Source organism: Salvelinus fontinalis, chromosome 15, assembly GCF_029448725.1.
Source record: "Salvelinus fontinalis isolate EN_2023a chromosome 15, ASM2944872v1, whole genome shotgun sequence".
Lineage (NCBI taxonomy): Eukaryota > Metazoa > Chordata > Actinopteri > Salmoniformes > Salmonidae > Salvelinus > Salvelinus fontinalis.
In genome coordinates this window covers 15918374-16062552 of record NC_074679.1, presented here as the reverse complement: position 1 = coordinate 16062552, position 144179 = coordinate 15918374, and the positions used below count along the sequence as shown (strand labels likewise).

General features: G+C 49.4%; 1 protein-coding gene across 2 annotated transcripts; it reads left to right on the top strand.

Moving 5' to 3' along the window:
• Positions 1-34985: 34985 nt before the first annotated feature.
• On the top strand, positions 34986-138009 carry LOC129811468 (uncharacterized). 2 transcript variants are annotated; one of them, XM_055862801.1, is made up of 6 exons: positions 34986-35648; positions 78273-78790; positions 105832-106342; positions 128112-130103; positions 134120-134261; positions 137532-138009. In XM_055862801.1, the coding sequence occupies exons 1-6, from the start codon at positions 35266-35268 to the stop codon at positions 137787-137789; spliced, it is 3804 nt and encodes a 1267-aa protein (XP_055718776.1). In that variant the 5' UTR covers positions 34986-35265; the 3' UTR covers positions 137790-138009. The 2 variants fall into 2 exon arrangements, with proteins under 2 accessions (XP_055718776.1, XP_055718775.1); XM_055862800.1 differs by having other exon boundaries at positions 134090-134261.
• Positions 138010-144179: the final 6170 nt, after the last annotated feature.

Here is a 144179-nt window from a genome sequence, read left to right as displayed (position 1 = left end):
TGATATAACAGAAGGCTACCCAGGCAGGTTGATATAACAGAAGGCTACCCAGGCAGGTTGATATAACAGAAGGCTACTCAGGCAGGTTGATATAACAGAAGGCTACTCAGGCAGGTTGATATAACAGAAGGCTACTCAGGCAGGTTGATATAACAGAAGGCTACCCAGGCAGGTTGATATAACAGAAGGCTTCTCAGGCAGGTTGATATAACAGAAGGCTTCTCAGGCAGGTTGATATAACAGAAGGCTACTCAGACAGGTTGATATAACAGAAGGCTCCTCAGACAGGTTGATATAACAGAAGGCTACTCAGACAGGTTGATATAACAGAAGGCTACTCAGACAGGTTGATATAACAGAAGGCTACCCAGGCAGGTTGATATAACAGAAGGCTACTCAGGCAGGTTGATATAACAGAAGGCTACTCAGGCAGGTTGATATAACAGAAGGCTACTCAGGCAGGTTGATATAACAGAAGGCTACCCAGGCAGGTTGATATAACAGAAGGCTACCCAGGCAGGTTGATAAAACAGAAGGCTACTCAGACAGGTTGATATAACAGAAGGCTACTCAGGCAGGTTGATATAACAGAAGGCTACTCAGACAGGTTGATATAACAGAAGGCTACTCAGACAGGTTGATATAACAGAAGGCTACTCAGACAGGTTGATATAACAGAAGGCTACTCAGACAGGTTGATATAACAGAAGGCTACTCAGACAGGTTGATATAACAGAAGGCTACTCAGACAGGTTGATATAACAGAAGGCTTCTCAGGCAGGTTGATATAACAGAAGGCTACTCAGACAGGTTGATATAACAGAAGGCTACTCAGACAGGTTGATATAACAGAAGGCTACTCAGGCAGGTTGATATAACAGAAGGCTACCCAGGCAGGTTGATATAACAGAAGGCTACTCAGACAGGTTGATATAACAGAAGGCTACTCAGACAGGTTGATATAACAGAAGGCTACTCAGGCAGGTTGATATAACAGAAGGCTACTCAGACAGGTTGATATAACAGAAGGCTACTCAGGCAGGATTAAATAACAGAAGGCTACTCAGGCAGGTTGATATAACAGAAGGCTACTCAGGCAGGTTGATATAACAGAAGGCTACTCAGGCAGGTTGATATAACAGAAGGCTACTCAGACAGGTTGATATAACAGAAGGCTACTCAGACAGGTTGATATAACAGAAGGCTACTCAGGCAGGTTGATATAACAGAAGGCTACCCAGGCAGGTTGATATAACAGAAGGCTACTCAGGCAGGTTGATATAACAGAAGGCTACTCAGACAGGTTGATATAACAGAAGGCTACTCAGGCAGGTTGATATAACAGAAGGCTACCCAGGCAGGTTGATATAACAGAAGGCTACCCAGGCAGGTTGATATAACAGAAGACTACTCAGGCAGGATTAAATAACAGAAGGCTACCCAGGCAGGTTGATATAACAGAAAGCTTCTCAGGCAGGTTTACATTGCAGACTGCTGCTAGTTGTCTGTCTCACATCTGTTATGACATGTTCTGGGTTGTACTTTTGTGTCCCAGTCTGCTCTTCCCTCCTGCCGCCACAAGGTGGCACTGTTCTATTGAGTACTCTAGTGAGACATGTTCACCCCCGAATGGTGTGCATAATTTCAGTCTGCAATATAAACCTGCCTGAGTAGCCTTCTGTTATATAAACCTGCCTGGGTAGCCTTCTGTTATATAAACCTGCCTGAGTAGCCTTCTGTTATATAAACCTGCCTGGGTAGCCTTCTGTTATATAAACCTGCCTGAGTAGCCTTCTGTTATATAAACCTTCCTGAGTAGCCTTCTGTTATATAAACCTTCCTGAGTAGCCTTCTGTTATATAAACCTTCCTGAGTAGCATTCTGTTATATAAACCTTCCTGAGTAGCCTTTTACCATCCTAATGTGCCTCTTGTTGGCACATGTCCTTATAAGGATGTTGGGATTACTGCAGTTTACCAGACCAATGCATGAGTCACCCCAGCAGGAGAGCTCATTCTACACATGCCAGTCCAGGTATCACATGGGATGGCCAGCCATGTTTGTTAGCTAAATAAGTACATCTGCACACCAGCCATTTCCAGACAACATTTTGGCTGTTGAATGGCCTCCTGACATGTCTCTAATAACTGCCAGATGAGAGGACTGATGGAGTGGACCTATCCAGGGAAGTTCTGGGAGAATCAGGATGGCATTGACATTGGAGAGGTACAATTCCGATTACATGAAGACCCACTGTGCGGATGGCATTTCTTGTCAATGAGCTGACATGTTGTGTTTGTTCATTGTAGTGAACACCTGCTGTCATGTTGTGTTTGTTCATTGTAGTGAACACCTGCTTTGTGAGCTGTCATGTGTGGTTGCATCCTCCCCATACACCATATTGGCCAGCAGCATACCACCCTGCATACCACTGCTGGCTTGCTTCTGAAGCTAAGCAGGGTTGGTCCTGGTCAGTCCCTGGATGGGAGACCAGATGCTGCTGGAAGTGGTGTTGGAGGGCCAGTAGGAGGCACTCTTTCCTCTGGTCTAAAAAATATCCCAATGCCCCAGGGCAGTGATTGGGGACACTGCCCTGTGTAGGGTGCCGTCTTTCGGATGGGACGTTAAACGGGTGTCCTGACTCTCTGAGGTCATTAAAGATCCCATGGCACTTATCGTAAGAGTAGGGGTGTTAACCCCGGTGTCCTGGCTAAATTCCCAATCTGGCCCTCAAACCATCATGGTCACCTAATAATCCCCAGTTTACAATTGGCTCATTCATCCCCCTCCTCTCCCCTGTAACTATTCCCCAGGTCGTTGCTGCAAATGAGAACGTGTTCTCAGTCAACTTACCTGGTAAAATAACGGTAAAATAAAAAAATAAAAAAATAATGTCACCAAGGCAACTCCAGGGCAGACAACCAAGATGGTGGACAGGATTGTCTGGAAGAAGCAATGTGTCAGATACCCAAAACAGCGCACCAGAACATCCCAGTGTGCATCACTTATAAATGTTGGATTCAGGCAGACGTATTAGATTAGCCATGAACCAAAGCTCACTTATAAATGATAAAGAGGTGACTTAAGAGACCAAAGCTGGAGAGGCAAGTTGTAGAGCTAGGGAGAAAGGGGTTATGGGTTGGATTTACAGTACTTATATTAGAGCCTCTCAGTTACCTCATTGATCCTCAAAAGAGGCTTGTGACTGGGAATACTTGGCGTTGCCATGGCAAGCAGTGTGCTGCCTTTTCTATATCCAGACAAAGGTGTTTGAGTGTCATTATGGCAGGCCGGCTGGATTCCCGACATAGCCGAAGTATACACAAATAGTTTTGAGTACAGGTCATAAATACAGTACGCACATTTGAAAAATGTGTCTCATTTAAAACGTGTACATACAGTAAACAGGTGATTAAACCACCATTTAATGGTAATGTGGCAGCCATATTGAACTTTGGACACCATAATGGATTTGCAGTCAAATCTAGGGGGGGGGGGGGGGGGGTGATAATGTAAGTTCAAGAGTAGTGGCTGCATATATAAAATCTACAGAGGATCCTTTGATTGGAAGAAAAGACCGTTTTCAGTGTCTGAGACCACTTGCCTTAGAGCCAATTACAATAGCCACAACACAAACACAACGTGTAGCTGGACACATTTAGTCAGGCAGAGGACCATAACTGTGGAGAAGAGGTTCGTTCCCACTTCCTCAGCAACCAGACTCATTCAAGTGGACCGAGTAAAGCAAAGAAATCATGTATTATGAATAGATGGGAAACTAAAATCACAGTAAAAGCATTCAATTGTCATTGCCATTATGTAACCCTAGTCGTCTTGTGTATGTGGAGTAGTGCAGGGACTCACGTGGGCCTGACAGAGGTCATGACCCCAGCAGGTACTCACGTGGTCCTGACAGAGGTCATGACCCCAGCAGGTACTCACGTGGTCCTGACAGAGGTCATGACCCCAGCAGGGACTCACGTGGTCCTGACAGAGGTCATGACCCCAGCAGGGACTCACGTGGTCCTGACAGAGGTCATGACCCTACCAGGTACTCACGTGGTCCTGACAGAGGCCATGACCCCAGCAGGGACTTCACGTGGTCCTGACAGAGGTCATGACCCCAGCAGGGACTCACGTGGTCCTGACAGAGGTCATGACCCTACCAGGTACTCACGTGGTCCTGACAGAGGTCATGACCCCAGCAGGGACTTCACGTGGGCCTGACAGAGGCCATGACCCCAGCAGGGACTTCACGTGGTCCTGACAGAGGTCATGACCCCAGCAGGGACTCACGTGGTCCTGACACAGGCCATGACCCCAGCAGGGACTTCACGTGGGCCTGACAGAGGTCAGACCCCAGCAGGTACTCACGTGGTCCTGACAGAGGTCATGACCCCAGCAGGGACTCACGTGGTCCTGACAGAGGCCATGACCCCAGATCTGAAGGAGATTAGAACTCACTTCAGTATCTTCGATAAATCTGCAATCGTTATAATTTAAAAAAATATATATATATTAACTTTAAGAAAACGCAAAGAGGTGGCCAAAGTAATGTTTTGTAGAGTGAAAAATAAGCTCAGCCATATGAATGTCAATTTTTATATGTGCTGAATGAGAGCACATGTAACATGGACAGTTGTCTATAGAACAGCTACCAAAAAAGCTGTTTTATATATTCATAGTTGCAATTTTGAGTCACATGAGCTTATGTGGCCCACCTCTCTCCAGCCAGGCATTATTCTGCACTGTTTGAGTTTAGGGGGTGTGTCACACACAATATCTATCAATTTAAACAACTTTTTGCAGTAAAATCATGGTTATGCTTTGTTACACCTCGGGTATCTAAAGCCCTTTTTGAGGGTTGGCCACTAGCCTGTAGACTAGTGTGCATCTATACGAAGACGAGTGAATGACTATGATTTTAGTCCTTACTTTATCGTCTGAAAAATTGTTAGAACAGACTAAAATCAACACTTTCCTCACTCACCGTGGCAAATGGATGACAAATCAGATGATCATTTTGGTCACTTTGTCAGTCTGAAACAACTTGGAAACGTGCAAACACACACACTGTGTACCGTCGTTCGTCTGAGGAAGAAGGAGTCGACCAAAACGCAGCGTGGTACGTGTTCATGATGTTTTAATATTGAACACTGAAACAAAAGTGGAACAAAATGCAACAGTTCTGTCAGGCACTCACAACAGAAAACAACTACCCACCAAACACAGGTGGGAACAAGCTACCTAAGTATGGTTCTCAATCAGAGACAACGATAGACAGCTGCCTCTGATGGAGAACCACACCCGGCCAAACACATAGAAATAGACAACATAGAACAAAAAACATAGAATGCCCACCCCAACTCACGCCCTGACCAAACCATAATAGAGACATAAAAAGGATCTCTAAGGTCAGGGCGTGACACACTGAATAAAGTTGTGTCCGGGGAGTGGGGTCTCTGCACATAAAGAGCAAATGAAGAGGAAACGTGGTCGTCGCATAAAGAAAATATGTTTTTTCATCTAGATGAACAGTATGTTCTTTCCTTTATGCGACGAGACGAAATAATAAATAATAAAGCGAAGGTCACTTGAACCATGTGACCAGTGGAAATCACAGTGGACGCCGCTTGGCTCGTCTTCGGGATTGAGAACAATAACGCTGAGAGAAAATAAAGAGTTAAATCGGGAAGCGACTAAAAGGAATAGAAGCCATGTGTACATGAGGCACATACTATTTCGTCGTCTATTTAACATTCATTGAATTTAATTATCCGTCCTTTTTATATTTAAATTGTCTGCATGTTTACTCTAAATATGCAAATTTATGTTTGCTGCAAGTGTTCTATGATTAAATATTTTTTACATCAATATATGCCTACGGTGCCGTCCTGAATTATTGGCACCCTAGGTAAATATGAACAAAAAAGGCTGTGAAAAAAGTGTATTGTTCAAAGAAAAAAACATTGTTAAGAAGTAAATGGTCCCGTGTGGCTCAGTTGGTAGAGCATGGCGCTTGCAACGCCAGGGTTGTGGGTTCAATTCCCACGGGGGGACCAGGGTTCAATTACCATGGGGGGACCAGGATGAATATGTATGAACTTTCCAATTTGTAAGTCGCTCTGGATAAGAGCGTCTGCTAAATGACTTAAATGTAAATATTTTATTCAAAAAATATTTTGAATTCTTGGCAGGCATTTAGTACCTTGTGCCCCCTTCCCTTTGATAACAGCTCTGAGTCTTCTCCTAGAATGTTTTGATGAGGTGGGAGAACACTTTGGTCCTTGGTCCTCGCTTTTGGCGTCTCTTCAGCTCACCCTACTGCTTCTCAATGGGGTTTAGTGTCAGGGAACTGGGATGGCCAAAGCAAAAGCTTACTTCTGTGGTCAGTGAACCATTTTCGTGTGGATTTGGAGGTATGGTTTGGATTATTGTCCTGCTGGAAGATCCAATAACGACTCAGTTTTACCCTTCTGGCAGAGGCAGACGGGTTCTGGCCTAAAATCTCCTGGTACTTGGAGTCGATGATGCCGTGTATCCTGACAAGGTTCCCAGGGCCTTTGGAAGTAAAACACATCACCGTACTTCACAGCGGGGATTAGGTTATTTCCATGACTCTTTTAACAACAAACCTACTTCTGGTGTTTGTTGCCAAAAAAGCTCAATTTTAGTCTCAATGACATTTAGCAAATTCAAAGTGCTTACATTTGTGGTTTGGTGACAGCAGAGGCTTTCTTCTGGCAACCCTTCCAAAATAACTTGTTGGCATGGAGGTGGCATCTTATTGTGGTTTTTGGAGACTTGGAGACCCCAAGATGGTAACCAACTTCGGCAATTCTCCAACTGTAATCCTTGGAGATTGTTTTGCCACTTGAAACATCCATCTCACTGTGCGTGGGGGCAAAATACACGTACGTCCTGTTCCAGGTAGGTACATCACAGCTCCAGTTGTTTTAAATGTCTTAAGTATTGCACTAATAGTGTAGATGGGCATTTTCAGGAATGTAGCTATATTTTTATAACCATTGCCTGATTTGTGAAGGTCAACAGTATGTTGTCTTATTTCCTTTGTGTGTTCTCTGGCCTTTCTCATGTTGATGGATGACTAAGGGAGTTTATCACCGTGTGTCACCTCATATTTATACCCCAGGGAAACAGGAACTCATGGATGACCACGTAAGAGTTCCCAAAGACTCAGATCAACTTTAAAAAGTAAAATCAGAATATACATCAATTAGATTTTGTTCGTATGAATTTTTAGGGGTGTGAATAATTTTGACACGTATGTTTTCAAATAAAATTATTATTTCTAGATGATTTATTTTAGATTATTTTTTTGTTTCTACTCAATTAAAGTTTAAATTCATATGATATTAAGATCAAGCTGATAAACAACATTGACATTTTGTCACAGCTTTTTTTGTCCATATTTACCTAGGGTGCCAATAATTCAGGAGGGCACTATATCTCTCCGCTTAGATTAGTCTTATATTTGGTAATTCTTTCTTAAACTTTTCTATTCATTTTTCTGCACTTTGCCCAGGGCAAAGCCAGTTACATTTCATTCAAAATATTTAATTGTAAAGTCATTATACCAAACTATGCCCTTATAATTGTCTGTCACTTCGCAAAGCAGCGCCACTCTCTGCCTACGGGCCAAACCACTGTGGCCTCATCTGACGCTTTTAAGAAAAAAATAATGGGCAATTTATCAATAATCTTCAATGGAAAATAATAACAGGTTCAATGTAATTTCCTTCTTTGTGCCTTACAAATAGAGCTCCATAGTGGATGAGTAATAATGCCCATGATACCTAGCGGTCAAAGACGGAAATGGTTCCAATCGTAAATACATTTTTCCCACGGGGGATTTTAGAACCCCTTTAAAACCAGGTCTGTGTTTCATGTAGGCAGTAGCCTGAGAACCCCTTTAAAACAAGGTCTGTGTTTCATGTAGGCAGTAGCCTGAGAACCCCTTTAAAACAAGGTCTGTATTTCATGTAGGCAGTAGCATGAGAACCCCTTTAAAACAAGGTCTGTGTTTCATGTAGGCAGTAGCCTGAGAACCCCTTTAAAACAAGGTCTGTGTTTCATGTAGGCAGTAGCCTGAGAACCCCTTTAAAACAAGGTCTGTGTTTCATGTAGGCAGTAGCCTGAGAACCCCTTTAAAACAAGGTCTGTGTTTCATGTAGGCAGTATCCTGAGAACCCCTTTAAAACAAGGTCTGTATTTCATGTAGGCAGTAGCATGAGAACCCCTTTAAAACAAGGTCTGTGTTTCATGTAGGCAGTAGGATGAGAACCCCTTTAAAACAAGGTCTGTATTTCATGTAGGCAGTAGCCTGAGAACCCATTTAAAACAAGGTCTGTGTTTCATGTAGGCAGTAGCCTGAGAACCCCTTTAAAACAAGGTCTGTATTTCATGTAGGCAGTAGCCTGAGAACCACTTTAAAACAAGGTCTGTGTTTCATGTAGGCAGTAGCCTGAGAACCCATTTAAAACCAGGTCTGTGTTTCATGTAGGCAGTAGCCTGAGAACCCCTTTAAAACAAGGTCTGTGTTTCATGTAGGCAGTAGCCTGAGAACCCCTTTAAAACAAGGTCTGTGTTTCATGTAGGCAGTAGCCTGAGAACCCCTTTAAAACAAGGTATGTGTTTCATGTAGGCAGTAGCATGAGAACCCCTTTAAAACAAGGTCTGTGTTTCATGTAGGCAGTAGCCTGAGAACCCCTTTAAAACAAGGTCTGTGTTTCATGTAGGCAGTAGCCTGAGAACCCCTTTAAAACAAGGTCTGTATTTCATGTAGGCAGTAGCATGAGAACCACTTTAAAACAAGGTCTGTGTTTCATGTAGGCAGTAGCATGAGAACCCCTTTAAAACAAGGTCTGTATTTCATGTAGGCAGTAGCCTGAGAACCCCTTTAAAACAAGGTCTGTGTTTCATGTAGGCAGTAGCATGAGAACCCCTTTAAAACAAGGTCTGTATTTCATGTAGGCAGTAGCCTGAGAACCCCTTTAAAACAAGGTCTGTGTTTCATGTAGTCAGTAGCCTGAGAACCCCTTTAACACAAGGTCTGTGTTTCATGTAGGCAGTAGCCTGAGAGCCCCTTTAAAACCAGGTCTGTGTTTCATGTAGGCAGTAGCCTGAGAACCCCTTTAAAACAAGGTATGTGTTTCATGTAGGCAGTAGCATGAGAACCCCTGTAAAACAAGGTATGTGTTTCATGTAGGCAGTAGCATGAGAACCCCTTTAAAACAAGGTCTGTGTTTCATGTAGGCAGTAGCCCGGGAACCCCTTTTAAACAAGGTCTGTATTTCATGTAGACAGTAGCCTGAGAACCCATTTAAAACAAGGTCTGTGTTTCATTTAGGCAGTAGCATGAGAACCCATTTAAAACAAGGTCTGTGTTTCATGTAGGCAGTGGCATGAGAACCCCTTTAAAACAAGGTATGTGTTTCATGTAGGCAGTAGCATGAGAACACCTTTAAAACAAGGTCTGTGTTTCATGTAGGCAGTAGCCTGAGAACCCCTTTAAATCAAGGTCTGTGTTTCATGTAGGCAGTAGCCTGAGAACACCTTTAAAACAAGGTCTGTGTTTCATGTAGGCAGTAGCCTGAGAACACCTTTAAAACAAGGTCTGTGTTTCATGTAGGCAGTAGCATGAGAACCCCTTTAAAACAAGGTCTGTGTTTCATGTAGGCAGTAGCCTGGGAACCCGTTTAAAACAAGGTCTGTGTTTCATGTAGGCAGTAGCCTGAGAACCCCTTTAAAACAAGGTCTGTGTTTCATGTAGGCAGTAGCCTGGGAACCCATTTAAAACACAGGCTGTGTTTCATGTAGGCAGTAGCCTGAGAACCCCTTTAAAACAAGGCCTGTGTTTCATGTAGGCAGTAGCATGAGAACCCCTTTAAAACAAGGTCTGTATTTCATGTAGGCAGTAGCATGAGAACACCTTTAAAACAAGGTCTGTGTTTCATGTAGGCAGTAGCATGAGAACACCTTTAAAACAAGGTCTGTGTTTCATGTAAGCAGTATCCTGGGAACCCCTTTAAAACAAGGTCTGTGGTTCATGTAGGCAGTAGCCTGAGAACACCTTTAAAACAAGGTCTGTGTTTCATGTAGGCAGTAGCCTGGGAACCCCTTTAAAACAAGGTCTGTGTTTCATGTAGGCAGTAGCCTGAGAACCCCTTTAAAACAAGGTCTGTGTTTCATGTAGGCAGTAGCCTGAGAACCCCTTTAAAACCAGGTCTGTGTTTCATGTAGGCAGTAACCTGGGAACCCCTTTAAAACAAGGTCTGTGTTTCATGTAGACAGTAGCCTGAGAACCCCTTTAAAACCCAGTCTGTGTTTCATTTAGGCAGTAGCCTGCGAACCCCTTTAAAACCAGGTCTGTGTTTCATGTAGGCAGTAGCATGAGAACCCCTTTAAAACAAGGTCTGTATTTCATGTAGGCAGTAGCCTGAGAACCCATTTAAAACAAGGTCTGTGTTTCATGTAGGCAGTAGCCTGAGAACCCCTTTAAAACAAGGTCTGTATTTCATGTAGGCAGTAGCCTGAGAACCCCTTTAAAACAAGGTCTGTGTTTCATGTAGGCAGTAGCCTGAAAACCCCTTTAAAACAAGGTCTGTGTTTCATGTAGTCAGTAGCATGAGAACCCCTTTAAAACAAGGTCTGTGTTTCATGTAAGCAGTAGCCTGAGAACCCCTTTAAAACAAGGTCTGTGTTTCATGTAGTCAGTAGCCTGAGAACCCCTTTAACACAAGGTCTGTGTTTCATGTAGGCAGTAGCCTGAGAACCCCTTTAAAACCAGGTCTGTGTTTCATGTAGGCAGTAGCCTGAGAACCCCTTTAAAACAAGGTCTGTGTTTCATGTATGCAGTAGCCTGGGAACCCCTTTAAAACAAGGTATGTGTTTCATGTAGGCAGTAGCCTGAGAACCCATTTAAAACAAGGTCTGTGTTTCATGTAGGCAGTAGCCTGAGAACCCCTTTAAATCAAGGTCTGTGTTTCATGTAGGCAGTAGCCTGAGAACACCTTTAAAACAAGGTCTGTGTTTCATGTAGGCAGTAGCCTGAGAACACCTTTAAAACAAGGTCTGTGTTTCATGTAGGCAGTAGCATGAGAACCCCTTTAAAACAAGGTCTGTGTTTCATGTAGGCAGTAGCCTGGGAACCCGTTTAAAACAAGGTCTGTGTTTCATGTAGGCAGTAGCATGAGAACCCCTTTAAAACAAGGTCTGTGTTTCATGTAGGCAGTAGCCTGGGAACCCATTTAAAACACGGGCTGTGTTTCATGTAGGCAGTAGCATGAGAACCCCTTTAAAACAAGGTCTGTGTTTCATGTAGGCAGTAGCATGAGAACCCCTTTAAAACAAGGTCTGTATTTCATGTAGGCAGTAGCATGAGAACACCTTTAAAACAAGGTCTGTGTTTCATGTAGGCAGTAGCATGAGAACACCTTTAAAACAAGGTCTGTGTTTCATGTAGGCAGTATCCTGGGAACCCCTTTAAAACAAGGTCTGTGGTTCATGTAGGCAGTAGCCTGAGAACACCTTTAAAACAAGGTCTGTGTTTCATGTAGGCAGTAGCCTGGGAACCCCTTTAAAACAAGGTCTGTGTTTCATGTAGGCAGTAGCCTGAGAACCCCTTTAAAACAAGGTCTGTGTTTCATGTAGGCAGTAGCCTGAGAACCCCTTTAAAACCAGGTCTGTGTTTCATGTAGGCAGTAACCTGGGAACCCCTTTAAAACAAGGTCTGTGTTTCATGTAGACAGTAGCCTGAGAACCCCTTTAAAACCCAGTCTGTGTTTCATGTAGGCAGTAGCCTGCGAACCCCTTTAAAACCAGGTCTCTGTTTCATGTAGGCAGTAGCATGAGAACCCCTTTAAAACAAGGTCTGTATTTCATGTAGGCAGTAGCCTGAGAACCCATTTAAAACAAGGTCTGTGTTTCATGTAGGCAGTAGCCTGAGAACCCCTTTAAAACAAGGTCTGTATTTCATGTAGGCAGTAGCCTGAGAACCCCTTTAAAACAAGGTCTGTGTTTCATGTAGGCAGTAGCCTGAAAACCCCTTTAAAACAAGGTCTGTGTTTCATGTAGTCAGTAGCATGAGAACCCCTTTAAAACAAGGTCTGTGTTTCATGTAAGCAGTAGCCTGAGAACCCCTTTAAAACAAGGTCTGTGTTTCATGTAGTCAGTAGCCTGAGAACCCCTTTAACACAAGGTCTGTGTTTCATGTAGGCAGTAGCCTGAGAACCCCTTTAAAACCAGGTCTGTGTTTCATGTAGGCAGTAGCCTGAGAACCCCTTTAAAACAAGGTCTGTGTTTCATGTAGGCAGTAGCCTGGGAACCCCTTTAAAACAAGGTATGTGTTTCATGTAGTCAGTAGCCTGAGAACCCATTTAAAACCAGGTCTGTGTTTCATGTAGGCAGTAGCCTGAGAACCCCTTTAAAACAAGGTCTGTGTTTCATGTAGGCAGTAGCCTGAGAACCCCTTTAAAACAAGGTCTGTGTTTCATGTAGGCAGTAGCCTGAGAACCCCTTTAAAACAAGGTATGTATTTCATGTAGGCAGTAGCATGAGAACCCCTTTAAAACAAGGTATGTGTTTCATGTAGGCAGTAGCCTGAGAACCCCTTTAAAACAAGGTCTGTGTTTCATGTAGGCAGTAGCCTGAGAACCCCTTTAAAACAAGGTCTGTATTTCATGTAGGCAGTAGCATGAGAACCCCTTTAAAACAAGGTCTGTGTTTCATGTAGGCAGTAGCATGAGAACCCCTTTAAAACAGGGTCTGTATTTCATGTAGGCAGTAGCCTGAGAACCCCTTTAAAACAAGGTCTGTGTTTCATGTAGGCAGTAGCCTGAGAACCCCTTTAAAACAAGGTCTGTTTCATGTAGGCAGTAGCCTGCGAACCCCTTTAAAACCAGGTCTGTGTTTCATGTAGGCAGTAGCATGAGAACCCCTTTAAAACAAGGTCTGTATTTCATGTAGGCAGTAGCCTGAGAACACCTTTAAAACAAGGTCTGTGTTTCATGTAGGCAGTAGCCTGGGAACCCCTTTAAAACAAGGTCTGTGTTTCATGTAGGCAGTAGCCTGAGAACCCCTTTAAAACAAGGTCTGTGTTTCATGTAGGCAGTAGCCTGAGAACCCCTTTAAAACCAGGTCTGTGTTTCATGTAGGCAGTAACCTGGGAACCCCTTTAAAACAAGGTCTGTGTTTCATGTAGACAGTAGCCTGAGAACCCCTTTAAAACCCAGTCTGTGTTTCATGTAGGCAGTAGCCTGCGAACCCCTTTAAAACCAGGTCTCTGTTTCATGTAGGCAGTAGCATGAGAACCCCTTTAAAACAAGGTCTGTATTTCATGTAGGCAGTAGCCTGAGAACCCATTTAAAACAAGGTCTGTGTTTCATGTAGGCAGTAGCCTGAGAACCCCTTTAAAACAAGGTCTGTATTTCATGTAGGCAGTAGCCTGAGAACCCCTTTAAAACAAGGTCTGTGTTTCATGTAGGCAGTAGCCTGAAAACCCCTTTAAAACAAGGTCTGTGTTTCATGTAGTCAGTAGCATGAGAACCCCTTTAAAACAAGGTCTGTGTTTCATGTAAGCAGTAGCCTGAGAACCCCTTTAAAACAAGGTCTGTGTTTCATGTAGTCAGTAGCCTGAGAACCCCTTTAACACAAGGTCTGTGTTTCATGTAGGCAGTAGCCTGAGAACCCCTTTAAAACCAGGTCTGTGTTTCATGTAGGCAGTAGCCTGAGAACCCCTTTAAAACAAGGTCTGTGTTTCATGTAGGCAGTAGCCTGGGAACCCCTTTAAAACAAGGTATGTGTTTCATGTAGTCAGTAGCCTGAGAACCCATTTAAAACCAGGTCTGTGTTTCATGTAGGCAGTAGCCTGAGAACCCCTTTAAAACAAGGTCTGTGTTTCATGTAGGCAGTAGCCTGAGAACCCCTTTAAAACAAGGTCTGTGTTTCATGTAGGCAGTAGCCTGAGAACCCCTTTAAAACAAGGTATGTATTTCATGTAGGCAGTAGCATGAGAACCCCTTTAAAACAAGGTATGTGTTTCATGTAGGCAGTAGCCTGAGAACCCCTTTAAAACAAGGTCTGTGTTTCATGTAGGCAGTAGCCTGAGAACCCCTTTAAAACAAGGTCTGTATTTCATGTAGGCAGTAGCATGAGAACCCCTTTAAAACAAGGTCTGTGTTTCATGTAGGCAGTAGCATGAGAACCCCTTTAAAACAGGGTCTGTATTTCATGTAGGCAGTAGCCTGAGAACCCCTTTAAAACAAGGTCTGTGTTTCATGTAGGCAGTAGCCTGAGAACCCCTTTAAAACAAGGTCTGTTTCATGTAGGCAGTAGCCTGCGAACCCCTTTAAAACCAGGTCTGTGTTTCATGTAGGCAGTAGCATGAGAACCCCTTTAAAACAAGGTCTGTATTTCATGTAGGCAGTAGCCTGAGAACCCATTTAAAACAAGGTCTGTGTTTCATGTAGGCAGTAGCCTGAGAACCCCTTTAAAACAAGGTCTGTATTTCATGTAGGCAGTAGCCTGAGAACCCCTTTAAAACAAGGTCTGTGTTTCATGTAGGCAGTAGCCTGAAAACCCCTTTAAAACAAGGTCTGTGTTTCATGTAGGCAGTAGCATGAGAACACCTTTAAAACAAGGTCTGTGTTTCATGTAGGCAGTAGCCTGAGAACCCCTTTAAAACAAGGTCTGTGTTTCATGTAGGCAGTAGCCTGAGAACCCCTTTAAAACAAGGTCTGTGTTTCATGTAGGCAGTAGCATGAGAACCCCTTTAAAACAAGGTCTGTGTTTCATGTAGGCAGTAGCCTGAGAACCCCTTTAAAACAAGGTCTGTGTTTCATGTAGACAGTAGCCTGAGAACCCCTTTAAAACCCAGTCTGTGTTTCATGTAGGCAGTAGCCTGAGAACCCCTTTAAAACAAGGTCTGTGTTTCATGTAGGCAGTAGCATGAGAACCCCTTTAAAACAAGGTCTGTGGTTCATGTAGGCAGTAGCCTGGGAACACCTTTAAAACAAGGTCTGTGTTTCATGTAGGCAGTAGCCTGGGAACACCTTTAAAACACGGTCTGTGTTTCATGTAGGCAGTAGCATGTAAATCTTGGTGGGGAAAAACAAAACAAAAAGTTTCTATACATTCCAGCAAAGCCACAACACAAGACAACACAACACTAAATAGTACATTCATTGTACTGACAAACGGTACCAACAAACTGTTAGGGCCTACATAAAAGCGTCCCAACACCTTACCGCTACACCTGGCTATCAGCGGAGCCTTGTCTGGCAGCGAAACAGTTAATTCAGCCTCATATACTGCCTTTAAAAAAACATAGGATATATGGCTGACTTGGTTAAACAAATGTGGTTTCTACTGACAATTGAGATGTATAAACTATGGCATAAGGGGACGACGAGTGGATAAGAGGCAATCCGTAATTTAGATTAAAGACATTAATGAGCGACCTAGGACGTACGAAGTCAATAAAAATATTTGTTCAGCACTTTTGAAATGTACAGCGACATAATTCAAAACATGTGCCGTTCTTAAAGTATTCCCCTTGTACACCAAGTCAGAACCGTAGGATAAATAAAGGGGGCGTATAAGCAGACATTGAAAGCGCTTACAATATTCTGTGATTACAACAGTCTATAGGCCACACACCATCAAGTCAGAACAGTAGGCTAAGTTATGAGGTGGAAAGGGACCAAATTATTAGGGTGAGCCACATGGGCTACTAACATACATATATATAGTGTACTAACATACACTTATGTATACTGTAGCTAAAAAAAGTATTACTATCTCCCTGGTATATTACATAATTGATGCAGCAGCATACAATACATTTTTTGGACTCTTGAACAGGAAGGTGGCACGCAGGTCCTTCATTCATAAAACTTTGTCATCAAAGTCTGGCATTCTTCCTTAAAAACTCTGTAAGGTACTGGGTGTCGTGAGTGTGAAGTCAGGCGCAGGAAAACAGAGAGTTCAATATAGTGCTCTTTTAATGCGCACACGGTGAACCACTGCCACACCACTAAACACTGGGTGCTCAAAACAAACTGCCCCAGACACGGGGAACGAAAACAGTCCAGCACTATACACGAACATAAACCAACACGTTCGTCTGTAACAAACACCAGGCTTACAATAATCAATCCCGCACAAAGAAACGGGCGGGCCGGCTGACTAATAAAGCCCAAATAATTACAACAAACTCAAAACAGGTGTAATCAATAAACACATAAGGAGGGGGAGAAAAGAATCAGTGACAGCTAGTAGGCCGGCGACGACGACCGCCGAGCGCCACCCGAACGGGAAGGGGGGCCGGCTTCGGTCGGAGTCGTGACAAACTCCCAAGTCCTTATCTATTACAAGCATACCCATAACATGATGCAGCCACCACTCTGCTTGAAAATATGGAGAGTGGTACTCAGTAATGTGTTGTATTGGAGAGTGGTACTCAGTAATGTGTTGTATTGGATTTGCCCCAAACATAACACTTTGTATTCAGGGCATAAAGTATATTGCTTTGCCACATTTTTTTCCACATTTAGCTCCTTGTCGCAAACAGGATGTATGTTATATTATTTTATATTTTTATTCTGTACAGGCTTCCTTCTTTTCACACTGTCATTTAGGTTAGTATTGTGGAGTAACTACAATGTTGTTGATCCATCCTCAGTTTTCTCCGATCACAGCCATTAAACTCTAACTGTTTTAAAGTCACCAATGGCCTCATGGTGAAGTCCCTGGGGGTTTCCTTCCTCTCCGGCAACTGAGTTAGAAAGGACGCCTGTATCTTTATAGTGACTGGGTATATTGATATACCATTCAAAGTGTAATTAATAACTTCGCCACGCTTAAAGGGATATTCAATGTCTTTTAATTTTTTTACCCATCTACCAATAGGTGCCCTCCTTTGCAAGGCATTGGAAAACCTCCCTGGTGTTTGTGGTTGAATCTGTGTTTGAAATTCACTGCTCGACTGAGTGACCTTAAAGATAATTGTATGTGTGGGGTACAGAGATGAGGTAGTCATTCAACCATCATGTTAAATACTTACTGCACACAGTGAGTCCATGCAACTTATTATGTGACTTGTTAAGCACATTTATACTCCTGAACTTATTTAGCAAAGGGGTTGAATACTTAACCTAATACAATGAAGTATTTGCATATGATCTCAGTGATCATTGTCCCATAGTATGTACTAGAGATACGAAACAGCTAAATACGAATCCTCGTTTAATTAAGAAGATAAAGTTTAAAAAGTATTCTACTCACGGGTTTTTACATGACATGTTCTACTCTGATTTAGCCATCTTCGCCTGTATTCTTGATCCTGAGATGGCTCTAGAACATTTCTCCTGTATTCCTGAACCTGAGATGGCTCTAGAACATTTCTCCTGTATTCCTGAACCTGAGATGGCTCTAGAACATTTCTCCTGTATTCCTGAACCTGAGATGGCTCTAGAACATTTCTCCTGTATTCCTGAACCTGAGATGGCTCTAGAACATTTCTCCTGTATTCCTGAACCTGAGATGGCTCTAGAACATTTCTCCTGTATTCCTGAACCTGAGATGGCTCTAGAACATTTCTCCTGTATTCCTGAACCTGAGATGGCTCTAGAACATTTCTCCTGTATTCCTGAACCTGAGATGGCTCTAGAACATTTCTCCTGTATTCCTGAACCTGAGATGGCTCTAGAACATTTCTCCTGTATTCCTGAACCTGAGATGGCTCTAGAACGTTTCTCCTGTATTCCTGAACCTGAGATGGCTCTAGAACATTTCTCCTGTATTCCTGAACCTGAGATGGCTCTAGAACATTTCTCCTGTATTCCTGAACCTGAGATGGCTCTAGAACATTTCTCCTGTATTCCTGAACCTGAGATGGCTCTAGAACATTTCTCCTGTATCCCTGAACCTGAGATGGCTCTAGAACATTTCTCCTGTTGTCACGTTCCTGACCTGTTTTCCTTTGTTTTGTATTCATTTTAGTTGGTCAGGGCGTGAGTTGGGTGGGTTTGTCTATGTTTGTATTTCTATGTGGGGTTTTGTGTTCGGCCTGGTATGATTCTCAATTAGAGACAGGTGTGTATTGTTTGTCTCTAATTGAGAGTCATACAAAGGCAGCCAGGGTTTCACTGGTGTTTTGTGGGTGTTTGTTCCTGTGTCCTCACAGGACAGTTTGAAGGTTAGTCTCATTTGTTGTTTTGTAGTGTCTTGTTTGTTGTTTTTATTAAAAGATGGCTTATTTCCCTCAATCCGCATCTTGGTCCTATCCATGCTCCTCCTCGTTTGAGGAGGAGAACAACATTGACTGCCTTTACACCTGTATTCCTGAACCTGAGATGGCTCTAGAACATTTCTCCTGTATTCCTGAACCTGAGATGGCTCTAGAACATTTCTCCTGTATTCCTGAACCTGAGATGGCTCTAGAACATTTCTCCTGTATTCCTGAACCTGAGATGGCTCTAGAACTTTTCTCCTGTATTCCTGAACCTGAAATGGCTCTAGAACATTTCTCCTGTATTCCTGAACCTGAGATGGCTCTAGAACATTTCTCCTGTATTCCTGAACCTGAGATGGCTCTAGAACATTTCTCCTGTATTCCTGAACCTGAGATGGCTCTAGAACATTTCTCCTCTATTCCTGAACCTGAGATGGCTCTAGAACATTTCTCCTCTATTCCTGAACCTGAGATGGCTCTAGAACATTTATCCTCCATATTTATTCCTCTGGCAGATAAACACTCCCCTTTTAAACAATTCAGAGTCAAAGATAGAAAACCATGGTATAGATCTTCGGGGCTATCTGAGCTCATTCAGATGATAAATTAGACCAGGGCCAACACAAGGACAACTGACACTGTAGTGGACTGGCAATCTTTCAGACAATTGAGAAACAGATGTACTCTCTCGATTACGAAAGCTAAATTAAGCTAGTTTTAAGCTCTATCTCTGACTCTGCTGGTGATCCTTCAAAATATCGGAAAACAGGAAATGCAGTGAAAGGTACAACTTCCTCTTCTTTCCCTGCCTAAGCAGGTTCTGTCTGACTCTGGCATCATAACTGAGTAGAATAGAATAAATGATGCTTTTTAATCATCATTTTATCTCGGCAGGTTTTTTATTTGAGAGAAACGGTGGTTTAATTGACCCTGGTTAGTCAATCGACTGCTCTTCCCTCTGCCAGCCTCTAGCTGACTCAACAGTTAACCCGTCAACTTCAGATTGGGAATATGCCTGAATAATGAATAGGCCTTGGAACAGATTGGGAATATGCCTGAATAATGAATAGGCCTTGGAACAGATTGGGAATATGCCTGACTAATGAATAGGCCTTGGAACAGATTGGGAATATGCCTGAATAATGAATAGGCCTTGGAACAGATTGGGAATATGACTGAATAATGAATAGGCCTTGGAACAGATTGGGAATATGCCTGACTAATGAATAGGCCTTGGAACAGATTGGGAATATGCCTGAATAATGAATAGGCCTTGGAACAGATTGGGAATATGACTGAATAATGAATAGGCCTTGGAACAGATTGGGAATATGCCTGACTAATGAATAGGCCTTGGAACAGATTGGGAATATGCCTGAATAATGAATAGGCCTTGGAACAGATTGGGAATATGCCTGAATAATGAATAGGCCTTGGAACAGATTGGGAATATGACTGAATAATGAATAGGCCTTGGAACAGATTGGGAATATGACTGAATAATGAATAGGCCTTGGAACAGATTGGGAATATGCCTGAATAATGAATAGGCCTTGGAACAGATTGGGAATATGACTGAATAACTAGAGATCTTTAAAAAATAAAGATTAAATGCTTTTTGAAAAAATGGTAGGTTATATCAATTGTAGTTGCTCTGGCAACAACACCAATAAAGTGGTACCAACGTCTGTTCAATGTGACGATGACGATGACAGCTGACGAGAAAAATAATGAGAGTTCCTGCTGAACTGAGATACATTTTTGTATTAATTTATTTCTCTGTTCATTCGTATATTTATTTTGTAATCTAATTGATCCTGCCCCTAGGTGCTGAGAGAACACAGCAGAATTCAATTACTGGCCTTCAGCTGTAACCTTCTCCGCTTGTTGTGGAACCAACCACTGATATAATGGGAACCAACTACGGTTTCTAATGGGAACCAACTACGGTTTATAATGGGAACCAACTACGGTTTATATTGGGAACCAACTACGGTTTATAATGGGAACCAACTACGGTTTATAATGGGAACCAACTACGGTTTCTAATGGGAACCAACTACGGTTTCTAATGGGAACCAACTACGGTTTCTAATGGGAACCAACTACGGTTTATAATGGGAACCAACTACGGTTTATATTGGGAACCAACTACGGTTTCTAATGGGAACCAACTACGGTTTATAATGGGAACCAACTACGGTTTATAATGGGAACCAACTACGGTTTATAATGGGAACCAACTACGGTTTATAATGGGAACCCACTACGGTTTATAATGGGAACCAACTACGGTTTATAATGGGAACCAACTACGGTTTATAATGGGAACCCACTACGGTTTCTAATGGGAACCAACTACGGTTTATAATGGGAACCAACTACGGTATATAATGGGAACCAACTACGGTTTCTAATGGGAACCAACTACGGTTTATAATGGGAACCAACTACGGTTTCTAATGGGAACCAACTACGGTTTCTAATGGGAACCAACTACGGTTTCTAATGGGAACCAACTACGGTTTATAATGGGAACCAACTACGGTTTCTAATGGGAACCAACTACGGTATATAATGGGAACCAACTACGGTTTATAATGGGAACCCACTACGGTTTATAATGGGAACCAACTACGGTTTATAATGGGAACCAACTACGGTTTATAATGGGAACCCACTACGGTTTCTAATGGGAACCAACTACGGTTTATAATGGGAACCAACTACGGTATATAATGGGAACCAACTACGGTTTCTAATGGGAACCAACTACGGTTTATAATGGGAACCAACTACGGTATATAATGGGAACCAACTACGGTTTCTAATGGGAACCAACTACGGTTTATAATGGGAACCAACTACGGTTTATAATGGGAACCCACTACGGTTTATAATGGGAACCAACTACGGTTTATAATGGGAACCAACTACGGTTTATAATGGGAACCCACTACGGTTTATAATGGGAACCAACTACGGTTTATAATGGGAACCAACTACGGTTTATAATGGGAACCAACTACGGTTTCTAATGGGAACCAACTACGGTTTCTAATGGGAACCAACTACGGTTTCTAATGGGAACCAACTACGGTTTCTAATGGGAACCAACTACGGTTTATAATGGGAACCCACTACGGTTTATAATGGGAACCAACTACGGTTTATAATGGGAACCAACTACGGTTTATAATGGGAACCAACTACGGTTTATAATGGGAACCAACTACGGTTTCTAATGGGAACCAACTACGGTTTATAATGGGAACCAACTACGGTTTATAATGGGAACCAACTACGGTTTCTAATGGGAACCAACTACGGTTTATAATGGGAACCCACTACGGTTTATAATGGGAACCAACTACGGTTTATAATGGGAACCAACTACGGTTTATAATGGGAACCAACTACGGTTTATAATGGGAACCAACTACGGTTTATAATGGGAACCAACTACGGTTTATAACGGGAACCAACTACGGTTTATATTGGGAACCAACTACGGTTTATATTGGGAACCAACTACGGTTTCTAATGGGAACCAACTACGGTTTATAATGGGAACCAACTACGGTTTCTAATGGGAACCAACTACGGTTTATAATGGGAACCAACTACGGTTTCTAATGGGAACCCACTACGGTTTATAATGGGAACCAACTACGGTTTATAATGGGAACCAACTACGGTTTATAATGGGAACCAACTACGGTTTATAATGGGAACCAACTACGGTTTCTAATGGGAACCAACTACGGTTTATAACGGGAACCAACTACGGTTTATAATGGGAACCAACTACGGTTTCTAATGGGAACCAACTACGGTTTATAACGGGAACCAACTACGGTTTATAATGGGAACCAACTACGGTTTATAATGGGAACCAACTACGGTTTATAATGGGAACTAACTACGGTTTCTAATGGGAACCAACTACGGTTTCTAATGGGAACCAACTACGGTATATAATGGGAACCAACTACGGTTTATAACGGGAACCAACTACGGTTTATAATTGGAACCAACTACGGTTTATAATGGGAACCAACTACGGTTTATAATGGGAACCAACTACGGTTTATAACGGGAACCAACTACGGTTTATAACGGGAACCAACTACGGTTTATAATGGGAACCAACTACGGTTTATAATGGGAACCAACTACGGTTTATAATGGGAACCAACTACGGTTTCTAATGGGAACCAACTACGGTTTCTAATGGGAACCAACTACGGTTTCTAATGGGAACCAACTACGGTTTCTAATGGGAACCAACTACGGTTTCTAATGGGAACCAACTACGGTTTCTAATGGGAACCAACTACGGTTTATAACGGGAACCAACTACGGATTATAACGGGAACCAACTACGGTTTATAACGGGAACCAACTACGGTTTATAACGGGAACCAACTACGGTTTATAATGGGAACCAACTACGGTTTATAATGGGAACCCACTACGGTTTATAACAGGAATGTTATTATGCTGTTGTCACAAAGAGCCTCAAAGGTTGACATGAATTGACAAAAAAACTGCTTTTCTGTGAAAAAAAGTTGAACTTTCTTTGAAGAGAAGTCATAGGTTAACTCTAACGGGACAAATTGGTTTCACTTCAATAGCCTAACTGTCCTCCTTCATTTAGGGCTCAATATGTGATATTTTGTTTCTGTCTAACGGTTGTTTCAAATTTTCTGGTTGAGACCAAATGTACGTTGCTCTCCAAATCATGAGGCTCCTTAGAAACTGCGAACCTTTTTCATAATTCAATGTTTCTGCCCAAAGTTTAAAAACTTGACATCCTATAGGACAGATGTCAAATTATGAAGTGAGTTAATGTTGATTTTTATAACCTTACATATGCTATTAGTGCCGCAGAATCCACCAAATGGAACACGAGGGGTAACTAACTTCCTATGTGTCACGTTCTGACCATAGTTCTTGTGTGTTTTACTTGTTTTAGTGTTGGTCAGGACGTGAGCTGGGTGGGCATTCTATGTTGTGTGTCTAGTTTGTCTGTTTCTATGTTTGGCCTAATATGGTTCTCAATCAGAGGCAGGTGTTTTGTGTTGTCTCTGATTGGGAATCATATATAGGTGGCTTGTTTTGTGTTGGGGTTTGTGGGTGGTTGTTTCCTGTCTTTGTGTTTTCTCTGCACCAGATAGGGCTGTTTCGGTTTGCCACGTTTGTTATTTTGCATCGTTGTAAGTGTTCACAGTTTCGTTTTATTAAACATGTTGAGCACTGGCTACGCTGCGTGTTGGTCCGATCCCTGTTACACCCTCTCTTCTCTTGAAGAGGAGGAAGGCTGCCGTTACACTATGGAGTTTCAGAGGAAGAGACACTGTATATTTACACTGTAGGTTCATCTCTGAGGGTGACACCTCAGTCGGGGACTATCCTATCTCCATACTAATACAGCCTTGATTTTCATTAGAATGTGTGCATTTCTCTAAACAGCCCGATGAATTAAGTTTAATTGGTCTAGGCTATTACCGGCAATTAACTAATTATAATAATATGAAAATGTCAAGGCTGCTAGCTGTAAAATTAGCTGAGAATGAAAAAGGAAAGCCAGGCAGTATTTGATGTTTGTAAGTGGTTGTTAGGTATTCTGTCCAGAATGATTCATAGCTCCAAAAGTACCTTAATCTGGTTGAAATGAGGTTGAAGGATAAACAGGGAAACATGCGCTGACCCACCGCCCCAAGGATTACCTCTCTCTGCTGGCCTTCAGCACAGAAGGATTACCTCTCTCTGCTGGCCTTCAGCACAGAAGGATTACCTCTCTCTGCTGGCCTTCAGCACAGAAGGATTACCTCTCTCTGCTGGCCTTCAGCACAGAAGGATTACCTCTCTCTGCTGGCCTTCAGCACAGAAGGATTAAAAAAGGACCTAGACATCTCTCCCTGTTACATTGTATCAGTCAGCTTCATGACCACAACAATGGCTGACCACCAACTGTCAGTATGTACGTTTTGGAGGTCAGTCACCACGGTCATGACAAGGTGAAGTGGTGGACAACCCTTTGGTTCAGAGATGTCTGTGGGAGGACAGGAACAGAGGGTCCTTTTGATGGGGCCCGTAGAGCAGAGAGGTGGGTAGCAGGCCCCAGGAACAGAGGGTCCTTTTGATGGGGCCCTTAGAGCAGGGAGATGGGTAGCAGGCCCCATGAACAGAGGGTCCTTTTGATGGGGCCCGTAGAGCAGGGAGATGGGTAGCAGGCCCCAGGAACAGAGGGTCCTTTTGATGGGGCCCGTAGAGCAGGGAGATGGGTAGCAGGCCCCAGGAACAGAGGGTCCTTTTGATGGGGCCCTTAGAGCAGAGAGATGGGTAGCAGGCCCCAGGAACAGAGGGTCCTTTTGATGGGGCCCTTAGAGCAGGGAGATGGGTAGCAGGCCCCAGGAACAGAGGGTCCTTTTGATGGGGCCCGTAGAGCAGAGAGATGGATAACAGGCCCCAGGAACAGAGGGTCCTTTTGATGGGGCCCTTAGAGCAGAGAGATGGGTAGCAGGCCCCAGGAACAGAGGGTCCTTTTGATGGGGCCCGTAGAGCAGGGAGATGGGTAGCAGGCCCCAGGAACAGAGGGTCCTTTTGATGGGGCCCTTAGAGCAGAGAGATGGGTGGTTATTGGGCCTGTCATGACAAATAATGTCCCCCAGACAAAAAGTGTCCCCCCCGTGTCACAATGGGATTGCAAAGAGTAAAAAGACTGTTATAATCCTGACCTTCCCTTTCACAGCAGCCATGACATGAGGACAGTTGATCGTGGTGGCTAAGGCGAGTATAAACAAGATTAACACAGGCGATAAAACCAGGCCAAGCCCACGTACATAGACCTGCTGGTGGAACAGGGACAGAAGCTGGGGCTGGACAGAGGCTGGGGCTGGACAGAGGCTGGACAGAGGCTAGACAGTGGCTGGGGCTGGACAGAGGCTGGGGCTGGACAGAGGCTGAGGCTGGACAGAGGCTGAGGCTGGACAGAGGCTAGGGCTGGACAGAGGCTGGACAGAGGCTAGACAGTGGCTGGGGCTGGACAGAGGCTGGGGCTGGACAGAGGCTGAGGCTGGACAGAGGCTGGGGCTGGACAGAGGCTGTGTCACGCCCTGACCTTAGAGAGCCTTTTTATGTCTCTATTTGGTTTGGTCAGGGTGTGATTTGGGGTGGGCATTCTATGTTTTTGTTTTCTATGATTTTGTATTTCTATGTTTTGGCCGGGTATGGTTCTCAATCAGGGACAGCTGTCTATCGTTGTCTCTGATTGGGAACCATACTTAGGTAGCCCTTTTCCCTCCTTTCTTGGTGGGAAGTTAACTTTGTTTATGGCACATTGCCCTTAAGCTTCACGATTGTTTTTTGTTTATTGTTTATTGTTTTTGTCGGCGTCATTTCTAATAAAAAGGAACATGTACGCTCACCACGTTGCGCTTTGGTCCACTTCCTTTGACGGCCGTGACAGACTGGGGCTGGACAGAGGCTCTGAAGGCCAGGTCATCTGGATTCATCCTCCATCACGTTCATGTGCAACTCACCCCTGAGCAAGGCAGAATGCAACCCTTGACCCTGCTCACAGAACGGGGCCGCCGAGTGCTGAAGTGCGTAGCGTGTAAAAATCGTCTGTCCTCGGTTGCAACACTCACTACCGAGTTCCAAACTGCCTCTGGAAGCAACATCAGCCCAATAACTGTTTGTCGGGAGCTTAATGAGATGGGTTTCCCTGGCCGAGCAGCCGCACACAAGTTTAAGCTCACCATGAGCAATGCCAAGCGCTTGCTGAAGTGGCGTAAAGCTCGCCGCCATTGGACTCTGGAGCCGTTGAAACGCGTTCTCTGGAGTGATGAATCATGCTTCACCATCTGGCAGTCCAACGGACGAATCTGGGTTTGGCGGATCCCAGGAGAACGCTACCTGCCCCAATTCATAGTTCCAACTGTAAAGTTTGGTGGAGGAGGAACAAATCAAATCAAATGTATTTATATAGCCCTTCTTACATCAGCTGATATCTCAAAGTGCTGTACACAAACCCAGCCTAAAACCCCAAACAGCAAGCAATGCAGGTGTAGAAGCACAGTGGCAAAGAAAAACTCCCTAGAAAGGCCAAAACCTAGGAAGAAACCTAGAGAGGAACCAGGCTATGAGGGGTGGCCAGTCCTCTTCTGGCTGTGCCGGGTGGAGATTATAACAGAACATGGCCAAGATGTTCAAATGTTCATAAATGACCAGCATGGTCAAATAATAATAATCACAGTGGTTGTAGAGGGTGCAACAGGTCAGCACCTCAGGAGTAAATGTCAGTTGGCTTTTCATAGCCGATCATTGAGAGTATCTCTACCGCTCCTGCTGTCTCTAGAGAGTTGAAAACAGCAGGTCTGGGACAGGTAGCACGTCCGGTGAACAGGTCAGGGTTCCATAGCCGTAAGGCAGAAAAGTTGAAACTGGAGCAGCAGCACGGCCAGGTGGACTGGGGACGGCAAGGAGTCATCATGCCAGGTAGTCCTGAGGCATGGTCCTAGGGCTCAGGTCCCCCGAGAGAGAGAGAGAAAGAAAGAAAGAGAGAATTAGAGAGAGCATACTTAAATTCACACAGAACACTGGAGAAATACTCCAGATATAACAGACTGACCCTAGCCCCCCGAAACATAAACTACTGCAGCATAAATACTGGAGGCTGAGACAGGAGGGGTAAGGAGACACTGTGGCCCCATTCGACGATACCCCTGGACAGGGCCAAACAAGCAGGATATAACCCCACCCACTTTGCCAAAGCACAGCCCCCACACCACTAGAGGGATATCCTCAACCACCAACTTACCATCCTGAGACAAGACCGAGTATAGCCCACAAAGATCTCCGCCACGGCACAACCCAGGGGGGGGGCGCCAACCCAGACAGGAAGACCACGTCAGTGACTCAACCCACTCAAGTGACGCACCCCTCCTAGGGACGGCATGGAAGAGCACCAGTAAGCCAGTGACTCGGCCCCTGTAACAGGATTAGAGGCAGAGAATCCCAGTGGAGAGAGGGGAACAGGCTAGGCAGAGACAGCAAGAGCGGTTCGTTGCATTTCCGTTCACCTTCACACTCCTGGGCCAGACTACACTCAATCATATGACCTACTGAAGAGATAAGTCTTCAATAAAGACTTAAAGGTTGAGACCAAGTCTGCGTCTCTCACATGGGTAGGCAGACCATTCCATAAAAATTGAGATCTATAGGAGAAAGCCCTGCCTCCAGCTGTTTGCTTAGAAATTCTAGTGACAATTAGGAGGCCTGCGTCTTGTGACCGTAGCGTACGTGTAGGTATGTACGGCAGGACCAAATCGGAAAGATAGGCAGGAGCAAGCCCATGTAATGCTTTGTAGGTTAGCAGTAAAACCTTGAAATCAGCCCTTGCCTTAACAGGAAGCCAGTGTAGGGAGGCTAGCACTGGAGTAATATGATCACATTCTTTTGGTTCTAGTCAGGATTCTAGCAGCCGTGTTCAGCACTAACTGAGGTTTATTTACTGCTTTATCCGGGTAGCCGGAAAGTAGAGCATTGCAGTAGTCTAACCTAGAAGTAACAAAAGCATGGATTAATTTTTCTGCATCATTTTTGGACAGAATATTTCTGATTTTTGCAATGTTACATAGTTGGAAAAAAGCTGTCCTTGAAACAATCTTGATATGTTCGTCAAAAGAGAGATCAGGGTCCAGAGTAACGCCGAGGGCCTTCACAGTTTTATTTCAGACGACTGTACAACCATCAAGATTAATTGTCAGATTCAACAGAAGATCTCTTTGTTTCTTGGCACCTAGAACTAGCATCTCTGTTTTGTCCGAGTTTAAAAGTAGAAAGTTTGCAGCCATCCACTTCCTTATGTCTGAAACACAGGCTTCCAGCGAGGGCAATTTTGGGGCTTCACCATGTTTCATTGAAATGTACAGCTGTGTGTCATCCGCATAGCAGTGAAAGTTAACATTATGTTTTCGAATGACATCCCCAAGAGGTAAAATATATAGTGAAAACAATAGTGGTCCTAAAACGGAACCTTGAGGAACACCGAAATGTACAGTTGATTTGTCAGAGGACAAACCATCCACAGACACAAACTGATATCTTTCCAACAGATAAGATCGAAACGAGGCCAGAACTTGTCCGTGTAGACCAATTTGGGTTTCCAATCTCTCCAAAAGAATGTGGTGATCGATGGTATCAAAAGCTGCACTAAGGTCTAGGAGCACGAGGACAGATGCAGAGCCTTGGTCTGACGCCATTAAAAGGTAATTTACCACCTTCACAAGTGCAGTCTCAGTGCTATGATGGGGTCTAAAACCAGACTGAAGCATTTCGTATACATTGTTTGTCTTCAGAAAGGCAGTGAGTTGCTGCGCAACAGCTTTTTCTAAAAGTTTTGAGAGGAATGGAAGATTCGATATAGGCCGATAGTTTTTTATATTTTCCGGGTCAAGGTTTGGCTTTTTCAAGAGAGGCTTTATTACTGCCACTTTTAGTGAGTTTGGTACACATCCGGTGGATAGAGAGCCGTTTATTATGTTCAACATAGGAGGGCCAAGCACAGGAAGCAGCTCTTTCAGTAGTTTAGTTGGAATAGGGTCCAGTATGCAGCTTGAAGGTTTAGAGGTGTCATGACGTTGGCCTGTGGGTAGGTTTATGACAGTCATAAATACCTCTTTCCCCCTTTTTCTCTCTCCCTACTATAACTGATGTGACATAAGGAAACCCATGGGTTAACATAGAGATTCTGGGTAACATCAGAAATTGGGGGAAATGAACTATATTCTGGTAATCCGACCAACTGAACATATGCGGTGGCACTTAAGGTATATTATGTCAGTTCGGTTGCCCTCTGACACATTCTCATCAATGATAGAATGACATAAACTCTACTGTGGAAAGTCTAAACGTCAGAGGTATCGGATTCACATGGAATTGTTGTTTAATTCAAATGTTTGAATATGACATTATTTGTGAAGAGGTGAAATGTAATTTTAGCTTCCAAATGAGAGATCTGGACTTTCATAAGTGTTCCTCTGCTCACAGTGGCCCGCCCCTGTGAAGAGGCATGGGTTATAAACTTTTCGGACACACCCCTTTCCCTCCACTATAAAAGCCATTGACAAGAATATAACTTCCTGTTCCGGGTATACTTGGATGACGGTCCGGTGTCAGAATGGTTCAGATAATAACTACAGAACTAAGCCAACAGCAGCATGGACTTTGATTGTGAATGGTATGAACTTTGAACTCGTATTCACTACAGAAGTCATATCTCCTAGCCGTTGAGTTAGCAACAGCTAAATGCAGGTTAGGAAGGACGTTCCTGCACGCAACCCACACAACGTTCCTCCAACGTATCCAGTAAGGCACCAGAGACATTCTTCAAAGGACAGAGGACTCGGGTTGGCGACACGGTCCATCTACCACCAACCTACTGAAGCGCAGCTCAGAGTAAATATTTATTGCATTTTCCTCTTCAAATGGGCGGAAATTTAGAATGCATAAGATACTGTATTTACGATAGCACAGCTTCGCCTCTGTTCCAGTCTCCCGCTCTTTCACTAGGACTCAGCCCCTTCCCTTTGTGTAACAAGCTGTCATATCTATTCCGCCCGCTAGGGACGTTTTTCTGTATGACGTAATTTGTGATCAAGTTATGATTTAATTGTATATGTGTGATTCTGTGTGATTAGTTAGGTATTTGGTAAATAAATAATTAAACCCAATTTTGTATTGCTGATTCAACTTGTTAGCCAGGATTCTTGCAGATAATCAAGGACTTACAACTTTCAGATGAGACTGAATAAAATGACGATTAATGTGACTGTTATGGATGTAAAATCTTACTAAATCTTTAAGAGTTTATTCGAAAGATAACAGCTCTATAAATATTATTTCGTGGTGTCCCTCTACAGTTAATTAACATTTACATGATTAGTTCAATCAGGTAATATTAATTACGGAGAAATTATTTTATAGAATAGCATGTCATAGCAATTAATCTGGCATAGTCAAAGACACGACAGAGGCCATGATTATTTTCATCATTGTGTAAAGAGATATAGTACTAAAACACTTGAGTGTCTCTCTTGATCCCAGGTCCTGGCAGAGTTGTGCAGACTCAGGACAACTGAGCTTTGGAGGAATACGCAGATTTAAAGAGGAGTCCATAATTTGCTTTCTAATGATCACGATCTTTTCCTCAAAGAAGTTCATGAATTTATCACTGCTGAATTGAAAGCCATCCTCTCTTGGGGAATGCTGCTTTTTAGTTAGCTTTGCGACAGTATCAAAAAGACATTTGGATTGTTTTTATTTTCCTCAATTAAGTTGTAAAAATAGGATGATAGGAACAATGGTCTGGGGCTGTTTTTCATGGTTCGGGCCCCTTAGTTCCAGTGAATAATGGTCTGGGGCTGTTTTTCATGGTTCGGGCCCCTTAGTTCCAGTGAATAATGGTCTGGGGCTGTTTTTCATGGTTCGGGCCCCTTAGTTCCAGTGAAGGGAAATCTTAACGCTACAGCATACAATGACATTCTACACGATTCTGTGCTTACAACTTTGTGGCAACAGTTTGGGGAAGACCCTTTCCTGTTTCAGCATGGTCATGCCCCTGTGCACAAAACGAAGTCCATGCAGAAATGGTTTGTCGAGATCAGTGTGGAAGAACTTGGCTGGCTTTTGGTCATGTAGTGCATCTCTCCTCAGTTACTGGGTCGACCCATCTCTCCTCAGTTACTGGGTCGACCCATCTCTCCTCAGTTACTGGGTCGACCCATCTCTCCTCAGTTACTGGGTCGACCTCTTTACCCCAGTGACTGACAGATTCCACCTCTTTACCCCAGTGACTGACAGATTCCACCTCTTTACCCCAGTGACTGACAGATTCCACCTCTTTACCCCAGTGACTGACAGATTCCACCTCTTTACCCCAGTGACTGACAGATTCCACCTCTTTACCCCAGTGACTGACAGATTCCACCTCTTTACCCCCAGTAACTGACAGATTCTACCTCTTTACCCCAGTGACTGACAGATTCTACCTCTTTACCCCAGTGACTGACAGATTCCACCTCTTTACCCCAGTGACTGACAGATTCCACCTCTTTACCCCAGTGACTGACAGATTCCACCTCTTTACCCCAGTGACTGACAGATTCCACCTCTTTACCCCAGTGACTGACAGATTCCACCTCTTTACCCCAGTGACTGACAGATTCCACCTCTTTACCCCAGTGACTGACAGATTCCACCTCTTTACCCGAGTAACTGACAGATTCCACCTCTTTACCCCAGTGACTGACAGATTCCACCTCTTTACCCCAGTGACTGACAGATTCCACCTCTTTACCCCAGTGACTGACAGATTCCACCTCTTTACCCCAGTGACTGACAGATTCCACCTCTTTACCCCAGTGACTAAAAGATTCCACCTCTTCACCCGAGTAACTGACAGATTCTACCTCTTTACCCCAGTGACTGACAGATTCCACTTCTTTACCCCAGTGACTGACAGATTCCACCTCTTTACCCCCAGTGACTGACAGATTCTACCTCTTCACCCCCGTGACTGACAGATTCCACCTCTTTACCCCAGTGACTGACAGATTCCACCTCTTTACCCCAGTGACTGACAGATTCTACCTCTTTACCCCAGTAACTGACAGATTCCACCTCTTTACCCCAGTGACTGACAGATTCCACCTCTTTACCCCCAGTAACTGACAGATTCTACCTCTTTACCCCAGTGACTGACAGATTCCACCTCTTTACCCCAGTGATGGACAGATTCCACCTCTTTACCCCAGTAACTGACAGATTCTACCTCTTTACCCCAGTGACTGACAGATTCTACCTCTTTACCCCAGTAACTGACATATTCCACCTCTTTACCCCAGTGATGGACAGATTCCACCTCTTTACCCCAGTAACTGACAGATTCTACCTCTTTACCCCAGTGACTGACAGATTCCACCTCTCACTGACCAGGTGGTAAATTCTCTTCTTCCATAACAGCATAAAGACACTAATGAAATCAGCTAAATGAATTCATCTCTCCAGCTCCCTCACTACTCTGTTCTCTCACTCTTTCCCTCTCTGTCTCTTTTTTCTGCTACTCATCTCTCAGCTGCAGCAGGCATCAGGAATATGACTGACTGCCACTGCACGAAACAGTCTCACTTCTCACCTGCTGCTATATAGTAGACCAGGGGTGTCAAACTTATTCCATGGAGGTCCTAGTGTCTGCTGGATTTTGGGTTTTCCCTTTCAATGAAGCCCTAGACAACCAGGTGATTGGAGATCCTTACTAATTAGTGACCTTCGATCATCAAGGACAAGGACGGAGCAAAAACCCACAGACACTCGGCCCTCAATGGAATGAGTTTGACACGTGCTGTAGGTGATTGACTGTAGGCCACAGTATATATATATATATATATATATATATATATATATATATATATATATATATATATATATACATATATATATATATTTTTTATTACTGCTGTTCAATAAAGCAATGAGAGGCCCTAGACTAAGGACCAATATAAAGGGTGGCTGGCTTACATTTATAAGGGCCAATCTGGAATTGACACATACATTTTACCATCATCATCCCTGAACTGTTTATAAAAAAAAAAAGTGGCTGGGTTTCCACTTTGTTTACATCCCAGATTGCTCCTTTAAAGTGTGGCGCAAAATTGTTGAATAGCATGTGTTGCTTAGTTTGAAGATGAGGCTAAAGGCTTGTATTTTTCATCTATGAAAACATCCCACTGGCTGTACAGGGTGTACTACCACTCCGGACTACAATAGTCCTGGGTGGGAGATAAAACACATCTGCCAAAGTGTGTCCATTCTTTTTTAAGAGTTCAAACGTACTACTGGCATGACAAACCACAAAAACAACAACTAGCCATGTTGGCCCTGCAGAAGGAGTGACAGAGAGTACCCATGTTGGCCCTGCAGAAGGAGTGACAGAGAGTACCCATGTTGGCCCTGCAGAAGGAGTGACAGAGAATACCCATGTTGGCCCTGCAGAAGGAGTGACAGAGAGTACCCATGTTGGCCCTGCAGAAGAAGTGACAGAGTACCCATGTTGGCCCTGCAGAAGGAGTGACAGAGTACCCATGTTGGCCCTGCAGAAGGAGTGACAGAGAGTACCCATGTTGGCCCTGCAGAAGGAGTGACAGAGAGTACCCATGTTGGCCCTGCAGAAGGAGTGACAGAGTACCCATGTTGGCTCTGCAGAAGGAGTGACAGAGAGTACCCATGTTGGCCCTGCAGAAGGAGTGACAGAGAGTACCCATGTTGGCCCTGCAGAAGGAGTGACAGAGTACCCATGTTGGCCCTGCAGAAGGAGTGACAGAGAGTACCCATGTTGGCCCTGCAGAAGGAGTGACAGAGAGTACCCATGTTGGCCCTGCAGAAGGAGTGACAGAGAGTACCCATGTTGGCCCTGCAGAAGGAGTGACAGAGTACCCATGTTGGCTCTGCAGAAGGAGTGACAGAGAGTACCCATGTTGGCCCTGCAGAAGGAGTGACAGAGAGTACCCATGTTGGCCCTGCAGAAGGAGTGACAGAGTACCCATGTTGGCCCTGCAGAAGGAGTGACAGAGAGTACCCATGTTGGCCCTGCAGAAGGAGTGACAGAGTACCCATGTTGGCCCTGCAGAAGGAGTGACAGAGAGTACCCATGTTGGCCCTGCAGAAGGAGTGACAGAGAGTACCCATGTTGGCCCTGCAGAAGGAGTGACAGAGAGTACCCATGTTGGCCCTGCAGAAGGAGTGACAGAGAGTACCCATGTTGGCCCTGCAGAAGGAGTGACAGAGAGTACCCATGTTGGCCCTGCAGAAGGAGTGACAGAGAAGTTGTCTTTCCTACCGATCACCTGGCTGACCCACTGGGCACAGACATGTCGAGTTGTCAACTAACGTGAAATCAATTATTTTTTACTTTAAGTTCAAAGTTGAGTAAAAAAAATACTAAATGCCATAACATTGATGCCTTTTTTTCAAATCCAATTAGATATACACTTTGCTTCAATGTCATCAACACATATATTTTTTTTCTCCAGTTGAAATGACGTGGAAACAAGGTTTATTCCACCCATTTTCGGCCCAGTGGGGAGCGACAGAGCATCTGCAATGTTATGTCATCCCAGGGCTGTGGTGTACTCTAGAACTGTTCTCACAGCGCAGTACCCCGGGGGGAAGGTGGTTTCCCTACTTCCAATGGGTCTGATCTGAGAGACAGGCCGCAGGCCGGATAGTTATCACTGCAACTCTTTTTAAAAAACAAAGGATCGTTGTAATATATGTTTCACGTTATCATATGACTAGAGATTCTGATGAACTGAGCCACGGGTATTTTGGTGGAAGCTGTTTGCTACTACTCTCTTCCTGTAGAGAGAGGATAAAGGCGTAACATTGGCCGCCTTGGTTTCAACCATAGAGAATGATAGAGACAGAATTCTTATATAGGTTTATTATTGCGTCTGTAAGCGCATGGGAAACACCAATGGGGCATTCTCCATTTTATAGAAGTCCATTTAAATTTTTTTACGATTGGCTGATCCCTCCTGGTGAGCCAATGAAGTTGAAATGTCCCACCCAGTTGAAATGGTGGAAGACCTCAATGGCGCTGCTCATTCGACGACAGCCTTTTGGCCACTAGAGACCTCTATCATTGTCTATGGTTTGAACAATTCTGACTGCAGAGAGGGGGGCGCGGAGAGGCGCGTCGTACGGGCCATAGCCTTATTAGCATAGCCGAGCATACGCCACGAAACACATGCTGGGGCAACGAACTGTGAGGACACTCCAGACAGACCGAACAATACCGACAACTTAAAGGACACAATAATGCCGAGCCGTCCACCCCGCGACTAGGCTGGGCGGCTAGCTGTGCATCTCTGAGAGACGCTGAGGGATCATACAATTTCCACGTTTAGATTTGAGCCTGTCTCCTCCTCTGTTGTGTTTATTTGGACATGTCCTCGCTAAATATAGACGACGAGGACCAGAGATGGGTTCCTACACACGTCCAGGTCACCGTTCTGCGGGGCAGGGGCTTGCGGGCAAAGGGCAAACACGGTACCAGCGACGTCTACACCATAATCCAGGTGGGCAAGGAGAAATACTCCACTTGTGTTCTGGAAAAGACCACTGCTCCCGAATGGAAGGAGGAATGTTCTTTCGAGTTGTTACCGGGTGTTCTGGAGCAGGTTGGGGACGGGGGCGCCTACCCTCCTGGGAGCAGCGACTTGGTCCTGACGGTGATGCACCGGGCGCTCATAGGACTGGACGTGTTTCTGGGCCAAGCTGTCATCCCCCTGGATAAGGTGTTTCAGGACAGAATATGCATGAAAAACGAGTAGGTTTCATTTTTGAGGTTTGAAGTATTTTGCTGTATATTCCATTTGATTTCAGCGCTTTCGGGGAGATACAAGAGAACACCGGCCCTGTCTTGCACGGTGGTCTGTTCTAGAAAGAGTCTCGTAGTGTTTCAAAGAGAGAGAGATTTTAACTCGAAAGCCTTACGTTCTACAACACATTAGTCAACTTTACCTTTCTTTATTTGGGGTTTAGAGGGTTTATTCTAAAGTTGACTTCTATAAACACAGCAACTGTCAGCTCATGCTGCAGCTTCAACCCCAGGGCCTCTGCACTACCAGACACGCCCTCTACATGCAGCCAGACATCACAACTAGTTTGTCAAACGGACTATGAAGAGGGGACTATGCTACTTGATAGCCATTCTAGACAGCCATGTTATTACTTTTCAGGTTGTGTAAGGCTACAGGAGATTAGCCTACAGAGCTGGGCTATGATGAGGGAGGTTAGCCTACAGAGCTGGGCTATGATGAGGGAGGTTAGTCTACAGAGCTGGGCTATGATGAGGGAGGTTAGCCTACAGAGCTGGGCTATGATGAGGGAGGTTAGCCTACAGAGCTGGGCTATGATGAGGGAGGTTAGCCTACAGAGCTGGGCTATGATGAGGGAGGTTAGCCTACAGAGCTGGGCTATGATGAGGGAGGTTAGCCTACAGAGCTGGGCTATGATGAGGGAGATTAGCCTACAGAGCTGGGCTATGATGAGGGAGGTTAGCCTACAGAGCTGGGCTATGATGAGGGAGGTTAGCCTACAGAGCTGGGCTATGATGAGGGAGGTTAGCCTACAGAGCTGGGCTTTGATGAGGGAGATTAGCCTAGAGAGCTGGGCTATGATGAGGGAGATTAGCCTAGAGAGCTGGGCTATGATGAGGGAGATTAGCCTACAGAGCTGGGCTATGATGAGGGAGGTTAGCCTACAGAGCTGGGCTATGATGAGGGAGGTTCGCCTACAGAGCTTGGCTATGATGAGGGAGGTTAGCCTACAGAGCTGGGCTATGATGAGGGAGGTTAGCCTACAGAGCTGGGCTATGATGAGGGAGGTTAGCCTACAGAGCTGGGCTATGATGAGGGAGGTTAGCCTACAGAGCTGGGCTATGATGAGGGAGGTTAGTTTACAGAGCTGGGCTATGATGAGGGAGGTTAGCCTACAGAGCTGGGCTATGATGAGGGAGGTTAGCCTACAGAGCTGGGCTATGATGAGGGAGGTTAGCCTACAGAGCTGGGCTATGATGAGGGAGGTTAGCCTACAGAGCTGGGCTATGATGAGGGAGGTTAGCCTACAGAGCTGGGCTATGATGAGGGAGGTTAGCCTACAGAGCTGGGCTATGATGAGGGAGGTTAGCCTACAGAGCTGGGCTATGATGAGGGAGGTTAGCCTACAGAGCTGGGCTATGATGAGGGAGATTAGCCTACAGAGCTGGGCTATGATGAGGGAGGTTAGCCTACAGAGCTGGGCTATGATGAGGGAGGTTGGCCTACAGAGCTGGGCTATGATGAGGGAGGTTAGCCTACAGAGCTGGGCTATGATGAGGGAGATTAGCCTAGAGAGCTGGGCTATGATGAGGGAGGTTAGCCTACAGAGCTGTGCTATGATGAGGGAGATTAGCCTACAGAGCTGGGCTATGATGAGGGAGGTTAGCCTACAGAGCTGGGCTATGATGAGGGAGGTTAGCCTACAGAGCTGGGCTATGATGAGGGAGGTTCGCCTACAGAGCTTGGCTATGATGAGGGAGGTTAGCCTACAGAGCTGGGCTATGATGAGGGAGGTTAGCCTACAGAGCTGGGCTATGATGAGGGAGGTTAGCCTACAGAGCTGGGCTATGATGAGGGAGGTTAGCCTACAGAGCTGGGCTATGATGAGGGAGGTTAGCCTACAGAGCTTGGCTATGATGAGGGAGGTTAGCATACAGAGCTGGGCTATGATGAGGGAGTTTAGCCTACAGAGCTGGGCTATGATGAGGGAGTTTAGCCTACAGAGCTGGGCTATGATGAGGGAGGTTAGCCTACAGAGCTAGGCTATGATGAGGGAGGTTAGCCTACAGAGCTGGGCTATGATGAGGGAGGTTAGCCTACAGAGCTGGGCTATGATGAGGGAGGTTGGCCTACAGAGCTGGGCTATGATGAGGGAGGTTAGCCTACAGAGCTGTGCTATGATGAGGGAGGTTAGCCTACAGAGCTGGGCTATGATGAGGGAGATTAGCCTAGAGAGCTGGGCTATGATGAGGGAGGTTAGCCTACAGAGCTGGGCTATGATGAGGGAGGTTAGCCTACAGAGCTGGGCTATGATGAGGGAGGTTAGCCTACAGAGCTGGGCTATGATGAGGGAGGTTAGCCTACAGAGCTTGGCTATGATGAGGGAGGTTAGCCTACAGAGCTGGGCTATGATGAGGGAGGTTAGCCTACAGAGCTGGGCTATGATGAGGGAGGTTAGCCTACAGAGCTGGGCTATGATGAGGGAGGTTAGCCTACAGAGCTGGGCTATGATGAGGGAGTTTAGCCTACAGAGCTGGGCTATGATGAGGGAGGTTAGCCTACAGAGCTGGGCTATGATGAGGGAGGTTAGCCTACAGAGCTGGGCTATGATGAGGGAGGTTGGCCTACAGAGCTGGGCTATGATGAGGGAGGTTAGCCTACAGAGCTGTGCTATGATGAGGGAGATTAGCCTAGAGAGCTGTGCTATGATGAGGGAGGTTAGCCTACAGAGCTGGGCTATGATGAGGGAGGTTAGCCTATAGAGCTGGGCTATGATGAGGGAGGTTAGCCTACAGAGCTGGGCTATGGTGAGGGAGGTTAGCCTACAGAGCTGGGCTATGGTGAGGGAGGTTAGCCTACAGAGCTGGGCTATGATGAGGGAGGTTAGCCTACAGAGCTGGGCTATGGTGAGGGAGGTTAGCCTACAGAGCTTGGCTATGATGAGGGAGGTTAGCCTACAGAGCTGGGCTATGATGAGGGAGGTTAGCCTACAGAGCTGGGCTATGATGAGGGAGGTTAGCCTACAGAGCTGGGCTATGATGAGGGAGTTTAGCCTACAGAGCTGGGCTATGATGAGGGAGGTTAGCCTACAGAGCTGGGCTATGATGAGGGAGGTTAGCCTACAGAGCTGGGCTATGATGAGGGAGGTTGGCCTACAGAGCTGGGCTATGATGAGGGAGGTTAGCCTACAGAGCTGTGCTATGATGAGGGAGATTAGCCTAGAGAGCTGTGCTATGATGAGGGAGGTTAGCCTACAGAGCTGGGCTATGATGAGGGAGGTTAGCCTATAGAGCTGGGCTATGATGAGGGAGGTTAGCCTACAGAGCTGGGCTATGGTGAGGGAGGTTAGCCTACAGAGCTGGGCTATGGTGAGGGAGGTTAGCCTACAGAGCTGGGCTATGATGAGGGAGGTTAGCCTACAGAGCTGGGCTATGATGAGGGAGGTTAGCCTACAGAGCTGGTCTATGATGAGGGAGGTTAGCCTACAGAGCTGGGCTATGATGAGGGAGGTTAGCCTACAGAGCTGGGCTATGATGAGGGAGGTTAGCCTACAGAGCTGGGCTATGATGAGGGAGGTTAGTTTACAGAGATGGGCTATGATGAGGGAGGTTAGTTTACAGAGCTGGGCTATGATGAGGGAGGTTAGCCCACAGAGCTGGGCTATGATGAGGGAGGTTAGCCCACAGAGCTGGGCTATGATGAGGGAGGTTAGCCCACAGAGCTGGGCTATGATGAGGGAGGTTAGTTTACAGAGCTGAGCTATGATGAGGGAGGTTAGCCTACAGAGCTGGGCTATGATGAGGGAGGTTAGCCTAGAGAGCTGGGCTATGATGAGGGAGGTTAGCCTACAGAGCTTGGCTATGATGAGGGACCTTAACCTACAGAGCTGGGCTATGATGAGGGAGGTTAGTTTACAGAGCTAGGCTATGATGAGGGAGGTTAGCCTACAGAGCTGGGCTATGATGAGGGAGGTTAGCTTACAGAGCTGGGCTTTGATGAGGGAGGTTAGCCTACAGCACTGGGCTATGATGAGGGAGGTTAGCCTACAGAGCTGGGCTATGATGAGGGAGGTTAGCTTACAGAGCTGGGCTATGATGAGGGAGGTTAGTCTACAGAACTGGGCTATGATGAGGGAGGTTAGCCTACAGAGCTGGGCTATGATGAGGGAGGTTAGTTTACAGAGCTGGGCTATGATGAGGGAGGTTAGCCTAGAGAGCTGGGCTATGATGAGGGAGGTTAGCCTGCAGAGCTGGGCTATGATGAGGGAGGTTAGTTTACAGAGCTGGGCTATGATGAGGGAGGTTAGCCTACAGAGCTGGGCTATGATGAGGGAGGTTAGCTCACAGAGCTGAGCTATGATGAGGGAGGTTAGCCTACAGAGCTGGGCTATGATGAGGGAGGTTAGCCTACAGAGCTGGGCTATGATGAGGGAGGTTAGTTTACAGAGCTGGGCTATGATGAGGGAGGTTAGTTTACAGAGCTGGGCTATGATGAGGGAGGTTAGTTTACAGAGCTGGGCTATGATGAGGGAGGTTAACCTACAGAGCTGGGCTATGATGAGGGAGGTTAGCCTACAGAGCTGGGCTATGATGAGGGAGGATAGTCTACAGAGCTGGGCTATGATGAGGGAGGTTAGCCTAGAGAGCCGGGCTATGATGAGGGAGGTTAGCCTACAGAGCTGGGCTATGATGAGGGAGGTTAGCCTACAGAGCTGGGCTACGATGAGGGAGGTTAGTTTACAGAGCTGGGCTATGATGAGGGAGGTTAGCCTACAGAGCTGGGCTATGATGAGGGAGGTTAGCCTACAGAGCTGGGCTATGATGAGGGAGGTTAGCCTAGAGAGCCGGGCTATGATGAGGGAGGTTAGCCTACAGAGCTGGGCTATGATGAGGGAGGTTAGCCTACAGAGCTGGGCTATGATGAGGGAGGTTAGTTTACAGAGCTGGGCTATGATGAGGGAGGTTAGCCTACAGAGCTGGGCTATGATGAGGGAGGTTAGTTTACAGAGCTGGGCTATGATGAGGGAGGTTAGCCTACAGAGCTGTGCTATGATGAGGGAGAGTAGCCTACAGAGCTGGGCAATGATGAGGGAGGTTAGCCTACAGAGCTGGGCTATGATGATGGAGGTTAGCCTACAGAGCTGGGCTATGATGAGGGAGGTTAGCCTACAGAGCTGGGCTATGATGAGGGAGATTAGCCTAGAGAGCTGGGCTATGATGAGGGAGATTAGCCTAGAGAGCTGGGCTATGACGGGGGAGGTTAGCCTACAGAGCTGTGCTATGATGAGGGAGATTAGCCTACAGAGCTGGGCTATGATGAGGGAGGTTAGCCTACAGAGCTGGGCTATGATGAGGGAGGTTAGCCTACAGAGCTGGGCTATGATGAGGGAGGTTCGCCTACAGAGCTTGGCTATGATGAGGGAGGTTAGCCTACAGAGCTGGGCTATGATGAGGGAGGTTAGCCTACAGAGCTGGGCTATGATGAGGGAGGTTAGCCTACAGAGCTGGGCTATGATGAGGGAGGTTAGCCTACAGAGCTGGGCTATGATGAGGGAGGTTCGCCTACAGAGCTTGGCTATGATGAGGGAGGTTAGCCTACAGAGCTGGGCTATGATGAGGGAGGTTAGCCTACAGAGCTGGGCTATGATGAGGGAGTTTAGCCTACAGAGCTGGGCTATGATGAGGGAGGTTAGCCTACAGAGCTAGGCTATGATGAGGGAGGTTAGCCTACAGAGCTGGGCTATGATGAGGGAGGTTAGCCTACAGAGCTGGGCTATGATGAGGGAGGTTGGCCTACAGAGCTGGGCTATGATGAGGGAGGTTAGCCTACAGAGCTGTGCTATGATGAGGGAGATTAGCCTAGAGAGCTGGGCTATGATGAGGGAGGTTAGCCTACAGAGCTGGGCTATGATGAGGGAGATTAACCTACAGAGCTGGGCTATGATGAGGGAGGTTAGCCTACAGAGCTGGGCTATGGTGAGGGAGGTTAGCCTACAGAGCTGGGCTATGGTGAGGGAGGTTAGCCTACAGAGCTGGGCTATGGTGAGGGAGGTTAGCCTACAGAGCTGGGCTATGGTGAGGGAGGTTAGCCTACAGAGCTGGGCTATGATGAGGGAGGTTAGCCTACAGAGCTGGGCTATGATGAGGGAGGTTAGCCTAGAGAGCTGGGCTATGATGAGGGAGATTAGCCTAGAGAGCTGGGCTATGATGAGGGAGGTTAGCCTACAGAGCTGGGCTATGATGAGGGAGATTAGCCTAGAGAGCTGGGCTATGATGAGGGAGGTTAGCCTACAGAGCTGGGCTATGATGAGGGAGGTTAGCCTACAGAGCTGGGCTATGATAAGGGAGGTTAGCCTACAGAGCTGGGCTATGATGAGGGAGGTTAGCCTACAGAGCTGGGCTATGATGAGGGAGGTTAGCCTACAGAGCTTGGCTATGATGAGGGAGGTTAGCCTACAGAGCTGGGCTATGATGAGGGAGGTTAGCCTACAGAGCTGGGCTATGATGAGGGAGGTTAGCCTACAGAGCTGGGCTATGATGAGGGAGTTTAGCCTACAGAGCTGGGCTATGATGAGGGAGGTTAGCCTACAGAGCTGGGCTATGATGAGGGAGGTTAGCCTACAGAGCTGGGCTATGATGAGGGAGGTAGGCCTACAGAGCTGGGCTATGATGAGGGAGGTTAGCCTACAGAGCTGTGCTATGATGAGGGAGATTAGCCTAGAGAGCTGTGCTATGATGAGGGAGGTTAGCCTACAGAGCTGGGCTATGATGAGGGAGGTTAGCCTATAGAGCTGGGCTATGGTGAGGGAGGTTAGCCTACAGAGCTGGGCTATGGTGAGGGAGGTTAGCCTACAGAGCTGGGCTATGGTGAGGGAGGTTAGCCTACAGAGCTGGGCTATGATGAGGGAGGTTAGCCTACAGAGCTGGGCTATGATGAGGGAGGTTAGCCTACAGAGCTGGTCTATGATGAGGGAGGTTAGCCTACAGAGCTGGGCTATGATGAGGGAGGTTAGCCTACAGAGCTGGGCTATGATGAGGGAGGTTAGCCTACAGAGCTGGGCTATGATGAGGGAGGTTAGTTTACAGAGATGGGCTATGATGAGGGAGGTTAGTTTACAGAGCTGGGCTATGATGAGGGAGGTTAGCCCACAGAGCTGGGCTATGATGAGGGAGGTTAGCCCACAGAGCTGGGCTATGATGAGGGAGGTTAGCCCACAGAGCTGGGCTATGATGAGGGAGGTTAGCCCACAGAGCTGGGCTATGATGAGGGAGGTTAGTTTACAGAGCTGAGCTATGATGAGGGAGGTTAGCCTACAGAGCTGGGCTATGATGAGGGAGGTTAGCCTAGAGAGCTGGGCTATGATGAGGGAGGTTAGCCTACAGAGCTTGGCTATGATGAGGGACCTTAACCTACAGAGCTGGGCTATGATGAGGGAGGTTAGTTTACAGAGCTAGGCTATGATGAGGGAGGTTAGCCTACAGAGCTGGGCTATGATGAGGGAGGTTAGCTTACAGAGCTGGGCTTTGATGAGGGAGGTTAGCCTACAGCACTGGGCTATGATGAGGGAGGTTAGCCTACAGAGCTGGGCTATGATGAGGGAGGTTAGCTTACAGAGCTGGGCTATGATGAGGGAGGTTAGTCTACAGAACTGGGCTATGATGAGGGAGGTTAGCCTACAGAGCTGGGCTATGATGAGGGAGGTTAGTTTACAGAGCTGGGCTATGATGAGGGAGGTTAGCCTAGAGAGCTGGGCTATGATGAGGGAGGTTAGCCTAGAGAGCTGGGCTATGATGAGGGAGGTTAGTTTACAGAGCTGGGCTATGATGAGGGAGGTTAGTTTACAGAGCTGGGCTATGATGAGGGAGGTTAGTTTACAGAGCTGGGCTATGATGAGGGAGGTTAACCTACAGAGCTGGGCTATGATGAGGGAGGTTAGCCTACAGAGCTGGGCTATGATGAGGGAGGATAGTCTACAGAGCTGGGCTATGATGAGGGAGGTTAGCCTAGAGAGCCGGGCTATGATGAGGGAGGTTAGCCTACAGAGCTGGGCTATGATGAGGGAGGTTAGCCTACAGAGCTGGGCTATGATGAGGGAGGTTAGTTTACAGAGCTGGGCTATGATGAGGGAGGTTAGCCTACAGAGCTGGGCTATGATGAGGGAGGTTAGCCTACAGAGCTGGGCTATGATGAGGGAGGTTAGCCTAGAGAGCCGGGCTATGATGAGGGAGGTTAGCCTACAGAGCTGGGCTATGATGAGGGAGGTTAGCCTACAGAGCTGGGCTATGATGAGGGAGGTTAGTTTACAGAGCTGGGCTATGATGAGGGAGGTTAGCCTACAGAGCTGTGCTATGATGAGGGAGAGTAGCCTACAGAGCTGGGCAATGATGAGGGAGGTTAGCCTACAGAGCTGGGCTATGATGAGGGAGGTTAGCCTACAGAGCTGGGCTATGATGAGGGAGGTTAGCCTACAGAGCTGGGCTATGATGAGGGAGGTTAGCCTACAGAGCTGGGCTATGATGAAGGAGGTTAGCCTACAGAGCTGGGCTATGATGATGGAGGTTAGCCTACAGAGCTGGGCTATGATGATGGAGGTTAGCCTACAGAGCTGGGCTATGATGGAGGTTAGCCTACAGAGCTGGGCTATGATGAGGGAGGTTAGCCTACAGAGCTGGGCTATGATGAGGGAGGTTAGCCTACAGAGCTGGGCTATGATGATGGAGGTTAGCCTACAGAGCTGGGCTATGATGGAGGTTAGCCTACAGAGCTGGGCTATGATGGAGGTTAGCCTACAGAGCTGGGCTATAATGAGGGAGGTTAACCTACAGAGCTGGACTGAGGGAGGTCTGTTTTTCTTACCTGAAATGTGGGCCTAATTCTGTTCTATGCAGAGAGTAATTCTACATTCCAGAGGTGGAATAACATGTTATTCTTCTGTAGTCTGTATTTTGGCCCCAGGCAGGACTATGGCAGGATGTGAAATTACTGGGGATTAGAGTTTGTCCCAATTCTCAGGATAATCCACTGGTCTCATGGCCTGAAAGCTCTTATCTGCTTCCCAAATGGAACACTATTTACTTTATAGTGGAATACTGTTGACCAGGGCCCGTGGGGGGTGGAGCCTGACCAGGGCCCGTCGGGGGGTGGAGCCTGACCAGGGCCCGTGGGGGGGGTGGAGCCTGACCAGGGCCCGTGGGGGGTGGAGCCTGACCAGGTTCTGTGGGGGGTGGAGCCTGACCAGGGCCCGTCGGGGGGTGGAGCCTGACCAGGGCCCGTGGGGGGGGTGGAGCCTGACCAGGGCCCGTGGGGGGTGGAGCCTGACTGGGGCCCGTTGGGGGGGGGTGGAGCCTGACCAGGGCCCGTTTGGGGGGGGTGGAGCCTGACCAGGGCCCGTGGGGGGGGTGGAGCCTGACCAGGGCCCGTGGGGGGGGTGGAGCCTGACCAGGGCCCGTGGGGGGTGGAGCCTGACCAGGTTCTGTGGGGGGTGGAGCCTGCCTGGGGCCTGACTGACTGACAGTAATATTGTCACCTCCCATTCAGTTCTTTGTGCTCAGGCCTGTCATATCAGCTGTCCACTGTTTGAGGAATTTTGGTCACTAATTTAGGAGACCATTCGTTATGAAAAGCTGACGTCTTGTATTTGACATGTCATTGACTAAACACTGATGGACCTCAAGATAAACATGTCGACAAACCTTTAATACAGTGGTCAGTTAGACTGGTAGACCTTTAATACAGTGGTCAGTTAGACTGGTAGACCTTTAATACAGTGGTCAGTTAGACTGGTAGACCTTTAATACAGTGGTCAGTTAGACTGGTAGACCTTTAATACAGTGGTCAGTTAGACTGGTAGACCTTTAATACAGTGGTCAGTTAGACTGGTAGACCTTTAATACAGTGGTCAGTTAGACTGGTAGACCTTTAATACAGTGGTCAGTTAGACTGGAAGACCTTTAATACAGTGGTCAGTTAGACTGGAAGACCTTTAATACAGTGGTCAGTTAGACTGGTAGACCTTTAATACAGTGGTCAGTTAGACTGGTAGACCTTTAATACAGTGGTCAGTTAGACTGGTAGACCTTTAATACAGTGGTCAGTTAGACTGGAAGACCTTTAATACAGTGGTCAGTTAGACTGGTAGACCTTTAATACAGTGGTCAGTTAGACTAGTAGACAGGCTAGTAGCAGTGTCCCTTTCTCCATAGGTTAACATATGATAGGAGTCCATAGGAAGGATATCCGAATGATGTTGGGAAACCTCTCTCTTTCTCTTCCCTTCAGTCTGTCCGTCCTTGTAAACAACATAGCATGTGTAGGCTGTACCATTTACCATAATTGAAGATGAAATGTAGTCTGGGCCCAGATCTGTTTGTGCTCATTGTGATTGGGAGTCCCATAGGGCTGCTCACAATTGGCCCAGCGTCGTCCGGGTTTGGCCCGGGGTAGGCCGTCATTGTAAATAAGAATGTGTTCTTGTTTGACTTGCCTAGTTAAATAAAGATGACATGTCATGTTTGGCATGCCAATCAGTGACAGACTGGCATTCGGGCCACGTTAAATGGCAGGAGAGGATAATCCTAAAGATTTTGATGAGAGGTCAGTTGTCATTGTTGTGCGTAGTTGTAGTGACGACCCGGGCCTGCCTCATGCTATTAGGTAATATACGTTGTAGTGACGACCCGGGCCTGCCTCATACTATTAGGTAATATACGTTGTAGTGACGACCCGGGCCTGCCTCATACTATTAGGTGATGTACGTTGTAGTGACGACCCGGGCCTGCCTCATACTATTAGGTGATGTACGTTGTAGTGACGACCCGGGCCTGCCTCGTGCTATTAGGTAATATACGTTGTCGTGATGACCCGGGCCTGCCTCATACTATTAGGTGATGTACGTTGTAGTGACGACCCGGGCCTGCCTCGTGCTATTAGGTAATATACGTTTTAGTGACGACCCGCGCCTGCCTCATACTATTAGGTAATGTACGTTGTAGTGACGACCCGGGCCTGCCTCATGCTATTAGGTAATGTACGTTGTAGTGACGACCCGGGCCTGCCTCATACTATTAGGTAATATATGTTGTAGTGACGACCCGGGCCTGCCTCGTGCTATTAGGTAATATATGTTGTAGTGACGACCCGGGCCTGCCTCGTGCTATTAGGTAATATACGTTGTAGTGACGACCCGGGCCTGCCTCGTGCTATTAGGTAGTATACGTTGTAGTGACGACCCGGGCCTGCCTCGTACTATTAGGTAATATACGTTGTAGTGACGACCCGGGCCTGCCTCATACTATTAGGTAATATACGTTGTAGTGACGACCCGGGCCTGCCTCATACTATTAGGTAATGTACGTTGTAGTGACGACCCGGGCCTGCCTCATACTATTAGGTGATGTACGTTGTAGTGACGACCCGGGCCTGCCTCATACTATTAGGTAATATACGTTGTTGTGACGACCCGGGCCTGTCTCATACTATTAGGTAATATACGTTGTAGTGACGACCCGGGCCTGCCTCATACTATTAGGTAATATACGTTGTAGTGACGACCCGGGCCTGCCTCATACTATTAGGTGATGTACGTTGTAGTGACGACCCGGGCCTGCCTCATACTATTAGGTGATGTACGTTGTAGTGACGACCCGGGCCTGCCTCATACTATTAGGTGATGTACGTTGTAGTGACGACCCGGGCCTGCCTCATACTATTAGGTGATGTACGTTATAGTGATGACCCGGGCCTGCCTCATACTATTAGGTAATATACGTTGTAGTGACGACCCGGGCCTGCCTCATACTATTAGGTGATGTACGTTGTAGTGACGACCCGGGCCTGCCTCGTGCTATTAGGTAATATACGTTGTAGTGACGACCCGCGCCTGCCTCATACTATTAGGTGATGTACGTTGTAGTGACGACCCGGTCCTGCCTCATGCTATTAGGTGATGTACGTTGTAGTGACGACCCGGGCCTGCCTCATACTATTAGGTGATGTATGTTGTGGTGACGACCCGGGCCTGCCTCATACTATTAGGTAATATACGTTGTAGTGACGACCCGGGCCTGCCTCATACTATTAGGTAATATACGTTGTAGTGAGGACCCGGGCCTGCCTCATACTATTAGGTAATATACGTTGTAGTGACGACCCGGGCCTGCCTCATACTATTAGGTGATGTACGTTGTAGTGACGACCCGGGCCTGCCTCATACTATTAGGTGATGTACATTGTAGTGACGACCCGGGCCTGCCTCATACTATTAGGTGATGTACGTTGTAGTGATGACCCGGGCCTGCCTCATGCTATTAGGTAATGTACGTTGTAGTGACGACCCGGGCCTGCCTCGTGCTATTAGGTAATATACGTTGTAGTGACGACCCGCGCCTGCCTCATACTATTAGGTAATATACGTTGTAGTGACGACCCGGGCCTGCCTCGTGCTATTAGGTAATATACGTTGTAGTGACGACCCGCGCCTGCCTCATACTATTAGGTAATATACGTTGTAGTGACGACCCGGGCCTGCCTCGTGCTATTAGGTAATATACGTTGTAGTGACGACCCGGGCCTGCCTCGTGCTATTAGGTAATATACGTTGTAGTGACGACCCGGGCCTGCCTCGTGCTATTAGGTAATATACGTTTTAGTGACGACCCGCGCCTGCCTCATACTATTAGGTAATATACGTTGTAGTGACGACCCGGGCCTGCCTCATACTATTAGGTAATATACGTTGTAGTGACGACCCGGGCCTGCCTCGTGCTATTAGGTAATATACGTTGTAGTGACGACCCGGGCCTGCCTCATACTATTAGGTAATATACGTTGTAGTGACGACCCGGGCCTACTTCATACTATTAGGTAATATACGTTGTAGTGACGACCCGGGCCTGCCTCATACTATTAGGTAATATACGTTGTAGTGACGACCCGGGCCTGCCTCATACTATTAGGTAATATACGTTGTAGTGACGACCCGGGCCTGCCTCATACTATTAGGTAATATACGTTGTAGTGACGACCCGGGCCTACTTCATACTATTAGGTAATATACGTTGTAGTGACGACCCGGGCCTGCCTCATACTATTAGGTAATATACGTTGTAGTGACGACCCGGGCCTGCCTCATACTATTAGGTAATATACGTTGTAGTGACGACCCGGGCCTGCCTCATACTATTTGGTAATATACGTTGTAGTGACGACCCGGGCCTGCCTCGTGCTATTAGGTAATATAAAGTGCATTCGGAAAGTATTCAGACCCCTTTTCCCTTTCTCACATTTTGTTGTTGTTAAAGCCTGAATTGTAAAAATCCTCAATCTAACAATACCCAGTAACGACAAAGTAAAACAGGTTTTTAGAAAGATTAGCAAATTTGATGTCAGGTTTAAAATGTTTTTTTAATAAAAATAAAAAAAGTATTCAGACCCGTTGCTATGAGACTCAAAATTGAGCTCAGGTGCATCCTGTTTTCATTGATTATCCTTGAGATGTTTCTACAACTTGAATGGAGTCCACCTGTGGTAAATTCAATTGATTGGACATGATTTGGAAAGGCACACACCTGTCTATATAAGGTCCCACAGTTGACAGTGCATGTCAGAGCAAAAACCAAGCCAATTGTCCGTAGAGCTCCGAGACAGGATTGTGTCGAGCGACACATCTGGGGAAGGATACCAAAACATTTCTGCAGCATTGAAGGTCCCCAAGAACAGTGGCCTCCATCATTCTTAAATGGAAGAAGTTTGGAACCACCAAGACTCTTCCTAGTGCTGGCCGCCTGGCCAAACTGAGCAATCTGGGGAGAAGGGCCTTGGTCAGGGAGGTGACCAAGAACCCGATGGTCACTCTGACAGAGCTCTAGAGTTCCTCTGTGGAGATGGGAGAACCTTCCAGAAGGACAACCATCTCTGCAGCACTCCATCAATCAGGCCTGTATGGTAGAGTGGCCAGACGGAAGCCACTCCTCAGTAAAAGGTACATGACAACTCGCTTGGAGTTTTCCAAAAGGTACCTAAAGGACTCTGACAATGAGAAACAAGATTCTCTGGCCTGATGAAAGCAAGATTGAACTCTTTGGCCTGAATGCCAAGCATTACAGCTGGAGGAAACCTTGCACCATCCCTAAGGTGAAGCATGGTGGTGGCAGCATCATACTGTGGGGATGTTTTTCAGCGACAGGGACTGGGAGACTAGTCAGGATAGAGGCAAAGATGAACCGAGCAAAGTACAGAGATCCTTGATGAAAACCTGCTCCAGAGTGCTCAGGACCTCAGACTGGGGTGAAGGTTCACCTTCCAACAGGACAATGACCCTAAGCACACAGCCAAGGCAACACAAGCTTGTTGTGTGCCAAGCTTGTAACGTCATACCCAAGACCTGAGGCTGTAATCGCTGCCAATGTGCTTCAACAAAGTGCTGAGTAAAGGGTCTGAATACTTATGTAAATGTGATATTTCAGCTTTTTTGGGACTGTTAAAAAAAAAAAAAAAAAAAGTTATTGCCCCCTTTTTTGTGGTTTCCAATTGGTAGTTACAGTTTTGTCTCATCGCTGCAACTCCCGTACGAACTCTGGAGAGGCGAAGGTCGAGAGCAGGCGTCCTCCGAAACACTCCAACAACTGCTTCTTGACACAGCGCCTACTTAACCCTGGAAGCCAGCCGCACCAATGTGTCAGAGGAAACACCGTACACCTGGCGACCGTGTCAGCGTGCACTGCTCCCGGCCCGCCACAGGAGTCGCTAGTGCGCAATGGGACAAGGACATCCCTGCCTGCCAAACCCTCCCCTGACCTGTACGACGCTGGGCCAATTGTGCGCCGCCCCATGTGTCTCCCGGTCGCGAACCCACAATCTCTAGTGGCACAGCTACCACTGCGATGCAGTGTCTTACCGCTGCGATGCAGTGATCACTGCACCACTCGGGAGGCCCCCAAATTTGTTATACATTTGCAAAGATTTCTAAAACAATTTTTGCCTTGTCATTATAGGGCATTGTGATGTCATTATGGGGTATTGTGAGGTCATTATGGGGTATTGTGAGGTCATTATGGGGTCATTATGGGGTATTGTGAGGTCATTATGGGGTATTGTGATGTCATTATGGGGTATTGTGATGTCATTATGGGGTATTGTGTGTAGATTGCTGACAATTTTTATTTATTTAATCCATTTTAGAATAAGGCTGTAACGTAACAAACTTTGGAAAGGTCAAGGGGTCTGAATACTTTCTGAATGTGCTGTATATTCTAGCAGTGAGTGTGTTCATTCATATAGATTGATGGTGCGTATTGCAGGGAATGATGACCGAGGCGTGCCTGGACTCAGCTCTGCCAAAGACCTGTCACTTAACTATTTCTGATATTTATAAAGCCCTTACAGAGGAGGAGGGGCTTAATGTTGGCATAGCTCAGCCTCTGTTGGACACTGGGACATACTGTGTATTCCACAACCAGGGCACTGGGACGTACTGTGTATTCCAGTCATCCACCTCTAGCCATCTCTAGTCATCCACCTCTAGCCATCTCTAGTCATCCACCTCTAGCCATCTCTAGTCATCCACCTCCAGCCATCTCTAGTCATCCACCTCCAGCCATCTCTAGTCATCCACCTCCAGCCATCTCTAGTCATCCACCTCTAGCCATCTCTAGTCATCCACCTCCAGCCATCTCTAGTCATCCACTTCTAGCCATCTCTAGTCATCCACCTCTAGTCATCTCTAGTCATCCACTTCTAGCCATCTCTAGTCATCCACCTCTAGCCATCTCTAGTCATCCATCTCTAGTCATCCACCTCTATCCATCTCTAGTCATCCACCTCTAGCCATCTCTAGTCATCCATCTCTAGTCATCCATCTCTAGTCATCCACCTCCAGCCATCTCTAGTCATCCACCTCTAGCCATCTCTAGTCATCCATCTCTAGTCATCCATCTCTAGCCATAGTGGAGTGGTAACGCGCGTGCAAGCATTTGCTCCCGACGCCACTTCGGTACACTGCAGCATCCACCGAGAGGCTCTGGCTGCCAAGGGAATGCCTGACAGCTTGAAAGATGTTTTGGACACTACAGTGAAAATGGTTAACTTTGTTAAAGCAAGGCCCCTGAACTCTCGTGTATTTTCTGCATTATGCAATGACCTGGGCAGCGACCATGTAACGCTTTTACAACATACAGTTGGTTATCAAGGGGCAAAGTATTGACACATTTTTTTAAAGCTGAGACGAGCTTATTGTTTTCTTTACTGACCATAATTTTCACTTGTCTGACCGCTTGCATAATGTGAGTTTCTCACACGACTGTCTATCTGGATGATGTTGTTTATCTCCTGAATGATCTGAATCTAGGATTACAGAGACTCTCCCCAACTATATTCAATGTGCGGGACAAAATCGAGGCTATGATTAAGAAGTTGGAGCTCTTCTCTGTCTGCATTAACAAGGACAACACACAGGTCTTTCCATCATTGTATGATTTTTTTTTTGTGTGTGTGTGCAAATTAACTAAATTTAATCAGAAGCCACTGCCAGATTTCTGGATTGGCAAATCGCGCTGTTAATGCACTGATTCCCTTTGCAGCAACGTACCTATGTGAGAGTGGATTCTCAGCCCTCACTAGCATGTAAACTAAATACAGGCACAGACTGTGTGGAAAATGATTTAAGACTGAGACTCTCTCCAATACAACCCAACACTGCAGAGTTATGTGCGTCATTTCAAGCACACCCTTCTCATTAACCTGTGATGAGTTATTCACAATTTTAGATGAAGAAATAAGGTTTTATATGTAAGATGGTTGAATAAAGAGCAAAATGATTGATTATTATTATGTTCTTATTTGTGTCCTGGTCCTATAAGAGCTCTTTGTCACTTTCCACGAGCCGGGTTGTGGCAAAAACTCACTCTCATTCTTATGTTTAATAAATGTCTGTGGCAGGCTTACAATAATGTAAAAAAAAATTTGAGCGTACGCTGACCATGGTACTAGAGGGGGTACAGCTGGAGGTTGAATGTTTGAAGGGGTATGGTTTAATAACCACCGGTTTAGAGAATAAGAGGGATGAGGAAGATGTTGTAGATGGTTTATAGAATGAGGGAGGAGGAGGATGTTGTAGATGGTTTATAGAATGAGGGAGGAAGAGGAGGATGTGGTAGATGGTTTATAGAATGAGGGAGGAGGAGGATGGTGTAGATGGTTTATAGAATGAGAGGGAGGTGGATGTTGTAGATGGTTTATAGAATGACAGGGAGGAGGAGGATGTGGTAGATGGTTTATAGAATGAGGGAGGAGGAGGATGTGGTAGATGGTTTATAGAATGAGGGAGGAGGAGGATGTGGTAGATGGTTTATAGAATGAGGGAGGAGGAGGATGTGGTAGATGGTTTATAGAATGAGGGAGGAGGAGGATGTGGTAGATGGTTTATAGAATGAGGGAGGAGGAGGATGTGGTAGATGGTTTATAGAATGAGGGAGGAGGAGGATGTGGTAGATGGTTTATAGAATGAGGGAGGAGGAGGATGTGGTAGATGGTTTATAGAATGAGGGAGGAGGAGGATGTGGTAGATGGTTTATAGAATGAGGGAGGAGGAGGAGGAGGATGTTGTAGATGGTTTATAGAATGAGGGAGGAGGAGGATGTGGTAGATGGTTTATAGAATGAGGGAGGAGGAGGATGTGGTAGATGGTTTATAGAATGAGGGAGGAAGAGGAGGATGTGGTAGATGGTTTATAGAATGAGGGAGGAGGAGGATGTGGTAGATGGTTTATAGAATGAGGGAGGAGGAGGAGGATGTGGTAGATGGTTTATAGAATGAGGGAGGAGGAGGATGTGGTAGATGGTTTATAGAATGAGGGAGGAGGAGGATGTGGTAGATGGTTTATAGAATGAGGGAGGAGGAGGATGTTGTAGATGGTTTATAGAATGAGGGAGGAGGAGAATGTTGTAGATGGTTTATAGAATGAGGGAGGAGGAGGATGTTGTAGATGGTTTATAGAATTAGGGAGGAGGAGGTTGTTGTAGATGGTTTATAGAATGAGAGGGAGGAGGAGGATGTGGTAGATGGTTTATAGAATGAGAGGGATGAGGATGTTGTAGATGGTTTATAGAATGAGGGAGGAGGAGGATGTGGTAGATGGTTTATAGAATGAGGGAGGAGGAGGATGTTGTAGATGGTTTATAGAATGAGGGAGGAGGAGGATGTAGTAGATGGTTTATAGAATGAGAGGGAGGAGGAGGATGTGGTAGATGGTTTATAGAATGAGAGGGAGGAGGAGGAGGGTGTTGTAGATGGTTTATAGAATGCGGGAGGAGGAGGATGGTTTATAGAATGAGGGAGGAGGAGGATGGTTTATAGAATGAGGGAGGAGGAGGATGGTTTATAGAATGAGGGAGGAGGAGGATGGTTTATAGAATTAGGGAGGAGGAGGATGTTGTAGATGGTTTATAGAATGCGGGAGGAGGAGGATGGTTTATAGAATGAGAGGGAGGAGGATGGTTTATAGAATGAGGGAGGAGGAGGATGGTTTATAGAATGAGGGAGGAGGAGGATGGTTTATAGAATGAGGGAGGAGGAGGATGTGGTAGATGTACGTGCTCTATATGCATCATGCAGAACAGAACGATGCAATGCATCTTCATAGTGCAGGTTGAGGTCGAGAGAGATGTAGTTTATTAATCAATCCTGTCTGTCTGTCCTCCATTTCTACACTGCTAAACAACATGAACAAGCCTTTGCAATTAACTAGCCTGTCTTTTGAAAGAGTTAACCGCTATTCCACTCCATGATATAATATAACTAACTATATTGTGAGTGGTGAGCAGTAGTTCTTTTTTTTTCTTCTTTTTTTTACCTTTATTTAACTAGGCAAGTCAGCGAAGAACAAATTCTTATTTATAATGATGGCCTACACCGGCCAAACCCGGGCGACGCTGGGCCAATTGTACGGCGCCCTATGGGATTCCCAGTCACGCCGGCTGGGATACAGACTGGATAGTAGTGGGGGAGGGGCTCTCATCACATACAGATGTGGAATGTGTTTCTCCTCCCATTGTAATTTCTGACTTTACAGCCTGTCCCGCTGAGGAGGCTGTAGTTTACAGCCTGTCCCGCTGAGGAGGCTGTAGTTAACGGCCTGTCCCGCTGAGGAGGCTGTAGTTTACGGCCTGTCCCGCTGAGGAGGCTGTAGTTTACGGCCTGTCCCGCTGAGGAGGCTGTAGTTTACGGCCTGTCCCGCTGAGGAGGCTGTAGTTTACGGCCTGTCCCGCTGAGGAGGCTGTAGTTTACGGCCTGTCCCGCTGAGGAGGCTGTAGTTTACGGCCTGTCCCGCTGAGGAGGCTGTAGTTTACGGCCTGTCCCGCTGAGGAGGCTGTAGTTTACGGCCTGTCCCGCTGAGGAGGCTGTAGTTTACGGCCTGTCCCGCTGAGGAGGCTGTAGTTTACGGCCTGTCCCGCTGAGGAGGCTGTAGTTTACGGCCTGTCCCGCTGAGGAGGCTGTAGTTTACGGCCTGTCCCGCTGAGGAGGCTGTAGTTTACAGCCTGTCCCGCTGAGGAGGCTGTAGTTTACGGCCTGTCCCGCTGAGGAGGCTGTAGTTTACGGCCTGTCCCGCTGAGGAGGCTGTAGTTTACGGCCTGTCCCGCTGAGGAGGCTGTAGTTTACGGCCTGTCCCGCTGAGGAGGCTGTAGTTTACAGCCTGTCCCGCTGAGGACTCTGGTCAACAGTAGGGTACTATACTGTATAGGACTCTGGTCAACAGTAGGGCACTATACTGTAAAGGACTCTGGTCAACAGTAGGGCACTATACTGTATAGGACTCTGGTAAACAGTAGGGCACTATACTGTAAAGGACTGGTCAACAGTAGGGCACTATACTGTAAAGGACTGGTCAACAGTAGGGCACTATACTGTAAAGGATTCTGGTCAACAGTAGGGTACTATACTGTAAAGGACTCTGGTCAACAGTAGGGCACTATACTGTAAAGGACTCTGGTTAACAGTAGGGCACTATACTGTATAGGACTCTGGTTAACAGTAGGGCACTATACTGTAAAGGACTGGTCAACAGTAGGGCACTATACTGTAAAGGACTCTGGTCAACAGTAGGGCACTATACTGTAAAGGACTCTGGTCAACAGTAGGGCACTATACTGTAAAGGACTCTGGTCAACAGTAGGGCACTATACTGTAAAGGACTCTGGTCAACAGTAGGGCACTATACTGTAAAGGACTCTGGTCAACAGTAGGGTACTATACTGTAAAGGACTCTGGTCAACAGTAGGGCACTATACTGTATAGGACTCTGGTCAACAGTAGGGCACTATACTGTAAAGGTCTCTGGTCAACAGTAGGGCACTATACTGTAAAGGACTCTGGTCAACAGTAGGGCACTATACTGTAAAGGACTGGTCAACAGTAGGGTACTATACTGTAAAGGACTCTGGTCAACAGTAGGGCACTATACTGTAAAGGACTCTGGTCAACAGTAGGGCACTATACTGTAAAGGACTGGTCAACAGTAGGGTACTATACTGTATAGGACTCTGGTCAACAGTAGGGCACTATACTGTAAAGGACTCTGGTCAACAGTAGGGCACTATACTGTAAAGGACTGGTCAACAGTAGGGCACTATACTGTATAGGACTCTGGTCAACAGTAGGGCACTATACTGTAAAGGACTCTGGTTAACAGTCGGGCACTATACTGTATAGGACTCTGGTCAACAGTAGGGCACTATACTGTAAAGGACTCTGGTTAACAGTAGGGCACTATACTGTATAGGACTGGTCAACAGTAGGGCACTATACTGTAAAGGACTCTGGTTAACAGTAGGGCACTATACTGTAAAGGACTCTGGTCAACAGTAGGGCACTATACTGTATAGGACTCTGGTCAACAGTAGGGCACTATACTGTAAAGGACTCTGATCAACAGTAGGGCACTATACTGTAAAGCACTCTGGTCAACAGTAGGGCACTATACTGTATAGGACTCTGGTTAACAGTAGGGCACTATACTGTAAAGGACTCTGGTCAACAGTAGGGTACTATACTGTATAGGACTCTGGTTAACAGTAGGGCACTATACTGTAAAGGACTCTGGTCAACAGTAGGGCACTATACTGTAAAGGACTCTGGTCAACAGTAGGGCACTATACTGTAAAGGACTGGTCAACAGTAGAGCACTATACTGTATAGGACTCTGGTTAACAGTAGGGCACTATACTGTATAGGACTCTGGCCAACAGTAGGGCACTATACTGTAAAGGACTCTGGTTAACAGTAGGGCACTATACTGTAAAGGACTCTGGTCAACAGTAGGGCACTATACTGTAAAGGACTCTGGTCAACAGTAGGGCACTATACTGTATAGGACTCTGGCCAACAGTAGGGCACTATACTGTAAAGGACTCTGGTTAACAGTAGGGCACTATACTGCATAGGACTCTGGCCAACAGTAGGGCACTATACTGTAAAGGACTCTGGTTAACAGTAGGGCACTATACTGTAAAGGACTCTGGTCAACAGTAGGGCACTATACTGTAAAGGACTCTGGTCAACAGTAGGGCACTATACTGTAAAGGACTCTGGTCAACAGTATCTATGTCTGACTGATCCCACTGTACCAGAATAACAGACCCAGTTGATAGTTAGTTTGCTATGGGACGGACCCAGTTGGTAGTTAGTTTGCTATGGGCCGGACCCAGTAGATAGTTAGTTTGCTATGGGACGGACCCAGTTGGTAGTTAGTTTGCTATGGGACGGACCCAGTTGATAGTTAGTTTGCTATGGGACAGACCCAGTTGATAGTTAGTTTGCTATGGGACGGACCCAGTAGATAGTTAGTTTGCTATGGGACGGACCCAGTTGATAGTTAGTTTGCTATGGGACGGACCCAGTTGATAGTTAGTTTGCTATGGGACGGACCCAGTTGATAGTTAGTTTGCTATGGGACGGACCCAGTTGATAGTTAGTTTGCTATGGGACGGACCCAGTTGATAGTTAGTTTGCTATGGGACGGACCCAGTTGATAGTTAGTTTGCTATGGGACAGACCCAGTTGATAGTTAGTTTGCTATGGGACAGACCCAGTTGATAGTTAGTTTGCTATGGGACGGACCCAGTAGATAGTTAGTTTGCTATGGGACAGACCCAGTTGATAGTTAGTTTGCTATGGGACAGACCCAGTTGGTAGTTAGTTTGCTATGGGACGGACCCAGTAGATAGTTAGTTTGCTATGGGACTGACCCAGTTACTAGTTAGTTTGCTATGGGACGGACCCAGTTGATAGTTAGTTTGCTATGGGCCGGACCCAGTTGATAGTTAGTTTGCTATGGGACGGACCCAGTTGATAGTTAGTTTAGTTTGCTATGGGACGGACCCAGTTGATAGTTAGTTTGCTATGGGACGGACCCAGTAGATAGTTAGTTTGCTATGGGACGGACCCAGTTGATAGTTAGTTTGCTATGGGACTGACCCAGTTGATAGTTAGTTTGCTACGGGACAGACCCAGTTGATAGTTAGTTTGCTATGGGACGGACCCAGTTACTAGTTAGTTTGCTATGGGACGGACCCAGTAGATAGTTAGTTTGCTATGGGACAGACCCAGTTGATAGTTAGTTTGCTACGGGACAGACCCAGTTGATAGTTAGTTTGCTACGGGACGGACCCAGTTACTAGTTAGTTTGCTATGGGACGGACCCAGTTACTAGTTAGTTTGCTATGGGACGGACCCAGTAGATAGTTAGTTTGCTATGGGACAGACCCAGTAGATAGTTAGTTTGCTACGGGACGGACCCAGTTACTAGTTAGTTTGCTACGGGACGGACCCAGTTGATAGTTAGTTTGCTATGGGACGGACCCAGTTGATAGTTAGTTTGCTATGGGACGGACCCAGTTGATAGTTAGTTTGCTATGGGACGGACCCAGTTGATAGTTAGTTTAGTTTGCTATGGGACGGACCCAGTTGATAGTTAGTTTGCTACGGGACGGACCCAGTTGATAGTTAGTTTGCTATGGGCCGGACCCAGTTGATAGTTAGTTTGCTATGGGACGGACCCAGTTGATAGTTAGTTTGCTATGGGACGGACCCAGTAGATAGTTAGTTTGCTATGGGACGGACCCAGTTGGTAGTTAGTTTGCTATGGGACTGACCCAGTTGATAGTTAGTTTGCTATGGGACAGACCCAGTTGGTAGTTAGTTTGCTATGGGACGGACCCAGTTGATAGTTAGTTTGCTATGGGACGGACCCAGTAGATAGTTAGTTTGCTATGGGACTGACCCAGTTGGTAGTTAGTTTGCTATGGGACGGACCCAGTTGATAGTTAGTTTGCTATGGGACGGACCCAGTAGATAGTTAGTTTGCAATGGGACAGACCCAGTAGATAGTTAGTTTGCTATGGGACTGACCCAGTTGATAGTTAGTTTGCTACGGGACGGACCCAGTTGATAGTTAGTTTGCTATGGGACGGACCCAGTTGATAGTTAGTTTGCTATGGGACTGACCCAGTTGATAGTTAGTTTGCTTTGGGACGGACCCAGTTGATAGTTAGTTTGCTATGGGACGGACCCAGTAGATAGTTAGTTTGCTATGGGACTGACCCAGTTGGTAGTTAGTTTGCTACGGGCCGGACCCAGTAGATAGTTAGTTTGCTATGGGACAGACCCAGTTGATAGTTAGTTTGCTATGGGACGGACCCAGTTGGTAGTTAGTTTGCTATGGGACGGACCCAGTTGGTAGTTAGTTTGCTATGGGACGGACCCAGTTGGTAGTTAGTTTGCTATGGGACGGACCCAGTTGGTAGTTAGTTTGCTATGGGACGGACCCAGTAGATAGTTAGTTTGCTATGGGACAGACCCAGTTGATAGTTAGTTTGCAATGGGACAGACCCAGTTGATAGTTAGTTTGCTATGGGACTGACCCAGTAGATAGTTAGTTTGCTACGGGACGGACCCAGTAGATAGTTAGTTTGCTATGGGACGGACCCAGTTGATAGTTAGTTTGCTATGGGACGGACCCAGTTGATAGTTAGTTTGCTATGGGACGGACCCAGTTGATAGTTAGTTTGCTATGGGACGGACCCAGTTGATAGTTAGTTTGCTATGGGACGGACCCAGTAGATAGTTAGTTTGCTATGGGACGGACCCAGTTGATAGGTAGTTTGCTATGGGACGGACCCAGTAGATAATTAGTTTGCTATGGGACGGACCCAGTTGATAGGTAGTTTGCTATGGGACGGACCCAGTAGATAGTTAGTTTGCTATGGGACGGACCCAGTAGATAGTTAGTTTGCTATGGGACGGACCCAGTAGATAGTTAGTTTGCTACGGGACGGACCCAGTTGATAGTTAGTTTGCTATGGGACGGACCCAGTTGGTAGTTAGTTTGCTATGGGACGGACCCAGTAGATAGTTAGTTTAGTTTGCTATGGGACGGACCCAGTTGATAGTTAGTTTGCTATGGGACGGACCCAGTTGATAGTTAGTTTGCTATGGGACTGACCCAGTTGGTAGTTAGTTTGCTATGGGACGGACCCAGTTGATAGTTAGTTTGCTATGGGACGGACCCAGTTGGTAGTTAGTTTGCTATGGGACGGACCCAGTAGATAGTTAGTTTGCTATGGGACGGACCCAGTAGATAGTTAGTTTGCTATGGGACGGACCCAGTAGATAGTTAGTTTGCTATGGGACGGACCCAGTTGATAGTTAGTTTGCTATGGGACGGACCCAGTTGATAGTTAGTTTGCTATGGGACTGACCCAGTTGATAGTTAGTTTGCTATGGGACGGACCCAGTTGATAGTTAGTTTGCTATGGGACGGACCCAGTTGATAGTTAGTTTGCTATGGGACGGACCCAGTTGATAGTTAGTTTGCTATGGGACGGACCCAGTTGATAGTTAGTTTGCTATGGGACGGACCCAGTTGATAGTTAGTTTGCTATGGGACGGACCCAGTTGATAGTTAGTTTGCTATGGGACGGACCCAGTTGATAGTTAGTTTGCTATGGGACGGACCCAGTTGATAGTTAGTTTGCTATGGGACGGACCCAGTTGATAGTTAGTTTGCTATGGGACGGACCCAGTTGATAGTTAGTTTGCTATGGGACTGACCCAGTTGGTAGTTAGTTTGCTATGGGACGGACCCAGTTGATAGTTAGTTTGCTATGGGACTGACCCAGTTGATAGTTAGTTTGCTACGGGACGGACCCAGTTGATAGTTAGTTTGCTACGGGACGGACCCAGTTGATAGTTAGTTTGCTATGGGACGGACCCAGTTGATAGTTAGTTTGCTATGGGCCGGACCCAGTTGATAGTTAGTTTGCTATGGGACGGACCCAGTTGATAGTTAGTTTGCTATGGGCCGGACCCAGTTGATAGTTAGTTTGCTATGGGACGGACCCAGTTGATAGTTAGTTTGCTATGGGACGGACCCAGTAGATAGTTAGTTTGCTATGGGACGGACCCAGTTGGTAGTTAGTTTGCTATGGGAAGGACCCAGTTGATAGTTAGTTTGCTATGGGACGGACCCAGTAGATAGTTAGTTTGCTATGGGACGGACCCAGTAGATAGTTAGTTTGCTATGGGACAGACCCAGTTGGTAGTTAGTTTGCTATGGGACGGACCCAGTTGATAGTTAGTTTGCTATGGGACGGACCCAGTAGATAGTTAGTTTGCTATGGGACTGACCCAGTTGGTAGTTAGTTTGCTATGGGACGGACCCAGTTGATAGTTAGTTTGCTATGGGACGGACCCAGTAGATAGTTAGTTTGCTATGGGACAGACCCAGTAGATAGTTAGTTTGCTATGGGACTGACCCAGTTGATAGTTAGTTTGCTACGGGACGGACCCAGTTGATAGTTAGTTTGCTATGGGACGGACCCAGTTGATAGTTAGTTTGCTATGGGACTGACCCAGTTGATAGTTAGTTTGCTATGGGACGGACCCAGTTGATAGTTAGTTTGCTATGGGACGGACCCAGTAGATAGTTAGTTTGCTATGGGACTGACCCAGTTGGTAGTTAGTTTGCTACGGGCCGGACCCAGTAGATAGTTAGTTTGCTATGGGACAGACCCAGTTGATAGTTAGTTTGCTATGGGACGGACCCAGTTGGTAGTTAGTTTGCTATGGGACTGACCCAGTAGATAGTTAGTTTGCTATGGGACAGACCCAGTTGATAGTTAGTTTGCTATGGGACGGACCCAGTTGATAGTTAGTTTGCTATGGGACTGACCCAGTTGATAGTTAGTTTGCTATGGGACGGACCCAGTTGATAGTTAGTTTGCTATGGGACGGACCCAGTAGATAGTTAGTTTGCTACGGGACTGACCCAGTTGGTAGTTAGTTTGCTACGGGCCGGACCCAGTAGATAGTTAGTTTGCTATGGGACAGACCCAGTTGATAGTTAGTTTGCTATGGGACGGACCCAGTTGATAGTTAGTTTGCTATGGGACGGACCCAGTTGATAGTTAGTTTGCTATGGGACGGACCCAGTTGATAGTTAGTTTGCTATGGGACGGACCCAGTAGATAGTTAGTTTGCTATGGGACGGACCCAGTTGATAGTTAGTTTGCTATGGGACGGACCCAGTTGATAGTTAGTTTGCTATGGGACGGACCCAGTTGATAGTTAGTTTGCTATGGGACGGACCCAGTTGATAGTTAGTTTGCTATGGGACGGACCCAGTTGGTAGTTAGTTTGCTATGGGACGGACCCAGTAGATAGTTAGTTTAGTTTGCTATGGGACGGACCCAGTTGATAGTTAGTTTGCTATGGGACGGACCCAGTTGATAGTTAGTTTGCTATGGGACTGACCCAGTTGATAGTTAGTTTGCTATGGGACGGACCCAGTTGGTAGTTAGTTTGCTATGGGACGGACCCAGTTGGTAGTTAGTTTGCTATGGGACGGACCCAGTTGGTAGTTAGTTTGCTATGGGACGGACCCAGTTGATAGTTAGTTTGCTATGGGACGGACCCAGTAGATAGTTAGTTTGCTATGGGACGGACCCAGTAGATAGTTAGTTTGCTATGGGACTGACCCAGTTGGTAGTTAGTTTGCTACGGGACAGACCCAGTTGGTAGTTAGTTTGCTACGGGACGGACCCAGTTGATAGTTAGTTTGCTACAGGATATGCGAAGCCAATGTGATCTATAGAATTGTATTTATTTATTTTTTGCTATTTTTATCTAGTTGGCAGTAGTAGTAACTTTTAGATTTGTTTAGTTTATAATTTAGATGAACCAGATGAGACCTGAAGATGTTAGTCTATTTCAAATTAAACACTTCCTCTAAATGTGCATACTAATATTTTACGACAAGTTTCATGCAGTACTACTCATTTTGCCATGGGGCAATGATACATTTTTGCAGTTTTTAAAGTTAATTTCATGCAATTTGACACATTTTGCCATGGGTGGGAAAGAAATGTTTGCACTTTTAAAGCAAATCTGTAATTCTACACATTTTGCCATGACTTCTGCCATGTTAATTATATCTGAACGCGATCGACTAACAAAATGGAAGGGGGTCCCCTGGAGGTCAAGCATATTCCCTGCGTGACCGACCGGCCGGTATTCTGCCGGCACTATACCCAGTTTAAGTAGCTGGGTATACTAACTTACCAATCTAAAAATTGTTAATTGATTTTATTAAAACATAGGGTGTTACTATGGATAAATACATACAAATAATTCAATAGTGGAACAAGTTCCCCTAGTTAAATGCCTCTGGATGCTGCTCATTAGTGGCAGTTATATTTGCATGTGTTTTAACTGTCTCTGTTCGGCAGGCTGAGTGTCAATGTTAAACCGCTACGCTAGTGAATTATATTGTCCTCCCTTCGGTGTGGATCAGAGAGGGAGTGAAGAGGGTACGTCCCAATTGGCACCCTATTCACTATATAGTGCATGTCAAAAGTAGTGCACTATAAAGGGAAAAGTGCTGTTTGGGACGCAGGCAGGAGATGGTCTTGGATAGGGAGATGGGGACAGGGTGGAGTGTTGTGGTTTCCTGTTTTGGGGAGATTCCGGAACCGATGGGGAGTGTTTATAATCTGTCTGTACAGACTCCCAGATATACCCAGGAGCAGGCAGCCCCACACCCGTCCTTCTGCCCCACACCCGTCCTTCTGCCCCACACCCGTCCTTCTGCCCCACACCCGTCCTTCTGCCCCATACCCGTCCTTCTGCCCCACACCCGTCCTTCTGCCCCACTATGTACCTGTACTGTCTCTCTCCTGTGTGTCTGCCTCATACCCGTCCTTCTGCCCCACTACGGACCTGTACTGTCTCTCTCCTGTGTGTCTGCCCCATACCCGTCCTTCTGCCCCACTACGGACCTGTACTGCCTCTCCTGTGTGTCTGCCCCATACCCGTCCTTCTGCCCCACTACGGACCTGTACTGTCTCTCCTGTGTGTCTGCCCCATACCCGTCCTTCTGCCCCACTACGGACCTGTACTGTCTCTCTCCTGTGTGTCTGCCCCATACCCGTCCTTCTGCCCCACTACGGACCTGTACTGTCTCTCCTGTGTGTCTGCCCCATACCCGTCCTTCTGCCCCACTACAGACCTGTACTCTCTCTCTCCTGTGTGTCTGCCCCATACCCGTCCTTCTGCCTCACTACGGACCTGTACTGTCTCTCCTGTGTGTCTGTCCCATACCCGTCCTTCTGCCCCACTACGGACCTGTACTGTCTCTCTCCTGTGTGTCTGTCCCATACCCGTCCTTCTGCACCACTACGGACCTGTACTGTCTCTCTCCTGTGTGTCTGCCCCATACCCGTCCTTCTGCCCCACTATGTACCTGTACTGTCTCTCTCCTGTGTGTCTGCCCCATACCCGTCCTTCTGCCCCACTATGTACCTGTACTGTCTCTCCTGTGTGTCTGTCCCATACCCGTCCTTCTGCCCCACTACGGACCTGTCTCTCCTGTGTGTCTGTCCCATACCCGTCCTTCTGCCCCACTACGGACCTGTCTGTCCCATACCCGTCCTTCTGCCCCACTACGGACCTGTCTCTCTTGTGTGTTCCAGTTCCAAAACGACTTGCCTTAACAGCAGTTCTACTTCCGATGACATTTTAGTTCTGTGAGTTTTTTTCTTTACATTTGATTCAAGCATCACATGATTCTATGCAGCTGCAAGGCCACAAATAGACCAATGCAGCTTCATTTTGCACATAGCAAAGATTGCAACTATTTGAACAAAAGGGCAAACAGAAGTTGCAGACAATGTTTATCCACATTCAAGTATAATTTTTTTGCACTTTTATTGAAAATTAAACACAGAAATATCTAATTCATTCAATAAGTAGGAAATCCAGATTCTTCCAACAAGGACTTCTGGAAAATAAGAAGTTTCAGATGTTACGATCGGGAAAAGTATTGTACTGTTTCAGATACATTATATTGTTAATACCAGGCTATGTTCTGTACTGTTTCAGATACATTATATTGTTAATACCAGGCTATGTTCTATACTGTTTCAGATACATCATATTGTTAATACCAGGCTATGTTCTATACTGTTTCAGATGTATTGTTAATGCCAGGCTAAGAACTGTCTGGGTGACGCTGCTTCTCCAACATTAAATCAACACGGTTTATTATAGAGACAAAACAAATGCATAGACACATGCTGGTACTAGACTCCCCTCTGTCTGTCTCTGCCCCTGTATGTCCCCCCAATCCCTGAGCTAAAGCATGCTAATGATAATGCTGTCAGGTGTGTTACTAAAGGGATATATAACGTATCTACAGCATACAGTTGAAGTCGGAAGTTTACATACACTTAGGTTGGAGTCATTAACTCATTTTTCAACCGCTCCACAAATGTCTGGTTAACAAACTATAGTTTTGGCAAGTCGGTTAGGACATCTACTTTGTGCATGACACAAGTAATTTTTCCAACAATTGTTGACAGACAGATTATTTAATTTATAATTCACTGTATCACAATTCCAGTGGGTCAGAAGTTTAGAGAAGTTGACTGTGCCTTTAAACAGTTTGGGAAATTCCAGAAAATTATGTCATGGCTTTAGAAGCTTCTGATAGGCTAATTTACATAATTTGAGTCAATATAAGGTGTATCTGTGGATGTATTCCAAGGCCTACCTTCAAACTCAGTGCCTCTTTGCTTGACATCATGGGAAAATCTAAAGAAATCAGCCAAGACCTCAGAAAAACAATTGTAGACCTCCATAAGTCTGGTTCATCCTTGGGAGCAATTTCCAAACGCCTGATGGTACCACGTTCATCTGTACAAACAATAGTACGCAAGTATAAACACCATGGGACCACGCAGCCGTCATACCGCTCAGGAAGGAGTTGCGTTCTGTCTCCTAGAGATGAACGCACTTTGGTGCGAAAAGTGCAAATCAATCCCAGAACAGCAAAGGACCTTGTGAAGATGCTGAAGGAAACAGGTACAAAGGTATCTATATCCACAGTAAAACAAGTCCTATATCGACATAACCTGAAAGGCCGCTCTGCAAGGAAGAAGCCACTGCTCCAAAACCGCCATAAAAAAGCGAGGTTACGGTTTACAACTGCACATGGGGACGAAGATCGTACTTTTTGGAGAAATGTCTTCTGGTCTGATGAAAAAAAAAAAATAGAACTGTTTGGCCATAATGACCATCGTTATGTTTGGAGGAAATAGGGGGAGACTTGCAAGCCGAAGAACACCATCCCAACCGTGAAGCACGGGGGTGGCAGCATCATGTTGTGGGGGTGCTTTGCTGCAGGAGGGACTGGTGCACTTCACAAAATAGATGGCATCATGAGGGAGGAAAAGGATGTGGATATATTGAAGCAACATCTCAAGACATCAGTCAGGAAGTTATAGCTTGGTCACAAATGGGTCTTCCAAATGGACAATGACCCCAAGCATACTTCCAAAGTTTTGGCAAAATGGCTCAAGGACAACAACGTCAAGGTATTGGAGTGGCCATCACAAAGGCCTGACCTCTAACCTATAGAAAATGTGTGGGCAGAACTGAAAAAGTGTGTGCGAGCAAGGAGGCCTACAAACCTGACTCAGTTACACCAGCTCTGTCAGGAGGAATGGGCCAAAATTCCCCCAACTTATTGTGGGAAGCTTGTGGAAGGCTACCTGAAACGTTTGACCCAAGTTAAACAATTTAAAGGCAATGCAACCAAATACTAATTTAGTGTATGTAAACTTTTGACCCACTCGGAATGTGATGAAATAAATAAAAGCTGAATTAAATCATTCTCTCTACTATTATTCTGACATTTCACATTCTTAAAATAAAGTGGTGATCCTAACTGACCTAAGACAGGGAATTTTTACTCTGATTAAATGCCAGGAATTGTGAAAAACTGAGTTTAAATGTATTTGGCTAAGATGTATGTAAACTTCCAACTTCAACTGTAAATGCCATATTGAAATGCCTTATTGTTTTTCCTTAATGCTCCAGTTCCCAGTTTGGTTCCAGAATAGCACTTCACCTAAAGGAGATTGGGACACAAAGGATAAGTCCAGCCATTATGCCGTGACTGGTATTTGTCACAGGACACAACGCTTTGCTTTGTTGCAATGTTATTTAGTTGTTGTGTAGTTCATCACACAAGAAGAAACAGGTTATGAGCAGAAACCCCATTGTGTGCATACTAACAGGTTATGAGCAGAAACCCCATTGTGTGCATACTAACAGGTTATGAGCAGAAACCCCATTGTGTGCATACTAACAGGTTATGAGCAGAAACCCCATTGTGTGCATACTAACAGGTTATGAGCAGAAACCCCATTGTGTGCATACTAAGAGGTTATATCGTCTTGGTAAGCAACTCTTGTAGATTTGTCCTTGTGTTTTAGGTTATTGTCCTGCTGAAAGGTGAATTAATCCCCCAGTGTCTGTTGGATAGCAGACTGAACCAGGTTTTCCTCTAGGATTTTGCCTGTGTTTTAGCTCTATTCTGTACATTTTTATCCTGAAAAACTCCCCAGTCCTTATCAATGACAAGCATACCCACAACATGATGCAGCCGTCACCATGCTTGAAAATATAAAGATTGGGACTCAGTGATGTGTTGGATTTGCCCCAAACATACCGCTTTTTATTCAGAACAAAACGTTTGTTTCTTTACCAATTGTTTTGCACTATTACTTTAGTGCCTCATTGCAAACAGGATGCATGTTTTGAAATATGTTCTATTCTCTACAGGCTTCCTTCTTTTCACTCTGTCAGTTAGGTTAGTATTGTGGAGTAACTACAATCGTTCTTCTATCACAGCCATTAAACTCTTTTAAAATCACATTGGCCACATGGTGAAATCACTGAGTTAGTATGCACCTTCTCCAGCAACTGAGTTACTGGGTCCATTGATACACCATCCAAAGCCTAATTAATAGCTTCATGCTCAAAGGGATATTCAGTGGTTAGTATTGTGGAGTAACTACAATGTTGTTGATCCATCCTCAGTTTTCTTCTATCACAGCCATTAAACTCTGTAACTGTTTTAAAGTCACCAATGGCCTCATGGTGAAGTCCCTGAGTGGTTTCCTTCCTCTCCGGCAACTGAGTTAGAAAGGACTCCTGTATCTTTGTAGTCACTGGGTGTTTTGATAGACCATCAAAGTGTAACTAGTAACTTCACCAGGGATCAATGTCTGCTTTAAAAAATAGATATCTGCCCTTTGTGAGGCGTGGGAAAACCTCCCTGGTCTTTGTGGTTAAATCTGTGTTCCAAATTCACTGCTCGACTGAGGGACCTTACAGATAAGTGTATGTGTGTGGTACAGAGATGGGGTAGTCATTCAACCATCATGTTAAACACTTACTGCACACAGAGTGAGTCCATGCAACTAATTATATGACTTGTTAAGCACAGTTTTGCTCCTGAATTGATTTGGCTAATTGTAGACTTGATTTTTAATAAAGGAATTGAATACTTATTGACTCCAAATAAATGTCAGCTTTTCTTTTGTAATTAATTTGTAAAAAAAAAAAAAAAAAAAAACATTCTAAAAACATGATTCTACTTTGACATTATGGAGTGTGTAGATCAGTGACACAATCTCAATTTAATCAATTTTAAATTCAGGCTGTAACACAACAAAATGTGGAATATGTCAAAGGGTGTGAATACTTCCTGTATAGGATGGTATGCATGACACACTGCATGACTTGTTCTTCCACCACACCTTACAATGATAACACGGCTTCTATTTTCGTCTGAATACAGACCGATCTTTGGAACATCTTTCAGAGGTTGTTTTTTCAGATGGTTTTGTTTCTGTTTCTCGTTGACGAGAAGGACTGGAATGAAATTTCAATTGACATGTTATGTAGATCAACTTTTCAATTTACATTTGTGGCGGGCATGTAATGAGCCTAGAGTAGCCAGTAGCCTAAGCTAAGCATTCAACTACTAGCTAAGATTTAAACTTTTTTTTTAAATATCTTTTTTTTTTATATATCTACCATATGACACTCTTGAATAATGCAACAATTCACAAGCAAAAAAAAAGAAATGTCATTTTTTCAGGACGGTGTCTTTAATAGATAATTTGTAAAAATCCAAATAACTTCACAGATCTTCATTGTAAAGGGTTTTAACACTGTTTCCCATGCTTGTTCAATGAACCATAAACTATTAATGAACATGCACCTGTGGAACGGTCATTAAGACACTAACAGCTTATAGACGGTAGGCAATTAAGGTCACAGTTATGAAAATCTAGGACACAAAAGGGGCCTTTCTACTGACTCTGAAAAACACCAAAAGAAAAATGCCCAGGGTCTCTGCTCATCTGCGTGAACATGCCTTAGGCATGCTGCAAGGAGGCATGAGGACTGCAAATCTGGCCAGGGCAATAAATTGCAATGTCTGTACTGTGAGACACCTAAGACAGCGCTACAGGGAGACAGGATGGACAGCTGATCGCCCTCGCAGTGGCAGACCACGTGTAACAACACCTGCACAGGATCGGTACATTCGAACATCACACCTGCGGGACAGGTACAGCATGGCAACAACAACTGCCCGAGTTACACCAGGAACGCACAATCCCTCCATCAGTGCTTGTCCTCAATAGGCTGAGAGAGGCTGGACTGAGGGCTTGTAGGCCTGTTGTAAGGCAGGTCCTCACCAGACATCACCGGCAACAACGTCGCCTATGGGTACAAACCCACCGTCGCTGGACCAGACAGGACTGGCAAAAAGTGCTCTTCACTGACGAGTTGCGGTTTTGTCTCACCAGGGGTGATGATCGGATTCGCGTTTATCGTCGAAGGAATGAGCGTTACACCGAGGCCTGTACTCTGGAACGGGATCGATTTGGAGGTGGAGGGTCCGTCATGGTCTGGGGCGGTGTGTCACAGCATCATCGGACTGAGTTTGTTGTCATTGCAGGCAATCTCAACTCTGTGCAACGCATGACTCCACCATCATCAAATTTACTGACGACACAACGGTAGTAAGGCCTGACCACTGGTGACGTTGAGACAGCTTACAGGGAGGTTCGGTGACCTGGCAGTAAGACCAAGGAGCTGATCGTGGACTACAGGAAAGGGAGGCGAGTACGACGGGGCTGCATTTGAGCTGGTCGAGAGCTTCGAGTTCCTTAGTGTCCAAATCACTAAGGACTTAAAATGGTTAAAACATGCAAACAGTCGTGAAAAAGGCTCTTCACGCTGACTCTATACACACGCTAATATACCGTCTTCACGCTGACTCTATACACACGCTAATATACCGTCTTCACGCTGACTCTATACACACGCTAATATACCGTCTTCACGCTGACTCTATACACACGCTAATATACCATCTTCACGCTGACTCTATACACACGCTAATATACCATCTTCACGCTGACTCTATACACACGCTAATATACCATCTTCACGCTGACTCTATACACACGCTAATATATCATCTTCACGCTGACTCTATACACACGCTAATATACCATCTTCACGCTGACTCTATACACACGCTAATATACCATCTTCATGCTGACTCTATACACACGCTAATATACCATCTTCACGCTGACTCTATACACACGCTAATATACCATCTTCACGCTGACTCTATACACACGCTAATATACCATCTTCACGCTGACTCTATACACACGCTAATATACCATCTTCACGCTGACTCTATACACACGCTAATATACCATCTTAATTTACGCTGCTGCTACTCTGTTTATCATATCTATCCTGATGCCTAGTCACCTTACCCCTATACGTATCTAACCCTACCACTCCATTATCCCTGCACATTGGAAATATGGTACTGACTCTGGAACTGACCCTGTATGCACTCTGGTTTACTTTCTCATCTTCTTATTTCTCATGTGTTTTTCTTCTACTTTACTTTTGTTGTGTGTATTTTATTGATTGTTGGGAAAAGAGGTTAGCAAGAAAGGCATTTCATTGTACTTGTGCACGTAACAAACTTGAAACATGAGAAGTATATTTTTTGGGGGGGTTATGTGTCAGAGGTGTATTTCTGGTGGGGTAATTCTCTTTACCAGTCATACTCCTGTGTCCTGGCTGTCAGCCAATCATATTAGAGCAGATGATACTTTCCCATGAGTCATTCTGTATGTCACTGAGTTCAACTGTATCACACCAGTTTATTAGGAATACCACCCCGTTAACACAAAAAATGGTTCGCGTACAGACAGTGAGTCACGTGGCTTGCTACATGAAACAGGCAGACAGCCATCGAGGCATTCAGGTACTGTTTGATTGAACGTGAGCATGGGCAAAACAAGTGACTTTGAGCGTTGTATGATCGTCGGTGCCATGTTCCAGTATCTCAGAAATATCCGACAAAGAAAAATCATTCCAGTCAGCGGCAGTCCTGTGGTCAAAAGAGAATGGCAAGAATTTGTGCAAGCTAACATGTGGGCTACAAACAGGCAAATAGCAGCATCTCGGAACGCACAACTCGTACAGATGTTGCAGCAGATGGACCACACCGGGTTCCACTCTTATCAGCTAAAAAAAACAAGAAGAAGCGGCTCCAGGGGGTGCGCGATTACCAACACCGGACAATCGAGGAGTCTAGTTTTGGTGAAGACCTTGCCTGGTCCAACGAATCCCAGCTCCTGTTGCATCATGCTGATGAAGGATTTGGCGTAAACGGCATGAGTCCACGGCCCCATCCCGCCTGGTGTCCATGGTGGTGTAAACGGTGTGGGGAATGTTTTCCTGGCACTTGTTAGGTCTCTTTCATACCAATTGAACAATGTTTCCACGTCCCGAAGAATTCGGGCCGTTCTGGAGACAGAGGGGTCTGACCTGGGTACTAGATGGGTGTACCTAATAATAAACTGGGTGACCATCTAGCTGGTCGCATCGGCCTGTCAGAACAGCAGCGTCGGGCTCAAGGAGGAAGTGTGTGTCTCTTTGTTAACTGGTGAACGATCTCTAATATTAAGGAGTTGTCGAGGTTCTGCTCTCCTGAGTAAAAATACCTCATAAGCTGTAGACCATACTATTACCAAGATAGTTTTCATCTATATTCTTCGTAGCTGTCTATTTACCGCCACCGACCGATGCTGGCACTAAGACCGCACTCAACCAGCTGTATAAGTCCATAAGCAAACAGGAAAACGCTCATCCAGAGGCGGCGCTCCTAGTGGCCGGAGGTTTTAATGCAGAGCAACTTAAATCATGTTATCATTGACTCAGTACTGGTACTCTGTGTATAGAGCCATGTTATCATTGACTCAGTACTGGTACTCTGTATAGAGCCATGTTATCATTGACTCAGTACTGGTACTCTGTGTATAGAGCCATGTTATCATTGACTCAGTACTGGTACTCTGTGTATAGAGCCATGTTATCATTGACTCAGTACTGGTACTCTGTGTATAGAGCCATGTTATCATTGACTCAGTACTGGTACTCTGTGTATAGAGCCATGTTATCATTAACTCAGTACTGGTACTCTGTGTATAGAGCCATGTTATCATTGACTCAGTACTGGTACTCTGTGTATAGAGCCATGTTATCATTGACTCAGTACTGGTACTCTGTGTATAGAGCCATGTCATCATTAACTCAGTACTGGTACTCTGTGTATAGAGCCATGTTATCATTGACTCAGTACTGGTACTCTGTGTATAGAGCCATGTTATCATTAACTCAGTACTGGTACTCTGTGTATAGAGCCATGTTATCATTGACTCAGTACTGGTACTCTGTGTATAGAGCCATGTTATCATTGACTCAGTACTGGTACTCTGTGTATAGAGCCATGTTATCATTGACTCAGTACTGGTACTCTGTGTATAGAGCCATGTTATCATTGACTCAGTACTGGTACTCTGTATAGAGCCATGTTATCATTGACTCAGTACTGGTACTCTGTGTATAGAGCCATGTTATCATTGACTCAGTACTGGTACTCTGTGTATAGAGCCATGTTATCATTGACTCAGTACTGGTACTCTGTGTATAGAGCCATGTCATCATTAACTCAGTACTGGTACTCTGTGTATAGAGCCATGTTATCATTGACTCAGTACTGGTACTCTGTGTATAGAGCCATGTTATCATTGACTCAGTACTGGTACTCTGTGTATAGAGCCATGTTATCATTGACTCAGTACTGGTACTCTGTGTATAGAGCCATGTTATCATTGACTCAGTACTGGTACTCTGTGTATAGAGCCATGTTATCATTAACTCAGTACTGGTACTCTGTGTATAGAGCCATGTTATCATTGACTCAGTACTGGTACTCTGTATAGAGCCATGTTATCATTGACTCAGTACTGGTACTCTGTGTATAGAGCCATGTTATCATTGACTCAGTACTGGTACTCTGTATAGAGCCATGTTATCATTGACTCAGTACTGGTACTCTGTGTATAGAGCCATGTTATCATTGACTCAGTACTGGTACTCTGTATAGAGCCATGTTATCATTGACTCAGTACTGGTACTCTGTGTATAGAGCCATGTTATCATTGACTCAGTACTGGTACTCTGTATAGAGCCATGTAATCATTGACTCAGTACTGGTACTCTGTGTATAGAGCCATGTTATCATTGACTCAGTACTGGTACTCTGTGTATAGAGCCATGTTATCATTGACTCAGTACTGGTACTCTGTGTATAGAGCCATGTTATCATTGACTCAGTACTGGTACTCTGTGTATAGAGCCATGTTATCATTGACTCAGTACTGGTACTCTGTGTATAGAGCCATGTTATCATTGACTCAGTACTGGTACTCTGTGTATAGAGCCATGTTATCATTAACTCAGTACTGGTACTCTGTGTATAGAGCCATGTTATCATTGACTCAGTACTGGTACTCTGTGTATAGAGCCATGTTATCATTGACTCAGTACTGGTACTCTGTGTATAGAGCCATGTTATCATTGACTCAGTACTGGTACTCTGTGTATAGAGCCATGTTATCATTGACTCAGTACTGGTACTCTGTGTATAGAGCCATGTTATCATTAACTCAGTACTGGTACTCTGTGTATAGAGCCATGTTATCATTGACTCAGTACTGGTACTCTGTATAGAGCCATGTTATCATTGACTCAGTACTGGTACTCTGTGTAGAGAGCCATGTTATCATTGACTCAGTACTGGTACTCTGTGTACAGAGCCATGTTATCATTGACTCAGTACTGGTACTCTGTATAGAGCCATGTTATCATTGACTCAGTACTGGTACTCTGTGTATAGAGCCATGTTATCATTGACTCAGTACTGGTACTCTGTATAGAGCCATGTTATCATTGACTCAGTACTGGTACTCTGTGTATAGAGCCATGTTATCATTGACTCAGTACTGGTACTCTGTATAGAGCCATGTAATCATTGACTCAGTACTGGTACTCTGTGTATAGAGCCATGTTATCATTGACTCAGTACTGGTACTCTGTGTATAGAGCCATGTTATCATTGACTCAGTACTGGTACTCTGTGTATAGAGCCATGTTATCATTGACTCAGTACTGGTACTCTGTGTATAGAGCCATGTTATCATTAACTCAGTACTGGTACTCTGTGTATAGAGCCATATTATCATTGACTCAGTACTGGTACTCTGTGTATAGAGCCATGTTATCATTGACTCAGTACTGGTACTCTGTGTATAGAGCCATGTTATCATTAACTCAGTACTGGTACTCTGTGTATAGAGCCATGTTATCATTGACTCAGTACTGGTACTCTGTGTATAGAGCCATGTTATCATTGACTCAGTACTGGTACTCTGTGTATAGAGCCATGTTATCATTGACTCAGTACTGGTACTCTGTGTATAGAGCCATGTTATCATTGACTCAGTACTGGTACTCTGTGTATAGAGCCATGTTATCATTGACTCAGTACTGGTACTCTGTGTATAGAGCCATGTTATCATTGACTCAGTACTGGTACTCTGTGTATAGAGCCATGTTATCATTGACTCAGTACTGGTACTCTGTGTATAGAGCCATGTTATCATTGACTCAGTACTGGTACTCTGTGTATAGAGCCATGTTATCATTGACTCAGTACTGGTACTCTGTGTATAGAGCCATGTTATCATTGACTCAGTACTGGTACTCTGTGTATAGAGCCATGTTATCATTGACTCAGTACTGGTACTCTGTGTATAGAGCCATGTTATCATTGACTCAGTACTGGTACTCTGTGTATAGAGCCATGTTATCATTGACTCAGTACTGGTACTCTGTGTATAGAACCATGTTATCATTGACTCAGTACTGGTACTCTGTGTATAGAGCCATGTTATCATTGACTCAGTACTGGTACTCTGTGTATAGAGCCATGTTATCATTGACTCAGTACTGGTACTCTGTGTATAGAGCCATGTTATCATTGACTCAGTACTGGTACTCTGTGTATAGAGCCATGTTATCATTGACTCAGTACTGGTACTCTGTGTATAGAGCCATGTTATCATTGACTCAGTACTGGTACTCTGTGTATAGAGCCATGTTATCATTGACTCAGTACTGGTACTCTGTGTATAGTACCATGTTATTGTTACTCATTGTGTATTTATTATTACCTGTTTTACTTTTCTATTCTCTCTTTTCTTTCTCTTTACTTTGTTGGGAAGGGCCTGGGACTAAGCATTTGACTGCTAGTCACACCTAGCCTCTGCTTTAAGTGGTTCAGATCTGTCATTTACAATAACACTAGCTAATAGCAGTTGGGCTGGTTTCAACAGCAGCTTCATCTACACAATGAATGTGAGAATTTCCCATGAGTCATTCAGTACCTGACACAGTTCAAGGCTACTATATGTTTTAAAGTTACTGCCCGTTCTAGAGCTACGGTCCGTTGTTTTAGAGCTACGGCCCATTTAGAGCTACTGCCTGTTTTAAAGCTACTACCTGTTTTAAAGCTACTGCCCGTTCAGAGATGGTGCTCGTTTTAAAAGCCACTGCCCGTTTATAAAGCTACTGCCCGTTCAGAGATGGTGCTCGTTTTAAAAGCCACTGCCCGTTTATAAAGCTACTGCCCATTTTAGAGCTGGTGCCCGTTTTTAAAGCTACTGTCCGTTTTGGAGCTACTACATGTACCTGTTTTTAAAACTCTATTTTATTAGCAGCAGCCTATATATGAATGGTTATGTCGTCTCATGTTTGAAGCTACTCCCTTTTTGGGATGTTTTCAGCAGCACAGCGGCATGCCTACGAATGGCCTGCCAATGACCGGGTTGTGCTGTTGTATCAAGGCCAGCCAGTAGCCACTCATTGTTAGGCTGTTTTCCTGGTGGTTGTTTTGCCAGGGTTTAGAAGAGGTCGTGTCCCAAATAGGCACCTTATTCTCTATTTAGTGCCCTGCACTACTTTTGTTTTTACCAGAGCCCTATGTAGGGAATAGGGTGCCAGTAGTGCCCTATGTAGGGAATAGGGTGCCAGTAGTGCCCTATGTAGGGAATAGGGTGCCAGTAGTGCCCTATGTAGGGAATAGGGTGCCAGTAGTGCCCTATGTAGGGAATAGGGTGCCAGTAGTGCCCTATGTAGGGAATAGGGTGCCAGTAGTGCCCTAAGTAGGGAATAGGGTGCCAGTAGTGCCCTATGTAGGGAATAGGGTGCCAGTAGTGCCCTATGTAGGGAATAGGGTGCCAGTAGTGCCCTATGTAGGGAATAGGGTGCCAGTAGTGCCCTATGTAGGGAATAGGGTGCCATTTGGGATGCAAAATATGTCTGGGAGAGGAAAACAGGTCTGATAACAATAACCAAGTGCCAGAATGTATCATGGGAAATCTGAAAACACACACACACACACTGGAGCGTGGTCTCTGGGTGTGTGTTTAGTCCCTCCCTGGACGTGAGGCCAGATTAACCTCATTCACATGAACAATAGTTTAATTCAGTCTCTCCTCGGTCTCACCTGACACCTTTATGTCTCCAGCTCAAGGAAACAGTCCATTAATGCACTCTATTGGTGTTTAATGGGCTATTTGTTTGCGTAGTTATGCCATTGGTTTTGAGACTACATTGTAGAATAATAGTGAAGACATCAACACTATGAAATAACACATGTGGAATCATGTAGTAAACCAAAAAATGTGTTGAACAAATCAAAAAATATATTTTATATTTGAGATTCTTCAAAGTAGCCACCCTTTGCCTTGTTGACAACTTTGCAAACTCTAGGCATTCTCTCTCTCTGAGGTATTATCAGGTGTGCCTTAATGAGGACCGCCACAGGAAAGGAAGACCAGAGTTACCTCTGCTGCAGAGCCTCAGAAATTGCAGCCCAAATTAATGCTTCACAGAGTTCAAGTAACAGACACATCTCAACATCAACTGTTCAGGGGAGACTAAGTGAATCAGGCCTTCATGGTCGAATTGCTGCAAAGATACTATTACTAAAGGACATCAATAATAAGAGACTTGCTTGGGCCAAGAAACACGAGCAATGGACATTAGAACCGTGGAAATCTGTCATTTTTGTCTGATGAGAACAAATTTGAGATTTTTGGTTCCAATTGCCGTGTCTTTGTGAGATGCAGAGTAGGTGAACGGATGATCTCTGCACGTGTGGTTCCCACCGTGAAGCATGGAGGAGGAGGTGTGATGGTGTGGGGGTGCTTTGCATCCCATCTGGTTTGCGCTTAGTGGGACTATCATTTGTTTTTCAACAGGATAATGACCCAACTCATCTTCAGGCTGTGAAAGGGCTATCAGAAGACCTTGCCTCCACAATCACCTGACCTCAACCCAATAGAGATGGTTTGGGATGACCGCAGAGTGAAGGAAAAGCAGCCAACAAGTGCTCAGCATGTGGGAACTCCTTCAAGATTGTTGGAAAAGCATTCCAGGTGAAGCTGGTTGAGAGAATGCTAAGAGTGTGCAAAGCTGTCATCAAGGCAAAGGGTGGCTACTTTAAAGAATCTAAAATATATTTGGATTTGTTTAATACTTTTTTGGTTACGACATGATTCCATATGTGTTATTTCATAGTTTTGATGTCTTCAATATTATTCTAGTAATAAAATGTAAAAAACCTTGAATGAGTAGGTTTGTCCAAACTTTTGACTTGTATTGTATGTTTAGAAATCTTTCTTGCCATCTCTACCTATTGAACTAGAACAAATCCTTGCTCATTAAGCCCTCTACATATGATCCAGTCTGAAGTGATTTTGTTCTTGTCCCTCTCTCTGTTCCAGGTGGTACAAGTTGAACTCCAAGACTGGGAAGAAGGAGAAGGAGCGAGGGGACATCCAGGTGACGGTGCAGTTCACCAAGAACAATCTGACAGCCAGCATGTACGACCTCTCCCTGGGTAAGGACAAGCCCCGGTCCACCTTCGGCAAGATCAAGGACCGCATCAAGGGCAAGAAGAGGAGCAGCAAGGACTCTGATGAAGACTCTGCCTCCACTATTGTGAGCGGCTACGGCCCCGTTTCCCGCATGAGGAACCGGTTGCCGAGCGATGGCGGCGGGGAGGAAGACTATGAGGACGACGAAGGAGGGGAGGGGCGGAGGAGTAAGATGAGGAACTTCTTCCTGCGAGGGAAACTGAGGAAGTCGTCTGATACGAGGTCGAGCACGTCGCTAGGGTCGGAGAGTAGTGAGTCGTCGTCGAGGGGAGGGAGTCTCAGTCCCACCGCTGGGATCTCTGTAGTGGTGTCTGACCTGTCTAACTCGCCTAGCAACAGCAGCAACTTCACAGCAGACAGCCCTGGTGAGAGGAAACCATCATATATACCTAGTTATTCCTTCTAGCGGAATATAATAAGAGTACATGGCCCGTTGAGGCCAGATTTTTCTTCAAGATGTTCAAATGTTTATAGTTGACCAGCAGGGTTAAATAATAGTCAGTGGTTGTAGAGGGTGCAACAGGTCAGTACCTCAGGACTAAATGTCTGTAGGCTTATCATAGCCGAGCATTTGAGAGGTAGAGAGAGAGAGAGTCACTCAGTCAAAAACAGCAGGTCGGTAGCACGTCCGGTGAACGGGTCAGGGTTCCATAGCCGCAGGCAGAACAGTTGAAACTGGAGCAGCAGCACGACCAGGTGGACTGGGGACAGCAAGGAGTCATCAGGCCAGGTAGTGCTGAGGCTTGGTCCTCAGGTCCTCCAGGAGGGAGAGAGGGAGAGAGTTGTGAGAGACAGCTGTAGAGCTCATCACTCCCCCTAACTGGTAGGGGGCCAGAGGCAATTTCTCAATGCCAACACATCTTTCTAGCTAATTTACACGCTGAAGCTATGTTGTGCTTGGTGACCTCTGACTGTTCTATCCTAACATCGTTGGTGCCGACGTGGATTTACATTTACATTTTAAGTCATTTAGCAGACGCTCTTATCCAGAGCGACTTACAAATTGGAAAGTTCATACATATTCATCCTGGTCCCCCCATGGGAATTGAACCCTGGTCCCCCGTGGGAATTGAATCCACAACCCTGGCGTTGCAAGCGCCATGCTCTACCAACTGAGCCACACGGGACCTGGATAACAATATTCCTATACTCTACACTCTGCAGTTTTAGCCAGCACCATCTTCAGATTAGCCTTAACGTCGGTAGCCCTGCCCCCCTGGTAAACAGTGTATGATCGCTGGATGATTGGTTTTATGTCTAATACTACGGGTAATGGAGTCGCCAATGACTAGGGTTTTCAATTTGTCAGAGCTAATGGTGGGAGGCTTCGGCGGCTCAGACCCAATAACAGGAGAAAGAGAGACCTGAGAAGGCTCGGCCTCCGATTCGTTGCTTAATGGGGAGAACCGGTTGAAAGATTGTCGCTCCTCCCCACCAGCCTCCACTGAGAGATAGATAGATATCTGAGTGTACAGAACATTAGGAACATCTTCCTAATATTGAGTTGCTCCGTCTTTCACCCTCAGAACAGCCTCAATTCGTCAGGGCATGGACTCTACAAGGTGTCAAGCGTTCCACAGGGATGCTGGCCCATGTTGACTCCAATGCTTCCCACAGTTGTATCAAGTTGTCTGGATGTCCTTTTGGTGCTGGAGCACCCAGCAGCATTGCAGTTCTTGACACACTCAAACCGTTGCGCCTGGCACCTCCCGGTCTTCCCCAAACTGTTGCCACAAAGTTGGAAGCACAGAATCGTGTAGAATGTCATTGTATGCTGTAGCGTTAAGATTTCCCTTCTCTGGAACTAAGGGGCCCGAACCATGAAAAACAGCCCCAGACCATTATTCCTCCTCCACCAAACTTTACAGTTGGCACTATGCATTCAGGCAGGTAGCGTTCTCCTACCACCCCACTACCGCCATCTACCACCCCACTACCACCCCACTACCACACCATCTACCACCCCACTACCACCATCTACCACCCCACTACCACCATCTACCACCCCACTACCACCATCTACCACCCCACTACCACCCCACTACCACCATCTACCACCATCTACCACCCCACTACCACCATCTACCACCCCACTACCACCATCTACCACCCCACTACCACCATCTACCACCCCACTACCACCATCTACCACCATCTACCACCCCACTACCACCCCACTACCACACCATCTACCACCCCACTACCACACCATCTACCACCCCACTACCACCATCTACCACCCCACTACCGCCATCTACCACTCCACTACCACCATCTACCACCCCACTACCAACCCACTACCACACCATCTACCACCCCACTACCACCATCTACCACCCCACTACCACCCCACTACCACACCATCTACCACCCCACTACCGCCATCTACCACCCCACTGACACACCATCTACCACCCCACTACCACACCATTTACCACCCCACTACCACCATCTACCACACTATCTACCACCATCTACCACCCCACTACCTCCATCTACCACCCCACTACCACACCATCTACCACCCCACTACCGCCATCTACCACCCCACTGACACACCATCTACGACCCCACTATCACCCCACTACCACACCATTTACCACCCCACTACCACCATCTACCACCCCACTATCACCCCACTACCACACCATCTACCACACCATCTACCACACCACTACCACCCCACTACCACCATCTACCACCCCACTACCACCATCTACCACCCCACTACCACCATCTACCACCATCTACCACCCCACTACCACCATCTACCACCCCACTACCACCATCTACCACCCCACTACCACCATCTACCACCCCACTACCACCATCTACCACCCCACTACCACCATCTACCACCCCACTACCACCATCTACCACCCCACTACCACCATCTACCACCCCACTACCACCATCTACCACCCCACTACCACCATCTACCACCCCACTACCACCATCTACCACCCCACTACCACCATCTACCACCATCTACCACCATCTACCACCCCACTACCACCATCTACCACCCCACTACCACCATCTACCACCATCTACCACCCCACTACCACCATCTACCACCATCTACCACCATCTACCACCCCACTACCACCATCTACCACCCCACTACCACCCCACTACCACCATCTACCACCATCTACCACCATCTACCACCCCACTACCACCATCTACCACCATCTACCACCCCACTACCACCATCTACCACCATCTACCACCATCTACCACCCCACTACCGCCATCTACCACCATCTACCACCCCACTACCACCATCTACCACCCCACTACCACCATCTACCACCATCTACCACCCCACTACCACCATCTACCACCATCTACCACCCCACTACCACCATCTACCACCCCACTACCACCATCTACCACCCCACTACCACCATCTACCACCCCACTACCACCCCACTACCACCATCTACCACCATCTACCACCATCTACCACCCCACTACCGCCATCTACCACCCCACTACCACCATCTACCACCATCTACCACCATCTACCACCCCACTACCACCATCTACCACCATCTACCACCCCACTACCACCATCTACCACCCCACTACCACCATCTACCACCCCACTACCACCATCTACCACCATCTACCACCATCTACCACCCCAGTACCACCATCTACCGCCATCTACCACCCCACTACCGCCATCTACCACCCCACTACCACCATCTACCACCATCTACCACCATCTACCACCCCACTACCACCATCTACCACCATCTACCACCATCTACCACCCCACTACCACCATCTACCACCCCACTACCACCCCACTACCACCATCTACCACCATCTACCACCATCTACCACCCCACTACCACCATCTACCACCCCACTACCACCATCTACCACCCCACTACCACCATCTACCACCCCACTACCACCATCTACCACCATCTACCACCCCACTACCACCATCTACCACCCCACTACCGCCATCTACCACCATCTACCACCATCTACCACCCCACTACCACCATCTACCACCCCACTACCGCCATCTACCACCCCACTACCACCATCTACCACCCCGCTACCACCATCTACCGCCATCTACCACCCCACTACCACCATCTACCACCATCTACCACCCCACTACCACCATCTACCACCCCACTACCACCATCTACCACCCCACTACCGCCATCTACCACCCCACTACCACCATCTACCACCCCGCTACCACCATCTACCACCATCTACCACCCCACTACCACCATCTACCACCCCACTACCACCATCTACCACCCCACTACCGCCATCTACCACCCCACTACCACCATCTACCACCCCACTACCACCATCTACCACCCCACTACCACACCATCTACCACCCCACTACCGCCATCTACCACCCCACTACCACCATCTACCACCATCTACCACCATCTACCACCCCACTACCACCCCACTACCACCATCTACCACCATCTACCACCATCTACCACCCCACTACCACCATCTACCACCCCACTACCACCATCTACCACCCCACTACCACCATCTACCACCCCACTACCACCATCTACCACCCCACTACCACCATCTACCACCCCACTACCACCATCTACCACCCCACTACCACCATCTACCACCCCACTACCACCATCTACCACCCCACTACCACCATCTACCACCCCACTACCACCATCTACCACCATCTACCACCATCTACCACCCCACTACCTCCATCTACCACCCCACTACCACCCCACTACCACCATCTACCACCATCTACCACTCCACTACCACCATCTACCACCATCTACCACCATCTACCACCCCACTACCACCATCTACCACCCCACTACCACCATCTACCACCCCACTACCACCATCTACCACCCCACTACCACCCCACTACCACCATCTACCACCATCTACCACCATCTACCACCCCACTACCACCATCTACCACCCCACTACCACCATCTACCACCATCTACCACCATCTACCACCATCTACCACCCCACTACCGCCATCTACCACCCCACTACCACTATCTACCACCCCACTACCACCATCTACCACCATCTACCACCCCACTACCACCATCTACCACCCCACTACCACTATCTACCACCCCACTACCACCATCTACCACCCCACTACCACCATCTACCACCCCACTACCACTATCTACCACCCCACTACCACCATCTACCACCATCTACCACCCCACTACCGCCATCTACCACCCCACTACCACTATCTACCACCCCACTACCACCATCTACCACCATCTACCACCCCACTACCACCATCTACCACCATCTACCACCCCACTACCACCATCTACCACCCCACTACCACCATCTACCACCATCTACCACCATCTACCCCCCCACTACCACCATCTACCACCCCACTACCACCATCTACCACCCCACTACCACCATCTACCACCATCTACCACCCCACTACCACCATCTACCACCCCACTACCACCATCTACCACCCCACTACCACCATCTACCACCCCACTACCACCATCTACCACCCCACTACCACCATCTACCACCCCACTACCACCATCTACCACCCCACTACCACCATCTACCACCCCACTACCACCATCTACCACCCCACTACCACCATCTACCACCCCACTACCACCATCTACCACCATCTACCACCATCTACCACCCCACTACCACCATCTACCACCCCACTACCACCCCACTACCACCATCTACCACCATCTACCACCCACTACCACCATCTACCACCATCTACCACCATCTACCACCCCACTACCACCATCTACCACCCCACTACCACCATCTACCACCCCACTACCACCATCTACCACCCCACTACCACCATCTACCACCCCACTACCACCCCACTACCACCATCTACCACCATCTACCACCATCTACCACCCCACTACCACCATCTACCACCCCACTACCACCATCTACCACCATCTACCACCATCTACCACCATCTACCACCCCACTACCGCCATCTACCACCCCACTACCACCATCTACCACCCCACTACCACCATCTACCACCATCTACCACCCCACTACCACCATCTACCACCCCACTACCACCATCTACCACCCCACTACCACCATCTACCACCCCACTACCACCATCTACCACCCCACTACCACCATCTACCACCCCACTACCACCATCTACCACCATCTACCACCCCACTACCACCATCTACCACCCCACTACCACCATCTACCACCCCACTACCACCATCTACCACCATCTACCACCCCACTACCACCATCTACCACCATCTACCACCCCACTACCACCATCTACCACCCCACTACCACCATCTACCACCCACTACCACCATCTACCACCCCACTACCACCATCTACCACCCCACTACCACCATCTACCACCCCACTACCACCATCTACCACCATCTACCACCCCACTACCACCATCTACCACCATCTACCACCCCACTACCACCATCTACCACCCCACTACCACCATCTACCACCATCTACCACCATCTACCACCCCACTACCACCATCTACCACCCCACTACCACCATCTACCACCCCACTACCACCATCTACCACCATCTACCACCATCTACCACCCCACTACCACCATCTACCACCCCACTACCACCATCTACCACCCCACTACCACCATCTACCACCCCACTACCACCCCACTACCACCATCTACCACCATCTACCACCCCACTACCACCATCTACCACCCCACTACCACCATCTACCACCATCTACCACCCCACTACCACCATCTACCACCCCACTACCACCATCTACCACCCCACTACCACCATCTACCACCCCACTACCACCATCTACCACCATCTACCACCATCTACCACCATCTACCACCCCACTACCACCATCTACCACCCCACTACCACCATCTACCACCCCACTACCACCCCACTACCACCCCACTACCACCATCTACCACCATCTACCACCCCACTACCACCATCTACCACCCCACTACCACCATCTACCACCCCACTACCACCATCTACCACCATCTACCACCACTACCACCATCTACCACCATCTACCACCCCACTACCACCATCTACCACCCCACTACCACCATCTACCACCCCACTACCACCATCTACCACCATCTACCACCCCACTACCACCATCTACCACCATCTACCACCCACTACCACCATCTACCACCCCACTACCACCATCTACCACCCCACTACCACCCCACTACCACCATCTACCACCCCACTACCACCATCTACCACCATCTACCACCCCACTACCACCATCTACCACCCCACTACCACCCCACTACCACCATCTACCACCATCTACCACCCCACTACCACCATCTACCACCCCACTACCACCACTACCACCATCTACCACCATCTACCACCCCACTACCTCCATCTACCACCCCACTACCACCCCACTACCACCATCTACCACCCCACTACCACCATCTACCACCCCACTACCACCATCTACCACCATCTACCACCCCACTACCACCATCTACCACCCCACTACCACCACTACCCCACTACCACCATCTACCACCATCTACCACCCCACTACCACCATCTACCACCCCACTACCACCACTACCACCATCTACCACCCCACTACCACCATCTACCACCCCACTACCACCATCTACCACCCCACTACCACCATCTACCACCATCTACCACCCCACTACCACCATCTACCACCCCACTACCACCATCTACCACCCCACTACCACCATCTACCACCCCACTACCACCATCTACCACCCCACTACCACCATCTACCACCCCACTACCACCATCTACCACCCCACTACCACCATCTACCACCCCACTACCACCATCTACCACCCCACTACCACCATCTACCACCCCACTACCACCATCTACCACCACTACCACCATCTACCACCCCACTACCACCATCTACCACCATCTACCACCATCTACCACCCCACTACCACCATCTACCACCCCACTACCACCATCTACCACCCCACTACCACCATCTACCACCATCTACCACCCCACTACCACCATCTACCACCCCACTACCACCATCTACCACCATCTACCACCCCACTACCACCATCTACCACCCCACTACCACCATCTACCACCCCACTACCACCATCTACCACCCCACTACCACCATCTACCACCCCACTACCACCACTACCACCATCTACCACCATCTACCACCCCACTACCACCATCTACCACCCCACTACCACCCCACTACCACCCCACTACCACCATCTACCACCCCACTACCACCATCTACCACCCCACTACCACCATCTACCACCCCACTACCACCATCTACCACCATCTACCACCCCACTACCACCATCTACCACCCCACTACCACCATCTACCACCACTACCACCATCTACCACCCCACTACCACCATCTACCACCACTACCACCATCTACCACCCCACTACCACCATCTACCACCCCACTACCACCATCTACCACCCCACTACCACCATCTACCACCACTACCACCATCTACCACCCCACTACCACCCCACTACCACCATCTACCACCCCACTACCACCATCTACCACCACTACCACCACTACCACCCCACTACCACCATCTACCACCCCACTACCACCATCTACCACCATCTACCACCATCTACCACCATCTACCACCCCACTACCACCATCTACCACCCCACTACCACCATCTACCACCATCTACCACCCCACTACCACCATCTACCACCCCACTACCGCCATCTACCACCCCACTACCACCCCACTACCACCATCTACCACTCCACTACCACCCCACTACCACCATCTACCACCCCACTACCACCATCTACCACCATCTACCACCCCACTACCACCATCTACCACCACTACCACCATCTACCACCCCACTACCACCATCTACCACCCCACTACCACCATCTACCACCCCACTACCACCATCTACCACCCCACTACCACCATCTACCACCCCACTACCACCATCTACCACCCCACTACCACCATCTACCACCATCTACCACCCCACTACCACCATCTACCACCCCACTACCACCATCACCACCACTACCACCATCTACCACCATCTACCACCCCACTACCACCATCTACCACCCCACTACCACCATCTACCACCCCACTACCACCATCTACCACCACTACCACCACTACCACCATCTACCACCATCTACCACCCCACTACCACCATCTACCACCCCACTACCACCATCTACCACCCCACTACCACCATCTACCACCCCACTACCACCATCTACCACCCCACTACCACCATCTACCACCCCACTACCACCATCTACCACCCCACTACCACCAACTACCACCCCACTACCACCACTACCACCATCTACCACCCCACTACCACCATCTACCACCCCACTACCACCATCTACCACCCCACTACCACCATCTACCACCCCACTACCACCATCTACCACCCCACTACCACCATCTACCACCCCACTACCACCATCTACCACCCCACTACCACCATCTACCACCCCACTACCACCATCTACCACCCCACTACCACCATCTACCACCCCACTACCACCATCTACCACCATCTACCACCATCTACCACCCCACTACCACCATCTACCACCATCTACCACCATCTACCACCCCACTACCACCATCTACCACCCCACTACCACCATCTACCACCCCACTACCACCATCTACCACCATCTACCACCCCACTACCACCATCTACCACCCCACTACCACCATCTACCACCATCTACCACCCCACTACCACCATCTACCACCCCACTACCACCATCTACCACCCCACTACCACCATCTACCACCCCACTACCACCATCTACCACCCCACTACCACCCCACTACCACCATCTACCACCATCTACCACCCCACTACCACCATCTACCACCCCACTACCACCCCACTACCCCATCTACCACCCCACTACCACCATCTACCACCCCACTACCACCATCTACCACCCCACTACCACCATCTACCACCCCACTACCACCATCTACCACCATCTACCACCCCACTACCACCATCTACCACCCCACTACCACCATCTACCACCATCTACCACCATCTACCACCCCACTACCACCATCTACCACCATCTACCACCCCACTACCACCATCTACCACCCCACTACCACCATCTACCACCCCACTACCACCATCTACCACCACTACCACCACTACCACCCCACTACCACCATCTACCACCCCACTACCACCATCTACCACCCCACTACCAACCCACTACCACCATCTACCACCCCACTACCACCATCTACCACCATCTACCACCATCTACCACCCCACTACCACCATCTACCACCCCACTACCACCATCTACCACCATCTACCACCCCACTACCACCATCTACCACCCCACTACCACCATCTACCACCCCACTACCACCATCTACCACCATCTACCACCCCACTACCACCATCTACCACCATCTACCACCCCACTACCACCATCTACCACCCCACTACCACCATCTACCACCATCTACCACCATCTACCACCCCACTACCACCATCTACCACCCCACTACCACCATCTACCACCACTACCTACCACCATCTACCACCATCTACCACCCCACTACCACCATCTACCACCCCACTACCACCACTACCACCATCTACCACCATCTACCACCCACTACCACCCCACTACCACCATCTACCACCCCACTACCACCCCACTACCACCATCTACCACCCCACTACCACCATCTACCACCATCTACCACCATCTACCACCCCACTACCACCATCTACCACCCCACTACCACCATCTACCACCCCACTACCACCATCTACCACCCCACTACCACCATCTACCACCCCACTACCACCATCTACCACCCCACTACCACCATCTACCACCCCACTACCACCATCTACCACCATCTACCACCCCACTACCACCATCTACCACCCCACTACCACCATCTACCACCCCACTACCACCATCTACCACCCCACTACCACCATCTACCACCCCACTACCACCATCTACCACCCCACTACCACCATCTACCACCCACTACCACCATCTACCACCATCTACCACCCCACTACCACCATCTACCACCCCACTACCACCATCTACCACCATCTACCACCATCTACCACCCCACTACCACCATCTACCACCCCACTACCACCATCTACCACCCCACTACCACCATCTACCACCCCACTACCACCATCTACCACCCCACTACCACCATCTACCACCCCACTACCACCATCTACCACCCCACTACCACCATCTACCACCATCTACCACCCCACTACCACCATCTACCACCCCACTACCACCATCTACCACCACTACCACCATCTACCACCCCACTACCACCATCTACCACCCCACTACCACCATCTACCACCATCTACCACCATCTACCACCCCACTACCACCATCTACCACCCCACTACCACCATCTACCACCCCACTACCACCATCTACCACCATCTACCACCCCACTACCACCCCACTACCACCATCTACCACCCCACTACCACCATCTACCACCCCACTACCACCATCTACCACCATCTACCACCCCACTACCACCATCTACCACCCCACTACCACCATCTACCACCCCACTACCACCATCTACCACCCCACTACCACCATCTACCACCCCACTACCACCATCTACCACCATCTACCACCACTACCACCATCTACCACCATCTACCACCCCACTACCACCATCTACCACCCCACTACCACCATCTACCACCCCACTACCACCATCTACCACCATCTACCACCCCACTACCACCCCACTACCACCATCTACCACCCCACTACCACCATCTACCACCATCTACCACCATCTACCACCATCTACCACCATCTACCACCATCTACCACCCCACTACCACCATCTACCACCCCACTACCACCATCTACCACCCCACTACCACCATCTACCACCCCACTACCACCATCTACCACCCCACTACCACCATCTACCACCATCTACCACCATCTACCACCATCTACCACCCCACTACCACCATCTACCACCCCACTACCACCATCTACCACCATCTACCACCATCTACCACCCCACTACCACCATCTACCACCCCACTACCACCATCTACCACCCCACTACCACCATCTACCACCATCTACCACCCCACTACCACCATCTACCACCCCACTACCACCATCTACCACCCCACTACCACCATCTACCACCCCACTACCACCATCTACCACCCCACTACCACCATCTACCACCCCACTACCACCATCTACCACCCCACTACCACCATCTACCACCACTACCACCATCTACCACCCCACTACCACCATCTACCACCCACTACCACCATCTACCACCCCACTACCACCATCTACCACCCCACTACCACCATCTACCACCCCACTACCACCATCTACCACCATCTACCACCCCACTACCACCATCTACCACCCCACTACCACCATCTACCACCATCTACCACCCCACTACCACCATCTACCACCCCACTACCACCATCTACCACCATCTACCACCATCTACCACCCCACTACCACCATCTACCACCCCACTACCACCATCTACCACCATCTACCACCCCACTACCACCCCACTACCACCATCTACCACCCCACTACCACCATCTACCACCCCACTACCACCATCTACCACCATCTACCACCCCACTACCACCATCTACCACCCCACTACCACCATCTACCACCCCACTACCACCATCTACCACCATCTACCACCCCACTACCACCATCTACCACCATCTACCACCATCTACCACCATCTACCACCCCACTACCACCATCTACCACCATCTACCACCCCACTACCACCATCTACCACCCCACTACCACCCCACTACCACCATCTACCACCATCTACCACCATCTACCACCCCACTACCACCATCTACCACCATCTACCACCATCTACCACCCCACTACCACCCCACTACCACCATCTACCACCCCACTACCACCATCTACCACCCCACTACCACCATCTACCACCCCACTACCACCATCTACCACCCCACTACCACCATCTACCACCCCACTACCACCATCTACCACCCCACTACCACCATCTACCACCCCACTACCACCATCTACCACCCCACTACCACCATCTACCACCCCACTACCACCATCTACCACCCCACTACCACCATCTACCACCATCTACCACCCCACTACCACCATCTACCACCATCTACCACCATCTACCACCCCACTACCACCATCTACCACCCCACTACCACCATCTACCACCATCTACCACCCCACTACCACCATCTACCACCCCACTACCACCATCTACCACCCCACTACCACCATCTACCACCCCACTACCACCATCTACCACCATCTACCACCCCACTACCACCATCTACCACCCCACTACCACCATCTACCACCCCACTACCACCATCTACCACCCACTACCACCATCTACCACCATCTACCACCCCACTACCACCATCTACCACCCCACTACCACCATCTACCACCCCACTACCACCATCTACCACCCCACTACCACCATCTACCACCCCACTACCACCATCTACCACCCCACTACCACCATCTACCACCCCACTACCACCATCTACCACCCCACTACCACCATCTACCACCCCACTACCACCATCTACCACCCCACTACCACCATCTACCACCATCTACCACCATCTACCACCATCTACCACCCCACTACCACCATCTACCACCCCACTACCACCATCTACCACCCCACTACCACCATCTACCACCATCTACCACCATCTACCACCCCACTACCACCATCTACCACCCCACTACCACCATCTACCACCCCACTACCACCATCTACCACCCCACTACCACCCCACTACCACCATCTACCACCATCTACCACCCCACTACCACCATCTACCACCCCACTACCACCATCTACCACCCCACTACCACCATCTACCACCCCACTACCACCATCTACCACCCCACTACCACCATCTACCACCCCACTACCACCATCTACCACCCCACTACCACCATCTACCACCCCACTACCACCATCTACCACCCCACTACCACCATCTACCACCCCACTACCACCATCTACCACCATCTACCACCATCTACCACCCCACTACCACCATCTACCACCCCACTACCACCATCTACCACCCCACTACCACCATCTACCACCCCACAACCACCCACTACCACCATCTACCACCACTACCACCATCTACCACCCCACTACCACCATCTACCACCCCACTACCACCATCTACCACCCCACTACCACCATCTACCACCATCTACCACCATCTACCACCCCACTACCACCATCTACCACCCCACTACCACCATCTACCACCCCACTACCACCATCTACCACCATCTACCACCCCACTACCACCATCTACCACCACTACCACCACTACCACCATCTACCACCCCACTACCACCATCTACCACCATCTACCACCATCTACCACCCCACTACCACCATCTACCACCCCACTACCACCATCTACCACCCCACTACCACCATCTACCACCCCACTACCACCATCTACCACCCCACTACCACCATCTACCACCCCACTACCACCATCTACCACCCCACTACCACCATCTACCACCATCTACCACCCCACTACCACCCCACTACCACCATCTACCACCCCACTACCACCATCTACCACCATCTACCACCATCTACCACCCCACTACCACCATCTACCACCCCACTACCACCATCTACCACCCCACTACCACCCCACTACCACCATCTACCACCCCACTACCACCATCTACCACCCCACTACCACCATCTACCACCCCACTACCACCACTACCACCACTACCACCATCTACCACCACTACCACCATCTACCACCCCACTACCACCATCTACCACCCCACTACCACCATCTACCACCATCTACCACCATCTACCACCCCACTACCACCATCTACCACCACTACCACCATCTACCACCATCTACCACCCCACTACCACCATCTACCACCCCACTACCACCATCTACCACCATCTACCACCATCTACCACCCACTACCACCATCTACCACCCCACTACCACCATCTACCACCCCACTACCACCATCTACCACCCCACTACCACCATCTACCACCCCACTACCACCATCTACCACCCCACTACCACCATCTACCACCCCACTACCACCATCTACCACCCCACTACCACCATCTACCACCCCACTACCACCATCTACCACCCCACTACCACCATCTACCACCCCACTACCACCATCTACCACCATCTACCACCCCACTACCACCATCTACCACCCCACTACCACCATCTACCACCCCACTACCACCATCTACCACCATCTACCACCATCTACCACCCCACTACCACCATCTACCACCCCACTACCACCATCTACCACCCCACTACCACCATCTACCACCACACCCCACTACCACCATCTACCACCCCACTACCACCCCACTACCACCCCACTACCACCATCTACCACCCCACTACCACCATCTACCACCCCACTACCACCATCTACCACCATCTACCACCATCTACCACCCCACTACCACCATCTACCACCCCACTACCACCATCTACCACCCCACTACCACCATCTACCACCCCACTACCACCATCTACCACCCCACTACCACCATCTACCACCCCACTACCACCATCTACCACCCCACTACCACCATCTACCACCCCACTACCACCATCTACCACCATCTACCACCATCTACCACCCCACTACCACCATCTACCACCCCACTACCACCATCTACCACCATCTACCACCATCTACCACCCCACTACCACCATCTACCACCCCACTACCACCATCTACCACCCCACTACCACCATCTACCACCCCACTACCACCATCTACCACCCCACTACCACCATCTACCACCCCACTACCACCATCTACCACCCCACTACCACCATCTACCACCCCACTACCACCCCACTACCACCATCTACCACCCCACTACCACCATCTACCACCCCACTACCACCATCTACCACCCCACTACCACCATCTACCACCCCACTACCACCATCTACCACCCCACTACCACCATCTACCACCCCACTACCACCATCTACCACCCCACTACCACCATCTACCACCCCACTACCACCATCTACCACCCCACTACCACCATCTACCACCACACCACCACTACCACCCCACTACCACCATCTACCACCATCTACCACCCCACTACCACCATCTACCACCATCTACCACCCCACTACCACCATCTACCACCCCACTACCACCATCTACCACCCCACTACCACCATCTACCACCCCACTACCACCATCTACCACCCCACTACCACCATCTACCACCCCACTACCACCATCTACCACCCCACTACCACCATCTACCACCATCTACCACCATCTACCACCCCACTACCACCATCTACCACCCCACTACCACCATCTACCACCATCTACCACCCCACTACCACCATCTACCACCACTACCACCCACTACCACCATCTACCACCCCACTACCACCATCTACCACCCCACTACCACCATCTACCACCACTACCACCCACTACCACCATCTACCACCCCACTACCACCATCTACCACCCCACTACCACCATCTACCACCATCTACCACCATCTACCACCATCTACCACCCCACTACCACCATCTACCACCCCACTACCACCATCTACCACCCCACTACCACCATCTACCACCACTACCACCACTACCACCATCTACCACCATCTACCACCCCACTACCACCATCTACCACCCCACTACCACCATCTACCACCCCACTACCACCATCTACCACCATCTACCACCATCTACCACCCCACTACCACCATCTACCACCCCACTACCACCATCTACCACCCCACTACCACCATCTACCACCCCACTACCACCATCTACCACCCCACTACCACCATCTACCACCCCACTACCACCATCTACCACCCCACTACCACCATCTACCACCCCACTACCACCATCTACCACCCCACTACCACCATCTACCACCCCACTACCACCATCTACCACCACTACCACCATCTACCACCCCACTACCACCATCTACCACCCCACTACCACCATCTACCACCCCACTACCACCATCTACCACCCCACTACCACCATCTACCACCCCACTACCACCATCTACCACCATCTACCACCATCTACCACCCCACTACCACCATCTACCACCATCTACCACCATCTACCACCATCTACCACCATCTACCACCATCTACCACCATCTACCACCCCACTACCACCATCTACCACCCCACTACCACCATCTACCACCCCACTACCGCCATCTACCACCATCTACCACCATCTACCACCATCTACCACCATCTACCACCCCACTACCACCATCTACCACCACTACCACCATCTACCACCATCTACCACCCCACTACCACCATCTACCACCCCACTACCACCATCTACCACCCCACTACCACCATCTACCACCATCTACCACCCCACTACCACCATCTACCACCCCACTACCACCATCTACCACCCCACTACCACCATCTACCACCCCACTACCACCATCTACCACCCCACTACCACCATCTACCACCATCTACCACCCCACTACCACCATCTACCACCCCACTACCACCATCTACCACCCCACTACCACCATCTACCACCCCACTACCACCATCTACCACCCCACTACCACCATCTACCACCATCTACCACCCCACTACCACCATCTACCACCCCACTACCACCATCTACCACCCCACTACCACCATCTACCACCATCTACCACCATCTACCACCCCACTACCACCATCTACCACCATCTACCACCATCTACCACCCCACTACCACCATCTACCACCATCTACCACCCCACTACCACCATCTACCACCCCACTACCACCATCTACCACCATCTACCACCATCTACCACCCCACTACCACCATCTACCACCCCACTACCACCATCTACCACCCCACTACCACCATCTACCACCCCACTACCACCATCTACCACCCCACTACCACCATCTACCACCATCTACCACCCCACTACCACCCCACTACCACCATCTACCACCCCACTACCACCATCTACCACCCCACTACCACCATCTACCACCCCACTACCACCATCTACCACCCCACTACCACCATCTACCACCCCACTACCACCATCTACCACCCCACTACCACCCCACTACCACCATCTACCACCCCACTACCACCATCTACCACCCCACTACCACCATCTACCGCCCCACTACCTCCATCTACCACCATTTACCACCATCTACCACCATCTACCACCCCACTACCACCATCTACCACCATCTACCACCCCACTACCACCATCTACCACCATCTACCACCATCTACCACCATCTACCACCCCACTACCACCATCTACCACCCCACTACCACCATCTACCACCATCTACCACCCCACTACCACCATCTACCACCCCACTACCACCATCTACCACCATCTACCACCATTTACCACCCCACTACCACCATCTACCACCATCTACCACCCCACTACCACCATCTACCACCCCACTACCACCATCTACCACCCCACTACCACCATCTACCACCCCACTACCACCCCACTACCACCATCTACCACCCCACTACCACCATCTACCACCCCACTACCACCATCTACCACCATCTACCACCATCTACCACCATCTACCACCATCTACCACCATCTACCACCATCTACCACCATCTACCACCCCACTACCACCCCACTACCACCATCTACCACCCCACTACCACCATCTACCACCCCACTACCACCATCTACCACCCCACTACCACCATCTACCACCCCACTACCACCATCTACCACCATCTACCACCATCTACCACCATCTACCACCATCTACCACCCCACTACCACCATCTACCACCCCACTACCACCATCTACCACCCCACTACCACCATCTACCACCCCACTACCACCATCTACCACCCCACAACCACCAACTACCACCACTACCACCATCTACCACCACTACCACCTACCACCACTACCACCACTACCACCATCTACCACCCCACTACCACCATCTACCACCCCACTACCACCATCTACCACCCCACTACCACCACTACCACCATCTACCACCATCTACCACCCCACTACCACCATCTACCACCCCACTACCACCATCTACCACCCCACTACCACCATCTACCACCATCTACCACCATCTACCACCCCACTACCGCCATCTACCACCCCACTACCACCATCTACCACCATCTACCACCCCACTACCACCATCTACCACCCCACTACCACCATCTACCACCCCACTACCACCATCTACCACCCCACTACCACCATCTACCACCCCACTACCACCATCTACCACCCCACTACCACCATCTACCACCCCACTACCACCATCTACCACCCCACTACCACCCCACTACCACCATCTACCACCCCACTACCACCATCTACCACCCCACTACCACCATCTACCACCCCACTACCACCCCACTACCACCATCTACCACCCCACTACCACCATCTACCACCCCACTACCACCATCTACCACCCCACTACCACCATCTACCACCATCTACCACCATCTACCACCATCTACCACCCCACTACCACCATCTACCACCATCTACCACCATCTACCACCATCTACCACCCCACTACCACCATCTACCACCCCACTACCACCATCTACCACCCCACTACCACCATCTACCACCCCACTACCACCATCTACCACCCCACTACCACCATCTACCACCCCACTACCACCATCTACCACCCCACTACCACCATCTACCACCATCTACCACCATCTACCACCCCACTACCACCATCTACCACCCCACTACCACCATCTACCACCCCACTACCACCATCTACCACCCCACTACCACCATCTACCACCCCACTACCACCATCTACCACCATCTACCACCATCTACCACCCCACTACCACCATCTACCACCCCACTACCACCATCTACCACCCCACTACCACCATCTACCACCATCTACCACCATCTACCACCCCACTACCACCATCTACCACCCCACTACCACCATCTACCACCCCACTACCACCATCTACCACCATCTACCACCATCTACCACCCCACTACCACCATCTACCACCCCACTACCACCATCTACCACCCCACTACCACCATCTACCACCCCACTACCACCATCTACCACCCCACTACCACCATCTACCACCCCACTACCACCATCTACCACCCACTACCACCATCTACCACCCCACTACCACCATCTACCACCATCTACCACCCCACTACCACCATCTACCACCCCACTACCACCATCTACCACCCCACTACCACCACTACCACCCCACTACCACCATCTACCACCCCACTACCACCATCTACCACCCCACTACCACCACTACCACCACACCACCACTACCACCACTACCACCACTACCACCATCTACCACCATCTACCACCATCTACCACCCCACTACCACCATCTACCACCCCACTACCACCATCTACCACCCCACTACCACCATCTACCACCCCACTACCACCATCTACCACCCCACTACCACCATCTACCACCATCTACCACCCCACTACCACCCCACTACCACCCCACTACCACCATCTACCACCATCTACCACCATCTACCACCATCTACCACCATCTACCACCCCACTACCACCATCTACCACCATCTACCACCCCACTACCACCATCTACCACCCCACTACCACCATCTACCACCCCACTACCACCATCTACCACCCCACTACCACCATCTACCACCCCACTACCACCCCACTACCACCATCTACCACCCCACTACCACCATCTACCACCCCACTACCACCATCTACCACCCCACTACCACCATCTACCACCCCACTACCACCATCTACCACCCCACTACCACCATCTACCACCCCACTACCACCATCTACCACCCCACTACCACCCCACTACCACCATCTACCACCCCACTACCACCATCTACCACCCCACTACCACTCCACTACCACCATCTACCACCCCACTACCACCATCTACCACCCCACTACCACCATCTACCACCATCTACCACCATTTACCACCATCTACCACCCCACTACCACCATCTACCACCCCACTACCACTCCACTACCACCATCTACCACCATCTACCACCCCACTACCACCATCTACCACCCCACTACCACCATCTACCACCCCACTACCACCATCTACCACCCCACTACCACCATCTACCACCCCACTACCACCATCTACCACCATCTACCACCATCTACCACCATCTACCACCCCACTACCACCATCTACCACCATCTACCACCATCTACCACCATCTACCACCCCACTACCACCATCTACCACCCCACTACCACCATCTACCACCATCTACCACCATCTACCACCCCACTACCACCATTTACCACCCCACTACCACCATCTACCACCATCTACCACCCCACTACCACCCCACTACCACCATCTACCACCATCTACCACCATGTACCACCCCACTACCACCATCTACCACCCCACTACCACCCCACTACCACCATCTACCACCCCACTACCACCATCTACCACCCCACTACCACCATCTACCACCCCACTACCACCATCTACCACCCCACTACCACCATCTACCACCATCTACCACCCCACTACCACCATCTACCACCCCACTACCACCATCTACCACCCCACTACCACCATCTACCACCCCACTACCACCATCTACCACCCCACTACCACCCCACTACCACCATCTACCACCCCACTACCACCATCTACCACCCCACTACCACCATCTACCACCCCACTACCACCATCTACCACCCCACTACCACCATCTACCACCCCACTACCACCATCTACCACCCCACTACCACCCACTACCACCATCTACCACCACTACCACCACTACCACCATCTACCACCCCACTACCACCATCTACCACCCCACTACCACCATCTACCACCCCACTACCACCATCTACCACCCCACTACCACCCCACTACCACCATCTACCACCCCACTACCACCATCTACCACCCCACTACCACCATCTACCACCCCACTACCACCATCTACCACCCCACTACCACCATCTACCACCCCGCTACCACCATCTACCACCCCACTACCAGCCCACTACCACCATCTACCACCATCTACCACCATCTACCACCATCTACCACCCCACTACCACCATCTACCACCCACTACCACCATCTACCACCCCACTACCACCATCTACCACCCCACTACCACCATCTACCACCCCACTACCACCATCTACCACCCCACTACCACCATCTACCACCCCACTACCACCCCACTACCACCATCTACCACCATCTACCACCCCACTACCACCATCTACCACCCCACTACCACCATCTACCACCATCTACCACCATCTACCACCCCACTACCACCATCTACCACCATCTACCACCATCTACCACCCCACTACCACCATCTACCACCCCACTACCACCATCTACCACCCCACTACCACCATCTACCACCCCACTACCACCATCTACCACCCCACTACCACCATCTACCACCCCACTACCACCATCTACCACCCCACTACCACCATCTACCACCCCACTACCGCCATCTACCACCCCACTACTGCCATCTACCACCATCTACCACCCCACTACCACCATCTACCACCCCACTACCACTCCACTACCACCATCTACCACCCCACTACCCCATCTACCACCATCTACCACCCCACTACCACCATCTACCACCCCACTACCACCATCTACCACCCCACTACCACCATCTACCACCCCACTACCACCATCTACCACCCCACTACCACCATCTACCACCATCTACCACCCCACTACCACCATCTACCACCATCTACCACCATCTACCACCATCTACCACCCCACTACCACCATCTACCACCCCACTACCACCATCTACCACCCCACTACCACCATCTACCACCCCACTACCACCATCTACCACCATCTACCACCCCACTACCACCCCACTACCACCCCACTACCACCATCTACCACCATCTACCACCATCTACCACCCCACTACCACCCCACTACCACCATCTACCACCATCTACCACCATCTACCACCCCACTACCACCATCTACCACCCCACTACCACCATCTACCACCCCACTACCACCATCTACCACCCCACTACCACCATCTACCACCCCACTACCACCATCTACCACCCCACTACCACCATCTACCACCCCACTACCACCATCTACCACCCCACTACCACCATCTACCACCATCTACCACCATCTACCACCCCACTACCACCATCTACCACCATCTACCACCATCTACCACCCCACTACCACCATCTACCACCCCACTACCACCATCTACCACCCCACTACCACCATCTACCACCCCACTACCACCATCTACCACCCCACTACCACCATCTACCACCCCACTACCACCATCTACCACCCCACTACCACCATCTACCACCCCACTACCACCATCTACCACCCCACTACCACCATCTACCACCCCACTACCACCATCTACCACCATCTACCACCATCTACCACCCCACTACCACCATCTACCACCATCTACCACCATCTACCACCCCACTACCACCATCTACCACCCCACTACCACCATCTACCACCCCACTACCACCATCTACCACCCCACTACCACCATCTACCACCCCACTACCACCATCTACCACCCCACTACCACCATCTACCACCCCACTACCACCATCTACCACCCCACTACCACCATCTACCACCCCACTACCACCCCACTACCACCCCACTACCACCATCTACCACCATCTACCACCCCACTACCACCATCTACCACCCCACTACCACCATCTACCACCCCACTACCACCATCTACCACCCCACTACCACCATCTACCACCCCACTACCACCATCTACCACCATCTACCACCATCTACCACCCCACTACCACCATCTACCACCCCACTACCACCATCTACCACCCCACTACCACCATCTACCACCATCTACCACCCCACTACCACCCCACTACCACCATCTACCACCATCTACCACCATCTACCACCCCACTACCACCATCTACCACCATCTACCACCATCTACCACCATCTACCACCCCACTACCACCATCTACCACCCCACTACCACCATCTACCACCCCACTACCACCATCTACCACCCCACTACCACCATCTACCACCATCTACCACCCCACTACCACCATCTACCACCCCACTACCACCATCTACCACCCCACTACCACCCACTACCACCATCTACCACCATCTACCACCATCTACCACCATCTACCACCATCTACCACCCCACTACCACCATCTACCACTCCACTACCACCATCTACCACCATCTACCACCCCACTACCACCATCTACCACCCCACTACCACCATCTACCACCCCACTACCACCATCTACCACCCCACTACCACCATCTACCACCCCACTACCACCATCTACCACCATCTACCACCCCACTACCACCATCTACCACCATCTACCCCCCCACTACTACCATCTACCACCATCTACCACCATCTACCACCCCACTACCACCATCTACCACCCCACTACCACCATCTACCACCCCACTACCACCATCTACCACCCCACTACCACCATCTACCACCCCACTACCACCATCTACCACCATCTACCACCATCTACCACCCCACTACCACCATCTACCACCATCTACCACCATCTACCACCCCACTACCACCATCTACCACCCCACTACCACCATCTACCACCCCACTACCACCATCTACCACCCCACTACCACCATCTACCACCCCACTACCACCATCTACCACCCCACTACCACCATCTACCACCCCACTACCACCATCTACCACCATCTACCACCATCTACCACCCCACTACCACACCATCTACCACCCCACTACCGCCATCTACCACCCCACTACCACCATCTACCACCCCACTACCACCATCTACCACCATCTACCACCATCTACCACCATCTACCACCCCACTACCACCATCTACCACCATCTACCACCATCTACCACCCCACTACCACCATCTACCACCCCACTACCGCCATCTACCACCATCTACCACCCCACTACCACCATCTACCACCATCTACCACCATCTACCACCCCACTACCACCATCTACCACCATCTACCACCCCACTACCACCATCTACCACCCCACTACCACCATCTACCACCCCACTACCACCATCTACCACCCCACTACCACCATCTACCACCCCACTACCACCATCTACCACCCCACTACCACCATCTACCACCATCTACCACCATCTACCACCCCACTACCACCATCTACCACCATCTACCACCATCTACCACCCCACTACCACCATCTACCACCCCACTACCACCATCTACCACCCCACTACCACCATCTACCACCCCACTACCACCATCTACCACCCCACTACCACCCCACTACCACCATCTACCACCCCACTACCACCATCTACCACCCCACTACCACCATCTACCACCATCTACCACCCCACTACCACCCCACTACCACCCCACTACCACCATCTACCACCATCTACCACCCCACTACCACCATCTACCACCCCACTACCACCATCTACCACCCCACTACCACCATCTACCACCCCACTACCACCATCTACCACCCCACTACCACCATCTACCACCATCTACCACTCCACTACCACCATCTACCACCCCACTACCACCATCTACCACCCCACTACCACCATCTACCACCCCACTACCACCATCTACCACCATCTACCACCATCTACCACCCCACTACCACCATCTACCACCCCACTACCACCATCTACCACCATCTACCACCATCTACCACCCCACTACCACCATCTACCACCCCACTACCTCCATCTACCACCCTACTACCACCATCTACCACCCCACTACCACCATCTACCACCATCTACCACCCCACTACCACCATCTACCACCCCACTACCACCATCTACCACCCCACTACCACCATCTACCACCATCTACCACCATCTACCACCCCACTACCACCATCTACCACCCCACTACCACCATCTACCACCCCACTACCACCATCTACCACCCCACTACCACCATCTACCACCCCACTACCACCATCTACCACCCCACTACCACCATCTACCACCATCTACCACCCCACTACCACCATCTACCACCATCTACCACCATCTACCACCCCACTACCACCATCTACCACCATCTACCACCATCTACCACCCTACTACCACCATCTACCACCCCACTACCACCATCTACCACCATCTACCACCCCACTACCACCATCTACCACCCCACTACCACCATCTACCACCCCACTACCACCATCTACCACCATCTACCACCATCTACCCCCCCACTACCACCATCTACCACCCCACTACCACCATCTACCACCCCACTACCACCATCTACCACCCCACTACCACCATCTACCACCCCACTACCACCATCTACCACCCCACTACCACCATCTACCACCATCTACCACCCCACTACCACCATCTACCACCATCTACCACCATCTACCACCCCACTACCACCATCTACCACCATCTACCACCATCTACCACCATCTACCACCATCTACCACCATCTACCACCCCACTACCACCATCTACCACCATCTACCACCCCACTACCACCATCTACCACCATCTACCACCATCTACCACCCCACTACCACCATCTACCACCCCACTACCACCATCTACCACCATCTACCACCATCTACCACCATCTACCACCATCTACCACCATCTACCCCCCCACTACTACCATCTACCACCATCTACCACCATCTACCACCCCACTACCACCATCTACCACCCCACTACCACCATCTACCACCCCACTACCACCATCTACCACACCACTACCACCATCTTCTATCAGAGTAATAGTAGTGTAACATTTCAGTGAATCAGCTATTCATTCCATTAGATTTTCTGAGTGATGCTACATTTTGCTCGGTTTGGGGTCAGCGAACCGAAGCAGTCCTTTGAATCGGGACCGAAGTGAATCGTTACATCCCTACTTTAATTGTTTGATTACATACATTGTCACTCTTTGCTTAAACTTTTCCTGTCATGAAAAGACATGCTATTCAAGCACTAGCATCTCTCTCTCTCTCTTCTCTCTCCACAGAGCATACGGCAGAGTCGTCTCCCAAGCTGGCCTCCTATACATGTGAGTTCACTGACGAGTCTGGAGAGATCAACATCCCTGTGCCTCAGCCTGTCTGCATCAATGGAAGCCATGTGTACAACACCACCCTGGACCCTTGCCCGGGGAACCCCGTAATACCTTTAGATCCTCTAGCCCTGGTGAAGAAGAACCTGCCTCTGTCCCAATCCCTCCAGAACCTCAACCAGCAGAGAGAGGAGCTCCCTGTCCTCCTCCCTAAAGGTCCCGCTGCGGACGGCCGGCGCTGGTCCTTTGACAAGGCAGGGAAGGAGGAGAAGGTGGCCATCGCAGCGGCCCTGGAGCAGGCTGGTCAGGGGATGGTCGAGGGAGCCAGGGAAGAGTCAGACCGAGACAACCAGGGGAGGAAACGGAGCAGGAACTGTCTGGATGAGTCTGAACAGGCCTCTAACTCTGACTCTGGCGAGAAACACAAAGGATGGTTTGGAGCAAAGGACAACCATAGCAAACCCAGGTGAGAAAGAATGACCACTACTGGGTGTTAACAGGTTAGAACACAGGGTGACGTAGCCAGCTCAGAAAGACGAGTGACCTCCACTGACTATATTATAGATGACAACTGGTTTGTCCTAAAGATGTCCACACAACCCAGGATAACTTTGTGTCGTGTTGCTAGAAAACCAAGAAAAGGATTTGAATCATATGATGTGTGAGGGATGGTGAGCCTTATTAGACCATTGACAGCTGGTTGAAGTGCCAGAGGTTTCTACACAGGGCAGGTTAGAGTTAGTAACCATGTTTCCATCCACAGTTTTAATGCTAGTAGTCCATACCATATCAAAAATAAATCATGACCGGAAACAGGACGTTTTTGGTACAATTTTATAAATGCAGACGGATCAAAATTAATTATGCGAGAAATGGCGGTGGAAATGCATTTTTATGCACAAATATTGAAGTCAACTTGGGAGTTACGTCAAGTTTCAGCACGATAATACATGTCACAAGGATCTGGACACCATTCCTGGAAGCTGAAAATGTCCCAGTTCTTCCATGGCTTGCATACACACCAGACATGACACCCATTGAGCATGTTTGGGATGCTCTGGATCGACGTGTACGACAGGGTGTTCCAGTTCCCGCCAATATCCAGCAACTTCACACAGCCATTGAAGAGGAGTGGGGACAACATTCCACAGGCCACAATCAACAGCCTGATCAACTCTATGTGAAGGAGATGTGTCACGCTGCATGAGGCAAAGGGTGGTCACACCGGATACTGAATCGGTTTCTGATCCACTACATTTTGTGTGATGAACAGATGCATATGTGTATTCCCAGTCATGTGAAATCCATAGATTAGAGCCTAATGAATTTATTTCAATTGACTGATTCCCTTCTATGAACTGTAACTCAGTAAAATATTTGAAATTGTTGCATATTGCGCTGACGTTTTTGTTCAGTGTGAAAATCTGATGGAGCTCATGAGCTGGGCCTCTCTGAGCTGGATCCATCTAAACGGGTATGTGTCTATGGTGTATGTAGACACCTGAGCAATGAGGGAGACTAGACCTCTACCTGGTCCTTGAGGGAGACTAGACCTCTACCTGGGCCATGAGGGAGACTAGACCTCTACCTGGGCCATGAGGGAGACTAGACCTCTACCTGGTCCTTGAGGGAGACTAGACCTCTACCTGGGCCATGAGGGAGACTAGACCTCTACCTGGGCCATGAGGGAGACTAGACCTCTACCTGGGCCATGAGGGAGACTAGACCTCTACCTGGGCCATGAGGGAGACTAGACCTCTACCTGGGCCATGAGGGAGACTAGACCTCTACCTGGGTCATGAGGGAGACTAGACCTCTACCTGGGTCATGAGGGAGACTAGACCTCTACCTGGGCCATGAGGGAGACTAGACCTCTACCTGGGCCATGAGGGAGACTAGACCTCTACCTGGGCCATGAGGGAGACTAGACCTCTACCTGGGCCATGAGGGAGACTAGACCTCTACCTGGGCCATGAGGGAGACTAGACCTCTACCTGAGCCATGAGGGAGACTAGACCTCTACCTGGGTCATGAGGGAGACTAGACCTCTACCTGGGCCATGAGGGCCTTGAGGGAGACTAGACCTCTACCTGGGCCATGAGGGAGACTAGACCTCTACCTGGGCCTTGAGGGAGACTAGACCTCTACCTGGGCCATGAGGGAGACTGGACCTCTACCTGGGCCATGAGGGGGACTAGACCTCTACCTGGGCCTTGAGGGAGACTAGACCTCTACCTGGGCCATGAGGGCCTTGAGGGAGACTAGACCTCTACCTGGGCCATGAGGGAGACTAGACCTCTACCTGGGCCTTGAGGGAGACTAGACCTCTACCTGGGCCATGAGAGAGACTAGACCTCTACCTGGGCCTTGAGGGGGACTAGACCTCTACCTGGGCCATGAGGGAGACTAGACCTCTACCTGGGCCTTGAGGGAGACTGGACCTCTACCTGGGCCTTGAGGGAGACTGGACCTCTACCTGGGCCATGAGGGAGACTAGACCTCTACCTGGGCCATGAGGGAGACTAGACCTCTACCTGGGCCATGAGGGAGACTAGACCTCTACCTGGGCCATGAGGGAGACTAGACCTCTACCTGGGTCATGAGGGAGACTAGACCTCTACCTGGGTCATGAGGGAGACTAGACCTCTACCTGGGCCATGAGGGAGACTAGACCTCTACCTGGGCCATGAGGGAGACTAGACCTCTACCTGGGCCATGAGGGAGACTAGACCTCTACCTGGGCCATGAGGGAGACTAGACCTCTACCTGGGCCATGAGGGAGACTAGACCTCTACCTGGGCCATGAGGGAGACTAGACCTCTACCTGGGCCATGAGGGAGACTAGACCTCTACCTGGGCCATGAGGGAGACTAGACCTCTACCTGGGCCATGAGGGAGACTAGACCTCTACCTGGGCCATGAGGGAGACTAGACCTCTACCTGGGTCATGAGGGAGACTAGACCTCTACCTGGGCCATGAGGGCCTTGAGGGAGACTAGACCTCTACCTGGGCCATGAGGGAGACTAGACCTCTACCTGGGCCTTGAGGGAGACTAGACCTCTACCTGGGCCATGAGGGAGACTGGACCTCTACCTGGGCCATGAGGGGGACTAGACCTCTACCTGGGCCTTGAGGGAGACTAGACCTCTACCTGGGCCATGAGGGCCTTGAGGGAGACTAGACCTCTACCTGGGCCATGAGGGAGACTAGACCTCTACCTGGGCCTTGAGGGAGACTAGACCTCTACCTGGGCCATGAGAGAGACTAGACCTCTACCTGGGCCTTGAGGGGGACTAGACCTCTACCTGGGCCATGAGGGAGACTAGACCTCTACCTGGGCCTTGAGGGAGACTGGACCTCTACCTGGGCCTTGAGGGAGACTGGACCTCTACCTGGGCCATGAGGGAGACTAGACCTCTACCTGGGCCATGAGGGAGACTAGACCTCTACCTGGGCCATGAGGGAGACTAGACCTCTACCTGGGCCTTGAGGGAGACTAGACCTCTACCTGGGCCATGAGGGAGACTAGACCTCTACCTGGGCCATGAGGGAGACTAGACCTCTACCTGGGCCATGAGGGAGACTAGACCTCTACCTGGGCCATGAGGGGGACTAGACCTCTACCTGGGCCTTGAGGGGGACTAGACCTCTACCTGGGCCTTGAGGGGGACTAGACCTCTACCTGAGCAATGAGGGAGACTAGACCTCTACCTGGGCCATGAGGGAGACTAGACCTCTACCTGGGCCATGAGGGAGACTAGACCTCTACCTGGGCCATGAGGGAGACTAGACCTCTACCTGGGCCATGAGGGGGACTAGACCTCTACCTGGGCCTTGAGGGGGACTAGACCTCTACCTGGGCCTTGAGGGGGACTAGACCTCTACCTGAGCAATGAGGGAGACTAGACCTCTACCTGGGCCTTGAGGGGGACTAGACCTCTACCTGGGCAATGAGGGAGACTAGACCTCTACCTGGGCCATGAGGGAGACTGGACCTCTACCTGGGCCATGAGGGAGACTAGACCTCTACCTGGGCCTTGAGGGAGACTAGACCTCTACCTGGGCCTTGAGGGGGACTAGACCTCTACCTGGGCCTTGAGGGGGACTAGACCTCTACCTGAGCAATGAGGGAGACTAGACCTCTACCTGGGCCTTGAGGGGGACTAGACCTCTACCTGGGCAATGAGGGAGACTAGACCTCTACCTGGGCAATGAGGGAGACTAGACCTCTACCTGGGCCATGAGGGAGACTGGACCTCTACCTGGGCCTTGAGGGAGACTAGACCTCTACCTGGGCCATGAGGGAGACTAGACCTCTACCTGAGCAATGAGGGAGACTAGACCTCTACCTGGGCCATGAGGGAGACTAGACCTCTACCTGGGCCATGAGGGAGACTAGACCTCTACCTGGGCCATGAGGGAGACTGGACCTCTACCTGGGCCTTGAGGGGGACTGGACCTCTACCTGGGCCATGAGGGAGACTGGACCTCTACCTGGGCCTTGAGGGAGACTAGACCTCTACCTGGGCCATGAGGGGGACTAGACCTCTACCTGGGCCATGAGGGAGACTAGACCTCTACCTGGGCCTTGAGGGAGACTAGACCTCTACCTGAGCAATGAGGGAGACTAGACCTCTACCTGAGCCATGAGGGAGACTAGACCTCTACCTGGGCCATGAGGGAGACTAGACCTCTACCTGGGCCTTGAGGGAGACTAGACCTCTACCTGGGCCATGAGGGAGACTAGACCTCTACCTGGGCCATGAGGGAGACTAGACCTCTACCTGAGCCATGAGGGAGACTAGACCTCTACCTGGGCCATGAGGGAGACTAGACCTCTACCTGGGCCATGAGGGAGACTAGACCTCTACCTGAGCAATGAGGGAGACTAGACCTCTACCTGGGCCATGAGGGAGACTAGACCTCTACCTGGGCCATGAGGGAGACTAGACCTCTACCTGGGCCATGAGGGAGACTAGACCTCTACCTGGGCCATGAGGGAGACTAGACCTCTACCTGGGCCATGAGGGAGACTAGACCTCTACCTGGGCCATGAGGGAGACTAGACCTCTACCTGGGCCATGAGGGAGACTAGACCTCTACCTGGGCCATGAGGGAGACTAGACCTCTACCTGGGCCATGAGGGAGACTAGACCTCTACCTGGGCCATGAGGGAGACTAGACCTCTACCTGGGCCATGAGGGAGACTAGACCTCTACCTGGGCCATGAGGGAGACTAGACCTCTACCTGGGCCATGAGGGAGACTAGACCTCTACCTGGGCCATGAGGGAGACTAGACCTCTACCTGGGCCATGAGGGAGACTAGACCTCTACCTGGGCCATGAGGGAGACTAGACCTCTACCTGAGCCATGAGGGAGACTAGACCTCTACCTGGGCAATGAGGGAGACTAGACCTCTACCTGAGCCATGAGGGAGACTAGACCTCTACCTGGGCCTTGAGGGAGACTAGACCTCTACCTGGGCCATGAGGGAGACTAGACCTCTACCTGGGCCATGAGGGAGACTAGACCTCTACCTGAGCCATGAGGGAGACTGGACCTCTACCTGGGCCATGAGGGAGACTAGACCTCTACCTGGGCCATGAGGGAGACTTGACCTCTACCTGGAACTTGAGGGAGACTAGACCTCTACCTGGGCCATGAGGGAGACTAGACCTCTACCTGGGCCATGAGGGAGACTAGACCTCTACCTGGGCCTTGAGGGGGACTAGACCTCTACCTGGGCCATGAGGGAGACTAGACCTCTACCTGGGCCATGAGGGAGACTAGACCTCTACCTGGGCCATGAGGGAGACTAGACCTCTACCTGGGCCTTGAGGGAGACTGGACCTCTACCTGGGCCATGAGGGAGACTAGACCTCTACCTGGGCCATGAGGGAGACTAGACCTCTACCTGGGCCTTGAGGGAGACTGGACCTCTACCTGAGCAATGAGGGAGACTAGACCTCTACCTGAGCCATGAGGGAGACTAGACCTCTACCTGGGCCATGAGGGAGACTAGACCTCTACCTGAGCCATGAGGGAGACTAGACCTCTACCTGGGCCTTGAGGGAGACTAGACCTCTACCTGGGCCATGAGGGAGACTGGACCTCTACCTGGGCCTTGAGGGAGACTAGACCTCTACCTGGGCCTTGAGGGGGACTAGACCTCTACCTGGGCCATGAGGGAGACTAGACCTCTACCTGGGCAATGAGGGAGACTAGACCTCTACCTGGGCCATGAGGGAGACTAGACCTCTACCTGGTCCTTGAGGGAGACTAGACCTCTACCTGGTCCTTGAGGGAGACTGGACCTCTACCTGGGCCATGAGGGAGACTAGACCTCTACCTGGTCCTTGAGGGAGACTAGACCTCTACCTGGTCCTTGAGGGAGACTAGACCTCTACCTGGGCCATGAGGGAGACTAGACCTCTACCTGGGCCTTGAGGGCCTTGACGGAGACTAGACCTCTACCTGGGCCATGAGGGGGACTAGACCTCTACCTGGGCCATGAGGGGGACTAGACCTCTACCTGGGCCTTGAGGGAGACTAGACCTCTACCTGGGCCATGAGGGGGACTAGACCTCTACCTGGGCCTTGAGGGGGACTAGACCTCTACCTGGGCCTTGAGGGAGACTAGACCTCTACCTGGGCCATGAGGGGGACTAGACCTCTACCTGGGCCATGAGGGAGACTAGACCTCTACCTGGGCATTGATGGAGACTAGACCTCTACCTGGGCCTTGACGGAGACTAGACCTCTACCTGGGCAATGAGGGAGACTAGACCTCTACCTGGGCCATGAGGGAGACTAGACCTCTACCTGGGCCATGAGGGAGACTAGACCTCTACCTGGGCCATGAGGGAGACTAGACCTCTACCTGGGCCATGAGGGAGACTAGACCTCTACCTGGTCCTTGAGGGAGACTAGACCTCTACCTGGTCCTTGAGGGAGACTGGACCTCTACCTGGGCCATGAGGGAGACTAGACCTCTACCTGGTCCTTGAGGGAGACTAGACCTCTACCTGGTCCTTGAGGGAGACTAGACCTCTACCTGGGCCATGAGGGAGACTAGACCTCTACCTGGGCCTTGAGGGCCTTGACGGAGACTAGACCTCTACCTGGGCCATGAGGGGGACTAGACCTCTACCTGGGCCATGAGGGGGACTAGACCTCTACCTGGGCCTTGAGGGAGACTAGACCTCTACCTGGGCCATGAGGGGGACTAGACCTCTACCTGGGCCTTGAGGGGGACTAGACCTCTACCTGGGCCTTGAGGGAGACTAGACCTCTACCTTGGCCATGAGGGGGACTAGACCTCTACCTGGGCCATGAGGGAGACTAGACCTCTACCTGGGCCTTGAGGGAGACTAGACCTCTACCTGGGCCTTGACGGAGACTAGACCTCTACCTGGGCAATGAGGGAGACTAGACCTCTACCTGGGCCATGAGGGAGACTAGACCTCTACCTGGGCCATGAGGGAGACTAGACCTCTACCTGGGCCATGAGGGAGACTAGACCTCTACCTGGGCCATGAGGGAGACTAGACCTCTACCTGAGCAATGAGGGAGACTAGACCTCTACCTGGGCCATGAGGGAGACTAGACCTCTACCTGGGCCATGAGGGAGACTGGACCTCTACCTGGGCCATGAGGGAGACTAGACCTCTACCTGGGCCTTGAGGGGGACTAGACCTCTACCTGGGCCATGAGGGAGACTAGACCTCTACCTGGGCCATGAGGGAGACTAGACCTCTACCTGGGCCATGAGGGAGACTAGACCTCTACCTGGGCCATGAGGGAGACTAGACCTCTACCTGGGCCATGAGGGAGACTAGACCTCTACCTGGGCAATGAGGGAGACTAGACCTCTACCTGGGCCTTGAGGGAGACTAGACCTCTACCTGAGCCATGAGGGAGACTAGACCTCTACCTGAGCCATGAGGGAGACTGGACCTCTACCTGGGCCATGAGGGAGACTAGACCTCTACCTGGGCCATGAGGGAGACTAGACCTCTACCTGGGCCATGAGGGAGACTAGACCTCTACCTGGGCCTTGAGGGAGGCTAGACCTCTACCTGGGCAATGAGGGAGACTAGACCTCTACCTGGGCCTTGAGGGCCATGAGGGAGACTAGACCTCTACCTGGGCCTTGAGGGCCATGAGGGAGACTAGACCTCTACCTGGGCAATGAGGGAGACTAGACCTCTACCTGGGCCTTGAGGGAGACTGGACCTCTACCTGGGCCATGAGGGAGACTAGACCTCTACCTGGGCCATGAGGGAGACTGGACCTCTACCTGGGCCATGAGGGAGACTGGACCTCTACCTGGGCCATGAGGGAGACTAGACCTCTACCTGGGCCTTGAGGGGGACTAGACCTCTACCTGGGCCATGAGGGAGACTAGACCTCTACCTGGGCCATGAGGGAGACTAGACCTCTACCTGGGCCATGAGGGAGACTAGACCTCTACCTGGGCCATGAGGGAGACTAGACCTCTACCTGGGCCATGAGGGAGACTAGACCTCTACCTGGGCCATGAGGGAGACTAGACCTCTACCTGGGCCTTGAGGGAGACTAGACCTCTACCTGAGCCATGAGGGAGACTAGACCTCTACCTGAGCCATGAGGGAGACTGGACCTCTACCTGGGCCATGAGGGAGACTGGACCTCTACCTGGGCCATGAGGGAGACTAGACCTCTACCTGAGCAATGAGGGAGACTAGACCTCTACCTGGGCCTTGAGGGCCATGAGGGAGACTAGACCTCTATCTGGGCCTTGAGGGCCATGAGGGAGACTAGACCTCTACCTGGGCAATGAGGGAGACTGGACCTCTACCTGGGCCATGAGGGAGACTAGACCTCTACCTGAGCCATGAGGGAGACTGGACCTCTACCTGGGCCATGAGGGAGACTGGACCTCTACCTGGGCCATGAGGGAGACTAGACCTCTACCTGGGCCATGAGGGAGACTAGACCTCTACCTGGGCCATGAGGGAGACTAGACCTCTACCTGGGCCTTGAGGGAGACTAGACCTCTACCTGGGCAATGAGGGAGACTAGACCTCTACCTGAGCAATGAGGGAGACTAGACCTCTACCTGGGCCTTGAGGGCCATGAGGGAGACTAGACCTCTACCTGGGCCTTGAGGGCCATGAGGGAGACTAGACCTCTACCTGGGCAATGAGGGAGACTAGACCTCTACCTGGGCCTTGAGGGAGACTGGACCTCTACCTGGGCCATGAGGGAGACTAGACCTCTACCTGGGCCATGAGGGAGACTGGACCTCTACCTGGGCCATGAGGGAGACTAGACCTCTACCTGGGCCATGAGGGGGACTAGACCTCTACCTGGGCCTTGAGGGAGACTAGACCTCTACCTGGGCCATGAGGGAGACTAGACCTCTACCTGAGCAATGAGGGAGACTAGACCTCTACCTGGGCCATGAGGGAGACTAGACCTCTACCTGGGCCATGAGGGAGACTAGACCTCTACCTGGGCCATGAGGGAGACTAGACCTCTACCTGGGCCTTGAGGGAGACTAGACCTCTACCTGGGCCATGAGGGAGACTAGACCTCTACCTGGGCCATGAGGGAGACTAGACCTCTACCTGGGCCATGAGGGAGACTAGACCTCTACCTGGGCCATGAGGGAGACTAGACCTCTACCTGGGCCATGAGGGAGACTAGACCTCTACCTGGGCCATGAGGGAGACTAGACCTCTACCTGGGCCATGAGGGAGACTAGACCTCTACCTGGGCCATGAGGGAGACTAGACCTCTACCTGGGCCTTGAGGGAGACTAGACCTCTACCTGGGCCTTGAGGGAGACTAGACCTCTACCTGGGCCATGAGGGAGACTAGACCTCTACCTGGGCCATGAGGGAGACTAGACCTCTACCTGGGCCATGAGGGAGACTAGACCTCTACCTGGGCCTTGAGGGAGACTAGACCTCTACCTGGGCAATGAGGGAGACTGGACCTCTACCTGGGCAATGAGGGAGACTGGACCTCTACCTGGGCCTTGAGGGAGACTGGACCTCTACCTGGGCCTTGAGGGAGACTAGACCTCTACCTGGGCAATGAGGGAGACTGGACCTCTACCTGGGCCTTGAGGGAGACTAGACCTCTACCTGGGCCTTGAGGGAGACTAGACCTCTACCTGGGCCATGAGGGAGACTAGACCTCTACCTGGGCCTTGAGGGAGACTAGACCTCTACCTGGGCCATGAGGGAGACGTTACTGAGTACCACTCTCCATATTTTCAATCATAGTTTCATAGTGGTGGCTGCATCATGTTATGGGTATGCTTGTAATCGTTAAGGACTTGAGAGTTTTTCAGGATAAAAAAAATACATGAAATGGAGCTAAGCACAGGCAAAATCCTAGAGGAAAACCTGGTTCAGTCTGCTTTCCACCAGACACTGGGGGATGAATTCACCTTTCAGCAGGACAATAACCTAAAACAGCAGACCAAGGTTGCTTACCAAGAAGACAGTGGCCTAGTTACAGTTCTGACTTAAATCTACTTGATAATCTATGGCAATACATGAAAAGAGCAATGATCAACAACCAATTTGACAGAGTTTGAAGAATTTTGAAAAGAATAATGGGCAAATGTTGCCTGAATGCACCAATTTGTAAGTCGCTCTGGATAAGAGCGTCTGCTAAATGACTTAAATGTAATGTAAATGTAATCCAGGTGTGGAAAGCTCTTAGAGACTTACCCAGAAAGACTCACAGCTGTAATCGCTGCCAAAGGTGCTTCTACAACCGGTCGATCGTGATAGACTGGTCGATCTCCAAGGCATTCCTAGTCAATCACCAAACATTTCTGTTAAAAAAAACAACAATAAAGCCTTGCGTTACTTTTTCATTTATTCGTTCGCGCTGTTGACGGTATCTACACTTGATTTAGCAGCCCTAGCAGAAGGCAAAGTGTTCCCATGTTGAACCATTTCACGTGTCTGAAGGTAGAACTCCATCTACTCGGCAAATCAGAGGTCAGATAACTTTGTCAGCAGTTTCCTCACACCAATAGACTGTAAAAAAATCAGCCTTGAACGCACAGGAAAGTTGTTATTGTCGGATTTCAAAACTTTTAAAACCATGACTAGAGAGACTCAATGAATAGAGCAAAGAGCTGCTGTTTTTAGGAGTAACTTCATGTTTCAGTTGTTTTTCAGCACTGTCAACGCTTTCTTCAACTCTTTATTTAGAAGAATGTATATTTTCCCCTGAATGAGCACAGAAAAGTGTTTCAATAATCTTGTGTTATTAAACTCAGCAAAAAAATAAACGTCCCTTTTTCAGGACCCTGTCTTTCAAAGAAAATTCGTAAACCCCCCCCCCAAAAAAAAATTCCATTACAATGAAGATCTGTGAAGTTATTTGGATTTTTACGAATTATCTTTGAAAGACACCATCTGCATGAACGTGCCTTAGGCATGCTGCAAGGAGGCATGAGGACTGCAGATGTGGCCAGGGCAATAAATTGCAATGTCCGTACTGTGAGACGCCTAAAACAGCGCTACAGGGAGACAGGACGGACAGCTGATCGTCCTCGCAGTGGCAGATCACGTGTAACAACACTTGCACAGGATTGGTACATCCGAACATCACACCTGCGGGACAGGTACAGGATGGCAAGAACAACTGCCTGAGTTACACAAGGAACACACAAGGCTGGACTGAGGGCTTGTAGGCCTGTTGTATGGCAGGTTCTCACCAGACATCACTGGCAACAACGTCGCCTATACAAACCCACCGTTGCTGGACCAGACAGGACTGGCAAAAAGTGCTCGTGTGGTAGTTTACATGTTGTGTCTGTCCCTTTACATAAACTTGTGCGCTCCACAGATCTGGTACAAGGTGAGGTCATCATAGGAGTGCCTGTCGAAGGAGTGGCGGTGATTCTATGAAATGACCTTGCCGGTGGGCGGGTCTGGTGAGATGTATCACCACCTCTCATGGTTTTCCATGCCTTCGGCCCATCTCAGAGAGGTGCCGGATGAAAGTGCTCAGAATTTCCACAAAGTGTTTACTGCTTGTGCTGTGACTCGTGAAAAGGGGCCGCGCTGAGTCCGTGTCTGAGTCTGATGTAGGGACCAGTGAGGTGGGGACTGTAACTTGTGTGCCTGACCTTCCTTTGTCTGTTTCCCGTGGTGACCTGGTAGCAGAACAGCGGGCTGACCCTGCTCTGAAAGGGTTGTTTGAGCAGGTCCTCCCGGCCGATGATGTTCCAAATGTAGTACAGAGATACTTAAAGGATCAATTGTTGGTGAGGAAATGGCTGCCTCATGGTGACAATTTTTTTGGGTGACCCGTTATCCCGCTGCTTATCCTCTCTGTACCATAACAACCAAGTCCGTTGTTAGGGCATTGACTCGGTTTATTTCTGTTTTCGGAAATACCCAAAATTATTCAAAGCGATCAAGGTTCCAACTTCACTTCTCACATGTTTGCACAGGTGTTACGCCAACTTCGCATCAGACACAATCTTTCGACCGCATATCATGCACAGAGTCAGGGAGCCATGGAGCGGTTTCATCAGACCCTTGAAGTCGTTGTTGCGTGCTTACTGGACTGAGTTGGACCGAGACTGGAAGGAGGCTCTTGCCCTGATCTGGACTCTCCAACACTTCGATGTGTAGTGCCTCTAGTTGTATATACTGATCACAACCCACGCACTTTTTTACACTCGATGTCCGAGCCAGAGGTTGATGCGGTGGTGTCTGTACCTTCAAGCTTTTCCCCTCGAGATTCGTCATATTAAGGGGGTGGACAATGTTTTGGCGGATTCGTTGTCCCATGTGCCCTCTCCTTAGTCGTCCTGTTTAATACTGTGTTGTCTGTTCTCTGACAATTTGGTCTCCTCTCTCTTCCTCTCTTTTTCTTAATTTGCGTCCAGTTGCCATGGTTGCTGGAGCTGTTGGTGTGGGTTGAGTTAAGTGGTGGACCTGTGTGGGTGGATGTCCAGGGAGTGCAAGTATATTTGTATTGTTTATTGCTTGTGTTTATTAAAACATTTCGTGGACATGGGAGGTCCCCGTTTTTATGGGTGGTGGTGTGACGGCCCCTCCCTGCTCTGTCTACTGGGTTTAGCTGTGCTTACTTCCTGCAGGAGAGGTGGGCGGAGGAGGAGAGGTGGGCGGAGGAGGAGAGGTGGGCGGAGCAGGAGATTGGTGGGCGGAGTAGGAGAGGTGGGCGGAGCTGGGAGGGTGGTCAGTGCTGATAGGGCACACCTGTGACAGCTCAGCTGTGGCATAAAGCAACTGTTTCCCCATTCAGCAAGAGATTCCTCTCTCCATGCAGAGCTTTTGGTTGTTTCGTTGTGGCGTTGGCAGTTGACACCTAATTTACTGACCTTCAAGCCTCATCTGAATATTGTTGTGAGTGTTTACTTTCTTTATGGAAGAAATTCATTTTGTTTTTCCTTTACTCAGTGTGTGGTTTCCCATTGTTACAATCTTGAGACAGGTTGTAACACAACCCCACCACTGAAATCTCCTCTTATGTTACATATCAATCCTCTGTAGGAAGCACGAGAGTGCTGATCTGGGGTCAGGTCCCCTCCCCCTCTCCATATAAGGAACTGATCCCATGACATCATCACTCTGAGACGGGGGACCCCTGGATTCATAATGGGTTTGAAGCCTACTGACCCTTCCTGTATACGGAGCATTATGGCCCCAGATCACAGAAATGCAGTAGATATCTCAGATAGGGGGGGGGGGGTTGTTGTATGTGGAGGATGAGGGCTGTAGTAGATATCTCAGATAGGGGGGGGGGGGGGTGTTGTATGTGGAGGATGAGGGCTGTAGTAGATATCTCAGATAGGGGGGGGGGGGGGGGGGTGTTGTATGTGGAGGATGAGGGCTGTAGTAGATATCTCAGACAGGGGGGGGGGGGGTGTTGTATGTGGAGGATGAGGGCTGTAGTAGATATCTCAGATAGGGGGGGGGGGGGGGTGTTGTATGTGGAGGATGAGGGCTGCAGTAGATATCTCAGATAGGGGGGGGGGGGGGGGTGTATGTAGAGGATGAGGGCTGCAGTAGATATCTCAGATAGGGGGGGGGGGGGGGTGTTGTATGTGGAGGATGAGGGCTGCAGTAGATATCTCAGATAGGGAGGGGGGGGGGGGGTGTTGTATGTGGAGGATGAGGGCTGTAGTAGATATCTCAGATAGGGGGGGGGGGGGGGTGTTGTATGTGGAGGATGAGGCTGCAGTAGATATCTCAGATAGGGGGGGGGGGTGTTGTATGTGGAGGATGAGGGCTGCAGTAGATATCTCAGACGGGGGGGGGGGGGGGGGGGGGGTGTTGTATGTGGAGGATGAGGGCTGCAGTAGGTATCTCAGATAGGGGGGGGGGGGGTGTTGTATGTGGAGGATGAGGCTGCAGTAGATATCTCAGATAGGGGGGGGGGGGGGGGTTGTATGTAGAGGATGAGGGCTGCAGTAGATATCTCAGATAGGGGGGGGGGTGTTGTATGTGGAGGATGAGGGCTGCAGTAGATATCTCAGATAGGGGGGGGGGGGGGGGGGTTGTATGTAGAGGATGAGGGCTGCAGTAGATATCTCAGATAGGGGGGGGGGTGTTGTATGTGGAGGATGAGGGCTGTAGTAGATATCTCAGATGGGGGGGGGGGGTGTTGTATGTGGAGGATGAGGGCTGCAGTAGATATCTCAGATAGGGAGGGGGGGGGTTGTTTGTAGAGGATGAGGGCTGTAGTAGATATCTCAGATAGGGAGGGGGGGGGGGGTGTTGTATGTGGAGGATGAGGGCTGTAGTAGATATCTCAGATAGGGAGGGGGGGGGTTGTATGTGGAGGATGAGGGCTGCAGTAGATATCTCAGATAGGGGGGGGGGTGTTGTATGTGGAGGATGAGGGCTGCAGTAGGTATCTCAGATAGGGAGGGGGGGGGGTGGAGGATGAGGGCTGCAGTAGGTATCTCAGATAGGGGGGGGGGGTGTTGTATGTGGAGGATGATGCTGCAGTAGGTATCTCAGATAGGGGGGGGGGGGGTGTTGTATGTGGAGGATGAGGGCTGCAGTAGATATCTCAGATAGGGAGGGGGGGGGGTGGAGGATGAGGGCTGCAGTAGATATCTCAGATAGGGGGGGGGGGGGGGTGTTGTATGTGGAGGATGAGGCTGCAGTAGATATCTCAGATGGGGGGGGGGGGGGGTGTTGTATGTAGAGGATGAGGGCTGCAGTAGGTATCTCAGATAGGGGGGGGGGGGGGGGTGTTGTATGTAGAGGATGAGGGCTGCAGTAGGTATCTCAGATAGGGGGGGGGGTGTTGTATGTGGAGGATGAGGGCTGCAGTAGATATCTCAGATAGGGGGGGGGTGTTGTATGTGGAGGATGAGGGCTGTAGTAGATATCTCAGATAGGGGGGGGGGGGGGTGTTGTATGTGGAGGATGAGGGCTGCAGTAGATATCTCAGATAGGGGGGGGGGGGGGGTGTTGTATGTGGAGGATGAGGGCTGCAGTAGGTATCTCAGATAGGGGGGGGGGGGGGGGTGTTGTATGTAGAGGATGAGGGCTGCAGTAGGTATCTCAGATAGGGGGGGGGGGGGGGTGTTGTATGTAGAGGATGAGGGCTGCAGTAGGTATCTCAGATAGGGGGGGGGGGGGGGTGTTGTATGTAGAGGATGAGGGCTGCAGTAGGTATCTCAGATAGGGGGGGGGGGGGGGGGTGTTGTATGTGGAGGATGAGGGCTGCAGTAGGTATCTCAGATAGGGGGGGGGGGGTGTTGTATGTGGAGGATGAGGGCTGCAGTAGGTATCTCAGATAGGGGGGGGGGGGTGAACAGGTGTTGTATGTAGAGGATGAGGGCTGCAGTAGGTATCTCAGATAGGGGGGGGGGTGGAGGATGAGGGCTGCTGTAGGTATCTCAGACAGGGGGGGGGGGTGGAGGATGAGGGCTGCAGTAGGTATCTCAGACAGGGGGGGGGGGTGGAGGATGAGGGCTGCAGTAGGTATCTCAGACAGGGGGGGGGGGTGGAGGATGAGGGCTGCTGTAGGTATCTCAGACAGGGGGGGGGGGTGGAGGATGAGGGCTGCAGTAGGTATCTCAGACAGGGGGGGGGGGTGGAGGATGAGGGCTGCTGTAGGTATCTCAGACAGGGGGGGGGGGTGGAGGATGAGGGCTGCTGTAGGTATCTCAGATAGGGGGGGGGGGGGGGTGTTGTATGTGGAGGATGAGTGCTGTAGTAGATATCTCAGATAGGGGGGGGTGAACAGGTGTTGTATGTAGAGGATGAGGGCTGCAGTAGATATCTCAGATGGGGGGGGGGTGTTGTATGTAGAGGATGAGGGCTGCAGTAGATATCTCAGATGGGGGGGGGGGGGGGTGTTGTATGTAGAGGATGAGGGCTGCAGTAGGTATCTCAGACAGGGGGGGGGGGTGGAGGATGAGGGCTGCTGTAGATATCTCAGATAGGGGGGGGGGGGTGGAGGATGAGGGCTGCAGTAGGTATCTCAGACAGGGGGGGGGGGGGGGTGGAGGATGAGGGCTGCAGTAGGTATCTCAGACAGGGGGGGGGGGGGGTGGAGGATGAGGGCTGCAGTAGATATCTCAGATGGGGGGGGGGGGGGTGGAGGATGAGGGCTGCAGTAGGTATCTCAGATCGGGGGGAGTGAGGCCTAACAGGGTTTTTACATGGCTCCTTTATATTGATCCCAGAACCCGTTCTCTCCATGTAATCTAGTCTGTTGACAACATTAAATGATTTTACAGTATTTCATGGGATGGCCTCAAATTTGGCTGAAAACCCTATTGAATAAAAACTCCACGAGCAAATGTGTTGGGCAGCAAGTGGGAGGGTTTTCATCGGTTGAATGACGTTCAGAGCGCAAGGGAACCACGCCAACAGAACCTGTTAGGCACCTGCACAAGGGAACCACGCCAACAGAACCTGTTAGGCACCTGCACAAGGGAACCACGCCTACAGAACCTGTTAGGCACCTGCACAAGGGAACCACGCCTACAGAACCTGTTAGGCACCTGCACAAGGGAACCACGCCTACAGAACCTGTTAGGCACCTGCAACAGGGAACCACGCCTACAGAACCTGTTAGGTACCTGTATAAGGGAACCACGCCTACAGAACCTGTTAGGCAGCTGCACAAGGGAACCACGCCTACAGAACCTGTTAGGCACCTGCACAAGGGAACCACGCCTACAGAACCTGTTAGGCACCTGCACAAGGGAACCACGCCTACAGAACCTGTTAGGCACCTGCACAAGGGAACCACGCCTACAGAACCTGTTAGGCACCTGCACAAGGGAACCACGCCTACAGAACCTGTTAGGCACCTGCACAAGGGAACCACGCCTACAGAACCTGTTAGGCACCTGCACAAGGGAACCACGCCTACAGAACCTGTTAGGCACCTGCACAAGGGAACCACGCCAACAGAACCTGTTAGGCACCTGCACAAGGGAACCACGCCTACAGAACCTGTTAGGCACCTGCACAAGGGAACCACGCCTACAGAACCTGTTAGGCACCTGCACAAGGGAACCACGCCTACAGAACCTGTTAGGCACCTGCACAAGGGAACCACGCCTACAGAACCTGTTAGACACCTGCACAAGGGAACCACGCCAACAGAACCTGTTAGGCACCTGCACAAGGGAACCACGCCTACAGAACCTGTTAGGCACCTGCACAAGGGAACCACGCCTACAGAACCTGTTAGGCACCTGCATAAGGGAACCACGCCTACAGACCCTGTTAGGCACCTGCACAAGGGAACCACGCCAACAGAACCTGTTAGGCACCTGCACAAGGGAACCACGCCTACAGAACCTGTTAGGCACCTGCACAAGGGAACCACGCCTACAGAACCTGTTAGACACCTGCACAAGGGAACCACGCCAACAGAACCTGTTAGGCACCTGCACAAGGGAACCACGCCTACAGAACCTGTTAGGCACCTGCACAAGGGAACCACGCCAACAGAACCTGTTAGGCACCTGCACAAGGGAACCACGCCTACAGAACCTGTTAGGCACCTGCACAAGGGAACCACGCCTACAGAACCTGTTAGGCACCTGCACAAGGGAACCACGCCTACAGAACCTGTTAGGCACCTGCACAACGGAACCACGCCTACAGAACCTGTTAGGTACCTGTATAAGGGAACCACGCCTACAGAACCTGTTAGGCACCTGCACAACGGAACCACGCCTACAGAACCTGTTAGGTACCTGTATAAGGGAACCACGCCTACAGAACCTGTTAGGCACCTGCACAAGGGAACCACGCCTACAGAACCTGTTAGGTACCTGTATAAGGGAACCACGCCTACAGAACCTGTTAGGTACCTGTATAAGGGAACCACGCCTACAGAACCTGTTAGGTACCTGTATAAGGGAACCACGCCTACAGAACCTGTTAGGTACCTGTATAAGGGAACCACGCCTACAGAACCTGTTAGGCACCTGCATAAGGGAACCACGCCTACAGACCCTGTTAGGCACCTGCATAAGGGAACCACGCCAACAGAACCTGTTAGGCACCTGCACAAGGGAACCACGCCTACAGAACCTGTTAGGCACCTGCACAACGGAACCACGCCTACAGAACCTGTTAGGCACCTGCACAAGGGAACCACGCCTACAGAACCTGTTAGGCACCTGCACAACGGAACCACGCCTACAGAACCTGTTAGGCACCTGCACAAGGGAACCACGCCTACAGAACCTGTTAGGCACCTGCATAAGGGAACCACGCCTACAGAACCTGTTAGGCACCTGCACAAGGGAACCACGCCTACAGAACCTGTTAGGTACCTGTATAAGGGAACCACGCCTACAGAACCTGTTAGGCACCTGCACAAGGGAACCACGCCTACAGAACCTGTTAGGTACCTGTATAAGGGAACCACGCCTACAGAACCTGTTAGGCACCTGCACAAGGGAACCACGCCTACAGAACCTGTTAGGTACCTGTATAAGGGAACCACGCCTACAGAACCTGTTAGGTACCTGTATAAGGGAACCACGCCTACAGAACCTGTTAGGTACCTGTATAAGGGAACCACGCCTACAGAACCTGTTAGGTACCTGTATAAGGGAACCACGCCTACAGAACCTGTTAGGCACCTGCATAAGGGAACCACGCCTACAGACCCTGTTAGGCACCTGCATAAGGGAACCACGCCAACAGAACCTGTTAGGCACCTGCACAAGGGAACCACGCCTACAGAACCTGTTAGGCACCTGCACAACGGAACCACGCCTACAGAACCTGTTAGGCACCTGCACAAGGGAACCACGCCTACAGAACCTGTTAGGCACCTGCACAACGGAACCACGCCTACAGAACCTGTTAGGCACCTGCACAAGGGAACCACGCCTACAGAACCTGTTAGGCACCTGCATAAGGGAACCACGCCTACAGAACCTGTTAGGCACCTGCATAAGGGAACCACGCCTACAGAACCTGTTAGGCACCTGCACAACGGAACCACGCCTACAGAACCTGTTAGGTACCTGTATAAGGGAACCACGCCTACAGAACCTGTTAGGCACCTGCATAAGGGAACCACGCCTACAGACCCTGTTAGGCACCTGCATAAGGGAACCACGCCTACAGACCCTGTTAGGCACCTGCATAAGGGAACCACGCCTACAGACCCTGTTAGGCACCTGCATAAGGGAACCACGCCTACAGACCCTGTTAGGCACCTGCATAAGGGAACCACGCCTACAGAACCTGTTAGGCACCTGCAACAGGGAACCACGCCCACAGACCCTGTTAGGCACCTGCGTAAGGGAACCACGCCTACAGAACCTGTTAGGCACCTGCGTAAGGGAACCACGCCTACAGAACCTGTTAGGCACCTGCAACAGGGAACCACGCCTACAGAACCTGTTAGGCACCTGCATAAGGTCAGTCTGAATAGCAACCACTGAGAAGTGTGTAGGAAAGGCGTACATTCCTGAATCGGTTCCTAATGAGGTGTGTGTTTTTTGGCTAGACTGCACAAACCGATCTGGCACCAGGCTACAACGGGTGGACGAGGGTTCTGTATGTTGGCTAGACTGCACAAACCGATCTGGCACCAGGCTACAACGGGTGGATGAGGGTTCTGTATGTTGGCTAGACTGCACAAACCGATCTGGCACCAGGCTACAACGGGTGGATGAGGGTTTTGTATGTTGGCTAGACTGCACAAACCGATCTGGCACCAGGCTACAACGGGTGGATGAGGGTTCTGTATGTTGGCTAGACTGCACAAACCGATCTGGCACCAGGCTACAACGGGTGGATGAGGGTTCTGTATGTTGGCTAGACTGCACAAACCGATCTGGCACCAGGCTACAACGGGTGAATGAGGGTTCTGTATGTTGGCTAGACTGCACAAACCGATCTGGCACCAGGCTACAACGGGTGGATGAGGGTTCTGTATGTTGGCTAGACTGCACAAACCGATCTGGCACCAGGCTACAACGGGTGAATGAGGGTTCTGTATGTTGGCTAGACTGCACAAACCGATCTGGCACCAGGCTACAACGGGTGGATGAGGATTCTGTATGTTGGCTAGACTGCACAAACCGATCTGGCACCAGGCTACAACGGGTGGATGAGGGTTCTGTATGTTGGCTAGACTGCACAAACCGATCTGGCACCAGGCTACAACTGGTGGATGAGGGTTCTGTATGTTGGCTAGACTGCACAAACCGATCTGGCACCAGGCTACAACGGGTGAATGAGGGTTCTGTATGTTGGCTAGACTGCACAAACCGATCTGGCACCAGGCTACAACGGGTGGATGAGGGTTCTGTATGTTGGCTAGACTGCACAAACCGATCTGGCACCAGGCTACAACGGGTGAATGAGGGTTCTGTATGTTGGCTAGACTGCACAAACCGATCTGGCACCAGGCTACAACGGGTGGATGAGGGTTCTGTATGTTGGCTAGACTGCACAAACCGATCTGGCACCAGGCTACAACGGGTGGATGAGGATTCTGTATGTTGGCTAGACTGCACAAACCGATCTGGCACCAGGCTACAACGGGTGGATGAGGGTTCTGTATGTTGGCTAGACTGCACAAACCGATCTGGCACCAGGCTACAACTGGTGGATGAGGGTTCTGTATGTTGGCTAGACTGCACAAACCGATCTGGCCCCAGGCTACAACGGGTGGATGAGGGTTCTGTATGTTTGCTAGACTGCACAAACCGATCTGGCACCAGGCTACAACGGGTGGATGAGGGTTCTGTATGTTGGCTAGACTGCACAAACCGATCTGGCACCAGGCTACAACGGGTGGATGAGGGTTCTTTATGTTGGCTAGACTGCACAAACCGATCTGGCACCAGGCTACAACGGGTGGATGAGGGTTCTGTATGTTGGCTAGACTGCACAAACCGATCTGGCACCAGGCTACAACGGGTGGATGAGGGTTCTGTATGTTGGCTAGACTGCACAAACCGATCTGGCACCAGGCTACAACGGGTGGATGAGGGTTCTGTATGTTGGCTAGACTGCACAAACCGATCTGGCACCAGTCTACAACGGGTGGATGAGGGTTCTGTATGTTGGCTAGACTGCACAAACCGATCTGGCACCAGGCTACAACGGGTGGATGAGGGTTCTGTATGTTGGCTAGACTGCACAAACCGATCTGGCACCAGGCTACAACGGGTGGATGAGGGTTCTGTATGTTGGCTAGACTGCACAAACCGATCTGGCACCAGGCTACAACGGGTGGATGAGGGTTCTGTATGTTGGCTAGACTGCACAAACCTATCTGGCACCAGGCTACAACGGGTGTACTACCACACGGACCCATATTCTCTATTACGGTGGTAGTGGTGCCACTCGGTCTGGTGTATCGTCTCTCAGGCTAAACATCACGTCATCTGTCTAGCTCAACGTGTTGTCACAGGACTGGAGTTATAAAGCCAGACTGACATTGATTAGGGGTTAAGGCACAGGACAGGTATGAGAGACATTGGAAGCTACTCATTTTTACGACATCATGCCAACCACTGGTTGGTTTAGTCTGTCAGGGGATTAAGTCCTCAGAGATTTAGATGCTATGAAATACATTATTTTTTTCAAATTCAGAATTCAAGTTATTATCCCCCAACATTTGCAGTTGTTTGCTGTTACCACTGACTATGTCCAGTAGAACTGCAGGTCTGAGGTTAGCCGTGTAAACAAACATCACTAATCAAGAGGACTGTGTGTCTTCCTTTCACAGCCCGGTGGTGTCACCTAGCTCAGACCCTCACCTCACCCCCCATACCCCTGGTCTCACCCCCCTTACCTCTGGTCTGCTGTCCTGGGGCCCCCCTCACCTCACCCCCCATACCCCTGGTCTCACCCCCCTTACCTCTGGTCTGCTGTCCTGGGGCCCCCCTCATCTCCCTGTAGATCCTATCTCACTGGGCACCCCACTCCATCACACTAACCCCTTCAGCCTGTCTCCTCTCCCTATGTCTCCCTCCAACCCGTTCCTCTCTCTCCTCCAGTGTAACCCGTTCTATGAGGAACTCCGAGCTGATCAAGCTCTAAACCTTAACTCTGCCCAGCCCCATCTGTCTCCCTGTTCTAGCTTTACCTCCTATATCTCAGTAGCACCACAAACCTGGTCTACCAACCCTAACCCCATCCTGCCCCTAACCCAACACCGCCAAGTCACACAAGACTGCACTAACACTGGTATGAAGGAACAAAGACCCTCCCATAAACCTCCTACAGAAGAGAAGAGCGCCAACACTAAGGAGAGAGAAGAAGAAGCAGTTAAAACTAGCCAGAGACCGCTCCCTCCTCTCCCAAAGACGGTGCCCTCTGCTAACTCTCCCGTCTGTGAGGAAGACATGTCCCGTGCTGAGGTTGAGATTGCATCATTCCACTCTGCCACTGGCTCAGACAACATGGCTGCTTTAGACTTGATGGGGGAGGTCTGTGACGATCGATGCTGGGCCACTTTTGATGATGTCATCCGGTCAGACGCAATAGATCGAGCCACATCCCTTCTGGGAGCCATGTGTGTTGATAAAGAGAAGACCACATCCCCTGAAGCAAGGATAGACTGGCCAATCGGCATGGACTTAGAATCATATAACTCACCAGAACTTTCCAATGCACTTCTACACTCTTTCAGCTCTCAAGCTCGCAGTCCACTAAAAACATTTCAGACCACTACTGGGACATCTAGTGGTGTGAAGATCAATGAAGACATTGAGGATTACAGATCAGAGGACCAATACCCAGAACATCCTCGTGTGGAGTCCGTTGTAGTCCAACGGTCCCTCTCAGAGGAACACCTGCACCAACGATCCCTCTCAGAGGAACACCTGCACCAACGATCCCTCTCAGAGGAACAACGATCCCTCTCAGAGGAACACCTGCACCAACGATCCCTCTCAGAGGAACAACGATCCCTCTCAGAGGAACACCTGCAACAACGATCCCTCTCAGAGGAACACCTGCAACAACGATCCCTCTCAGAGGAACACCTGCAACAACGGTCCCTCTCAGAGGAACACCTGCACCAACGATCCCTCTCAGAGGAACACCTGCACCAACGATCCCTCTCAGAGGAACACCTGCACCAACGATCCCTCTCAGAGGAACACCTGCACCAACGATCCCTCTCAGAGGAACACCTGCACCAACGATCCCTCTCAGAGGAACACCTGCACCAACGATCCCTCTCAGAGGAACACCTGCAACAACGATCCCTCTCAGAGGAACAACGATCCCTCTCAGAGGAACACCTGCACCAACGATCCCTCTCAGAGGAACACCTGCAACAACGATCCCTCTCAGAGGAACAACGATCCCTCTCAGAGGAACACCTGCAACAACGATCCCTCTCAGAGGAACACCTGCAACAACGATCCCTCTCAGAAGGCACAAGGAGGAACAGCGTTGACGACCTGACTCCGTCGTTCGGCAGCGACCCTGGCGTTGTAACCCCGGGGTCGTTGTCCTTCGTCCAGCAGCATGACATTTCTGATCTCCTCGCCGCCTCCTCCTTCTCCGCTCCTTCCTCTCTAACTGCTGAACGTAACACCACTTCCTCTCTAGCTCTCTCCTCTCTCCCTGCCCCGCCCCCTGCTACTGTGACGTCATCCGTAAGCACTGTCTCCGCCGCACCCCTTTTCTCCACTGCACAGCCAGTGGTTGGTGCGTCGCATGCTGGCATGCCCCAGGAGATACATCCGCCAGCCAATCAGCAGATCAGGTGAGGTCACATGTTTACTGGGAAGTGGTGGGTGTCTCAACAGGGCCTCAACTTCTTCTTCTTCTCTCAGCGATTGCCATAGTTGATGCAAAGATGAGCCCTCTATTTATCTCTATGGCGATTGACTCTCTGGGGTTCTCCCGCTGCTTCCTCTCCTCTGCAACCTGTCTCGGGGTTCTCCCGCTGCTTCCTCTCCTCTGCAACCTGTCTCGGGGTTCTCCCGCTGCTTCCTCTCCTCTGCAACCTGTCTCGGGGTTCTCCCGCTGCTTCCTCTCCTCTGCAACCTGTCTCGGGGTTCTCCCGCTGCTTCCTCTCCTCTGCAACCTGTCTCGGGGTTCTCCCGCTGCTTCCTCTCCTCTGCAACCTGTCTCGGGGTTCTCCCGCTGCTTCCTCTCCTCTGCAACCTGTCTCGGGGTTCTTCGTTTTCTTCCGCGTGAACACCTTTCTCCTCTATTTGTCAACACACACCAGACTCCTGTGTTTCTTGTCTCTATGGTCAGTGTGATGGGTCCTGAAGTTAAACCCCCCCCCCCCCACAATGAAAGGTAGTATAGACCCCTTTATGTGTCTGTTACACGAGGGCGACACGCGCACGTTGATGGCAGAACAAGGGGGAGTTATTCTGTAGAAAGCCAGCAACAAAAGCCTGTATTTACATGGTACTTATGAGTGCATTTCACACTGCTTTTGGATTATAATGGGATTTTCAGGCTCGTATGAATGTCCTGCTTCATATAATGTTTGTGTCATCATCGCAAATCAACTGCATTATACTTCAAATACACTTCAACCAGTAAAATGGCTCTTCGGCTAGCTTTTGCTACAACCTATATCATATGAGCGTTAGCATTCTAGCTAACAACGGCTACATACAAAAAAAAGGTTATTTTGCAAAGATCACATCCAAGTATAATCTTAGCGAATGTTCAAGCAGGAATCAAAACATCATTGTAAGCGTACGAGAACCCCAAAAGTATTTTGTTTAGAAGTATTAACCTAAAATCTAGCGTACATCTTGACTGTGCAGAGATCGCGATGGCTGTCCTACTGCAGCCAAGAGTCGCGCGCATCTGGGCATGATGTCAGTGTGTTGTGTACTAGAAAAGGGTCTATTCACACTCAGACCTGTCAATAACAGCTAGGAGAGAGAGTACTGGAGGACAGGGTTCAATAACAGCTAGGAGAGAGAGTACTGGAGGACAGGGTTCAATAACAGCTAGGAGAGAGAGTACTGGAGGACAGGGTTCAATAACAGCGAGGAGGGAGAGTACTGGAGGACAGGGTTCAATAACAGCTAGGAGGGAGAGTACTGGAGGACAGGGTTCAATAACAGCTAGGAGGGAGAGTACTGGAGGACAGGGTTCAATAACAGCGAGGAGGGAGAGTACTGGAGGGTTCAATAACAGCTAGGAGGGAGAGTACTGGAGGACAGGGTTCAATAACAGCGAGGAGGGAGAGTACTGGAGGACAGGGTTCAATAACAGCGAGGAGGGAGAGTACTGGAGGACAGGGTTCAATAACAGCTAGGAGGGAGAGTACTGGAGGACAGGGTTCAATAACAGCTAGGAGGGAGAGTACTGGAGGACAGGGTTCAATAACAGCTAGGAGGGAGAGTACTGGAGGACAGGGTTCAATAACAGCGAGGAGGGAGAGTACTGGAGGACAGGGTTCAATAACAGCGAGGAGGGAGAGTACTGGAGGACAGGGTTCAATAACAGCGAGGAGGGAGAGTACTGGAGGACAGGGTTCAATAACAGCTAGGAGGGAGAGTACTGGAGGACAGGGTTCAATAACAGCTAGGAGGGAGAGTACTGGAGGACAGGGTTCAATAACAGCTAGGAGGGAGAGTACTGGAGGACAGGGTTCAATAACAGCTAGGAGGGAGAGTACTGGAGGACAGGGTTCAATAACAGCTAGGAGGGAGAGTACTGGAGGACAGGGTTCAATAACATCTAGGAGGGGGAGTACTGGAGGAGACAGGGTTCAATAACAGCTAGGAGGGAGAGTACTGGAGGACAGGGTTCAATAACAGCTAGGAGGGGGAGTACTGGAGGACAGGGTTCAATAACAGCTAGGAGGGGGAGTACTGGAGGACAGGGTTCAATAACAGCTAGGAGGGGGAGTACTGGAGGACAGGGTTCAATAACAGCTAGGAGGGGGAGTACTGGAGGACAGGGTTCAATAACAGCTAGGAGGGAGAGTACTGGAGGACAGGGTTCAATAACATCTAGGATCTAGGAGAGAGAGTACTGGAGGACAGGGTTCAATAACAGCTAGGAGGGAGAGTACTGGAGGACAGGTCCCCATAACAGCTAGGAGGGAGAGTACTGGAGGAGACAGGGTTCAATAACATCTAGGATCTAGGAGAGAGAGTACTGGAGGACAGGTCCCAATAACATCTAGGAGGGAGAGTACTGGAGGACAGGTCCCAATAACATCTAGGAGAGAGAGTACTGGAGGACAGGTCCTAATAACATCTAGGAGAGAGAGTACTGGAGGACAGGTCCCAATAACATCTAGGAGGGAGAGTACTGGAGGAGACAGGGTTCAATAACAGCTAGGAGGGAGACTACTGGAGGACAGGTCCCAATAACATCTAGGAGGGAGAGTACTGGAGGACAGGGTTCAATAACAGCTAGGAGGGAGAGTACTGGAGGACAGGGTTCAATAACAGCTAGGAGGGAGAGTACTGGAGGACAGGGTTCAATAACAGCGAGGAGGGAGAGTACTGGAGGACAGGGTTCAATAACAGCTAGGAGGGAGAGTACTGGAGGACAGGTCCCAATAACAGCTAGGAGGGAGAGTACTGGAGGACAGGGTTCAATAACAGCTAGGAGGGAGAGTACTGGAGGACAGGGTTCAATAACAGCTAGGAGGGAGAGTACTGGAGGACAGGGTTCAATAACAGCGAGGAGGGAGAGTACTGGAGGAGACAGGTCCCAATAACAGCTAGGAGGGAGAGTACTGGAGGACAGGTCCCAATAACAGCTAGGAGGGAGAGTACTGGAGGACAGTGTTCAATAACAGCTAGGAGGGAGAGTACTGGAGGACAGGTCCCAATAACAGCTAGGAGGGAAAGTACTGGAGGACAGGTCCCAATAACATCTAGGAGGGAGAGTACTGGAGGACAGGTCCCAATAACATCTAGGAGGGAGAGTACTGGAGGACAGGTCCCAATAACATCTAGGAGGGAGAGTACTGGAGGACAGGGTTCAATAACAGCTAGGAGGGAGAGTACTGGAGGACAGGGTTCAATAACAGCTAGGAGGGAGAGTACTGGAGGACAGGTCCCAATAACATCTAGGAGGGAGAGTACTGGAGGACAGGGTTCAATAACAGCTAGGAGGGAGAGTACTGGAGGACAGGTCCCAATAACATCTAGGAGGGAGAGTACTGGAGGACAGGGTTCAATAACAGCTAGGAGGGAGAGTACTGGAGGACAGGTCCCAATAACAGCTAGGAGGGAGAGTACTGGAGGACAGGTCCCAATAACATCTAGGAGGGAGAGTACTGGAGGACAGGTCCCAATAACATCTAGGAGGGAGAGTACTGGAGGACAGGGTTCAATAACAGCTAGGAGGGAGAGTACTGGAGGACAGGGTTCAATAACAGCTAGGAGGGAGAGTACTGGAGGACAGGGTTCAATAACATCTAGGAGGGAGAGTACTGGAGGACAGGGTTCAATAACATCTAGGAGGGAGAGTACTGGAGGACAGGGTTCAATAACAGCGAGGAGGGAGAGTACTGGAGGACAGGTCCCAATAACATCTAGGAGGGAGAGTACTGGAGGACAGGGTTCAATAACAGCTAGGAGGGAGAGTACTGGAGGACAGGGTTCAATAACAGCTAGGAGGGAGAGTACTGGAGGACAGGTCCCAATAACATCTTTCTCTGTGAAACTATCTTCAGTAGGTCGTCTCAGAATAGACAGGTTTAAGTCTGGAGACTGAAAGACGGACTTTTATTTTTGTTCCCTTTTCTATCAGTGACGCATCTTACCGTATGTCCCTTTCCAGTCCTCACCCAGTGAAGCCCCTGACCCCAGAGGAGAAGAGGCGGGCGGAACTTTCCGAGGGGCGGTCGGTGCTGGACAAACTGAAGTCCTCAATCCACTCTGGGAGGAGCAGCCAGCCCACCAATCAGCAACCTGAGAAGAAGGTACAGCAGTGACTAGCTGGCACATACCACACAGACCTACCACACAGACCTACCACACAGGCCTACCACACAGAACTACCACACAGACCTACCACACAGAACTACCACACAGACCTACCACACAGAACTACCACACAGACCTACCACACAGAACTACCACACAGACCTACCACACAGAACTACCACACAGACCTACCACACAGACCTACCACACAGACCTACCACACAGAACTACCACACAGACCTACCACACAGACCTACCACACAGACCTACCACACAGACCTACCACACAGAACTACCACACAGACCTACCACACAGAACTACCACACAGACCTACCACACAGGACCTACCACACAGGACTACCACACAGACCTACCACACAGACCTACCACACAGACCTACCACACAGAACTACCACACAGGACTACCACACAGGACTACCACACAGGACTACCACACAGACCTACCACACAGACCTACCACACAGAACTACCACACAGAACTACCACACAGGACTACCACACAGGACTACCACACAGGACTACCACACAGGACTACCACACAGGACTACCACACAGACCTACCACACAGACCTACCACACAGACCTACCACACAGACCTACCACACAGACCTACCACACAGAACTACCACACAGAACTACCACACAGACCTACCACACAGAACTACCACACAGACCTACCACACAGGACCTACCACACAGACCTACCACACAGACCTACCACACAGAACTACCACACAGACCTACCACACAGAACTACCACACAGACCTACCACACAGAACTACCACACAGAACTACCACACAGGACTACCACACAGGACTACCACACAGAACTACCACACAGGACTACCACACAGGACTACCACACAGGACTACCACACAGGACTACCACACAGACCTACCACACAGACCTACCACACAGGACTACCACACAGGACTACCACACAGACCTACCACACAGACCTACCACACAGACCTACCACACAGGACTACCACACAGACCTACCACACAGACCTACCACACAGACCTACCACACAGACCTACCACACAGGACTACCACACAGAACTACCACACAGGACTACCACACAGAACTACCACACAGACCTACCACACAGAACTACCACACAGACCTACCACACAGAACTACCACACAGACCTACCACACAGAACTACCACACAGACCTACCACACAGACCTACCACACAGAACTACCACACAGAACTACCACACAGAACTACCACACAGACCTACCACACAGAACTACCACACAGAACTACCACACATAACTACCACACAGACCTACCACACAGGACTACCACACAGACCTACCACACAGACCTACCACACAGACCTACCACACAGACCTACCACACAGGACTACCACACAGGACTACCACACAGAACTACCACACAGGACTACCACACAGGACTACCACACAGGACTACCACACAGGACTACCACACAGAACTACCACACAGACCTACCACACAGACCTACCACACAGAACTACCACACAGACCTACCACACAGACCTACCACACAGACCTACCACACAGACCTACCACACAGAACTACCACACAGACCTACCACACAGACCTACCACACAGGACTACCACATAGGACTACCACACAGGACTACCACACAGGACTACCACACAGGACTACCACACAGACCTACCACACAGACCTACCACACAGGACTACCACACAGGACTACCACACAGGACTACCACACAGAACTACCACACAGGACTACCACACAGGACTACCACACAGACCTACCACACAGACCTACCACACAGACCTACCACACAGACCTACCACACAGGACTACCACACAGGACTACCACACAGGACTACCACACAGACCTACCACACAGACCTACCACACAGAACTACCACACAGACCTACCACACAGACCTACCACACAGGCCTACCACACAGAACTACCACACAGACCTACCACACAGACCTACCACACAGACCTACCACACAGACCTACCACACAGAACTACCACACAGAACTACCACACAGACCTACCACACAGACCTACCACACAGAACTACCACACAGAACTACCACACAGAACTACCACACAGAACTACCACACAGACCTACCACACAGACCTACCACACAGACCTACCACACAGACCTACCACACAGAACTACCACACAGGCCTACCACACAGACCTACCACACAGACCTACCACACAGACCTACCACACAGACCTACCACACAGACCTACCACACAGACCTACCACACATGACTACCACACAGACCTACCACACAGACCTACCACACAGACCTACCACACAGACCTACCACACAGACCTACCACACAGACATACCACACAGACATACCACACAGGACTACCACACAGAACTACCACACAGAACTACCACACAGGACTACCACACAGGACTACCACACAGGACTACCACACAGGACTACCACACAGGACTACCACACAGAACTACCACACAGACATACCACACAGACATACCACACAGACATACCACACAGACATACCACACAGACATACCACACAGACATACCACACAGGCCTACCACACAGACCTACCACACAGGACTACCACACAGACCTACCACACAGGCCTACCACACAGACCTACCACACAGGCCTACCACACAGGCCTACCACACAGACCTAGCACACAGACCTAGCACACAGACCTAGCACACAGACCTAGCACACAGACCTAGCACACAGACCTAGCACACAGACCTAGCACACAGGACTACCACACAGGACTACTACACAGGACTACTACACAGGACTACTACACAGACCTACTACACAGAAAGCACAAACTGAAGCAATTGGCAGTTTCTCTGTTTATCTTAATCCAACCTCTGTTTGCCCTTTTTTCTTCTCTCTTTCTGTCTGTGTCTCTCTCTCTGTGTCTCTCTGTGTCTCTCTGTGTCTCTCTGTGTCTCTCTGTGTCTCTCTGTGTCTCTCTCTCTCTCTCTCTCTCTCTCTCTCTTTGTCTCTCTGTGTCTCTCTCTCTGTCTCTCTCTCTGTCTCTCACTCTCTGTCTCTCTGTCTCTGTCTATCTGTCTCTCTCTCTCTGTCTCTCTCTCTGTCTCTCTCTCTCTCTCTCTCTCTCTCTGTGTCTCTCTCTCTCTCTCTCTCTCTCTGTGTCTCTCTCTCTCTCTCTCTCTCTCTCTCATTGTTTTTACCTTTACTCTCTCCCCCTCTTTCTTTCTCTCCAAGTCTCTGACTGAGGGAGCTGGGCCTTACTACCACCTGACCCACAGTGAGCTGGTCGCCCTCCTCCTCCAACGGGAGGCAGACCTACACCGGCAGAGGGCGGAGTTTGACCAACAGGGTGCGTTGCTAGCGAAGCGGGAGGCAGAGTTGAAGAAGATGAAGCCTCAGGTTAGGGATCTGGAGGACTACATAGACACGCTGCTTGTTCGCATTATGGAGCAGACTCCCATCATCCTGCAGGTTGGCACCAAGCTCAAGTGACCGAGAGAGGGACTGGTGGAATGGGGGTAACTAGCACCTGGGGTTGTGACATTTCCTGGTTGATTCCCGGAATCCGGAGGGAATAAGCAGGAATTCTCTAACTGGGATTCCTGGAAAACCTGAGATTTTTTTTTTTACGCAATTTTGCAACCCTGCTTGCTCCTCGTTACTCTGACCCCCCCCATAACAACCTCTACTCTGACCTGACACCCCCCCCCATAACAACCTCTACTCTGACCCCCCCCCCCCATAACAACCTCTACTCTGACCCCCCCCCCCCATAACAACCTCTACTCTGACCCCCCCCCCATAACAACCTCTACTCTGACCCCCCCCCCATAACAACCTCTACTCTGACCTGACACCCCCCCCCCATAACAACCTCTACTCTGACCCCCCCCCCACCCATAACAACCTCTACTCTGACCCCCCCCCCACATAACAACCTCTACTCTGACCCCCCCCCCCCCCCCATAACAACCTCTACTCTGACCCCCCCCCATAACAACCTCTACTCTGACCCCCCCCCATAACAACCTCTACTCTGACCCCCCCCCCCCATAACAATCTCTACTCTGACCCCCCCCCCCCCCCATAACAACCTCTACTCTGACCCCCCCCCATAACAACCTCTACTCTGACCTGACCCCCCCCCCCCCCCATAACAACCTCTACTCTGACCCCCCCCATAACAACCTCTACTCTGACCCCCCCCCCATAACAACCTCTACTCTGACCCCCCCCCATAACAATCTCTACTCTGAACCCCCCCCCCCATAACAACCTCTACTCTGACCCCCCTCCCCCCCATAACAACCTCTACTCTGAACCCCCCCCCCATAACAACCTCTACTCTGACCCCTTCCATAACAACCTCTACTCTGACCCCCCCCCCCCCCCCCCCCATAACAACCTCTACTCTGAACCCCCCCCCCCCATAACAACCTCTACTCTGACCCCCCCCCCCATAACAACCTCTACTCTGACCCCCCCCATAACAACCTCTACTCTGAACCCCCCCCCCCATAACAACCTCTACTCTGACCCCCCCCCCATAACAACCTCTACTCTGACCCCCACCCCCCCCCCTATAACAACCTCTACTCTGACCCCCCCCCCCCTCCCATAACAACCTCTACTCTGACCCCCCCCCCCCATAACAACCTCTACTCTGACCCCCCCCCCCCCCCCATAACAACCTCTACTCTGGCCGCCCTACTCTGACCGCCCCCCCCCATAACAACCTCTACTCTGACCGCCCCCCCCCCCCCCCCCCCATAACAACCTCTACTCTAACCCCCCCCCTCCCATAACAACCTCTACTCTGACCCCCCCCCATAACAACCTCTACTCTGAACCCCCCCCCATAACAACCTCTACTCTGACCCCCCCCCCCCCCCCCCCCATAACAACCTCTACTCTGAACCCCCCCCCCCCATAACAACCTCTACTCTGACCCCCCCCCATAACAACCTCTACTCTGAACCCCCCCCATAACAACCTCTACTCTGACCCCCCCCCATAACAACCTCTACTCTGACCCCCACCCCCCCCCCTATAACAACCTCTACTCTGACCCCCCCCCCCCTCCCATAACAACCTCTACTCTGACCCCCCCCCCCCATAACAACCTCTACTCTGACCCCCCCCCCCCCCCCCCCCATAACAACCTCTACTCTGGCCGCCCTACTCTGACCGCCCCCCCCATAACAACCTCTACTCTGACCGCCCCCCCCCCCCCCCCCCATAACAACCTCTACTCTAACCCCCCCCCCCTCCCATAACAACCTCTACTCTGACCGCCCCCCCCCATAACAACCTCTACTCTGACCCCCCCCATAACAATCTCTACTCTGACCCCCCCATAACAACCTTTACTCTGACCCCCCCCCCCATAACGACCTCTACTCTGACCCCCCCCCCCCCCATAACGATCTCTACTCTGGCCCCCCCCCCCATAACGACCTCTACTCTGACCCCCCCCCCCATAACGACCTCTACTCTGACCCCCCCCCCCCCCATAACGACCTCTACTCTGACCCCCCCCCCATAACAACCTCTACTCTGACCCCCCCCCCGTAACGACCTCTACTCTGACCCCCCCCCATAACAACCTCTACTCTGACCCCCCCCCGTAACAACCTCTACTCTGACCCCCCCCCCCCCCCATAACGACCTCTACTCTGACCCCCCCCCATAACAACCTCTACTCTGACCCCCCCCCATAACAACCTCTACTCTGACCCCCCCCGTAACAACCTCTACTCTGCCCCCCCCCCCCCCCCCATAACGACCTCTACTCTGACCCCCCCCCATAACAACCTCTACTCTGACCCCCCCCCCATAACAACCTCTACTCTGACCCCCCCCGTAACAACCTCTACTCTGCCCTCCCCCCCCCCCATAACGACCTCTACTCTGACCCCCCCCCATAACGACCTCTACTCTGACCCCCCCCCCCCCCCATAACAACACAACAACAATAGCTCTTGTTTTTAGTCTGTTCACTGCTGTACTTCTGACATAATACTGTAGCTAGAGAACACAGCACTGACAAAGGGGATGGTTTGGAATTGACTTCACTTGTATTGGAAGGGGTTTGGGTTGGAGTGGGTTTGGGTTGGAGTGGTGGGTTGTGGTTCGTAAGGTTAATAATTATGGTTTGGTAGAGGTCGTGGGGTTAGAGGGTCCTCAGGTTGTTTCAGGTATACCCAGTTAGTATTGAGCTAAGAGATCAAACCCAGATCAATCCGATACTGAATGACTTCCTCTTCATCACCTAGGCTACATCCAAAATGGCACCCTAGATCCTGCGTAGTGCACTACTTTTGATCAGGGCCCAAAGGGAAACCCATATAGGGCTCTTGTCAATAGTAGTGCACTATATAGGGAATAGGGTGACATTTTGCCCTGCAGACAAGTGCACCTACAACAGTTGTCAAGCAACAAACCAAATGAGAGATAAGAACTATCACTCATGTGTTATGGTCCGTGTCCCTAAAGTAGTGCACTATGTAGGGAATAGGTTGCCATTTAGGATGTAAAAATGATGTGCAAATGAATGGAATGGGAAGTGGTTTTAAAAGTGTTCTTACTAAAACAAACAGGTGACTAGTTTGATCTTTGATGCCCAGTTCAGCTTGATTTGCTTTTTCTTTCATTTAATAACACACTGCCGCTTCTACCGTGGTGTATTACAGACAGGCAGACAGGCAGACAGGCAGACAGGCAGACAGACAGACAGGCAGACAGGCAGACAGACAGGCAGACAGGCAGGCAGACAGGCAGGCAGACAGGCAGACAGGCAGACAGGCAGACAGACAGGCAGACAGGCAGACAGGCAGACAGACAGGCAGGCAGGCAGGCAGACACTAGACACAGGCAGGCAGACACTAGACAGACAGGCAGGCAGACACTAGACAGACAGGCAGGCAGACACTAGACAGACAGGCAGGCAGACACTAGACAGACAGGCAGGCAGACAGACAGACAGACAGACAGACAGAACGTGTTGGTACCATCAAGATAAGTACTGTAGGTCTCAATGTTAAGGCCTATTACCAGGCTAGAAACTGTACTGTTTCAGATGATACTACCAGGCTAAGAAATTGAGTGGTGTGTCGTGCAGATAGACGTGCACAGAATGTATTGCTACGATCAGGTTACGTATTGTACTGTTTCAGATAGTGTGGCGGCAAATTCTGATCGGGGTTTCCAGAAATACAGGTTGGAATATTCCGGGATTCGGGAAGGGATTAAGTAGGAAATCTGGAATCCTCCAACAAGGACTTTTGGAAAATAAAAAACATGTTGGGAAACCCTAGTTTCAGATGTTACGATCGGGAAAAGTATTGTACTGTTTCAGATATATTGTTAATACCAGGCTATGTTCTGTACTGTTTCAGATACATTATATTGTTAATACCAGGCTATGTTCTATACTGTTTCAGATACATTATATTGTTAATACCAGGCTATGTTCTATACTGTTTCAGATGTATTGTTAATGCCAGGCTAAGAACTGTCTGGGTGACGCTGCTTCTCCAACATTAAATCAACACGGTTTATTATAGAGACAAAACAAATGCATAGACACATGCTGGTACTAGACTCCCCTCTGTCTGTCTCTGCCCCTGTATGTCCCCCCAATCCCTGAGCTAAAGCATGCTAATGATAATGCTGTCAGGTGTGTTACTAAAGGGATATATAACGTATCTACAGCTCTATATGCCATATTGAAATGCCAAATGCTGCCTTATTGTTTTTCCTTAATGCTCCAGTTCCCAGTTTGGTTCCAGAATAGCACTTCACCTAAAGGAGATTGGGACACATAAAGGATAAGTCCAGCCATTATGCCGTGACTGGTATTTGTCACAGGATACAACGCTTTGCTTTGTTGCAATGTTACTTAGTTGTTGTTTAGTTCATCACACAAGAAGAAACAGGTTATGAGCAGAAACCCCATTGTGTGCATACCAAGAGGTTATGAGCAGAAACCCCATTGTGTGCATACTAAGAGGTTATGAGCAGAAACCCCATTGTGTGCATACTAACAGGTTATGGGCAGAAACCCCATTGTGTGCATACTAACAGGTTATGAGCAGAAACCCCATTGTGTGCATACTAACAGGTTATGAGCAGAAACCCCATTGTGTGCATACTAAGAGGTTACGAGCAGAAACCCCATTGTGTGCATACTAACAGGTTATGAGCAGAAACCCCATTGTGTGCATACTAACAGGTTATGAGCAGAAACCCCATTGTGTGCATACTAAGAGGTTACGAGCAGAAACCCCATTGTGTGCATACTAACAGGTTATGAGCAGAAACCCCATTGTGTGCATACTAAGAGGTTATGAGCAGAAACCCCATTGTGTGCATACTAATAGGTTATGAGCAGAAACCCCATTGTGTGCATACTAACAGGTTATGAGCAGAAACCCCATTGTGTGCATACTAAGAGGTTACGAGCAGAAACCCCATTGTGTGCATACTAAGAGGTTACGAGCAGAAACCCCATTGTGTGCATACTAACAGGTTATGAGCAGAAACCCCATTGTGTGCATACTAACAGGTTATGGGCAGAAACCCCATTTTGTGCATACTAAGAGGTTATGGGCAGAAACCCCATTGTGTGCATACTAAGAGGTTATGAGCAGAAACCCCATTGTGTGCATACTAACAGGTTATGAGCAGAAACCCCATTGTGTACATACTAATAGGTTATGAGCAGAAACCCCATTGTGTGCATACTAAGAGGTTCTGGGCAGAAACCCCATTGTGTGCATACTAACAGGTTATGAGCAGAAACCCCATTGTGTGCATACTAATAGGTTATGAGCAGAAACCCCATTGTGTGCATACTAAGAGGTTCTGGGCAGAAACCCCATTGTGTGCATACTAACAGGTTATGAGCAGAAACCCCATTGTGTGCATACTAATAGGTTATGAGCAGAAACCCCATTGTGTGCATACTAAGAGGTTCTGGGCAGAAACCCCATTGTGTGCATACTAACAGGTTATGAGCAGAAACCCCATTGTGTGCATACTAAGAGGTTATGAGCAGATGAAGATTCTGTGGAATGCCAAAAAGCCAAACCTTGAAACCTAATGAACAAATGGAGGTTTGATTCACTGTAATTATTGGATTTCACTGTAATTATTGGATTTCTCCAGGCTAAACTGTTATCCTATCTCTAGATGTTCTTGCACTATCCTCCTCTTCACAATAGTAGAAATAGAATGATGGTCAGAACATACAGAGCCTTCTGAAAGTATTCAACCACCTTGACTTGTTCCACATTTTGTTGTGTTACAAAGTGGGATTAAAAGGGATTTGTCATTTTTTTATCAACAATCTACACAAAGTTCTCTGTCAAAGTGGAAGAATAAAACACTAATATATCTTGATTTGTTAAGTGTTCAACCCGCCCCGAGTCAATACATGTTAGAATCACCTTTGGCAGCGATTACAGCTGTGAGTCTTTGAGTCTCTAAAAGCTTTTCACACCTGGATTGTTAAGCATTTTGCCCATTATCCTTTTTCAAACCCTTCAAGCTCTGTCAAGTTGTTTGTTGATCATTGCTAGACAACCATTTAAGTCTTGCCATAGATTTCCAAGCTGATTTAAGTAAAAGGTTTAACTTGGCCACTCAGGAACCTTCAATGTTGTCTTGGTAAGCTACTCTTGTAGATTTGTCCTTGTGTTTTAGGTTATTGTCCTGCTGAAAGGTGAATTAATCCCCCAGTGTCTGTTGGATAGCAGACTGAACCAGGTTTTCCTCTAGGATTTTGCCTGTGTTTTAGCTCTATTCTGTACATTTTTATCCTGAAAAACTCCCCAGTCCTTATCAATGACAAGCATACCCATAACATGATGCAGACACCAC

Bases quoted from the DNA above. Each gene is read 5' to 3' on its own strand.
- LOC129811468 (XM_055862800.1), top strand. From the start codon at position 35,266: ATGTCCTCGCTAAATATAGACGACGAGGACCAGAGATGGGTTCCTACA. The intron at 35,649-78,272 runs GTAGGTTTCATT...TCTCTGTTCCAG, and splicing joins AGAATATGCATGAAAAACGA to GTGGTACAAGTTGAACTCCA. The intron at 134,262-137,531 runs GTACAGCAGTGA...TTTCTCTCCAAG, and splicing joins ATCAGCAACCTGAGAAGAAG to TCTCTGACTGAGGGAGCTGG.